The sequence below is a fragment of the Emydura macquarii genome, unplaced genomic scaffold (genome assembly GCF_026122565.2).
Source record: "Emydura macquarii macquarii isolate MOO-44397 ecotype Brisbane River unplaced genomic scaffold, CSIRO-AGI_Emac_v2 contig_1253, whole genome shotgun sequence".
In the NCBI taxonomy this organism is placed as follows: Eukaryota; Metazoa; Chordata; order Testudines; family Chelidae; genus Emydura; species Emydura macquarii.
In genome coordinates, this window is record NW_027131390.1 from 87,383,860 (window position 1) to 87,528,038 (window position 144,179).

General features: G+C 40.4%; 1 protein-coding gene across 2 annotated transcripts; it reads right to left on the bottom strand.

The window, feature by feature from the left end:
* Positions 1-24,289: 24,289 nt before the first annotated feature.
* Positions 24,290-100,073, bottom strand: LYPD6 (LY6/PLAUR domain containing 6). 2 transcript variants are annotated; one of them, XM_067549893.1, is made up of 5 exons: positions 99,982-100,073; positions 52,970-53,158; positions 44,863-44,961; positions 34,472-34,602; positions 24,290-24,830 (listed from the first exon to the last, which is right to left on the bottom strand). In XM_067549893.1, exons 2-5 carry the CDS (start codon positions 53,085-53,087, stop codon positions 24,669-24,671), a joined length of 510 nt encoding a protein of 169 aa, XP_067405994.1. In that variant the 5' UTR covers positions 53,088-53,158; positions 99,982-100,073; the 3' UTR covers positions 24,290-24,668. The 2 variants fall into 2 exon arrangements, with proteins under 2 accessions (XP_067405994.1, XP_067405995.1); XM_067549894.1 differs by lacking the exon at positions 99,982-100,073 and adding an exon at positions 98,778-98,818.
* Positions 100,074-144,179: the final 44,106 nt, after the last annotated feature.

Here is a 144,179-nt window from a genome sequence, read left to right on the forward strand (position 1 = left end):
TTCCAGTTTACACCAGGTGAGGATCCAGCCCTCATGTTTAACACAGCAAATGAAGCTGCAAATGTCTATATGGGAACTTTCTGCCTGCCATTACAAGAGGGCTTGAAGGTCCGAGACCTTTGCAGTGTTCCTACAAGCTGACTTTCACAGAGAGGGACTCTTTTTTTAAACCTGGAAATGGTCCAAGACGTCTTGCCCCAGCTTCCCACCCACAAACACCACAGCCCCTTGTGGATTTCAAGCTAGGAGCAGCTGCGCAATGACACCAAAAGCCTGTGTCTGCTACAAAACTTAAGTTACGCTTCGGCTTTTGCATGGGATTCTGTTCCATGTAAGGAAATACTGATATCATATGACACCCCTTGTTACAAGCAAATCTCATTGAGACACACATCCCAGTGTTTAAAATCATGTAGGTTTTATTTCAAGCGTAATAACACAAATTTCTGCATATTTGTTTTCCTGCTCTTATTTGTCTTTTATATTTATAAATATATTTCCAGAGTCAAAGCTGGCTTGCAATAGTAGTACCACCCCATTGGAGTCAGTAAGAATTGTGCCTAAATCAGCTGAGCAGGATTTAATCTTTAATAATGTAATTAAAAACAACCAACCAACCCATAAGAAACCAAATTCTACTGGCCAAAAAGGCAGCAAAGGAAAACTAGAGTTGTAGCAGGTGGCCAAACATACAGCAGCAACTTGCTTTCTTGTGATACTATCATTTATTTGTACTATGTCTCTAGTGGTTCATTTCTATATTGGGGAAAGAATTGCAGGACAAAATTACCCCACACACAATCAGCTCTTACACCATCCATAAAGTGATATTTGCTATTTAAAATTTTGGAGGTTTGTAAAGAAATAGAAGTGTACAATTTAAAAAACAAACAAACAAACAAACATTGTTTTATTTGTTTTTGCTCTACATGCGATTAGTAATCTTGTCAGGCAGATGGCCAGGTTCTGCCTACAACACCAGATGGGTATGTCATGTGTATAATAGTTTTACATCCACCACACTGAAACACAATCCATGTGTCCTCTGCCATTCTTTGAGGGGACAGATCTGCTGCGTGGTTGTTACCTGTGTGCCGGTGAATTGTATCCCATCTGAATAAGGTTTATTTAATTCCTTGATTATATCATTTTATTATTTGTATGACTATAGCACCAAGGAGCCCTAGTCATGGACAAGGACCCCATTATGCTAGGCACTGTACAAACACAGAAGAGAAAGACAGTCTTTGATGCTGCCCCAAAGAGCTTACAATCCAAGAATAAAATGAGACAACGGATGGAGATAGACAGATGATTATATTGTTTATTTTATATTTTGTATACGCTGGTTATATTTTGAGACATTCATAACCCTTCCATTTTAAGCACTGAAAAAATTAAAAATGCAAATTAAGTCATTATGTAAGAGGCCCTGGTTAGAGCTAATATGGGCATTATATGCAAAAAGCTGAAGAATTTAGGATGGGAAAAAAGTGGATCTAGAGCTCAGCAAGTGTAGGATATAGCTCTGAGGTAGAGCAGCTGCTAGAATAAAGCCTGCCTATGTAAATAAAAGAAATATGAAGGGATGATTTTGTGCTATATGAGATAAACAAATTCAAAATCAAATACTCAGGGATAATGTGGATTTTTTCCATTCACAAAGTATTACATCATCAACATTGCTTCATCAGCACCTGGGTTTTCCTTGGAGGTCTCCCATCAAAACCCTGACAAGGCCTGATGGTCTTTATTTTATAAATTCTGTCAAGATTATATCTTGGGATGGTATGGCTGCAGGCAGAATTCCTGCACCTCTGACTGAAAAATTAGTGTTGAGTTCTAAACGAATACTGGGGCTGCTCCAAAGCCCGTTGAAGTCTGGAAAGATGACCATTGACTTTAGTGGGCTTTGGCTCAGGTCCAATGTTTTACAAATTAGGAATTTACAAACTATGATCTATATGGCTGGTACTTTCATGTGCTCCTCTGTATAGTATTGTTCATATACTTTAGGAACATAAAAAGAATAAAAATACATTGCTCTTATATAACAAGGAACCAAGGCTCTCGAAGCAATTTTAAAACATGAATTAAGCTTCAAACTTCACATGAGGTAGACTCTGAACCTTTAAGGGGGGATTTGGCTGACTGGCCAAACAAAGGGAACAGTGCTTTGGGGGTGGGAGGGAGGAAGAGAGGTCAAACTGCTGCAAAACGGGACAAGGGGCAACACTGACTCATCCCCTGGGAACCGGATGGGCAGAAGGGTTTAAAAGGAGCAGCCCTGTGTCTGAAGCACCCGTTTAAACAGAACAGGCTGAGGCAGCACCCACCCTCCCTCCCATTTAGGTGGTGAAATACCAGGTTTAGTTAAGACCTGCTGTGGACATTGCACTAGCCACCCCTTTTTTAGGGGGAGCGGGAAGGAATTTTTCCCTTACCACCAGATTGAACTAGGTGGTGATGGGGGCTTTTTGCCCTTCCCACGTTGGGCACAAAGGAGGGGGTTTGTTCATGCATGGCATGCAGAAAGATAGGCTATATGTTGAAACTCCTTATATAAGTGTGGGGGTAGATGTTCAGTGCAGGTACTCCATAGGAAAAGTATGCAATGACCAGATAAATGGCTTGGTAAAGGACTTAAAAAGGAATGGGGGAAGCGCCTATGAACGGTACAGCAGAGAGCCAACCCCCCTTTTTTATAGCCCACCTTATCTCTTTTATAAGGGGGGGGTGGATGGTAAGCTCCCAGCAATGGATCAGCTGGGGAACATGGATGGAAAAAGAGGAGGAGCTGGTGGAAGCCTCCCAGGTAATCATTAAATGAACATGGGGTTACCTGCACTGTACACTTTTATCTGGGTAGTCCCAGAGTAGGGCAGGTGGCACTGTGTGTGTGTGAGGACTGGTGAGGGAGGGATGAGTGTGCACGTGCAGGGAGAGTAGACAAATAGGGGCTTTGGGGGAGGAGGCCAAATAAGAGCAGGGCCTGAAGCAAAGTGGGGGTGGCCCAGGGGCGGGGCCTCGAGGATGGGGTGGAGCAGAAGGCGGGGCTACGGTCCAAGCACAGGTCCCCCCTGCCCAGCCCAGCCTCCCCCAGGCAGGAGTTAGCTGACCTGGGCCAGCTGCAGCCGGGGCCGTGCTGCTGGTCTTTCATTCTTGTGTAGATGTACAGCCTATCACCTGTGGGTGAACACTTTCACACAACAATCACGCCAGTTTTGACCTCTCAGTCCTCATTCTCAGAGGAAATCTGCACAACACCTTCAAAAGATAGGTCTGGGATTTAGAATTCTTAACTTTGCTGGATACAAAAAAATCATGGACTGAATAGAGACACTGTGTTTATGGCTTATTACAGCCTACTAACACCCCCTAGCCCAAAACTGCCTGCTCTGCTCCCTTCCTTTCCTGACTATAACTGGAGGGGGTTTAACAGGCCACTTTGAATGGCTTCTTGAAATAGCTGTTAACTACCTATGCCAAACATAAAAATCTGTTCTACCTTGTATTTAGCAGTGACAGTCTAAGTACCCTTTCCCAGACCTGAAGAAGCGCTCTGTATAGCTCCAACGCTTGTCTCTCTCGCCAGCAGAAATGAGTCCAATAAAAAAATGTTACCTCTCTCACTTTGTCGCTCTAACATCCTGGGACCAACTCATCTACAACAATCCTGCACAGAGAGTGAAGCAACTGAGCAACTCGAACTGAGCAAAGGGGGCACTGAGTAGTAAAATGAGACAAGCAGCAAGCCGTGGTGCCATTTCAGATATTTCTTTAGACGAGGGAGAAAATTCCAATTCCCCACCCTGCCAATAGGGACTCTCTTCAAGTCTCCACTCTGCACCCTTCTCCCATAGGAATCCTGGGTCTACCTTGTCCAGGAGTCTCCCTTCTCTCCTACCCACACAGCGCATGAGCCAGTGCCACCAGGAATCAAGATCTTAGCGGACTCCCCTGGAGTCCACCGTACGGGAACAGACACACAACATCAGGACACAATACCATTTGGCCCAGCCACCCGTCTGTACAGAGGGGTGGCCAAGTTAAAGGACAATGCCACTGCAACCACACAGCCAGAGCAATTCTCTGGCCCACTCCAGCTGCAGCTGTACTGATTTAGTAGGGGACCATTGCTTACAAATGTCCAGCAGTGGCTTCCCTGGATCCACAGCCTATGGAATTTTGAGCAAGTCTAAAACCCTTGGTGGGGCGGGAACGTCCCATCTCCCAGCACTCCCTAATTGGCACCCCTGGCAGAGAAAGCTGAACTGGGGAAAGCCATAGAAGAAAGTGTGTGTGTGTGAGCAAGAGACAGCGTGTCAGAATTTTTCCAAATGTTGACAGAAAAGTCTATTGGAAATTTTACAATTATTTTTACTTTGCTTTGTGACAAGTGCCAATTAATGTAAATATTACATATGGTCACCCACACCCACTGTAGTGAGTGGCTTTTTTTCAACTGGTAAAGTTAGGCTTGTGAGGAAAGACAGGTTTGGCCTCCACTTGTCTGTCGGGTGTGGTCAGACTGAAACTTCCTGACACATTTCTCCATATTGTGCAACAGATGGAGATGTTCTTCATTTTGGGGAACATTTTCATTCCCTTTGCATGCAAGTGAGAAAAAAGTAATTAGCTTGCAGTTTCTGAGCTAGCTGTAGCCAAGAGTGCCAGGCTTCCAGTGAAGGATAGTCTTCTGATTTTCAAGTTAGAGAAGAATCCTTGCTTTCAGAATTAATATAAAGGGCAAAATTCAGAGGTGATATGTAAGGATGGGTAAGCTAGACAGACCCTCTCTGCTCACTTAGGCTAGCTCGTCACTCAATTTACATGCCTGTATAGAAGCATAAGGTGGGGGGGGAGGGGTGTGGAAGGTGCCCCTTTCTCCTCTGTGCAGGCTGCCCACATTGCAGGTTACAATGTGAGGGGGCAAGTAGCTTTCATGGAGCCACTATTCTCCCTCCAGCACAGGTGGATGTGGAAAGGGGAGTTTTAGCTGTCAAAAATTGTGTGGAAATAGGCTAATTTTTGAGATTTTTCATTAATTTTGAGTCGTGTTACACAAGTGTCCCAGATTTCTCCAAGACTGTCTGAAATTGTGGACTAGAAAGAATCAAACAGTTAAAAAAATAGTGATTTCTCAGATTATTTCAGGGACTAGTCTGCTGCCTCCTGCAGAACATACTAGCTGGTGTGGCTAGCAAAATCACACCTGCTGAGCTACCAAAATAGTTATTTTGTATTGCATATGAGTATGAATAATAAGGTAGGCCCAAAACTAATCTATTTGTGGTTTTCTGAGATGCTTATCAGCATGCTATTTAAATTGAAACCTACTGTACTGTATCTATGTGTTGAGTCTAGTTTAAAATTGATACTCATTATATTCACTTTTCATTTAATCATTGCTCCCACTCATACCCTCTCCGCAAGGACTCTGTTGTTACTTGAAATAGATAATTCTTTTGAAGCAGAAGGAATTTCAGGATCTACCAGTTGTGTTTGGCAGCAAAGGCTGTGAGCATTTGCTAGCCACACCTGCTATAATATGTTCCGCAGCTGGCAGCAGATTAATAGCTATTTTCTATTAATGATACATTGTTAAGAAGGACCAAAATACCTACAACTTAATGAAAAAAACTACTGATTAAATGGGTTTGATGCATTTCCAGTTTTAGTTACCACTTCACACAACGCAAGTGCCTTCTTTTTGAAATGCTCATCTAGTGGCGCCCAATTCTTATTTCATGGGAAGATAATTTTAATCTCAAAACCTCGAAGGCCACTGCTCTTCCCAATGATCTTGTTAAAGTATGTACTGTGCCAGTGGCAGGATGAGATTAGGAATCCAAATATATTTATGTTCTCCAGCCCAGCCACAAAGCTCATATTGCCTTTGCCTTTTTGTAACAAACCTACAATTATTGCAGACTGGTTATGACAGAAATGCAAGACTGCTCAATAAAAACGAAGGAGGAATGAGTTGAAAGCTCATGTAGACTGGCTGCCAGAAGCAACAAGGCTGTGAACAGCACAGTCTGTGTTCAGCAGATACAGTCATTTTCAGATTAGGCTTGCTTGCCTAATTGGATTTTCTGGTTTTTTGTTATTCATATTATTAGTTTCTTTTTACATGTTCATTTTATGGTTTAGTAGTAACCAGTAGCTAACAATAAATAACCACCTCGGTGGCTACTTTGCACAGGAAACTATTTCTTAGCGATCTTCTAAGTAATAGTTCCCAACTTTTCAGAAAACTATGCCACTTCACCAGAAAAAGACCATACCTGTACCAGCTGCAACTGTCTCCTGTTGCCTTATCCTTTCTCATCCCTGCATCTAGAGATTTCCCCACATCCTTCCTGTGCAGCTAGTAATCAATTTGTCTCCCTTTTGTTGCCTGCTGACTTCTTGTTCTCCCGTTCCGTGTAGCCAGCACCGCTTCTCCCTTTCTCTCTGGCCATCAGTCTCCTTTTTGCTCCTCCCCCCTGCTCCTGATGCATTTGAAGTCCAGCCACTCTTCTGGGCCCCAGTGAGACATCTACCTACCTTCCCACACAAAGCCTTTGCAGTTCTACATGTGCTAAAATGTAATGGAGTATGGCTTGCTCCATATTGGTTAAACACTGCTACCAGGAGTCATCAAATGGCAGGCAGCATGTTCAGAGGAAGCAATGCTACCGCTGCCAGTGGAAATGGGGGAGCTCAGAACAGCAAAGAGGAGTGTAGCACGGCTGTGTGGCCTTCCTCAGAGCCTGGGCCTGAGGACAAGCTGCAACCCCCCTGCTGGGCAGATCAAAGCCCTGCAAAAACCCCTGCTGGGCAGAACAAGGCGTTCCCTAACCATCCTGGGAGTGCTTGGCTCCTCTGAACCCATCTGCCAGAGGATACCAAGCTTACCAGCCCCGCCCTGCTCGAGGACCGGGGCCTACGGACTGCTTTGGCGTGCCCCACCCTGCCTGAGGGCCGGGGGCACCAGATTGCTTGCTAGCCCGCCTGTTGGAAGGCCGGGGCTATAGATTCCTTATCAGTCCTGCTCTACGTGAGGGCCAGAGGGCTACAGACTGTGAGGGAAGGCCGTCCCACCGGGGGCCAGGGTTAAAGACTTGTAATCGGCACTGCTTATTCCTCTTAACCAAGGCGCTGTGGCCTTCCTCAGAGCCTGGGCCCGAGGAAGGGTTGTGACGCCCCAGCTGGACCATGCCACCAGCCTACAAGGAGATGCAAGGCTATTTACGTGAAGGTATTTGACTTCAAACTAGTGTGATTTCTCTTCCCTGTGGCCATTCAGGACCTTTGAAACTGGATGGCCTTTCCCCTTACTCTGTTGCCAGCAAATATCACTTTGAAGACAATAGCTAGAAAACTCTAAGGCAGGAATGAAAACCAAATTGCTTCCTGGGAACTCAATAGCAAGTTGAAAGAAGCAAATCTACTTCTGTATATTAAAAGGTACAAAATACATGTTGACTAAAGCTGGATGGGAAACAGTTTTCCCATCCTGTGAGAATCTTTGAAATTTAAAAAATATTTCCCATCACAAATAAGTTCAAAAATTTTCATGAACCAAGAAATCTGAAAAAATCTGATTGGGTCAATTAAAACATTTATTTTTAAGAATTTCAAAACATTTTGGATTGATTTTGACCTTTTGACCTTTTTTAAAAAAAAAAAAAATTACAAATTTCTAAACAAAAAGTCATTTTGAACCAAAAAAAAAGAGAGGAAGTTTTCATTTAGAAAATACAGAAGGGGGACATTTATATAATTCCAAAAAACTTTCAAAATTTTTTTGAAAGGGTCACGGATCCTTTCTCACAAAATGTTTCAATTTTGGCAACTCAGCATTTTCCCAGAAAAAAGTTTCCCAGAAAAATTCTCAGCTAGCTCTAGTGTTACCAAAGTTCTATTATTAATGGGTCAGGTCCTTCCCCTACATCTTGATACTCACAGAGGGGGCAGGCAATGTCCTGATGCTGCCATTCATTCTACAAAGTTTCTCTTGCAGAGTTTGCTCTGTAACCTCCCATTGAAGCAGAAGGCCAAACTCTGCAGAAGAAAGCAGGAGTCTGACCCACAGATCTCTGACATGTTCATAGTTGGTGCAAGATGCATGGAACACATGGCCTTCTTCGACAACAGTTGCAAGTTGGTTCTGTCCATTAGCTTCAATGAACTGCTGCAGTTCCCTGAAAATAATGGTGCTTCACCACATCAATTGCAATTCTTTTTTCTTTTCAGTAAGACTTAAAATATCATTTCAGGACGTGCATGAATACAAAGGTCTAAACACTGCGGATTCTTACTATGAAAAACTAACAGGATTATGAGAGTGAAATTTCATGCAACTGGGTGTCATGCTTCACCAAGAAAGTAATCTCTAATTCGAAACCCAACAGGCAGGAAAAGCTTTAGGAAAAGTGATATGTTCGACTGAGTTTAACTTTGGGAAAAGTATTTTAAAAAATAATGCCCTATTGTTTCATTTTATAATAAGGAAATTTGTACAAAGCTACAGAGAGAGTATTTATTATGTAAGCCTATGCAAGAAGGGCAACATCACATTTTAAAGAACAGGACTGATTTTGGTCATGCTTGCAGAAAACTAAACTTTAATAAGACCTCAGCTCAATAAGGTGCGTATGCACATCCCATACTTTAAATATGTGAGTAATCACATTGAAGCCAAGGAGTTTAAAGATAGGCATGTGCCTAAGTACCATGCTGAATTGGAGCTAAGGCAGGAGCAAGGCCCTTTGCTATGCTATTGTTCGCTTGAACATTCTCCAAATATTGTATATTTTATTTTCCAGTTCTTTTTAATGTCACGCAGTGATTTGGTGTATTTTCTGTTTGTTCTAAGTGTAGTAATACTTTAAATGATAGGCACCGACTCCGTGGGTGCTCCATAGCGGGTGCTCAGCACCCACAAACCACAGCATAGGAAATGGGGCAAGAAATGCTGGATGTGGCACACCACCTTTGGAGCACTGCCACTGCAAGCTCCCAAGAAGCGGGAAGGCCACTAGTGCCCATGCCGTGTCCCCACCCCTGTTCTGCCCTAAGGCCCCACTCCCACTTGGCCTCTCCCCCCTGAAGTCCCACCCTCACTCCGCCTCTTCCTGCCCTCGCTCCGCCCCTTCCCCCAAGGCTCCCCTCCACCATGTTGCTCACTCCTCTCCGCCCCCTTGACACTCACCCTTAAGGCAGGAGGGGCAGAAAAGGAACTAGCAAGAGGTGAGGGAGTGCTTCAGGGAAGGGGGTGGAGAGGAGAACCCACCAGCAAAAACAAATGTCAGTGCCTGTAAGAAAGTCTATATTGTATTTAGGATGTGAAGTGCACTGTGTGTGAACACTAAAGTCCATTAAGCGCATATGCTACAACAGTGCATTAACAGTGAACAGTAAGTGGAAAATGGAGTTTCCGAGGACCATGATGCAAAGCAGAATCTTTACAGGAAACGCCATTGAAAGGAGATAATACTTTATCATTATAGTTGTTGACCTAGAATTTCACAGCCATTAAGGTGGGGATAATGAAAGAATCATCATGGGGCTGCCTCCTTTTGATTTAACTTTACCAGGCTGTAACATTGTTTGATGCAGGTGTAAATATCAGGTTTGAAATTAGGAAAGTGACCGGTTGCTCGGGAATTTGGCACAATACTACTAACAACGTGTTGCACCTCCGTAGTATTTTCCATCCAAGGATTTCAAATCACTTTGCAAACAGTTAGTTAAATCTCACAACAGACACTTTCTGCAAAAATAGTCATTTAGTCAAAAACCTAATTTTATGTTAAAATAATTGATGGAATATTTTGGACCACCTCTGATCCCAACTGATTGCTATAATTGACTTTAGCAAATTAGGTAAAGTAACAAATATCAACCCCATGCAGTCTGTGGATAGGATTTCTTTTCTATTCCTAAAATTAAAAAAAAGAGCTTTAGAAGTTTGGAAAGCTGAGATTTTGGTAGAGAGGAGAGCATCACATTATTTTCTGCTTTTCCATCTGCTATAACAATATGGGGCACTTTATCCATATTAAGCAGCTACAAGGATTCAACAGACAACACCCTCTCTCACAGTGCAAGGATTCATTTTTAAAGGCAAACTCCTAGAAATACATGATTTAGAGCTAAAATTGCCCATTGAGAAAGGGAAATTCAACCCAGTCCAGATGACCTGCACAAAACTCAGAGGGCCAACTTCTCTGCTGATATAAATCAGTATAGCTCCAAGTGTGCACACTAAAAACGTTGCAGCCCTAGCTGACTGAACAGATGCTTTTGAATTTGATGTTTTAATACACAAATCTCTTTTCAAAATGCATAGTTTTAATCTAACCCATTCACCAGTGAATTCTGTGCTACCACTTAGGAGTTTAAGATACTATTAATGAAATATGGGAAAGGACACAGTCAAGACATTGATGGTGGAATTATTGTATCTCATTAGTCTAATTAATGATTTTTTTTGTAAATGATGATCGCACCACCGTATTGAGGATGACAAGCTTCCCTCTGTTGTGCTGATGAAGAAACGTGTTGCAAAGTAATTCAGCCCCCTGACTTGCTGGGAGAGGGGTAGTAGGAAAGGGAAATGTCCAGTGCTAGGATGTTGTAAGCCTCAAATCCCCCAAAAGCAGCAGGCTCACAGCATACATATGGGGTGCAACACACTATGCATGGGTCAGAAACAAGATGAGAGGTGTTATCCACAAAGAACGGTGATGCCCCAGAACACAGGAAAGGGCCATCTAATGTTACTGCTGCTCATGGTAGCTATAGCTTGCCACACAATGTGATTGGACTACTGTGAGTTATCTAGAGAGAGGTAAGAAGCATCAGGGAACCAAGCACAAAATAGACATGCCAAAGGTACAGAGGGGGACATGCAATGGGGATCCACAGCTAAGCAAGGCCGTTTTTAAGATCTTCGTAGGCCCTAGGCACACTTGCCTTCATAGGCCCCCCAACCGAAATAACTAATTTGATTTTAAGCTATTAATTTAAGCACATTAATTGCAAGGTTTTGTGGCCCCTAGTTATGCCACTCTGAGAAAAATGTCAAATAAAAATTGTTCAAAATTGAAATCTGCATTTAATGCATTCCCTTTTGCTAATATTGTAACCATATTCCTTAAAAGCTTAGAAAATTTTAAATCTTGTCACAGAATTAAATTTACAATGGATATATGTAATAATATAATAGTAATTTGTACCTTAGATAAATATATTTAATTTAAGAAGATATGAATTTTGATTTTATCGTTTGCTTTTCAAATTTTCAGATAAATTTTATTTTAGTTCACAAAATTTTTCGTAGGCCTTGAAAATTTCATAGGCCCTAGGCACTGTGCCTATTGTGCCTAATGGATAATACGGCCCTGCAGCTAAGACTCTCTGCATGCACATGAATTTGTTACTTCCATGCATTTATTCTGCGGTTGCACTAAAGCTAGGCATTGATTTGTGGAATTTCCATTGGTTCTTTTAGTCTACATGTTTTCTTGTAACCCCACTCTCTGCTCAGCTGTGGACATGGTGTGACATGATTTTCCTTTGTATGTTTTGGCATCTCTAGCCGCCTACCACACTGTTTTGCGTGGAAGGGGACCAAGCATGCTCTGAAGTTAAAAAAAAAATCACACAAGGAAAACGACATGGCTTATCATCATTCTGAGTTGTCCAAATCATAGTCTCCTGAGGTAAGTTTTTGTTTGTAATGCTCTGTTATTTGCAAATCGCTCAGTCAGAATTTGGTGCCGTTCAGAAACACTGCAGCTCACCACGGACTGCTTATTTTTCCTTAGCTGTTTCTTTGCTCTAGTATATTACTTCTACTTCTCTTCACTGACCAACTTTGCAACAGAGGGAGGGATATGCCCTCCAGGTGGAAATAGTAGAAACAGACACAGCAAACAAAGGAGTGTTCGAGGTCTTGACCATCAGACTAACTTGGGTGACCACTTGTCTCCACTATTAGGTCGCCATGTAAACTGTGACTGTGTAAGGATCCCTCATTGGACTCCGAGGGTATCCTCACTGGGTATTATTGACTGGTCATTGCGCTTTAGAGGACTTTGTAAGTTGCATTGTGTTGTAATATTGAGGTATCTGAAGCTGAAATTGCAGTTGCTTTGGATCCGGTGACCCACACTTTGAGGTGGCAAGAGAGTTGATTTATGTTTTAATTGTACCGCCAAAAAGTCCACAGTAGTTCAGTCCCCTCAGCTTTCCTGGGCTGCGCCCATATCCGTCTACCACCAGATTGCCCCTTGCTGCTCAGTAGGTCCCAGCTGGGTAATCACCTCTCGATCAGATAAGAGAACATTAGCCATTCAGGGAAGAGAAAGGGAGCAGACTCTAGCTCCCTTCTGCTTTTTCTTGGGAATTGTTTAAGTAATTGTTGAAACCAGTTAAGGGGCTAATTATTTATGGAGGGACGTCTCTACATTTGTATAGTGTTAAATGTTTATTGTGTAATGTTAGACAGGTGTTAGGCTAGCTAGTAGAATTTAATTGAGTTGGAGGTGAGTGGAGTAGAGTCAGATGAGATTTCTGAGAACCCAATTGTGGTCAACCAAAACACAGCATGAAAATACATTAAAGATCATTGAGAAGGTTTTGTATGAATGCAACACAACCAGGCTATTTTTAATCACCCTAATTCATGGGATTGGTCATATGATCATATGTTTAATGCAATGTTTAATATGTGGGATGTTATAGTGGAGAAAAGTACAGAAAACTGTACTTACAAGTATCACATACAGCTAATGCTCCCTCATCAGGAGGGAGAAATGAGAAGGAATGGAGAAATGAGAAGCACCAAGACCGTCTAAATGCAACTGTAAGTATAAGTCCAACTTCCACCAAAGCAGAGCATTAACAATCCAGGAAACTAAATTACATAGAAATATAAAGGAATGGTTAATATAAAGGATAAGACGTATTAAAGGAACGGGAAAAATAAACTTTTCTTACCAGAAAGTACCGAGAGCTCAGCCATCCCCCCACCTCCACAGGTCTTAGAGACCTCGTAACTATGCAGTTAGCCCATATCCTGTAATCCGCCAAAGTAATAGCCTCTGTGCCTTTCATTTGTAATTTCTAAGCCAACAGGAAACAAAAAGTCACCAAGGCTTTGACCAGCAGCTGTAAAAAATTTTATTGCTATAAAAAATTGTAAAAGTGCTTTTGGGCATTCTCTGTCTGGGAGGAAAAGGAGAATTAGGCAAAGTAAATTGCTTCTGACAGACTAATATTAAAATTAGGGCCTTATAAAACATCTAATTACAAGATTCAGCATCCTTTTAAGTCCATTGGGCTATGTTTAAGGTACATGTTCAAGGTAAAGCAAACTCTGCTTACTTACTCCCCCTTGAACCTGTAAGTGGGCGGCAGTAGGAAAAGAAACCAGAGTAAGCATTAATATTGTTTTGTTACTTGCATATTTGTATTAGCCAAATTGCAGCCACAAAACTTATTAGGTTTACATTTTCAGCTGTTAATAAATATATTCCTAATATAACTAATCAGCTGTGCATCATTATTCCAAAAACTGGTATCAAGTTAGTTGTGAATCAGGCTGTACCCAGCAAAGTAAAGGAAGCCAGCAATGTATAGTCTTTCTGCATTACACAGGAAGCGTTGAAGCCTCTAACTTGAATCATAGTTATTGTTACAGGTCTTAATTCACCTGAAAATGTTCAACTTATCTCTTGCAATTTTTTCTTTATATTTCCTAAATAAATAAAGCATGTATTAATATTTTTCTTTCTTACTCACTTGTGTTTTAATCTAAGGTTTAAAGATGCAAGGCACTCACCTTTGGCTCCTAACTACATTTTTAAACGGCTTTTAGAAGCCAACCAAGGTGCAACCCTAGGCCAATTCATGATTTCAACCCTTAGGTTTCCTGGACCTGCTCAGAACATTGTAAAATTCATTGGTGGTATGAGTTGTTGGGCTTACTTCCTTGTTTGTGAGTTATATGTTTTGTGTCAGGTGACTAGATTATGATTTTTTTGTCCTTTTGGGGAGTTTTTGTTGTAATAACAATAATTTTTCACACAATGGTTTGAATAATAAAGATATTAATCGTGACATATTTTTCTTTGTGATACCACACTATTTCCATATTATAATTATGGTTTAACCACTAGGGGTGTGTCCCTATAAGACACCAGTAGAGGGTCAATTTTTGCAAAAGACAATCATAAATAAAGGTATGTTTCTCAATGAACAATTTAATTGTAACTCATATATATATATATACATATATATTTTTGATTTGGAGTATGTCAGGCAATGTGGCCAGTTGTCTGGCAGAACCTAAATTGGAATGCAGAAAGTCACTGAGTAAACCACCATAATATTAATGTAAGTTTAATGTAGTTATATTACAGCAACAGTACTTTATAAGGTAATACTATATCCTGTTTGGTTCTCATAATCAAACTCAATGAAAAATACAAAACAAAGTTCCATGTAACTTGATAAGTAACATGGTTCTGGGATAATCATGAAGATTATCACCCCAATAAAGATGGGATTGGAGGGGGACATATGTCTGCACTGTGCACATCAGGGTTCACACCCATATAACAATTTGAATAATATTGGGCCAAGAAGCTGTAAAAGGGATAACTGGGAAGTTTTAAATACACACTAGATAAGCTATAGATGGGGGTACATACTGATGAAAACCGCCTGACTTGCTGAGAAAAAAAGTTACTTGCATCAGTGTAAATACTGTAATTATTAGCATTACGCTAACATTCCAGTAGTGTGCTCAATGTACCCTGTCTTGTCAGAAAGCATTGTAGCTGCTTCAGCAGCTAGGCCTTGTAGTCCCAGTAATCACATGGCTAAGGGAAGGGGAAAGGTTGCAAATACCCTAGGTAAAGAGGTTTAAACAGTTACGGTGCAAAGTGAGCACAAGCAGGTCCTGTTGTGGGGCCCTGGCGCAGTCCAATCAAGCTTCAGGGCTCTTCAGGCCTGGTGCCTTGGGTGTCCTCTCAGTCCAGGCTCTATTTAAGCAAATGCACCTTTATTAGTTTCCAGGCCAGGCTTAGTTAATGTGACTCATTGGAGCCCTGTTGCACTAGTTTCCTAGCCAGTCACTGCTGCTCCCACAAGTCCCACCCAGACCTGCACCCAGCTGTGATGTCTGGCAGGCACAGCCTGTTCGCCCTGCAGCTTGGTCCACAGATTAAGGGCTGGTCTATACTGAAATTTTACATCACCATAGCGATGTTTCTCAGAGGTGTGAAAAATGATGTGGCTATGCCAAGCTAACCCCTGGTGTCATTAGTGCTAGGTTGATGGACAAATTCTTCCATTAACCTAGTTGCCACCTCTCAGAAAGGTGGATGAACTACAGCAACAGGAGACTGCCCCCCTCCCGGTCTGTAGTGGCTACTCTGAAGGGCTACAGCAGGGGCCCTGCAGTGCTGCATCTGTGCCACTATAACATTTTAAGTGTAGATATACCCTCAGTTCCTGGGGTGTCTTTGCTCCAGCACTCTCTTGCCATGTGGCTCCCACTCCTGCCCAAACAAAGCCCAGCCATTGGCTGGTTCAGGGTCTCTTTCTAGTTGCGCTTCTTATCTCGCCAGAGGAAGGGGAGTGCAATGCGGAGGGGACTGATGGCAAATATAGTTCCTGCTCAGCCAGGCGGCAGGGGAGGTACAGTGGGGAGGGGGGGCTGATGGGCAGTGGAGTCCCATTTTGCAGTCCCATCACACTGTGGAGTAAGATCAAAAGCAGGATTTGGGTTCCCTGACTCTGAGCTTTAATTTAAAATTGTGTCTTTCCATAGACGCTACCCAAGATGTTATTGACCCTCAAGCCTGACAGTAATGATGGGCAAAAGTGGTATAAAGAGCTGGCACACTAGCAGTGTGAACATAGCATAGGGTGGCCAAGCAAGCCTTCCTGGAATACCAACCGTTACGGTACATTTCCTATCTCTTGGCAGGCAGAATCTCTGGCACCTGAAGGCCTACCCCCGCTGGTGTGATCTCCGCCCCTCCTGGTGTGATCTCGGGTATGTGATGTCACACCACACGGGGTTGCCATTTTTAAGACAGCACAGATCTGACCTTGCCCCCTTCCCCCGCCCCTTGCGCCAGCATAATTTTTGTTTGTGAGTTCACATCAGTTGCAGCGGGTGAGGTGAGGTGGGGTGGGGGGTGGAGTGGCATACTCTTCAAAAAGGCATCTCCTGTCCAATAGTGGCCAAAACCATGTCCAGTTTTGTCTGCGTGCCGGACAGGGGACAACCCCTAGAGAAGCAAGACTGACCAGTTTACCGGACAAGTGGCCAGCCTAACATTGTGGCATGGGCAGCGGATAGCTCCCCGACCAACTCTGCCCAACCCCCTGCTCACACCTTGGGGCCAAGCTGCTCAAGCTAGCGCTGCAGCATCTACACTGCTATTTTTAGCACACTAGCGTAAGCAGAGCTAGCACGGGTTTGTCTACCCACACTGGGCCTTACAACTCCCAGACATGGCTTACAGACATAGCTCTGGTGAGCCATTACACAGGCAGGGGTCAATGGAGCATCTGGCCCCAAAGGTGTCTAGCTTAGGAAGTCTTTTCCCAGCATTACACCTTTAGAACATAGGACAGGAGAGAAATCCAATGTGTCAAGTTTAAATATAGGTGACATAGCTATAGCTATGTATAGACCATAAGTTCTTCATCTTGCTCTGCTGGTGAGCTCACCTGTCAAGGACAGAAAGCCTAAATCAAACCAAAGCCCTCCTCATCCCATTTAACAATGAACATTACCACTGATGATATTTACTGCCAAATCAGATTCCTCTCCCCCGCAGCAAGTATGTAGGAAAACGTGTGGGGCAATAACAAAAACATGCTGAGGCAAAAGTTTTCAGGCTGCTTGTTCTCTGATAGCTCGGCAGGCAGAATCTCTGGCATCTGAAGGCTAGGCCCTGCCTGTGTTTCAGATGAGTATAACATGATTCCCAGGTCTACTTCTACTTAAGACGTTTATAGGCAAAGCATTGTTGTCCTGGAGCAGAGACTTTGCAGCTCTCTGGTTAGCGCTCTGTGAATTTCCTTATTTGGGACAAGGACAGTTTCCTAAGGTTAGCAGATAAAACCAAGGCCCAACAAAACCTGAAAAGATTGCAAAGTGACTGAGACCCAGAGCCACAAAGGCACGTAGAAAATCATAGGAATAGCACTGCTACCCACGAAGCCTGAGTTAAGCTCCTAGGCTCCCTGTATAATGAATGGGGAGAGATAAGTGCTGAAGCACATGAACCACAAAAGTCACTATGGTAGATGGGGAACTGCAGAGAAGATCCATCATGGATTTGATTGTAATGTTAATAGGGGTGGATGGTGTTAGGAGAGTCCTAGTTTAAGAAAGGTGTCATGGGCCATTTGAGATCCCTGAGAAAGAAATGCCTGGCCTTTAGATTAAGGCCAATGTTGATGGTGATTGTAAAAACAAAAAACATGAGTTAGCCAATAAATTATAAAGTTTGACTGGTCTTGCTATCAGTGAATTTAAACTCCTTGCAGATACAGAAGTAAAACATCTGTGAACACTAGTATCTGCCACTGTCCTGCAGTAGAATTTCTCTGATTTAACAGATGGGCTAAAGTAAATTCCAAAAGCCTGAGGTGGGCTGTGGTTTAGCGTAATTAATCTGTCCTTGAGTGTTGCTGGATGCACCTATTGAAATATGAATGAGTCTTTGACCGTGAGGCATGATTATAAACTGGAATGTGTACAGAAGCTCTGAGGGCTTAGAGCAGGGCATATTTTATAATTAAGGTGGGAGTGAGGAAAAGCAGGTTAATGTGCTAGAAAGCAGGGACTGATATACAGAGTAGAAACATGTCAGCTGCTTGTGGCAATAATTGGAAAGTGACTGGTCGGGGTTAGCTTCAGGAGCAGGAAATGTTTTCCCTAGTGTTGGGAATACAAATACATAATAATTAAAGGAGCTGAGCACTGGTATAAATTGCATCTCTCTGCTACTGTTCTGCTAATTAGTACCATGTTGAAATTCTGGAGGGGATAAGTCCATATGTAACAGCTAAGCAATGTATTTCTTGTAGGTAAATATGTCACTGTTGATAGTGAATCCTATTCTTTCTTGTTATGCCCCATGGGAATGTAAACACCCAAAGAACTGTTTTGTGCCTTCGTTGTAACTTGCTGCTAAACCTTGACCAATATTACTATTCTTTCTCCCTAACAAACAGCAACTTAATGAATGGTCCTGTAAAATTGGTTTATAAATTGTTAATGAACTCTATCGTCAAGCTATTATCAAATTTCAACTCCAGCGAGAGAGAATACCATCAATGCTCTGATAGTATTCACTCTGAAATGCTCTTCCTGATGCTTTAACCGTTCCGCCTTAATTACACTTTACAATAGGATCTATTTTCATTTTTGCTCTCTGAGGATTTGTTATATCCTTCCGCTGTAAAGTTTGTTTAGTCCTTTTTCTTTTGCCACAGCATCACCTTCTGCTGCCAGAAGACTTTCAGATCAGTCTTTCCCACCACTAAAGTGGTCAGTGATCTGTAATGACCTTTATTATAACTTTCTACAACAGACTTCTGCAAGCTTCTTTCCCATTTCTGACAGGTTCACTAACTGCTCTCCAGTCCAGTAGGGATAATGAATGCAGGGAGCAGCACAGACACACACATAGTATTTGGAAACCATGCCAACGGCAACCTTGAACTCCTCGAGTCCTATTATTGTTGTAAATATACCAGAGAAGAAGGGCAACCTCCTCCTACCCCCCATTAAAGCCATTTATAGGAAACATATATAAAAAGCTTGGTATTTTTCATAAGATCACTCTCCGGAGGGAATTTCTGGAAACTCTCCATTATATAACAGTGATTCCCTGTTGACTCTCACTTCTCTCTTTCTTCAGGGATTTCACTTTTCAGCAGTCTCTACTGTACTGCAAACAGGACATTTATTTGTTTGGCTTTGGTGGTAAGCTTTCAATAGGCTTAGCATTTCCCTCTCCAGACCCTAAATAGGTATTAGAAACTGGAGACAACATATTTAAAGGGGTAAAGGAGACCTATAAAACACTGTTTCATTAACAACCTGTATTTTTTTTCTGTCTCTGATTGCTTTCAGCTACATAGACTAGGTAGTTTATTTTTTTAAGAGGCCTGTACATCTCCATGAGACATCTAAGAAATACCATTGCTGATAAGAGCCCCCATAAATGTCTGGGAGATTTTGTTTCTATTTCATGTCCATGTGAAAGTAGTGCTTTCTCAAAGTAATTTCAGGACCCTACCAAGATATTCTACAGAGTTACTGGCTATCTGGTCACGCCACAGCCTTTAAAAAAAAAAAAAAAAAAAATCTATTGAAAAATCTTGTATTTCCAGTTTCCAAGAACAAAATGTTTCTTTTATGATATAAAAATGAATCTGAGAAAACCAGCTCAAATTACTTCTGTAAATTGAAACCTTCTTTAGAAAGCACAGAAGATAAAATGTCTTCTGAGCAAATAGATGTAAACTGTCTAAGATTAATAGGCAAGCTTTGCATCAGCATCCACATGAAGTTTAAGTCTGAATTAGTTCTTTAATTGTCTGAAGTTTTTGCAATTGACTCAGACTTCATAGTGGTGTAAATCAGGAGTAACTACATGAACGCAACAGAAAGATTACCAGTGTTAAACTGGTGAGAGAATAATTCGGCCCTTTGATTAGAAATTTCAAATTGATCAAGAAAGCAGGAACTAGCTATACAACAATTTACGGATTGGATTAATTTTAGTCTTGGCAGAATTTTTTAAAAAATATATAATTTCAATTTATATCAATGTTTACTTTAACACTTTTTTTCCATTTTTACCAAATTTAAATTTTCAGTTGTGGGAAATTAGGATGGGGTTAGGTATTGGCGATCCCACAATAATTATTTGATAACAGTATATGTTGAGATTCAAAAAGTTGAAGTTTATAAACATTAAAACAAATATCAACAATGCATGTCAAAATATACAAAGTAAATATCTTTAAAACAAACTAATAAGTTCTCAAGCAGTATTTTTCTTACTGTGACTATCTATAAATTTCTGTTATTATTGATGGACTTTTTTTCATTGGTTTATTTGTGTATACAGAGAAATTGACATTTACTAATAAAAATCTAACCCTTCCAAGCCCATTTTAAATCATCTCAAATTCACTTTTTATTATATGCTGAATTTTAATCAATGTCAACAGCATTAAGAACACAAGCTACACACTGCTTAATATGGGATTTTTTGTTGGAAACCTGGCATAGTTGCAGTTCTTCCTAAACCTAGGAGTAACAGAAATTAATTGTGAGGAAAAACTGATAGGCTACATCCTTCAGCTATTTTCATGAGAAGGAAAATTAGGAAGCTTATTGAGCTCAAGGGAATACAAGTATATACTGGACCACTTACGTCCCATTCCTGCAGGTAATCTGTGCTTGGAACTTCTCTTAATGAGCACCAGAGGTTAAATATATAGGATCCAATCCAGCTCCCACTGAAATCAATGGAAAGATTCACATTAGCTTCAGTGGGAAATAAATCAGACCCATAGGCATTTCTTTCTGTGTGAGCAATGAAAATGCTCTAAACATAGATCTTTCTTTGCTAATCGTACCTAAAAGTAGCTAAAGAGGGACAAAGGAGAGTTTGCAATTATTTGCTAAGAGGAGGAGGACGGGAGAAAATGTAGTGGAAGGGCTGGAATGATCAAAACAATTTAAAATACGTACATATCAGACAAATTGTTTCACTTTTATATTTAAATCCTCATTTATTTACACAATGTACAAAATTTACAACATTTAAAAATCATATTTAAAAAGAAGATACATTGTTCAGAGCCTAAAAATAAATATGTAGAATCTCAACATTTATATGCTATTAAAATATCATAATACATCCACAGGCTGGCTGGTGCACTGAGAGTTTGGGGGAAAGAAGAAACATGCACAGATTCTTAGTAAACATTGTTTTCACTGAATTTAATTTAAAAAAATCGTTATAAATACACCTATCTCCCACACTGTAAATTCTCAATAACAGTTGTTGACCAAACCCACTGTATCTATATATAGCAGAATGGGCAGCAACTTTTCTGACAGTTCCAACTTCTCCTTTTAAGGGCAAGACTGGGTCCTTGCACACCTGCAATGCATGAATGGGGCTGAGCTTAGAGTAGCTGGAGCTGCAAAATAGAAATAACCTGAATCATACTATCTATGCAATGATGAAACAATCAGAATAGCTTGGGATGGTGCTCGAGAACATGATTAGCTGTGGTTCTACTTGTGGCTTTGGAAAGATAAGTATGTGCCTTGACACAGCTTTGTAACTGCTATGTCAGGGGAGCATTAATGGATACACAAGCCAGGTCTCAGTACAGCACTTCCTTGACATGAAGTCTCTATAGTGGCTGACCTATATACACACCATTGGAGAGAGGCCACCAGGGCCCATTTGCCTATAAGTGCACCTGCACAGACACACCCAGAATTTGGCCATATGTCATTTAACTGTACAAACGGTAGGTACAAAACCTTTTCTTCAATGCTATTTTACTATTAATAAAGCCTAATCCCTCCTTAGTAAAAAGAGCTAGCCACTACTGCAGCATAGTCAAGGTGGTTCTATTCATCTAGTTCATCAAAATATTGGTTATACTTGGCGAGGCTTCAGCAGTAACCTAAAAATATCATCCTGTTAAACCAAGCATAAAAAACATAAAATATACAGGGAAAGTACTAAATACAGAGATACAGCTTACATACAGGGAGACTATTTTTGCAATCTCAGTGGCTGACCTATGCAGCTGTAATACCAATGAGAGTTGAGGGTGCACAGCAGCTCAAAGAATTGAGCCTTAATAGCCTAAGAAAGTCTACTCAAGAGGGGGCCAAACTTTGTGCAACTGAGGTTAACGCACCAGGAGCCCAAAGGGCATGCCTCACACGCATAAAAATACCAGATTGCAACCACCCTTGTAATTTATACCAGAATGGATGAGATGGTCACAGCGGAGTTTGAAGAACTTCACATTAGAGGTTCACATATTTTACTGCAATATCATAAAAAATGATGCAATTGGATGAAAACTCTGAAATTCTATGGCTGGCTTTTGACCAAGAACATGACCATCTGTGAATGAAAATGGGCCAAACGTCACTCTTTTATTTGTAAGTAAAAAAATAACTTTTAAAAAAGGCAAAGCTCAATGTTCAGTGTAAAGGTGTAAAAATATCTGAATTTTCACACGTGAAAGTTCTGCAACTCCTCAAAAATATGTGGGGCATGAGGTGGGGGTGAGGTTCGGATGTGAAATCACCTGAAACTAAATTATGAGATTTTGCCATTTCCCCCCACCCAAAAAAAATCATTCACACGATCCTAAATAGTACAGATGTGTAGCCTAAAAGAAGCCAGTGGCCACTGCAACTAAGAGAAGAGCATCACTTATTGGGATCTGTAGTATCTAACCATTACTGATATTTCAAATAAACTTTACTGTATTTAACAATTTTTATGCCTTTAAGAAGGAACTTTCTTATCAAACGTTTTTTTACAGAGCAGTTGGATTCCAGCAATATTTCCTCCCTCTTTAGAACACATTTCATCACATAAGCCTCAGAGCACAAACCTGTATTGTAATTTGATAAAGTGCAAGTTATCAGTTGTATTTTTATGCTAACCAAAATATGCTCTATTTGTATGCTAACCAAAAATAGCTCAAAAAACACTTACATGGTTGTACGATGTACCAAAGTTTTGTTTAGTTTTAAATTAAACCAGTGATGGAAACTTTAATTTACTACCGACCTTGTAAAACAAGTTAAACTTTTTTCAACACTGGTGCAAAATATTATAGATAAATTAGCATAGTATATATTACAGTTTTACCAAGTCTTAAAAACAACACCATGGTATATTGGTCTTAAGAATGGATTTTTTGTAAACAATACATTAGATTCTAATCAGATCATACAAAAATAAATATTGTATAAATGATTTACAAGTGAAATTCACAACACTTGGTGCCAAAAATATAACCAAGACTAGTAAAAGTTTCACCCTATATACTGGGAGTAAACATTAAAAATAAATGACATTTTCCTAGCCTTTGTTTGTCAGAGCATAATCATGCATTACTATGTGTTTCTTGCCATGTAGCTATTCAAATAGTTTTATTACCATTTATACACATTGCTATATACTTTTTAATTGAAAACCTCAGGCATAGTCCTGCAGTAGTTTGGTATATATAATTCTCACTGAAGTCAACAGGGATTTGGAGAGTGGGAATATTGCTGGATCAGTCCTTAATTTAGTAGCAATTTAGTTCCAAGTTATAAAAGAAAACTGTCTTCAATGATATTTAAAAATATTGTCAATAAAAGCTGAGTTTAGACAAGCTATATCTTACTCTCACTCTTTACGTCCATAACCCAATAACATCACTGGGACTTGCATGCATGGACTCAGGCCATGATATGTCTACATACATGGTTGTTCCAAAACACAGTGACTTCAACGGGACTGCTTATGTTGTAAAGTTAAGCATATGCTTACATTCGTTTGCTAAATTAGAGTCAGTGTTAAGCACCTTGCAGGACTGGGCACCTAACTATAAAAAGACATAAATTGTGAAGCACTATGAGCTGTGCTGCCTTGTCATGCACCATCATATTCCACATGAGACTTTCAAATAGCTTTTTATGTACATTTTCCTCTCTTAGACTAAAGCTGGCTGATTGTATTTTAGCCCATGACAATAAAGCTTAAAAGACTAAGGTATTTAGAATATCTCAGGCTTCACTTACAAAATGGAGTGTGATGAGTATTTACAACAGGTAACACCATGCTTAGCACCACAGCCAAACATTTTAAAAGTCAGATTTGAAGCTTTTTCCCACTCTGTGTTCTCATGCAGAAAAAAACATTGTCATTGTTGATGGACTGCTTTAGAGAAGGCATTTGTGAACAGTTGAAGCCTGTTCACAATCTCCCATTGGACCCAGTTCTTCTCTCATGCTACTTTTATACTGATGTAACTCCACTGACCTCAATAAGGTTAATGCAAATTTATAACACTGTAAGTGAGAGAAGCAGCAGATCCAAAGGGAATTTGTAGTGTGGCCAAAAAAAAAAAAACCAAAAAAAAAGACAGGGCAGGAGTCGAGGGCTGAAAGTTTAGATTAACTACTATAAGGTTTCCAAACAAAATCAGGAAGGTGCCAAAGATTGATATGATAATCAAATTGAAATCAGTAAATAAATACCCCTACATAAAAGAGCTTCAAATAAGCAAATTATATGACTCTATAGCTGCAATAATATATTTTTAACAAATATTACCACTTTATAGAGAGAAGACAAATTTTAAGAATATTCTATGTATATTGTGTAAATTGGTGACCCACTAGCTCTGAAAAGATTTCAGATGTGTTTCTACTCAAAATATTAAGTGAAAACAACTGGGATTAGTGTCTCCTTTGGATGCACCTACACTTCAGGAACATTTAGGTGCAGTAATAACCAAAATTAATATAAAAAAATCAAAACGAAATCAAAAGGTTTTGGGAATGTTGTTGAAATACTAAGATTTTGCTATGAAGTAAATACCAACAGGAGACATGATGTTATTATTGATATATGTTGGGAAAGTCTTTTTGTCTGATTTATAGGGGATGTTGTTGCAAATATTGCGTCAGTTGCATTTCTGGGTAACGGCAAGTTGCAGATATTTCCTTCACAGCAGGAAGTGCAGATCTGAAAGAAATAAAAAAAAAACCTGTTCAGTAACCAGAGTTATTCCACTTTTGAAGATATCTCAGTACCTCAATGTAACTAATTAGTGGATTTATCATGATGTTTGCAAACCATCACATTGGTCATTCTACTGTATGTTATATCCCTTCCCCAAACTCTTTCTCTATCTATTTACATCGTAAGCTCTTAGGTATGGGCTCTGTCTCTTATTCCATGATTGTACAGTGCCTGGCACAATGGTATCCCAATCTCTAGAGGATGTCCTGAAGGAATACTGCAATACAAGTAACAACAGTATGGTTACAGTCAATCCTCCTTATTCTGGAGAGGCCTACAGACACTGAATTTGTCTGGGATAGTATTAAAGTGGTAAGAATAGCAACATGGGGTCTGGCATATGGTCTAGGACAGACGTCTGGCCTGGACAGTGATGTCTGGCATAAGGAAAGCTGTAGCATTCAGTTTAAAACAAATATCCTTTCTTTCAAAGCAAGCCATTTAAAAAGAATGTTTGGGTCATCTGGGTTTGGGTTGTATGTTTACAGCAGAGTCCATACAATATGTAGCATAACTTTCAGAAATTAATCATGTATTTATCTAGGACTTTCTAGGCTAATATAATACTGGAGAATTAAATACACCAGGGTACCGTGTTCTACGTATATAGCCTATTGTGAATAAATACTATTCAAAGGCCTGAATTCTCAGTTACATTAAGGCCCCTTTATACTATTCTGGCATCATAAAGACGATTTATAAGGTGTGTAAAGTAAATTCAACTTCAGTGGGACTGCTCCCAGGTATAAAAGTTTAGCATGTGCTTTTGTCTTTGAGGATCAGACCCATAGTCTGTCTTAGAGTTTATTTACCCAGGCAATTCACTTCAGTTATTAAGAGTTCAATGGGAGGGAGAATTAGAAGTTCAGTTCCACAGCAGTTATTGATAAAAGATTTTAAAAGTTACCAAACTGGTCACATTTGAGAACAACATTCAGAAACATTTACAAAATACACTGGACACCACTCATCTTAGCTGGCCTGAATGCTGGAAGTGTAGATGGGAAGAGATACATTTTGATGTACATCATTTAGTCAGGTCCTAGAATTACTGACTGCTGGCATAGGACAATACATAGAAATGAATATATGGGATTTTTAACTACCCTGTGAAGCCCAACTGATGATTCTACATGACGAGCGTCTCCTAGTGGAAACACCACAACATTTCAGGAGGTATTTATTCTTGTCCAGTGTCCCTTGTTAAGAAAATGGAGCATAAAGTTGGTGCCAGTGACTGACATGTACACACATATAGCAGACATGACCGCAAGTGAACATTTCAGGCAAGATTGTGCTGTGGTCCCACATGACTATGCATGACCAATTTTGTTTTTAATTATACTATAACTATAAGGATAATAAAATCACATTTCCGTAAGATAAAATTTTTGTAGGAAAAAAAAAGAATAAATCATTTGGTTGCACACCGTCCAGGCTAAAGAAAATATATTGCTTTTTTATATATATATCCATCAGTTCTCTGTATGTATTTACACATTACAAATACAACATTAAATAGAAAAATATACTTCCTTCCTGACAATCTAAAGCATTAACAAGTCTACACCTCAGGCAAAAACTTGAGTGAATAGATAAGCTTTGTCCTGAAGATTAAAAAAAATCCCAGCTTTGTCAAACCAGCAGCGGGACCATCCAGGAACTTGGGTCTGGGCTCAAAGGACAGAGGAGTTTCATTCCACCAAGAGCAAGTGAGTCGGGTGTGGGAGAGGGGAAGGAAGTGGCTTCACCCCACTTTCAGGCATCAGTCAATGAGCTGACCAGGCACCAGGTAAAAGTAAGCAGCACCCTTTTCATGTAGGGTGACCAGATGTCCTGATTTTATAGGGACAGTCCCAATATTCAGGGCTTTTTCTTATATTGGTGCCTATCAGCCTCCACCCCCTGTCCCGATTTTTCACACTTGCTATCTGGTCATCCTATTTTCAAGGCTACAGTAAATTACTTCTCCTTGTATAGGGAATAGAGAATTCTTTCCTGGGGCTATTGGACAGAATATCAATATTTAATGTCATTTGGGAAAACTTATCCAGTCAACATTAACATTCTAATTTTCCCCCTTTTTGGGGGCTGAAGGGGTGGCTTCCTGGTTACCAGGTCACGTCAACACGGCTCCTGCAGAAACTGTAGTGATGTGGGCCAAAAGAGTGGGGGGGAGGCCAGGAACATGTTTAGAGGTGCATGGCCTTCACACAGATGCCATAGGCCCCTACGTATAGTGGGGGAGCCACTGGTTTGGCATTGAACCCCCTGCTTCTTTTGCCCCTTACCATCAAGTGATAATGTGTAAGAGAACTTCACAGAGCTTCATGTGGCCCAGGCAGGAAGGAATGTTGTGGCCCTAAACTGCTAGAATACTACAGGGACCAGAGCCTGGTTGGTTACTGTGATCGAGTGGACTAGGCCCAGAGGCCCTGCCACACCCCGTCCCAGAAAGGAGCAGAGGAGAAGTCCTTCAAGCAGCCTAGAGTGGTTGCAGGGAAGCAGCCACTGAGAGAGGCTGCAGGGAGCAGCCAATCAGGGCCAGGTAGGGCCATATAAGAAGAGTTACAGAACACAGCAGCAGTAAGCTGCTGTCTGAAACTGGAGAAGAGAGTACTACATTCCTGGCTGTCCAAAAGAGCAGCACGACCATGGACAGCTCAGTGTTGGGAGGGACCAGGAGAACAACAAAGGAGTTCCTGGCTGACTGCTGGGACTGAGTAAGGACTGAGCCCGGAGAGGGTTGAGGGAAGATAGTGTCTCCAGGGAGGAAGCCCTGGGGATACAGCCCCGTACCAGGGACTGGACTATTTAAAGACTGAGCCTGGGAAGAGCTAGACAGACACCAACAGAGGAAATGCTTACAAGAGGTGAGTGCCACCCTATTACAGATACTCATAGGAACCATCCTACTTGAGCCTACTTCTGAAATGTGTTTGGAGTTTGAAAACTTGACTTATTTTTCAATAAAACAGCTTTTTAAAATAACCCATTCCTGATAAAATTAGAAGTTCCAGCTCAGGTCTGAAACCCCTACGTCTACTGTTTTATCCATTGTAGGATAAATTAGTTGCCACATGACTCTAAACTGGGAAGGATCCTTGCTTACTATGCCCTACATTGCAGGGGCTATGAAAATACTTCACAGGACAATGTCCCCACTCATTAAAAAGAACTGGACTGAGAAAAGCATAAAGTATAATAATATAAACAATATTATTTTCAAATTCAGTAGAATGGTTTTCTTCTCCACGGTACTAGAGGGTCTCTAACGTGCCATCAAAAATGTCTAGCCATGTCCCTTTCTTTCATTTTGTAGACCCGTCATTTTAATTCCACAGGGAGGGTGGGGTGATTTTACCCTTTCCTGTTCTTATTTTTTGCATCTTTCAATCTGTGTATATACATATTGGCCCGAATCCTTCCTCAGTTATTACCGATTTTTACTTAGGCAAAATTTCCTTTGACTTTACAGGGAGTTTTGTCACTGAGTAAAACCTGAGTAATGACTTCAGGATTTGCTCCTGTATTTGTAAGGGTAATTTTTATAGATTTTGCTTAGCTCTGCAGAGTTCATGCAAATGATAAGCTCCCATTATTTAACATGAACCAAATTCTGGTTTCACTTAAATAGAATGGTTACTTACTTGTAACTGTTGTTCTTCGAGATGTGTTGCTCATGTCCATTCCCAACGTAGGTGTGTGCACGTCACATGCACTGGTGCCGGACAATGTTTTCCATCAGTAGTACCTGTAGGAGCTAACTTTAGTGCCCCCTGTAGCAGTGTGCATATGCACCCACATATAGGTGCTGGTGGCTCCCCCTTCCTCTCATTTCCTTCTTGCTGGAACTCCGATTGAGGGGAAGGCGTGAGGGTCTGGAATGGACATAAGCAACACATCTCAAAGAACAATAGTTACAAGTAAATAACCATTCTTTCTTCTTTGAGTGCTTGCTCATGTCCATTCCCAAAGTAGGTGACTAACCAGCAGCATCTCCGGAGGCAGGCAGGAGTTCATGGACATGACATTTGGAGAACTGCTCTACCGAAGCCAACGTCATCTTGAGCTTGCTACATTAAGGCATAGTGGGATGCAAAGGTATGTACCGATGATCAGATAGCTGCCCTGCAGATGTCCTGGATGGGCACATGAGCATGGAAGGCTTGCACTCTCATTGAATGGGCCATCAAGGACCCTGGAGGTGTGATGCCGGTCTGCTGATAACAGGTTTGGATGCAGGCTGTAATCCATTTTGAGATACGCTGTGAAGAAATTGGCAGTCCTTTCATCCGGTCTGCAACAGCTACAAAAAGTTGTGTCAAATGACGAAAGGATTTGGTCCTGTCGATGTAAAACGTCAGGGTCCATCTTACATTGAGAGTGGGCAGGCGTCTCTCTTCATTGAAGCTGTGAGTTTTAGGAAAAAAGATAGGTAGAAATATATGCTAGTTGAGGTGAAAGTGCGAAACTACCTTAGACAAAAAAGCTGGGTATGGACATAGTTGAACCTTGTCCTTATAGAACACCATCTAGGGTGGCTCTGATATTAATGCCCTGATCTCTGAAACTTGTCTGGTGGATGTAATAGCCACCAGGAAGGCGACCTTCCAGGACAAATGCGTAAGGGAGCAAGAGGCCATAGGCTCGAAGGGAGGACCTGGGAGTCTAGAAAGGACCAAGTTCAGGTCCCACTGTGGAGAAGAATCCCTTATTGACGAGAACAGCCTTTCCAATCCCTTAAGGAACTTGGCCATCATTTCGTGTGAAAATACTGTTCTACTTTCCACTGAGGAGTGGAAAGAGGATATGGCTGTTACATGGATCTTAAAGGACGAGAAGGCCAATCCCTGCTGCTTTAGGTGGAGCGAATATTCTAAAATTGTTGGGATCAACGCCTCCATCGGAGACAAACCATATTCAGTCTCCCAGCAGATGAAGCATTTCCACTTAGCCCTATAGGCCAATCTGGTCGACAGCTTCCTGCTTTCTAGAGTATGCGCTTGACTTGGGTTGAGCAGGCCTGCTCCTCCTGACTCAGCCATGAAGCATCCATGCCATCACCTGCAGGGAGCTCAGTTTCAAGTGGAGCAGGCAACCTTGATCCTGAGATAGGAGATCCAGCCGCAGTGGCAGGGTCCTATGCCTGGGTCCCGCTAGCTCCAGAAGCATCCTGAACTAATGTTGCTGGACCATGAGAGGATAACCTGTACTCTGTCCCTCTTCACCTTCAGAACTTCGTGGATTAGAGGTATTGGCAGGAAGGTATACAAGAGGTCCCCCGCCCAGGAGAGGAGAAAGGCGTCTAATCAAGCCTGCACTGAGACCTTGACGGGAGCAAAAACAAGGGCACTTCTTGTTGTCTCTGGTGACAAAGAGGTGCACCTGGGGAGAGCCCCGCCTTTGGAAGATGCGGGACACTACCTCCGGATGGAGGGACCACTCATGGTGAGAGTGGCCGGACCTGCTGAGTCGGTCTGCCAAAGAGTTGTTGACCCCTGGGAGATGAATCACGATTGGGTGAAGGTAATAAGTAACACAAAAATCCCAGAAACTCATGGCCTCTTTGCATAGGGCTGGGGATCGGGCCCCCCCTTGTCTGTTGATATAATACACGGAGGCCATATTGTCCATGAGTATCTGCACCACCTTGTTGGCAAGGTGTGGGAGGAAGACCATACAAGCTAGACAAATTGCCCTGACCTCCCTCATATTGATATGGAGCTGCAGTTCCCCTGAGGTCCACATGCCCTGGGTCTTTAGGGAACCCAAGTGAGCTCCCCATCCCCCGTCCAAAGCAACAGAAATCAGTGTTACCGATGGCTGGGGCGTCTAGAAAGGCATTCCCGGGAGCACCCGACACGGATCCATCCACCACACCAGGGAGGTAAGTATTTCTGGAGGAACCATAAGTACCCTGTCCAGGTGGTGCATGACAGGAGAATACACTGACACCACCCACATCTGGAAGGGTCTGAGGTGCAATCTGGCATGGGGGCCACATAGGTGCAGGCCGCCACGTGGCCTAGAAGGCTGAAGCAGACCCTCGCCATCTTGAGAGGGGTGGGACGAAATGCAGGTTATAATGTCCATCCATTTTTGCTTGTTTATTAGGAGGCTTACCGCCTGGCAGACATTCCGGGTTATCGTGATGCCAACCTTTACCTGGGACCTTGACCTGCCCCTGATGAGCCAATCGTCCAGGGGGAACACTTGCACCCCTCTCCTTCAGAGGTATGCCACCACTACTGACATGCACTTGGTAAAGACTCCTGGCGAAGTTGAAAGACCAAAGGGGAGCACTGCAAATTGGTAATGGCAGTCCATTACTGTAAACAGTAGGAATCTCCTGTAGCCAGGGAAGATTGCGATGTGAAAGTAAAAGTCCTGTAAGTCAAGAGTGGCTTACCAGTAGCCGGGATCCAGAGAGGGAATGATGGTGGCTAAGGTAACCATATAGAACTTTAACTTTTTGAGGCATTTGTTGAAGCGTTAAGTCCAAGATAGGCCTCAGCCTCAGCTTTTGGAATCAGGAAATAACGAGAGTTAAAATCCTTGACCCTCTACTGCCCCCATCTGCACAAGGGCTTGCACTTCCTGCTCGAGAAGTTGCTTGTGAGAGGGGTCCCTGAAGAGGGACAAGGAGGAAGTGAGGCAAACTGGAGGGCATAGCAAAGTGCCACCATCCTGAGCACTCAACAGTCCGATATAATGGTGGCCCAGGCTCGGAAGAAGCAGGCCAAATGGAAAGAAAACATAAGGGGAGTTGGATCCATGGGTAAAACTGGTAGGGTACTCTCGGGTGCACCTTCAAAAGGCCCGTTTTACGCCCCGATTATGGCAGCTAGAGCCCGGCTGTGGACCAGCTGACGACGAGTGACCCCCCTGGTGTTTCTTATATCCCTTGCCCTTCCTCTTATAGGAGTCCTTGCAGGAGTATTCCCCAAACCATTGCTGATTGGAGGGCTTGAAGCACCTCCTGGAGGAAGATGGGGTGTAGAGCCCGAGGGATTTTAGTGTGCCTCAAGTCTTTGATGCTGTGCAGTCTGGCGTCCATCTGCTTGGCAAAGAGGGCCGTGCCGTTGAAAGGGAGGTCCTGTATCAACTGCTGGACCTCTGACAGGACACCTGAGGACTGCAACTACGATGCTTGTCTCATTGATCTAGCTGTCGAGTCCGCTGCATCGGAAGCTGCCTGCCAGGATGCCCGGCCTACCGTTCTCCCCTCTTCTAGGATGGCCTTGAACTCCTACTGCCAGATATTGAAGTGATATCTTCCTAGCAGCGCCTGTTGGTTTGCCACCTATAGCTGTAAGCTAGCCATGGAATACATTTTTCGAGTCTTTTCATCTCTTTGTTCTTAGGAGTCGAGCTCACCTTCCCCTGCCCGTCCCTCTGATTAGCAGCAGTGACCACCAGGGAACCCAGCATGGGCTGGGTATAGAGTATTCAAACCCCTTAGCCAGAACATAGTATTTTTTCTCTGTCCTTTTTGATGTGGGGGGCAGGGAGGCTGGGGTTCGCCACAATGCTTTAGCTAACAACCACCCCTTCGTGGACTGGGAGGGCCACTCTGCTGGGGGCTGCTGAGGCCAGTATCCCAACGAGCTTGTCCACTGGCTCGTCCAACTCCTTTATCTTAAGGCCCAGGTTGGAGGCAACCCTTTTTAGTAAGTCCCAGTGAGCCCCGAAATCGTCCAATGGTACCGCTGATGAAGGGCCTGCAACTGCCTCATCCAGCGACTATGATGAGGAGGCTGGTAGCGGAGGTGGGGGAGGTGCCTCTGCTCTGGGAGGGGTAGATTCCCCCAGGGTCGAGGCATGTGAGTTCTCACTGTCGGACTCAGAGTCCAAATGTGGCGCTGAACCTTGAGGGATGGAGGACTGTTCCTCTCCCGGCACCGGGCTGCAGAATCCCCTAGTGAAATCCTCACCAATAGGGCCATGGTCTGGGCCACTGGTCTTGTGGCCATGTTCCCATTGGCAAAGCCGTAGGAAAGCTGGGCATGGGTACCGCGGTCTGCCTGGCATGAGTAACCTCCTCACTGTCCGAGGATGTGCAGCTACCTGATGGCAATGGTGACGCCGAGTCTGAGTATCGCACGGTGCCGTGCAAGGCACACTGCTCTGGCACCAGAAAGTGGCGTGGGAGGCCTGAGCGGTTGGTGTGCCGGGACCTGCTCTTGTCCTCTGGCTTCTTGTACAGACTAGGCGAGCAGTGCTGCGGTGCCAGGGAGACATGCTGCGAGGTCGGTGACCTGCGTCACTCCAGGGATCCATGGTGGTGTTCTGCCCAGCGCCGGCCCTCTGGAGACCAACAGCGGGAGCCTGATCTAACGTTGTCCTGACCTGGAAAGCATGGTCTCGACTCCAGGGACCACCTGCGCACGGTGCCTCAAAGAAGGGGACTGTTGGGCAGATCTGTCCCTCACTACGTTGCCCGATGGTGCCGGTGCCAAGTCTCAGAGCGGCCTTCCATACCTCGGCATCAGTGGCACTGGCAATGCCAGGAAGTCTTTCATAGCTTGGAAAGTCTCCGGGGTCAATGGCACCACCAGGCGGTGAGGGCCTCTACCGCTACCCAGAGTTGGTGGAGGACCTGGTGCCAGGGTCGATGCTTGCAGCAGTGAGGGACCCCTCTGAGGTGGGGAGGATTGGCAGCCCGACCTGGTCCTGCCTAAGCCCCTTTCACTTTTTCCACAAGGCAGCATCCCCACTCTGTGCAAATCTTCTTCTGCCTCTTCTTCGGTACTGGAGATGGCGATCAGTGCCGAGATGTGGCAGAGGGCGTTGTGCTCGGTGCCAAGTCAGATCTACTGGGCTCTGACACCTGTCTAAGTGCCAACTCCATCAGGATGGCCTTAAGATGCATATCTCATTCTTTCTTAGTCCGAAGGCAAAAGCTTTTACAGGTTTTGCACCTGTCACTGATGTGCGCTTCTCCCAGACTCTTTAAGCAACTTTGATGCGGGTTGCTCCTCTGCCTCGGCTTCTTACGTGAAGCACAGGGTATGCCCCGACCTTGGACTTCTAACAACTGGAACCAATCAAACTAAAGTATTAACTATTAACGAACAACTAGAAGAATGAAAAAACCACTAGGCTTAGCAAGGGAACTTGCAAAGGCAAGAGACATTCCAGCACAGTCACTGGCAACAAGAAGGAATTGAGAGGGAGGGAGCGCTGACAATGCCTATATGCGGGCCTGTGTGTGTGCTGTTGCAGGGGGCACTAGAGTCGGCTCCTACGGATACTACTGAGGGAAAAAGTTGTCTGGCACCAATGTATGTGGCGCGTGCACATGCCTACTTTGGGAATGGACATGAGCAAGCACTCGAAGAAGACTATTAACTTCAGCAGGAGCAGAATTTAGCCCACAATCCTCTTTACCTCATGCTTAAAATGATTTCTTCCTTTGTTCTATGAAACAAAGCCACACAAATATAGCAAAGGACTGATCAAAAACAGAGACATTACATTTTTGGTAATATTGTTCCACCTGCCACGTGTGTCAGACTTCTGGTTAACAGCAGAAGATTTCTGAACAGTTTGTACCAAAGCAGATAGTTTTTGCTCCTAACCTTGTGTCCTTCATGTTTTGAATCTATGCATCCAGTGGACAAACAGTCTTCTAGTGGCACGCAGCGCTTGGTGACAGATATACTTGCTCCACTGGCTTCCAACGTGTGTTGAGTGTAGCAGTATCTTGTCCCTACAAAGAGAAAGAAAAACATTTTTTGGTTTGTACAAATTCCATTTATAATTCATACTTCACAGAACTGCTGTGATCACATTCTGGAAATACGGAAGCAATCACTGAATCAAGACAAAAATGGAAGAAATATACCAAATTCCCAACCTAGATCAATCTGTAAACACACACACACACACACACACACAAGTGCTGTAAGCTCTTATACAGAGCCTCAGATCTCAAACATCTCTGAAACTTCTCAAGTTGAGCCCTATCTAGATACGGATCCAAATATCATGGCTGAACTAAAGAGACCTCCAGACTCCGAACATCCAGATACAGAAACAGATCCATGTCTAAAAAATCAATAGCTTAGGACCATCCCTAGTTTACAGCACTGCTAGCTAAAAAAAGGTATTAAATTCACACCAATTGCAGGCATCTGCCATACATGTTTTGTTCCTAAAGTTGACCTTTCATGCTCCTTAACATCAATTTACGTGGGTTTAAAGATTCTCTTCCTCTAACTTTATGTACATGCTTTTCCTTCCTCAGGAATGAGAGCATTGCAAATGTGAGTCATTCTTCCCCTAGTCCATATTCTAGATAGAGGACTGAACAGGTGGTCAGGAATGCCTGTGTTCTAATCCTGGCTCTGTCACTGGCTAGCTATGTGCTCTTGGGCAAGTCACTTAGCATGTCTGTATCTCAGTATTCTCACTTATAAAACAGTGATTAAAGCACTTCCCTACCATGCAGGGCAGTTGTGAGGATTAATTAGCTCAATCTTTCCCAAACTTTAGAAAGCTGAGACACCTTCTAATAAATGAAGTCAATGACACCCTTCACTATTCCCACAACTGCGGAGGGAGAGGTTAAACACCTTTACATCTCAATTTATACATCTTCCGCACTCCCCCTTCTTTCTGGCCAGTCCTTTGCACCCACTTCCCCCAGGAAGCTATGCCCTTCTGAGAAATGCTGAACTCGCTAATGTTTTTCAAATGCTCTGAAAACATAAACCATTGTGTGAGTAATAAATATCATAATTGTCTGTCTTCAAAGGGAATAGAAAGGCACTAGGTTCTGATTTCCTGTTTCTATAAGATGACACCAATAGGATATAAACATAGGAAATATTCTGTTATATATTTCTGCTCATTTTTATGTCTTGCTTGGTATTGATGAACATTCTGCATGGTTTCATGGGGAAAAATGTAATTAAAGTGGATGTTCTTGTGCAGCTGTTATCTTTAACTGGAATAGAATCTCACAACCTTTTTACTTTTTTAGGCATTCATCAACTACAAAGAGAAGGATTATTGAACTAACGTGTTATTAGTTAAGATGGGCAATAAAAATACCAGATGTTTGTAATAAGTTTGGCCAGCTGTGAACTTGAGTGGTGATATCTAGGACAGACTTCAGCATTTCAGATCTCTGATAATCTAACAGACTGCCTTTGCTTAAATCTACAGTCACTACAAATGCAAGACTTAATATATTTTACAGATTCTATCCCTCTAAAGAGGTTAGAGCCTAATTTTATGAAAGGCTGAACGCTCGCTGTTCCCACTGAAGGTGATTGGACTTGAAAGCACTCAGACCCAGATCCTCAAAGATATTTAGGCACCTAACTCCTATTGAAATCAATGGGAGTTAGATACCATTTTATACCTTTAAGGATCTGGGACTCAGAACCTCACAGGGTAGGGCCACTAGAGTAAAATCCATTCCCAAAAAAGCAACAGAACAGAGCCTATGCATGTACCATTTAAGTCTCATTTAAACTTTGTTGCATAAAGCCTATGCTGCCCCTTTGTACTGGGGTGAAGTGCACTCTTAATACATATCAGCTGAAACCCATTTACAATTCCACGTTTCTAGCATACACCACAATATAGGGAACCCAATGGCCCTCTTTAACTGTGGTCTCATGGTGATTCACTTTGGGCTGAAAAAGTTCGATAAGGGACAATATTTTACATCTTTTGTTGGAAAATATTCTAGGCAATAACCAGTGAGAATGATAATAAAATGGTAGAGATCATGATTCTAAGCAAGCATGATTCAAGAAGACAGGCTTTAGCAAACTCAGGGAGCTGGTAGCTAAGATCCCATGGGAAGTAAGTCTAAAGGGAAAAATAATTCAAGAGAGCTGGCAGTTTTTCAAAGAGGCATTATTAAGGGCACAAAAGCAAACTATTTCACTGTGTAGGAAAGATAGGAAGTATAGCAAGATCCCAGCCTGGCTTAATCAGGAAATCTTCAACGATCTGAAACTCAAAAAATAGGCTTACAAAAAGTGGAAACTAGGTCAAATTACGAAGGATGAATATAAACAAATAACACAAGTATGTACGGACAAAATTAGAAAGGCCAGGGCACAAAATGAAATTAAACTATCTAGAGACAAAGGGTAACAAGAAAACATTCCACAAATACATTAGAAGCAAGAGGAAGACCAAGGATAGAGTAGGCCTGTCACTCAATGGGGGGAGGGAGAAAACAATAACAGAAAATGTAGAAATGGCAGAAGTGCTAAATGACTTTTTTGTTTCAGTTTTCACTGAAAAGGTTAGTAGTGATTAGATCTTTAACACAGAGAATGCCAGTAAGATGAGATAGGATGTGAGGCTAAAATAGGGAAAGAACAAGTTAAAAATACTTAAACAATTTAGATGTCTTTAAGTCACCAGGACCTGATGAAATACATCCTAGAATACTCAAGGAAAGATAATGAAGCAAATAATTAAGCAATGAATTTGCATACACCTAGAAGATAATAAGGTGGTAAGTAACAGGTAATATGGATTTGTCAAGAACAAATCATGTCAAACCAACCTGATAGCGTTCTTTGACAGGGTAACAAGCCTTGCAGATAGGGGGAAGTGACAGATGTGACATATCTTGACTTTAGTAGGGGCTTGTCTATACTTACCTCAGAGATTCGGCGGCAGTCAACCGGAGTTATGCAAACTACGCAAAAAACTTGCGTAACTCCCGTCAACTTCGGTGCTTCTGTTCTGTGCTCTGTCTTCAATGCACTGTGCCGATGGGAACCGTGTTCCCATCAATGCAGCACTACGCCACTTGAGAAGGTGGTCTTAATACATTGATTTCTGGATCGACTGAGCGGGTCTTCACTGACCGCTCACTCGATCCAAATAAGTCGATCTGATGGCAGCGAATTTGCCTCCCTCCGTGTAGACATAGCCTAAGGCTTTTGCTACTGTCTCGCATGACCTTCTCATAAACGGACTAGGGAAATACAACCTAGATGGAGCTACTATAAAGAGGGTGCATAACTGATTGGAAAACTGTTCCCAGAGAGTAGTTATCAGTGGTTCACAGTCAAGCTGGAAGGGTATATTGAGTGGGGTCCCGCAGGGATCAGTTCTGGGTCTGGTTCTATTCAATATCTTCATCAATGATTTAGATGACAGAGTACACTTATAAAGTTTGTGGATGATACCAAGATGGGAGAGGTTGCAAGTGCTTTAGAGCATAGGATTAACATTCAAAATGATCTGGACAAACTGGAGAAATGGTTTCAAGTAAATAGGATGAAATTCAATAAGGAGAAATGCGAAGAACAATCAATTGCACACATACAAAATGGGAAATGACTGCCTAGGAAAGAGTACTGCAGAAAGGGATCTGGGGGTCATAGTGGATCACAAGCTAAATATGAGCCAACAGTGCAACACTATTGCAAAAATAGCAAACATCATTCTGGGCTGTATTAGCAGGAGTGTTGTACACAAGACACAAGAAGTAATTCTTCCGCTCTACTCCATGTTGATTAGGCCTCTGCTGGAGTACTATGTCCAGTTCTGGGTGCCCCATTTCAGAAAAGATGAGGACAAATTGAAAGTCCAGAGAAGAGCAACAAAAATTATTAAAGGTCTAGAAAACATGACCAATGAGGGAAGATTGAAAAAAATCAGGTTTTAGTCTGGACAAGATAAGAGTGAGAGGGGACATAACCGTTTTCAAGTACATAAAAGGTTGCTACAAGGAGGAGAGAGAAAAATTGTTCCCCTTACCCTCTGAGGATAGGACAAGAAGCAATGGGCTTAAATTGCAGCAAGGGCAGTTTAGGTTGGACATCAGAAAAAACTTTCTAACTGTCAGGGTAGTTAAGCACTGGAATAAATTGCCTAGGGAGGTTGTGGAATCTCCATCACTGTCTAACCTGCTTTTAAAAAAATCCAAACACCTGTCAGGGATGGTCTAGATAATACTTAGTCCTAAAGTAAGTGCAGGGGACTGGACTAGAAGACCTTTCAAGGTCCCTTCCAGTCCAACGATTCTAAGTGCATTTTAATGTCATGCAAGACCTACACTTCCTATCTTTCATAAATACTTCTTAGGTCATACTCCTGCAAGGTGTGTGGACCACCCTGAAATCCTGTTGAATTCAGTTGGCGTTCAGGGGGTCTGCAGCTTGCAGTACTGGTTCCTTAGTGAGCAACAAACTGCGTTTAAGTTAAAGCCAGACCCTGAGAGGTATTTAGGCACCTAACTCCTATTAAAATTGATGGGAGTTAAGAGCTCAATCTTGCAAGCTACTGAGCATCTCTTGGGAAGTGCCAAGTGTTCTCAGCTGTCACCCAGGCACTCTGGTCCAAACCCTCAAAAGGTATGTAGGTAACTTGCAAGACGGAGCTCTTCTGGAGAATCACTGCCATGCTTGCATCTACCAGCTTCCACCTACATACATCAGTGAAGATGCTCTTATCATCCCAAATAAAAGTCTTTTTCCTGGATTCAAAATAGTCATGCATAAAAAACATCAAGGGACTGAAGCAAACTTTTGGTGGCTAGGAAGAGGTATGTGGCATAACAATTTTCTTTTTGCATTCTAGCCTTTTATTATATATTGCCTGTTTTCCCAGTGCAGTGATCACAGCTGACATGATAAAGGCATATCTTGGGTTTATAGAGAGGACAAGAGGCAGCCCAGAGCAAAGATGAGGGTAAAAGTGAAATAGATAAATCTACATTATAGTTAATACCTTGGGGAGGTGAGAGCTTTCGTATGCTGAGGCTGATGGGGTCATAGGTAAGCAAATGGGTTGATGGGCCTGTCCACTATATGAAGTTAAACCAAAGCTTGACAAATACATAATGGAGTTAATATCCTTTATCTCTGCATCATCACATGGGCATTTGGTGTCCAAGGCCATGTAGGAACTAGAACAGAACCAAGAACAGAACACAGTTCTCCTGTTTTCCAGATACTTGCCTTAATTATAAGATCATCTCTAATCTCCAGTGGAGGACAGTATCAGGTTAAATTTAATCCATATTTTAAGTTGTGCAAAAATGGATTTAAATATATATATGTATATATGATTTTTAAGTTGAAAATGTTTCTTTAAAGACAGCTTCAGTTATTAAAGGTAGAGCTAGCATTGTCATCTATAGTTACGGCTGTCTAACAGTTTCCATTATAACAGCCAATTTTCAGTTACTTATAATTTTGCCAACAAACAGTTCAGGCTAAAATTTCCCAGGCTGGATGTCTTTTTTTCCTCGAAGTTTTGGAAGTTTCAACAAAAATGGTTCAGCCATTTTAGAGAATTAACATTAGGGACAAATATGTTGCTTTTGTCCATGTTAAAGAAAGTCTTACAACCATTCTGTCGGCAAGTTCAGGTACCTCTATGTTGTGCCTTTTGTCATCTTCATGAAAATTCACCTTAACTTTTGAGTGCTTGACTGTCAATTTTAAAATGCTTTTAACATAGATTTTTTTTAGATGTAATATGTATACAGGATCTGACAGTCAGAACCATGATGCTGCTTCTGATGACAACTATCCACTTACCAGTTTAACTCAGTTGTCAGACTCTGCTCAGTAGCTATTCAGAAACTGAATATCAGGAATACTTCAAGTGCAGGGTCATAACAGAACTGGGTAACTAACACACTGTGCTTGAGATTGGCGTACCCAGAAGAGAGGACAGGTTAATGTACAATGGGAAGGCACAAGCCTGCACTCTTCTGCATGCCAGCAAATGCTGTCAGTCATTCATGTTCATTCCAGGGGTTCATTCATGTTTTAATAATCCACTCCACTAAATTTTAGTTATGCAAAAGTGTGCTTTCCAAGAAACTCGTGCATTTACACTCCTGTGAACGTGACTTAATTTAATTTAAAAATATCTATTTAACTAAAACAAAATTATCATCTTTCTGGTTTTTTTTTTTTTTAAATGCAATACCAGGAATTTTCTTATCTTTTAATATCACTTAACACAAACAGTCCAGAAAAGGTTCAGATAACTGCAGAAGAGGAGGTGATATAACTTTACTCCTCTAACACCCAGAGATAAAATCACCAATCTATGGAAAGAGTAAATAATTTCAGGTCTTCACAATTACCCCGGGGGTTAAATTTCAGTTACAAGGTAAATTTTGAGGCCTGTTTTCCAGGACTGTGACATGAAATTATCTTTTCTTCTTTCAGTTTGTTTAAAAAATAACCTGATAAATTAGTTTATTTTGAAATGGATTTGCTTAGAAAGTTGGAGATAAAAAACAAACACAGGCATTGATTTTGCATCTAGAATGAACAAATACAGATCACATCTGACTTTCCTTAAAATATGAACCGATAAAATGATTAGCCCGATTCTGATATAAATCCAGGATAACTCATTTAAGCCAGTGGGGCTAATTCCTTCAGTTACACCAGAGTAACTCAATTGACTCTAGTGGGGTTATTCCTGAATTACAACAGTGTGAGAAGAGAATCAGGACCAGTTTTACACCAGTTTAAAAATCAGTATTAAGTGAGAGCAAAATTAATGCTTCTCGTGCTCAAAAAACAAAACAAGACAAGCTACTCTTGTTATTTATCATCTTGAATTGTTCTGCTTGGTTTCATCTCTTAGACTTTCCTTTACATCTGTTCCAAAATCCATGGCCATAGATAGAAAGTGCCAGTGCAAGTCATACTTGTCATTTCTGCAAGCAACAGCTCATGAATACCACATGCTCTTTCTTCCAAAGAAAAGAACTCCTCTGGCTCTGGCCCTGGCCCTTTGCAGGACAAGTAGAATGGTAGAGAGACTTCTTACAATAATGCAGTGGAAATCATCTGCAGGACAGAAATATTTTAAAGAGCCGGAGCTGTAAGATGGAGTGTATTGCATGCATTGCTGCCCAACACCAAAGCAACACTGTGCTGTCTAGGTTATTGTTTTGCATTCATTCTAAAGAATGCCATTATAGGGAGGTGGCACACAAGGACTTTGTCTCAGCCTTTGAAGATAAATAAAGTAGGGCATGCAGTGAATCTGAGCTTGGTTCAGGCTAAAGTGCAACTGCAAAGTACACTATTCCCGACATACCTTGATAGTTTTAGTACTAAATGCTCCATACAATGTGAGCAAAATGCTATCTGATAACTCCATCCAAAGGAGATTTTGGGTCCTTTGTTCTACAGATAAAAAGATGGATTAGAATTTCTACCTGGTCAATTCCAGTCTCCAAAATCCCATATTTTGTAAATACAAAGTGATCCTGCTTTGGTGAAGTGTAAGAGAATCCTAGCATTTTTACAAGCAGATAAAGCAAAAGGGCTTTAATACAAGCTAGGGTGGCAGTAATAGTTCACAGACATACCATCAAAAGCCAGTCTGCATAAGCCTAATTAATGAAATAAAGAGAATCACTGGACACAATTTCCAAAGAGACAAGAAGGAAAGCAATTGGCATTGCCTAGCTATTAGCTTCCCTTTAATGTTTCAAATCAGTGCTTCTTTGAAGATGGAAAACATTTTTATTAAAAGCAAGCCTTGCAGTCAGTGTTTTGTGTCTAATAAACTAGCCTGCAGACTGCTTCTAGCCACTATCCTCACTGTCAATTATTTAAAATAATCTTTATGTTTGACAAAACAGGGTGGGGTCTGCTCATATTGCCATCATTTGGCACAAGCTGTTCCGATCTTTCATGGTTATTGAAGTTACATTAATTTAAGCTCATAAGAAAACAAATTGAACTCAAAAGGATTTCCTGGAGCTCTTTGGTTTAGTCTAGAGATACAGGATGGCTGGTCTTTGCTATTGAGACTATTGTCTTTTGGTTTCTGGGATGCGTGAAAAGTACTGGTGATGGAAGGCATTTACAATAGACCAATCACCACATCTGGGTACACAATAAGAAAGCTAAAGGACATTATTAAATATATATTACGTGCCTATTGAAAATAACCGGCTAGGTGAAGGCTGCTTCCCACACGTCAGCCGCTTACATCTTGAGTTCTGTAGATTCAGTTGCAAAGGGTCAATCAGCAATATTTTCTGACCACTGTCAACTTCTCCCTGCTGCTTTATTTTAAACGGTTTCAAGAGAAACTTTGATAGGGCCAAATTAAGATCCCCTGTGAATGGCTCAAGAAAATGGACTTCATTAAGGTGACTTCTACAGGTTTTAGAGGAAGGCATACATCAGTATGGGTATCCAGTAGCAAAGGGAAGGATACCCACCTATCTTTTCGGCAGCGGCTGGACTATAATAGTTTATACCCTTGAGCTTCCTCTGGATATGGGAAGGTAATGTGTGGCAAGTGGATCTGGGTAGTTTTGATCAACTGGCCATGCCTATCCCTCTCTCAATAGCACGGGGGAGAGCGACACCATGGAGCATTGCTTGCAGTACACAGGTAGTACACAGTCCTCTTGTTTCTCTTCACAGCTTATTCTCTGCACCCCAGAGGAAGCAATTAACTGAGAGAATTAGGAGATTCATTTTCTCTTCCGTGCTCTGAATGAATGAAGAGAAGGTAAAAAGCAGAGAGGGGCACCCACAGAATTTGGATCCCTGTCAGGACTTCAAACACTTCAAAATGTCAATAGTATTCAGATCTGGGGTTTTGCTTTATGCTCAATGCTAGATCAATAGGAACCACTGGAAATGAGGCAAGATTTAAAAAAAAAAAAGTTTTCCAAAAGGTGGAGTTTATCTTTGATTCAAAGATTCTTACAAACTATCTCTAACTAGGAAATTACTTCTACTACCTGACCAAAACTGGTCTCCAGATCTGAGCTGCTTTAGTATGATTTATGTTAGTTAATTTTTCTATGGGAGTTTTGTTATTAGGAGCAGGATTATGCACAGTACTTGGTCATTATATGCCATCCGACAGATGATAGCCCAAGGTTGGTTCTTCCTTGTATAAAACCAAATGTTTCCTCCCAATGTTTCTTGGGTTTTTTAGTGTTGCTCCCTGGTGTTCTAAAGGAATGCAGCAGAGTATAGAAGCCTTATTTGGAAATTAGTAAGTATCTTCCATGCTCTCCAGACAGAATTCTATTACATTTCATACTATTCCAGAGAGTCTTCCAGTCCAAGGCTGGGTCCTGTGCCACTTCCCCTATCACACAGGTCCATCATCTACTCCGCGTTCCAGCCAAGGGGCCCTACAATCAGCAGCCAAGGTCTGCACAATCTCTAACATTCCTGCTCTTTCCCTGGGCTGCTTACTATTCCGCCTCCCACAGGCTCTCTTTTCCACCCTTCTAGGTCCTTCCCTCAGGGCTATGATCCCAGGGCTTCTCTCTCTCCCTAGGTTTCCTCCTTTTCCCCTCTCTAAGCCTAGAGAGTGACTGCCAGCTTCCACACTGCAGCCCCTTTCTGCTGTAAACTTCCTGGCTTTATACCATCACCAGCTTCTCCCCCAGCTGGGCTTTATCAGCCATTAGTAATTTCCAATCATGCCAGACTCTCCACCAGGTGTGGCCATCTGCGCCACCATCACCCCCACACCAGCCCTCAAGGGGTTAGCACCCCATCACAGTCCCATTTTTAAAAGTGACTTAGGCATTGGGACTTAATTGACTCACTGAGACTTAATTTCTGTTTCAGCTATGGGAGAACACGGGGATAGATGAAAACTGTAAACCCATCTACTGCAAAGGGCTGGAAGCATGAGGCTTGGATAGATCATTTGTATCACCCACCAATCTTACTTACAGTAATTGACGCTTACAGGGGTGAATACCTATCACCTGAATTTAAATACTCTTGCAGAATAATGAAAATCATAAGATCGGTAAAATGCAGGACTGGAAGGGACCTCGAAAAGTCATCTAGTCTATTGCCCTATGCTGAGGCAGGATTAAGTATACCTAGACCATCCCTGACAGATGTTTGTCCAACCTGTTCTTAAAAACCTCAAGTAATATGTATCAGATATCTGTTCATATCACTTAACTGGGAAAACAGACACTTTCTTAACATAGATTTAATCTAAACAGATTTACCTTTCGGACAATAGATATCTGGAGCCCATCGGTTGCATTCATAATTGTCTGCTGCCTTTTCACAGGTGAAACATTTAAATCCACCAGGATATGGTGTGGCTGAAAAATGTAAACAAAATTCATTTAAACTGATTATCATTTAGTCAGTCTGTATCATGCTTTTTAAAAGAGGTACCATGGTAATACTCTTTTTAAAAAATGGTATTTACTGCTAGATATATGTGCTTCAACACCATCATAAATCTGGATTTTAAAATTCTCTAATACAGGAAGGGTATTTATATATAAATACAAGGGCCCAGTAAAACAGGCATTATTTAGGAAAACTGCTCACAGCTGACCTCAAGGGGAGTTTCATCTGAATAAAAGGTATGGGATCCAGCCCTATGATTGCACTTGTTCGTTTTCTGTAGCACATATTTCACAGCAACATCCAATACTGTTACTCCCTCACCACTGTTAGCAAAATGTCAGCTGGATTAAATACTTCTGAAATCTGTCTGACAGAGGAAATAAACCCACACTTTTGAATGCTGACTGATGTCCCAAATAAAAAGAAAACATCAATTTGCTGAACCTGCAACTATCCATAATATATTTGAGTATAAGTTATTTAGCCAAATGTGAAACAAAGTTTTAAAGTGCTCTCTTGGCATGACTTCTGAAATACATTATAAAGGAATCAAAGTAAATGGATTTTCCAGATGTTGCCATCTTTCAGTACAATACCTAGAAACTAACCAACAAATAATAGGTGACATTTACAATTGGCACAAAGCCAAGGCATTGTGGTGGGGCAATAAAATGGGGATAAAAGAGATGAAAAATTCATTTCATGCAAGCAGCACAAGATTCAGTACACCACCTGAACAGACACTGTTCCAACCCAAAGACTAGAGAAGTGGCCAGTGCATACTCTACACAGAGGTATTTGGGGCCCCTGAATCAACAATCTGTGGCTCGTCCCTGAATCTTAAATATCCTCTGAATACCAGCTTATATGGAGTTGGTGTGTATCTCTGAAGGCTGGTCTGTCCCAAAGCCCAAAGAGCTTATGGGGTTTATAGAGCCTTGCGCGAGACCCTCTGAAACATGGGTGAATTTCACCAGCTGTGCCAAACTTGCAAAATTCTACCTGCCGACACAATAGGGCAAGCAGCCTTTTTTTAGAGAGCGAATAAAACATTATTTACTTTTTCATTAACTCCATAATCACTGGAAAAGAAGCTGAACAGATTTTGTGCATGGACTGAAAAATTTTCTTGACAGCTCTGTAGGGCTGAGCTATGCATTTGTTGAAAAGTAGAGTGTTTGTTTAAGAAGCAGATTTAAGACAATCTATATCTCACTGATTTGCAAAGGTCTTATCTAGGTAAGTGCGATGTTAAACTGATTTTGGACACAAAGCATTATATGGCAACTGACAAGATTTAATTTTCCAAAATTAAAATACAAGCCTTTTGTATTAGCAGAGACGGTCACAAAATGTAGATTTCCCCCCCATATCCAAAATACAAATCTGTCTATGAAATTATTATTAATTCCATTTTGGCAAGCAACCCAAATGAGAGCACAAAAGTACTCCAAACTCTTCTTTATGGCCCTCTTCAGGGCAACCTCCCAAAACATAGTCATATCCTAACAAGTGACCCAGGGTTGGGATTTGTATTTTAAATAGTAAAAAGGAAATGGCTCATCTGGATATTAAAAGGCAGGAAGGGTTCTCTGGAAATAGCTTCTAGACAACAGAGACATGTGTGGCAAGATGCATGTGTGTGAACGTTGCTTCTTGTAGACCATTAACTAATACTACATCTGATAAAACAGGTGAACAAAAAGGAGAGATTGTATAAGTTCCTGAGCTGCATGGTATTTTCTTTATCATTACTTCAAAGAGCTACCGGAGTAAAATAAAGTTTCAAACAGTTGTTGCCACAGCTGCGAGTGAATCTCATTTGGCTCTTGATCACAGAAGTTAATAAGCTCAGTAGACTGTGTTTCGGGACATAAGGCCTCAGTCCCTCAGGAAAGGGCAACTCTAAAGAAAAAAACCAACTTCACAGTGCCCCGTAAGTGCCTGTAACAGTATCCATCCATTAACTCCCTTGGTCAGCAATGCTTCACTTTGTACCAGCTAATTTGCAAGACTACTGTGGAGATTTAGTCTTTGTTCAGCCTGCCCAGGGTGGGGAAAAAACAAAAACCCCTATATTTCTCAAACAAAGATGTTTGTTTTAGGGATGTGCAAACACATTTTGCCTAATTTCAAGCCCACTAGAACATATGTGGGTTCAAAAGTTTGCTTCACAAAGTTGATCATCATCAGATTCCATTTAGCAGAGAGTGGGGGAAAAAAAGTGCAGTGAGGGAGAAAGTTGGGTGAAAAAGGAACACAGAGCAGGCAGAGTGAAAATGAATACAATGAGACTAAGAAACTAATTAAAAAATACATGCAGTCTCTTATACTGGTATCTAAATGAGATGCCTTAAGGGCTTGGTTATGCAACCTTTACTCATGTTAGTGAACACTTAATTGAATAATCACAATGATTAAATAATTACTCACCACAATAAGTAAGATCTACACAACTGAGCCCTAAATTAGGCGTCTAGTGCCAATTTAGCTCCCTTCTGCCCTTAAATAGAGTTGGTTCAGATTTTTTTAAATTGTTAATAATGGTTTTTATTCAAAATTATTTCAAAATTTTGATTAAAAGAAACCTGAAAATGTTTGGGATTTTCAGCCACCTCTGGTTCCTAATACACAGGCTTCCCTTTAGCTAGACAGATATTGGAACAGACCTTCATCTTACGTAAATTGGCATAGCTCCACTGACTTCACTGAGCCTATGCCAGCTGACACCAGTGAAGGATCTGGCTTGCTATTTTTAATGACTTGTCCTTGGGGAAAAACGGATTTACATTATGTGGACAAAACAGGGTGGATAAAAAGCAATGATTTTTTTTTAAATAATACAAATCGGATTTTTTTTATTTTTTAAAAAAAATCATCAATAAAATACTTAATTTCTCTCATTTAAAAAATAGTTACAATTAAATCTCATCACAAACATGCTAAACTTACAATTACAGTCTCATAACAATGAATTAATGGCTCTAGTCTGTCCAGCCTAACTACCAGCTCTTGCTTCTTGAAAGTTCTGGGCTTTCAGTTTCTGTTTCTCAGCAGACTAAAGTCACACGTGCAAAGAAAGACACAGGCTGGATGGGATTGTTGTTGTTCTGTGCTTATGTGGTGGTGGAGCTGGGCCAAGCAAGGCAGAGGAGTTAGTTAAGACACTGTCTTAAACACAAAGGACGGAGGCAGAGTAGAAAGGAACAGTGGAGTGGACTGGAAAGAAAAAGGGAAGACATTATTCAGTACACACACAGCTTCCGATAATCCCACACACTTTTGCCACAGAAAAACTGTCATGGCTTCTGGGTGTAAGAGAGATCCTATCTGAGAATATTTTGAAGAAATTCCTTCCCTGGGTAAAAAAGGAAAACGTGTCAAGTGTAAGCAGTGCAAGAAGGAGATGCAGGGCCTAGATGCAAGAATGAAACATCATAATGAAAACTGCTTATTGGGAGAAAATGATTGGATGAAGATGTGGATATGTCTGAAGAACAATGTGGATCAACTGGTTAGTAACTTGAAGAATGATGCATTGCAAAGTGAATTATTTAAGACTCTCGCTACGCCTTTTAGTATAAGTGTGATTTAACAAGTAAATTCCCAAGCTGTTTGCTATGTTGGATGTTGCAAGTATATGGTACAGAAAGCTGCAGTAAGATAAATCTAGAGTTGTCAATTGCCACTGGGTGTCATTTTCTTTTTTATATTACATAAAACATGCCCCTTATTCTGAAACATCATGGCCAGTCCACAATGGTGATGCCATAAATCTATTCCCTATTTTACTTCAGCATAACTCAGCTTTCCCAAGGGAACCCCATCCTATACTTTTTTTTTTTTTTTTTTGAGAAAACACCAGACGTGCCAGTGAGTTCTATGAGGCTTACTCCAAAATTAAGTGCACTCTAAGTACAGTCAGTCTTAGCTTTTTCAGTCATTTGGAATCGGATCTGCATCCTTTCTGAAAAAAAGGTAGATGATTAACTGAATAATAGAGTGAGACGAACAACTATTCAAAATCATTTTTGAATTTTGTTTCAGGATCCCATTTAAGCACAAGAGACTCTGAAGTTGTTGCAGATAGACAGTCACAGTCAGAGTCATCCGTTTGTACTTTCAGCAGCAGTGCTGCAACTAAACGTATTTCAGACAACAAAGTATCAGTAGCAAGCAAAAGATTTCAATCATCCAGTAAAACCACGACCAGGCATGGGTTTGTAGTAAGGACCAGCAAATACCAACAAGACACCACAGATGAAAAGATTACTCAGTTCATTTATGCCACAAATTCTCCTTTTCGCATTGTTAACAATGAACACTTCATTGACATGGTTGAGTCCTTACGACCAGGCTACACTCCACCTGTAGAGCAGACATTGGGGGAAGGTTGCTAGATACAGTGTATGAGAAGGAACTTGAATAGTATGCAAGAAATACTGAGGAGAAATTTGCCAGTTTAAGTCTTGATGGGTGGAGCAATGTACACAATGATCCAGTAATACGTGCCTGTGTGACAACAGAAGATGGGGTTGCATATCTTTCAGAAACAGATACATCAGGAAATGCCCACACAACAGAATATTTAAAAGAAGTGGCAGTGAAAGCTGTAATAAACTGTGAACAAAAATTCAACTGTACGTGCGTAGTTTTGTCACAGACAATGCTGCAAACGTGGCAAAGATGAGAAGATATTTAGAAGAAGAAATGGAAGGATGCTCTTAATGACATATGGCTGCAGTGCCCATTTAATGCATCTTTAAGCCAAAGATTTAAGTACGTCTTCTCCAGGAATAAAATAAAATGTTGTTGAAGTCGCAAAATACTTCCGTAACAGCCATTTTGCTTCAGCTTCACTGAAGAGAGCAGGAGGATCCAAACTAATTCTCCCTCAAGATGTTCGATGGAATTCTGTGGTTGATTGTTTTGAACAATTTATTAAGAACTGGTCTATGTCCATAAAACTTTGTGAAGAAAACCGTGATAAAATAGATGGAAGCATCTCATCCGAAGTATCTAACATTGGATTAAAGAATAATGTAGAGAATATGCTCAGTATACTCAAGCCTATATTCATAAACAAATTTCAGAGAAATTGTTGCTGCATTGCTGATGCTGTCAAAATTTGGGAGGCACTTCAAGAGACATTGAAGAAAGAAATACCTCACCAGAATGTTAAACTGCAGGCAATAAAGAAGTGAATGGATCAAGCACTAACTCCACCTCATTTTCTTCCAAACATTCTCAACCCCAGATATAAAGGTAGATGGCTAACTTCTGAAGAAGATGCTGCTGCCATGGCATGGGCATCTCAAAATCACTCCTCAATTATGCCAGCCGTAATAAACTTCAGGGCTGGAGCAGAACCATTTAAACAGTACATGTTTACTGATGATGTTTTGAACAAAGTCACTCCCCTGAATTGGTGGAAATCATTAGCCAGGCACCTTGAAACAGAGTTCCTTCAGTTGCTAAGCCAACTTTTCACAGCAGTAGCTTCCTCTGCAGGCACAGAGAGAATATTTTCATCGTTTGGTATTATTCACTCAAAGCTAAGAAAATCGACTGGGAGTTGAAAAAGCAGGAAAACTTTCTGTTTCAGTCTATAAATAAAAATGAGAGTGGGAGTGGGGAAGATGAGAGCTAGTTGTAGAAGTTTTAAGGACGGCGTACATTTAGTGTTGTGATGATTCGTCCGTTGGAGTTAATAAAATTTGAAAATTAAAAAAAGTTTAAGGACAGCTGTCAGCCGGCAACTCAGGAGACTGTGAAACATTTATGATTTAGTTTAATAAAATATAAGTACTATTGTGTTTGTGTGTGTGACTTAGTTTTTACCATTCCTAATGTACTGCTGCTTCATCTGCAGCTTGACATAGGTAATGAGTATCATGTACTATTTCCTAAATTAATAAAAATCAAGTTATCTAAAAAATTACACAAAGTATACCCTCCTAGATGTTGTAAAATGCTGTATTAAGTTGTAAATTAACATGTTTCAGTGATCAGATTTGCACCATTGTTTAAAAAATATGTGAAGTAGTATCAGAGGGAAATTTGATTTAAATCAATAGTTTTCTCTTGGTGATTTAAATCAATCCACCCTGGGGCAAAAGGACTGAAGCTTCAAACTAGTGCCAGAATCCATTAAAGAAATTCACAAAATCTCAAGCTCCATGAGCTTCACCCACTTTAATCAAATCAAATATAAAAAAAAAAAAAACCCCAGAGGCTCAGGAAATTAACGAATTAGGCAAATGTGTGGCTGAGGAGACTGCAGGGATACATAGCCTTTCAGCTTTAGCTGAATGCTTTCAGTATGGCTTGGTCAGTGGTAATTGAAAGTCATCACCATCTGACAGCTATTCCCTGACCCCAGTGAAATAAATTAGTGATCTTAATCTATTTCCTAGTGGACAGGTATCCGCACCGCACCACACCACTCCCTCAATAAATAAAATCCATCACAACTGGCACTGTTGTTGGCAGAAAGCTCTTAGTAGACAGCTCAAAGACTGGGAGCCTGATCCAAAGCCCCTGAAGGTCATAGGAGTCTTTCCATTAACTCAAATAGGCATTGGACCTTGCCCTGCTGAAGGACGGAGACTTCACAAGGTTGCGGTATATTGGCATGGCCACACTAACAGACATCTACTGCTGCTGCCTGCCTGTTCTGCCATCAATAGACGACCCCAATCTACTGGAAGAACTTAAATCTCCAGGGCTGTCCATGTAACACCTTTCCTGAGCGCTAGAAGTTGTGCTTTTATTTCAGCGAGTTTATCACACAGGATAAAAGTTGCCTATGAAAGTCAATTATGCTTACCTCAGCAGTCTACCTTTTACACACATTAGGAAAATGAAATAATTGTCCTAATGGTCTGTAGAACTGAAACGTGAATGCAGTGTTACAGTGGGGAATGAGATACCCAATAAGCATGGAGGACAGCGTCACATCATAAGCAAGTTTCCCCACTAATCCCCTTTGCCAAATTCTGGGTACTTATGGCCCAGATCTTGCAGCCTGCTGAGCAGTGGTGAAAGAAATCTAGAGAACCAAGAACTAGCACCCAGCATTTGCATTTACTCTGCACCTCAATAGGGAGGCTTCCACTTAGTACTCATCATAATAGAGAGAGATGTTCAGCAACATGAGCAAACCCTCACTGCCATAACGAATGGAGACAGTGAGCCAGGGATAAAATGGCTGTGTCAGGCCCAGAGGGAGTGGGAACACAATATGGGCAGTGAATGCAAATGATGGGTATAGCAGCTATTTTCAGGCTGTTCAATAACTCCTACTGCCTACTAAGAGTAGTGACTCACTTGAGTGTGCTAAAAAGCTGCACTTAGAAGAAACTGAAAGCAGAGGCAGTCATGATGATAGAAAAAAGTGTCCTAGGTTTACAAGAAAAAACAGTATCTCTCAAGGACAACTCCTCAATGCCTCATGATACGTACTAGCCACAGTGTTTTTACCGTCCCATTAGCATGTACTGCCAGTCCTGGTAGCTTACTTCACTTTATTAGACTGTTAGTATCAAAGCACCACGTTCATCCATCCTGCCAGTAGTTCAGTGCTGCTATCGCAGACTTTTCATCTGAACCCCAGCAGGATCAAGTCCTAAGAATACATTAATCTGGGTGACCTAAAAGATACCAGTCTGGTTGACTTTATTATATCACTAGTTGCACAGCTGGTTTGGTTTCTAAATGGTTTGTTGTCATGCAAAGTGACCAAGAAATATTTTTCCAACACAAGGTATATTGTGTGCACGCACTTATAAAAAACACACTTCCTTCCTAGTTTAATAACTACTTTCTTTAGTGAAGAAGCTAACCTTAGAAAAAGCTACATTTTCTTAGCTGAAACCACCCAATGTTTCTGCTGCTGTCTGAACTCTGGGTTTTTTCTCTGTTGAAGGCTTGGCACAGTGACATCCTGTTTGAAGCACGTGAAAGGAATCTTACTTGAAGGATGAAGGTAGATAATATCTTTCACTGTAAAGTCTCTAGGTTGAACTGCTCTCAGACAGTCAGCGATCAGGCTAAGTAGCAGAACCCAGGCCAGGGTAGGCCAGGATTCCATTGCAGAGTGGGGCCTCACTCATATGGGTTTCTTGGTTGCAAGTTCTCTTTGTAATTGGAAGAAAAATGCACCTATAATACAAAGAAGAAAAAGAAAGAAAAGTGAGAATATTACAGCTGCTGTCTTGATAGTCCATGCATGGGCTAATTCCCAGCTCAGCACACAGCCCAAGTAACCAAGCTTGGCACTAGGGAGTTCTGCAGGGGCCAGGAAGAAATTCTCTCTGCACCCTAAGGCCAGAGCTGCAGTAGCTCTCCTCCCCTGGAGTTGTGGATCCACCACTTCTGCCCCCTCCTTCAGTCCATCCCAGCCCTCCAAGCCCTCCTCTCAGCTGAGGCACTGGGACCTCCTCAGAGCTGTGTTCTGCTGGAAGCAGCCGTGGAGTCGAGTCCTGGCTGCAGTGGAACCAGTGTATTTGCACTGCACAATGTCTGGAGCCAGGATATGAGAATTTCAACTGCATTGATTCTACTGGGTTCAGCAAGCTCCACAGTGCAGTTGGGAGAGAGTTTTGCCCCCAAGAAAGCAGCAGGACAGCTGTCCAAATCTCTGGCTTCTGAAACGCTATCCAAAGATAACCTTGGATCGGCTGGTAAAATTCCACGTGATCTTTATTTTGAAGTTGGGTTACTATTATCCCAGTAGAAGCAGTCCCCTGAAAAATCCTGGTGTGATTTTTATTATGTCTGAGCTATAATGAGATCTAACTAGTTCTATCTTAGAGACCATTGGGAAACTACCAGAGTAAGACCAGAAGAAATTCAGTGAGGAAGTTCATTACAAGTTTCTTGTTAACAGTGTATGGTCTAAGCTGCATTGGGGCAGTTTCCTCTTCATACATCAGTTATTGGTAACCAGAAGGGCTTTAGGCTCAATGTAGAGACTGACACTTTGTAGCCACCATAAGGTACAATGCAGCTCTTTCCCAAGTCCTACCCTCTCACTAAAAACACAGACACAAGTCACTGCTTCTTCTCTCCCTATGGAGTCCTGTTGAGAACTTAGCATCTTTTCACAAAAGTGGCTTCTCAGTGATTCTAGCCACAATTCAGCAGAGCAACTAAACATGTGCTTAAGTCCCATTGACATGTCTCAGTGCTTTGTTGACTCAAAGCCTCTGTCCCTAGCTCGCTCTCTCCTTTGCAGTGGCCTTGGAGCACAGGAAGAAGTGATTGTCAGGCAAGAAAACACAGCTCTGTCTCTCTTTTGGCAATGGTCTCACTTCCAAAGCTGATCTGCTACCACTGAAAGATCACATGAATCTGCTAATACTCAGCCACCGGAAAAGCTAAAAGTAGATTTCCGTGTTTGTTAAAACTCTGTAAGTACTGTTATTCAAAATATAATGGGCTAGATCCCCAGGTGTGCCTAGAGCTGCACTTGGTACACCTGCAGAAGGGACACAGTTGGCTTTGCGTCACTGCTCCACAACCTCCCCTCCCCAATCCTAAAGGATTTTGGGGCCAAACCAGCCCTTAGTGCAAGTTAGAACAGACTCAGGGCTGCTCTAATTTCTACTAATGGATAGTAGAAAGGGATAAAAACCACACTGCACCCACAATTCTGCCCCTGGAGAGAGGATGAGAGAAAGAATGCACTACGTATGACAGATGTTAGTCACATCATTTAATGCTCTCCTGGAAACACTCTGATACCACACGGATAAAGGTGATTTAAGGATCAAAACAGCACAGGAGCCAAGCCACTGGCTAGGACAAAAGGAGTACATCATCATCTCCCCTTTTGTCCCCTGGCATGAATATCCTCTTTGAAGAGGGAGAAGAAGATGCACAGGGGGTAGGTTAAGGTGGGTTGGGGGCTAGGAGGGGGCTGGGCCTTAGCATAGCCAGCCCTACTGGTGAGAATTCCCCTGTGACAGGGGACTCAGACTGTAGGGTCAGAAGGGACCATTATGATCATCTAGTCTGACCTCCTGCACAACGCAGGCTACAGAACCTCACCCACCCACTCCTGTAATAGATCCCTAACCTATGACCAAGTTATTGACAGCCACAAATAATGATTTAAAGACTTCAAGGTACAGAGAATCCACCAGCAAGTGACCCAGGCCCCAGGCTTCAGAGGAAGACGAAAACCCTCCAGAGCCTCCCAATCTGCCCTCGGGGAAAATTCCATCCCGACCCCAAATATGGCAATCAGCTAAACCCTGAGCACGTGGGCAAGACTCACCAGCCAGACACCCAGAAAGAATTTGCTGTAGTAACTCAGAACACACCCCATCGAACATGCCATCACAGGCCATAGGGCATATTTACCGCTAGCAGTCAAAGATCAGTTAACTGTCAAATTAGCCTGTCCTGCGATACCTCACCTACGGCCTTAAGTCAGCTTTCATTCCCTTTTGTGCCACTGACTTATTTGGGCCTATGATCTGCGCCAAAATTCCTTGATGCTTCACATTTTGAGAAGTCTAAGATAGTGTAAGACCCAGGTGTTTATTTTTATATATCACCTTTAATCCAGTCAGAGCCCAAAAAGCTTCTCAAAATTTAATTATTATAGGCCTGACACTTCAACCCTTACTCAAGAAAAATTCCAGCTGAAGGACTGGGATGTCAGATACATTTCATGAATCTCCTTCAGAAAAACCCATGGATGGAGAGAAGTGCTCAGAGAACTCTGCAAGACAGAACGTGTCATTTCTAAAGAATGCTCCCCTCAAGCGAGGGATGTTTGAGTCCTCGGAGAGGTGCAGAAGGCATGGCCTAGAAATCTCACAGATATACTGACTGTGCAGAAAATGCAGGGCTTAAACCCATGGATCTTAAGGCATCTGCTAGGAGAGGAGGACGCTCCACATTGCTCTCTGGCAGCACAGCTATGTGAGAGTCTATACTATCATTGGGTCCCTCTCCCAGACCTACGCTCTCCTTTGCCATGCCCCTGGAGTGGAGAGAAGTTATGCAGGAACAAACTGCTGATCTAAATCTGCGGGGTACCCAGAGGAACATGCTACGTAGAGTGGCTGCTTCCCAGCTCCACCCACCTCCTCTGCTCCCTCATGCCTCACCACAGATCTCCACCTGAGCAGGGTGCATGTGGAAGTGTTCTGTGAGCACCTCGGGGGGCAGCAGACGGTGGGGTCACAACTCAGTACCCTTCCACTCTTTAGTTCTCATCTGGGCAGGCTTTTTCCTCTTTTTCTCCCCTCCACAGTGCAGAAGGAGGGGGGGGGGGTGTTATGGAGCCAAGAGGAGTCACTACATAATAGTTTAGCACAAAGCCTGCATCCCACACAAACTACAACAAAGTTAGTCAGAGGCGGGGGAAGGGGCCAGCAGCATTTGAAATAGAATCCAGATTGAGTTTGGGCCAAGGTTCAGGGTTTGGATTTGAAGCCAAATGAGAGAGAGGGTTTGGATTTACTGTCACAAAGCAAATCCGTGGTAAACTGCTGACTTGCAGTCGCTCAATTATAGCACACTGGCACAATACAGAGGGATTTTAGGTGGGCAGAATGTTAACCAGCTGAGGGTTTTTTTTGTTTAGTTGGTTTTTTAGGACACCAGATTTTATCACTATTGCCTTTGTGAAAAGAGCCATGGATCTGCTATTCACATGCATCTGCAAATGTCAGGACTTTGGTTTTAGGTCTCAGCTAAATTATACATGTTTAACTGTCATCACAACATATTTGCTGTGTCATGTTTATAGTGACTTGTCTATCGCATGCCATTCTACTAAACACAGTCCAAATACCTTTCATTTCATTTGAATGACAAAATAGTTGTTAGTTTAATAGTGTCTTTGAACATGCCCATGTGATAAGCAATATCTCTAATAGAACACTGTATAAACATGGCCTGATTTTCTCTATTTTTACTCCAGATTTATGCTAGTGTGAGTGAGACGTTCATTAAATTTATTTTTCATGTAAAATATTCTGCAAAAAACAGACAGTGGAAGAGATTTTTGTCAGCTTTTAACTCAATTGAGTTTTCCATCATCCTATCTCCCCTAGCTACCTTTTTATGGAGGAAACAGGATGGGTGAAGCTGTTTGTTTTTCAGACTGCTGTGCATTTCACTGCATAATGAAATACTTTGGTATTTTGATCTAATGGCATATTATCAGTAAATGCAATGCATGTGTTAAGAGCTAAGTGATAAGGATCAATGGTTTAAACTATGGTCCCTAAAGACTCATTTCAGTACTGAGATTCCTTCTCCACTGTTTCATTTTTTTCTGTAGTGCACATACTATAGAGAATGCATGGAGCAGAATGAAGCAACATTAGATTCAAATTTCTTCTAATTCCTAAACCTGCTTACCACACCTTTGGTGATACTTAGATACTATAAAGTTGATTTAATAGTCTTCTTTGGGGCATTCTGAGGCCTTACTTCTGTTCTATAGTAATGAGTATATGTGTATCATACATTACATTTAAAAGCACATAATAAAGTTTAGTTACCCTTTTTGGGGTCACTAAAGGAAGGAAACTAATTTCTGCAACCCCACGAGCACTTGTTTCAGCTATTTATGAGGTTGTCCAAATGCAGTTGTATTCTGGCATATTTAAGTCCATGCTTCAACTGTAAACATGTTGCTAGGAGTTGTCTCCTTGCCCAGTACCCTACACTCCAGCAAAGTTCAAGATCTGTATCTATGCAGTGTTTATTAGCATTCATTTTAAAGGTAATGCTAGTGAAAAATAAAAACTTGTACTTTAATATTCAAAAGGACAAAGGAACCCTCGTTTTAATTTCACTTGGCTTGATATGTTTCCTTTACGTAAAGACTCAAAATAAAAAGTGAAGCAAGAAGAAGTGAATCTCTCAAATGAAGTTAAGAGCCTATAATGTTATTTTCACAATTCTCTGCAATCTGATTGGCTGGAAGAAGAGGCATTGGGAATTTGGGTTGTATTAAAAAAAAACAAAGAAGAGGAGGGGAAATATTAAGAAGATAGGACTGGCTGGATGAGGAGGGGGCAGAAGCTGAGACAGCCATGTATGCCACAGGCATTCAGATGGACCAGTCTAAGGCCTAGAATGGCAAATCAGAGTTTAGGGTGAGAGGGGACAAGAGCAGCAAATTGCAGTAGAACCACTTTTTAACTTAGCAATAACCATATCCCGGGCTAACAACTCCGCAGCCATCATCCCCAGAGTTTATGAGCAGCCCAGATACGGTTATAAACTGATTAACAGGGAGTACCCTCAATGTACCATTTACATAAACTGCTCAGATGGTTCACCACTGACTGTTTTCTTCTAAAAGGAGAAAGGAATTTGGATCAATTTTCCTGTAAGAAATCCCTTTAAAAATATGTACTGCTCAAAAGGGTACACTGTATACACTTCACCTTATACAGATATTTTCCCCAAGCAATTTATACATTTTGACAAAGATTATTATTTATTAATCAAACATCCATGTTTGCAGATAGGATGTTCCAGAGGTCATGGTGTAAGCTAACTTTCATTTTTAGCTCTGTTTCTCTCACACCCACTGTGGTAGTTACTGGGGGCATGCACAACGTCAGCATTCAGATGAACATCAGAGGGTCTGACATTCTGATTTGCTTGGATTTGGAAACAGCCTTTTTATTAAAAGGCATGAAATCCATAACAACGAGGAAAGCAGGTAACAGGCCTATGTGGTGCATTAAGCTTTGTTGCTGAAATCCTGAGAAGGAGGAAATGCCAATTTCTATTTATTTTAGTCCACAAATGTGTATGATCGAAAAAAAGTCAGGATTAGAAGCAGAAAGGAAATAAAATGAGTCCCCTCCCAGTTACAGGAAAGAGAAGAGAAACAAAACAGTTACATTTGGTGTGGTCTGGAACAGCATAGCCCCTTGCCCCGCAAACTAAAGCCCTGATTCACTAAGGTGCTTAAGCACATGCATAACTTTGGGATTAAATTTACTCACATGCTTAAGTATCAATGCTGAAGCAGAGCCTAAACTGATTAGCTGCTGGCATTGGTGTACCGGTTTGAGACAAAGGAAAATCAAAGAAAAGAGAACTTGTAACTAATAAAAATATAAAGAATAAAAATACAAGCTAAGGGAGAAAAGACAAATAGCCTGACCATGCCAGGTATGTTAGGGGGGAGGTGAGGAAGCAGAGTGAAAGTATCCTCAGGCACAGCTATGCTAGTGTACTCCCCAAAATAGCCCAAAGCCAATGATCAGGCAGACAAGCCATATAAATGCCAAGTACAAACAGAGTTCTAATGGAAACTCAGTTGTAATCTGAACTATGGAGTGATTGTCATCTTTCCAGAATAGCTATATTACATAAAGACATACATTTTATATATATAGATATAAATATTCCCCTAATTTATTTTACAAGTACATTTATAGACACACCCCAGTACAGCAGCTAGCCATTTATTTAGGTCCCTTGAATTCACTCCACCCTCCCCTACACATCTAACTGGCTGTTTGTGATCTCTCTCTCTCACTCACACACCCACCCATCTTATCGGTTGGCCAAGGATAATCATTCTTTTGCATCTGCAGACTAGTCTATACACATACTCCTAGAGTAATGGATAATTTTCTTTATTTTTTAAAGATGTATTTAAGGTTTAAGAAAAAAGAGAAACACCAGCACAAACACAACAAGAAGAGAAACTTTTAGAAAAATGGAGCCACATTTGTTTTAAGAGACATTGTGATCCAGTGAAATACAGTTGATTCATATGTACCAACAGCAACCGGTTTTACAGAACAAAAAGCAAACCTTACAACTCCAAAAAGGTGGAGAAAAAAAAAAAAAAAGAAGGGGGGCTATACATGATCCAACACGCACCCCCACTAGCAGTTTATATATGACATTTATCATCAACTGTAGAACAAAATGCATAAATAAGCAATGCTTTCTTTGCTGTTAGACCAATATAAGAGAAAAGAAGAATGAGGGATGTCCCTGGTATGTAAAAAGAAAAAATATGATGCAGAGAAGGAATTTTTAACCAGTCTAAAACAGGCACATAAGGTGTTTGCTGATCTTTTTCAGCATAATCCAAAAAGGGCTTGTGGTTTTTAGGTACTGATCAAAGTCTTCAGGTTTAAAATGCCAATCTTCCACATAACACATATGTTCCAGATTTTCTAGAACCAACTATTTATTTTAGACCAATGCTTAGACCTCCAATTATGTAGCTGCTAGTAACAAATTGATTGACAGTATAAAAAAAACTCAGTGACTGTCAAGGCCGTGATCATTTTCAGTTAAATGTCAGAATATTCAAATTCTGGAAACCATGCCAATTGTGCTATTTGTAATCATTATTTTTATCTGCAAACATTCCTTATAATCTGTAGATGAGAAGCAAGAATGGATGTGTTGAACTGAAATATACAAATATCAGTGGTCTCCATTTCTCGTGTTTGAGAAGGATTTCGTTACAATAGAGGAATTAAAAGAAAACTCCATATTCCATAGTCAAATGCAAGAATTCCCAAGCAGAACAAGAAAAAAAAACAGCACAATATGACCAGTATTTTGGATCAGGGTGTTCTTTGAAGTAGTAAGTGCCTGTAAATCAAAATATTGGGTATTTTATATAAAATACCCCTATTTACAGTGGATATATTATTAACACCCTTGCTACTCAGCTGATTTAATGAAATAATTAAAGTATAATGCACAGTAATACAGTACCTATTGTAACAACTTGGGGAGTGTGTGCATGCACCCATGATTAGATAAACATGCGCTTCCTATTTACAGGGCAATGATTTGTAAACCTGTTTATTATTCCTAAATAAATATTTTTAAAATTCTCTTTCATATACAGTTACAATACATGCACATATGCGTTATATATGGTTAAATAACAGAAAAAAGTATACAAGTATGCTGAATTGTGTCTGATCAGCGACAGAGTTGGTGAAATACTGCAAAAGTTTTTTGAATAAATTATTCAACAAAAGCCAGTGGAATTCATCAAACAGATTCAACAAAAGCTATTCAACCAGTTCTCTATTCTACCTTCTATCATATCTATATTATGTAGATATGGATATGGATATTTATATAGGAAATGTATGAATCATAGTATATATTATGCATTATTAATAGGACTGGTTGAAAATTTAACATCAAAATTATTTTTCATGGAAAATCGGGTTTTTGACTAAATAATTCCCCCCCCCCCCCAAAAAAAAAAAAAAAAAAAAAAAAAAAAAAAAAAAAAGGAGCATCTGTTGCCTTCCAGGGAAAGCTTTGACTTATCACTGAAAAAAATTCTCAAGCAAAAAAATTTTCAGGCAAAATTTTCAGTTTTTTAGACAAAAACTTTAGAGATTTATAGCTTTTCAACAGGCAAAACTATGAAAAAGATGAGCAAATGGTTGGGAAAATGTTTTTATTGTTAACTTAGAGCCCGTTATTGTTTTACACTATTAATAACAAAACAGTGTTACTCTTTGGAATACAGTACGGTATTTTTATTTTTAAATTAACTCCCTTCCTTGACAAGGTTCAGTAACCTCTTGAGGGTAATAAAATGTGTGCATTTAAATTGATGTAATAGAAAATGGCACTGAACAGCCTGAATTTGATATTTGATTGTAGTTAGAGGAGACACAAGGTAAATGAGGTAATATCTTTTATTGGACCAACTTCCGTTGGTGAGAGAGACAAGCTTTCAAGCTTACAAAGAGCTCTTCTTCAGGTCAATAGTTAGGAGAAACCCTTCTATGGTATTTAGATCATATGGTATGTTCTGTTTATAAATGGCACTGACACAGAAACCACAGCTAGCTCATAATCCTTCCTGCCTCACAGTACCTTTCATACAGAAACACATCTTCACTACAGTTATACAGCAGGATTACTCTTCCCTGCTCTTTTGACCTGACACAGAACTATTGAAATTCACTAAGCAGCAATCCAACTGCTCATTTGTCAGATCTGATTAGGGGGCGGCATGCTGTCTCCACTGTCACCAGCTCTGGAGACAATAGAATGTAGATGTACTTGAAAGAAATAGCGTTATAGAGGTTTCCATGTACAGCTAGTACCAATAATTAAACATGTAATTTTCAGAAACGGCAAGCCTCTTGGAGAACAAGAGTAGTTGAGAGGATTATTGCAGTGGCTCTCGCCATTCAGTCTGTTCTGTCCCGGACTCTAATTCTCAGTTATATATTCACTAGCTGGCCTCTGCTGGAAATTATTAAACTGTTCAAAGAGCAGTACATATTACTGAATGAATTACTGGATTATGTCACAGTGTTAATTGTTTTCCCAATAGCACGAACAAATCGGAATTAAACAGGTGCATCTTTTCCTACTCAATATGTTCTTTCAATTTCCTCCAGCTTCTCTTCTAAGCCAAACAGAAACTCTCAGTAGGAGTTTCCCATTGTTAAAACTACCAAAAATGCTCATAAATTTTTATCCTTCCGGTGTCTGAAAAAGAATCTAAATTTCTTATCAGCACTGCCCCAAGATAATAAAATGAGTATTTCCCATCCAGCGTAACAGTCTGACGACAGACAGAGAACCTATTCATCAACATTAATGAATTGAGAGAAGATGTACAAAAACACCAGTAACAATGATCTTGGGGAGCGTTGTATTAATTTAGATGGAATAAATGAGCCCGAAGAGACAAAGTTATTAATAAGACCATGGTACTGTGCAACAATAAACAGTGTAAAACAAGGTTCAGGTTTAGTATACAGAGACCCCAGTCTGCTTAATACAATGACAAACATTAAAAATCTTTTTAACCCTTTATTAAAGATATAGAAAAAAGGGAAAGCAATTCAAGCATTTGAAATGTAAAGTAAGGTTTTATTTTAACAATGTCCTTTGCTTCCTTTCCCTTAGGCAGCAGGGAGATTTTGGAAAGAAACATTCAGTACAATAGTCTCTTAGATGATAACTACTTTCCTGGGAGGAGTGAGGGGACAGTTAGTTGACACTGGCTTGAGCTATTGTAGTTGCTGCTGTTGGTGTTGTTAAAGTCAGATCCCATTTCCCAGAAGACAAAACTAGAGAAAAGAACAGCAAAGAGAAAATGCAGCTTTTGTCTCGGATGTTGACTTTTGCTTGTAAACTTACTGCCTAGCACACATTCTTATTAGCCACTTTGAGATTTGGTGAATTTGTACCAGCATTGGCTGTTCAGAACACTGGATTTAGCAGATTTTTCCCATCACAGGTTTACAGCAGCATTGCAAAAGACACAGTCTTGGCCAGCTAAGTCTGACTCTTATTAGACATGAAGCAAAAGAAGAAGAATAGGTAAGGGAAGAAATAAGGTGGGGAAGGAAAAGGGCACACTTGGGAAGGGGTGTATGACAAAGGGCTTGTCTACACCTACCTCGGAGATTTGGCGGCAGTAATTCTGTGCTTCTATTCTGCACACCGTCTTCACTGCACTGCACCCATCGGTTCCCATCGACGCAGCGCTATGCCACTTGAGAAGGTGGTCTTAATATGTCGATTTCTGGATCGACTGAGTGGGTCTTCACTGACCGCTCAGTCGGTCCAGAGAAGTCGATCTGACAGCGGCGAATTCGCCGCCATCAGTGAAGACATAGCCCCAGTCTCACATCCCCCTCCTGGTGTTCTGGATTTAGCTGCAGTTGGTGGAGGCGGTGATGCCCTCTGGGTCCCTCTCTCTGGCCCAGTCTGGCATCAGGACATCTCTCAGGATCAGGACAAAGAAGGTTGAGGTGCCCAGGAGACAGTGGGCACATGGCAGCCGTGATCGTGAAGCTCACTCCTTCCTCTTCTTTCAGTCAGCCAGTGTATCATAAAATCATAGAAGATTAGGGTTGGAAGAAACCTAAGGAGGTCCTCTAGTCCAACCCCCCTCACAAAGCAGTAAAGCATAGCAGTAGTCTCTGTCTGTATTTGCCCCCAAAAGTGTCTTTAAAAAAAAACAAAAAACAAAAAACAAAAAAACAAACCCTACAAGGGAGTAAGGGTGGCATAGCCCTTCCTTTGTTATGTTGTCCACCAATTTCCAACACCAATTTTCACACCGAGCATAATTTTAATACAACCCTTGAGTTATATTAGCAGGTCTTTTTGTTTGGACTAATTTAGGTTTTTTTTTAAATCTTTTGCACCTTTCCCTAGAAACATTTGTTATTACAGGTTATTGTGACATGTTGTTAACTTTTAATTACTTTTTCTCATTTAGCTTACAGTCAGGTCATTTTAAAGGCCCAGTTATTACAGCAGGAGTCAGTATGGCTCACTAGCACTCAGAATCCAGGTCACCTGAGTCACACCTATCTATTCTCTCTCACTGACTTGCTGTATGACTTGGGCAGGTCACTTCCTTTCTTTGCATCTCTCTTGCCCCTCCTACCTTTTGTCTGTCTTGACTATTTATGTTTAAAACTCTTTGGGGCAGGGACTGTCTCTGTGTATGTACTATGCCTTGCGCAATGCCCTGATCTTCAATGAGACTTCTAGAGGCTGTTGTAATACAAATTACTAATGGCACAGTCAGATCATGTTTATTCAGTACAGGTTCTCTCTTCTATGTGCCTGAGGAAATACTAAGAATTTCTCCCTGCCCCTGACAATACTTCATACATTTCCATCCTCAGGAGACCCCTCCTCATTTCAACTGTACTATAATCCACTTGAGATGAGAACACTTTAAAGTCTCATAACAGCTGTCACAAGGGGCTGACTCTCAGTCCTGGGTTTTTCTTGTCACTTGTACTTGGAAAGATTTTTTTTTAAAAGATGAATGGAGTAAAAAGATCCACAGTACAAACAGACTTGTAATGTCTCCAGACAGCATAGCGATGCATACTGTACTGACATCCCTCACAACCTCATACAGTGTTGTGCAACTTCATATTACTCCACCAGAACTGTGTGCAGCTGGCTGCTAAATTGCTGTGGCCATATGTTTTAAAAAAATTGGGGCACATTTCCATTACTCTCATCCTCCCGCGCTTTCGTTTTTCTCTCCATGTTTCTGCTATTATTGTCTCCCATCCCCCAACCGTTAGATATCTTTTCTATCCTGTCACTTTGTAGGACTCTCTCCTTTTAACCACTTGAAAATTCTGATTTTTTAATTCTTTTCCTTCAGCCTCTGTCCTCCTGGATTTTCTTTACTTCTTCCTATTTGTTCTTTTTACATTTTCTGTTGAGCCTCCTCTTTTTTTTCTCTCCCCCTCCAACCTAGCACTGGCCAGTAAAGGCTTTAATAGCAACCTGTATTTGTTCCACTTCTCTTCCCCTCAAATGAAGCCTTCTTTCTCCTCCTAGATTTCTTCCCCTCTTAGCTTTGGGAAAAATTAAAAATACTCCAGCCTCTCGAGAGTTGTGTTAGCTTTACTATATCTCACAGTCATCAACAGGACCTATAGAAGCTATTGTAAAGGGGTCACCATCCTGCATCAATTACAGTGAGCAAGTGTAATTAAAAGTCAAACACAATTAGCGTACAAATTACTGTCCTAAATGTGGACCATCTAGTCTCCTTGCTGCTAATTACAAAGCCTGTAGTTCAGTGAGCTAAAAGCCTACATCTTTGGGGAGGGAGGGAAGGGGAGAAGTACAATAAACTCTTCTCTTGCACTGCCTTTTCTCCAATACAATATAATCATTACTTTAATGCAATGCATTTTAAAGGATATTTTTAACCTAAGCCCTAAGACATGAGCTTCTTATATCTTCAAAATGATTTCAACAATCTCTAATTTTTTTTATTTATTTTTAAATTTGTACAAAAGCATCTATCCGAGGCCTAGGTGTTTTATTTTTTAAATAAAAAATTTGATTCCATGAATGCTAGTACTGCTCAAGAAAAACATAGAAGAAGAAAGCTTAAATAGATCTACTTCTGTTGTTGGGCTATGATGCATCATTATATTATTTTTATATTCTAGCTGTTAGTTATGTTAGGATTGCAACAGAGGACAGAAAGATGTCTGAAGTTCATGTGACTTTTAGTTAGGTGCATATGGCCATAGCACACTGACAATACACCTTCTTAGTCACATGAAAAACATAATAATTTAAAGATCTACCTTACACTGACACAGAAATTCAAAAGGTAGACATAACAATTCATCCTAATTTCACTCCAGTACAGGTGGATATTGAAGCTCATATTTACAAACAGAATTTAAGTCTATTAGATTGTGAAATAGTGTCACAAGGAAAGTTATGAAATCCCTTACTAGTCATCTAAAATTACATTAGACAAAATACTCAAGAATATATGGTACAGAACATTTCTCCATTAGCTTGAGAAGGAACACAATATTCTAATGATTTTTTTCCATGTCTACAGACTATGCTTCTATGTAATTTGTGTGATTGCTCACTGGCTGTTCTGACTATCAGTAATAGCAGGTAGCAGTAGCAGTAATTTGCAACATCAACAGAGCGAATAGGGTTAGAGTTCAACCTAAACCTGGAATTTCATGAATTTGGGGAAACTGGAGCCAAATTCCTTACTCAGTTCTCTTGCTCCAGGTGGTTATGGCCAATGGATATTTGTAGCAGTGGTTATATCAGTCCAGCCTCCCACTCCTCCTCTCTTGGCCCCTCCCCAAATGCTGTTGCAGTGGCCATGACCTCAATATACAGCAAGCTCTCAGACAGCCAGGCTCCACAAGATATGCAAGATAGGGAAACCCTGCATGGGCACTGGAAATCTTATGGATTTTACTGCCTGGGAGGAAGCAAAAAATCACATCAGTTCCATTGCATTTAAGGCCCTCTGCAATTGCAGAGATGGGGGCAGGGTTCTTCCCTATATACATGCATTTGTTTATTTGAGGCCATTATAACTGCTCCTGTTCCCATGTAGAACTCTCATTGGTGGGCAGAGGGATTCTTTATGTGGATCATGGGTTGTGTACAGCCCTTGGAGTCTTTTTTAAAAATAGGTGTTAGATAAATGATCAAAGCAGTTAAAAAAAAATCTGCAGGTAAAGTCTTCTTAGATACACACTTGAAAAGCTGTCCTGTGAACAGACTGTAGTTGCTCAAAGTCAGTGAACATGTAATAGTATCCTCACTATTGCAGTCATAACATCTTTTGCTATAGTCCTGTTGTCTGTCACAAACTGCCCCAGCTCTGTAATCTGATCCATGTGGGCAGAACCTTAAGCCCCACAGAGGCTCATTAAAATCACTGGGGCTTCACATAAGTGCAGGGGTCTGCTCTTGCAGATCAGAGTAAAGAATCAGTTCTAAGAAGAGTCAGGCTGATTATTCAGCTCTTAGACGGAGACAGACAGAAAACACCTAAGTTCTATAAAAAGTGGTTCTTATAACTTGGTGAACGTAGGGATCTTTATGAAACAGTATTGAGCTAATTCCCCTGGGTAGTGGTAGCAGGCAGGTGGGGCTGACTTTCAAAGGAAAAGTGAAACCAAGGTCCTGAGCATATGTAATTAGTTAAAATCTTAGGGCACTTCGTGCAACAGACAGTATGTTAGGTATGTTGTCCTGGCTATATTCCAACCCCAGTAAGCTCATGATGCCTACCAAACTCCTCACTGCCTTTTCAAACATGCTTCATGTCCTACCACTGTTAAGTAAGGATGTTGTACACAATTAAACAATTGCCTGATTTCATCCCAGAGGACCTTCCAATTTACTAGTGGACGAAGTGATTCTATCCTCTTGAACAGACTGTAATTTTATAGAGAGTTGCAAAGTTTACAAAACATGCCATACAAATATGTTGTTGTAATTATACTCATGATCCCTCAGAAGATCTATTGTCTCAATGCCTGAAAATTCTCATGGAATGTTTGTTGAAAATAGCTTTTGTACTAGTAGTATCTGCTTTGCTAAGTAAAACTTTTTTTTCCTCCCAGAAAATCCAAGATACAGTACTAGTCTTATGGATTAGTGTCTTGCAACATTTTAGTTCTCTTTTCAGCTCAAGTGGATATTGCATGAGCTATGCAAGATTCAAAGTTTAAGAAAGCTATTTTTTGTTACAATACAAAAGAAATTAAAAAAAAAATCTCCAAAAAATATGACAACTAGTAATGAAACTGACTTGTTAAAAATCATTGTGAGACCTCAGTAGGATCAGGATTTCAGCTGGAGTTATCCATTATGAGCAAGATTCACTCCTGGGCAGACACCCTAGGTTAACAAAGCAATTTCATAAAAAGTGTTCTGGCTAGCATGACCACACATCAGTCTGTCTTCATACTGTTCTATGTAGTACTGCTTGTGCCTTTAGACTATAGGCTCTTCAGGCTTGGCACTGCAACCCCCCGTACATCAGGGCACAATGCCACTCAGTTTCCCCCATCTCCCATCATGATGGAAGACTGGTAGGGCTAGACTTGAGTGGGCAGTGAGGCAGCTAGCGGTGCTCTTCCTCATCACTGCCAATGGTAGCTGCTGTGCATAATATGCGTACACAGGGGCCACTGGTACAGCACCACGTACATTTGAAATGTTAGATAAAGAGTAACTGTAGTATCTTTCAGGTTAAATTTCAGCCCAAAGCAACTTTTTGAAAAAGCTAAGATATAACCCCCTAAAAATACAGGCTTGTGATTCCAGTTGGGGTGGATTGTATGAATTCATTTGGGGTTTGATCCTACTCCCACTGAAAGCAAGGTGAATTTTGCCATTGACTTTTAACAGCCAAATTCTAGTACCATGATACTTGTTTGTGCCAGAAAAGATACCAATGAATTCACTTGCTTTTCCAATACATGCAACACTGCCATGTGTTTTCCCGTGGCAGTTTAACATATGTAGGTAGTAGTTAATGAACTCCAGGCGTTATTGTCCTGCCTCTTGATTAGCATGCAAATCAGTCTACAGAAATGCCCAGTTTCACTTTAGTTCATTCAAAGTTCATGTGAATTTAGATTTTTCAACTCCTGAGTAAATTTCCTGTTGTGCATCACTTCACAAATACAGTCAAGACATGAAATGAAGGGACATTCAGTATGAGGGATAGAAAATCAAATGTATTGGTGGTTTCCAAAAAGACACTGAAATACTGGTGCAATTCTGGTTAAGATACGCTGATACAGGCATCTAAGTATTCATAAAAGTGCAAATATAATTTAACAACACTGTAAAAAGGATGTAAGTGCCTAAATTTTTAATTAAACAACAAACAGCCTCACAACAGCCTTGTGGAGTAGGCAACTTAGCCCCATTTTGCAGACAGGAAGACTTAGGAAAAGAGAGATCATATGACTGTCCAAGTCCACATGAGGAGTCAGGTCCAAATCCACAAACAGACTTAGGTGTTGCAACACTCACCATTGGGCACTTAGCCACTCCATGGAATCCACAAACTCTAAGTTAGGCAGAGACCTACCAAAGAATGGGATTCACAAAAGTCTGCAAGCTAGGCGAGGAACTGCCTATGCTAGCCAATAGCAGAAGCCAAGGAGAAGGGCGTGTCCTAAGCCCCACCCCTCCTGTGAAATTTAGATCCCAAGCAGAGTTAGGTGCCTAACCCAGGAACCCTCTCCTAGAATAAGGCAACTAGCCATTTCTTTCAGGAATGGCAGCAGCAAACCTCTACCTCCATTATAACCTTCAGCCCAGTAGTTAGGCACTCACACAGAATGTGGGAGATGCTGATCCAATTCCCTCCTCTGCATGATGCAGAGAAGGAATTTGAACATAGGTTTCACATCTCTCAGGTGACTGCCCTAACCAGTGGGCTACAGCATCATTCTCACTCTTTGTTCAATGCATATTTAATTAATTATTCATCTACAGAGGAACAGCTTCAAACAGGAGAGACACAGATATCCACATCCAAACAGCCCAGAGCCCAGTGATTAGGGCCAGGCCCCCACATGGAGGAGGAAAAGGGTACACTTTACCGGGGCCCGGAGGGGCCCACCCAAGGCTGCAGCCCCCATTACCATGAGGAAAAAAAATGTCATGGCTTATGAGATTGTATGTATGGGATGAGGGATTGTGATGTGTGGTGGAGGGGGCCCATGTTACAACTTTGTACTGGGCCCAAAAAAATTATGCTTGGGCCCTGATTGGGGCACTAACCTATCAGGTTCAGAGCTGGGATAAGAATGCCATTCTTTACATCTAAAAGTAAATTTAGACCTTTCCCTTAAAATGCTTAATCATTAACAATCCTCTCTTTGCATTTCAAAGTATTAACAGACCCTGGGAAGAAACCTGTTTTTAGTATTTTCCATAATTAACCATATCTTCCACAAGGTGGAGGATTCACCTAATTGAATATAGTACATCTATTATATGCTCTTAAAAGTTCAAATCCAAATACATGTCTAAAACAGTTTTATACAGAATGTATTGTCCTAATGCTGCCTCTCCATCAGCTTTTAAAGTCAAGTCTTTTATTAAATTTTAAATATCAAAACATTAGAAGAGCTATGTTCTTAATATATAAATTATCGAAAACAGCCTAAATGATATCTGACTAGTTAGTACTATTTCAGGTATCCAGGTAATGGAACAAGTGAACTTCCCTAGTTAGCACACTTACAGTTGTAATAACTTTTCTGTGAAAAGAAAACACTTTTATTCCAAATTTTGCTCAACAGTTTCCTCATTAAACTCAATTTCCTATCTGATGATCTGGCACCTTCCTTTCCTGAAAGAGCAACTCAGGGACATGTCTATATTGCATCTGGGAGTGAGCTTCCCAGCCTAGGTCCACAGACCTATCCTAGCACACTAAAATAGCTGTGTAGATGTTGCAGCTCAAGCTGTGAAGCCTGGGATTGGGGGAGTGGGCTTGTGAACTCAAGCTCCAGCCTGAGCCCAACATCTACACAGCTATTTTTAGAGCACTAGCATGAGCCCTGCCAGCACAAAAACTGGTGGGAGGCTCACTTCCAGATGCAGTATAGACATGCCCTCAGAGTAATTCATTTTCACTAATACTGCCCTGGGGCCATGGGGAAATATCATCATCTCCATTGTCATGGAAACCTATGAAACAATCTTCTTACAACTAGCCATCCTTAGCAAGTTTTGACTGAGTTGCTCTTCATTCTAGAGTTGTTACGCTGGAAGCATAAGAAAATGTGCTTCAGCTGACATTCCTTTAAGCTAGATCACTGCTGTGAGTATTTTACGTAGTATCTGCTCAGAAAGATGCTATCTAGTAAAGCAGAATAGCTATACGTGCATATCTTCCTACTAAAACCAGATTGCACGTAACCCCTCTGCAACACCTTATCATTCTGCTGTGATGTCCATAGCTGATATTTTCATCATTAACATTTAGTGCAGAATAAGCTCTTGGAAATGGAAAGCTTAGAGAAGGTAAAAAATATACACTTTATACATTGGGTCAAGCTATGAGCTTGCATGCAACAAAGAACAAAACAGTATGTCCCAAATAACTCTCTCTTTCACTGCTTGGAGACCAAGGCAGACCTAGGCAAAACCCAGAAGCAGAGGATATAGTGCTCCACTACACACCATCTGGTGGGAACACTTGGTGTCTTCTGTTTCTGTATGCTGCCAGAATCCACGATGACAGATTGAATGAGAAATTCTCAGGACCTGCCTCCAGCCATCAACAGCAATTTTGATGCTCAGCTGTATTTTAATCAATGCACGCCACATTCCAAGCTGCTGGACATGCTGTTGCCAGATATTGGCAAGTGGTTATTTTGGGGGCTTAAACTGTTTATAATATATGGACAATGAGTAAGCATCAAGTGCATTCTATACAGGCTGTTTATTGTATAGTATACTGAGTGGTAGAAGCCTGCACATGATTTCTTTTAATATGGGGAGGCTGGTGCACCTACAGCAACCACATGATCATGAAAGCTGGAGGTCTGAAGCCCAGTGGAACAATGGAACAGACTTTGGAGACAGTTAAGCATTTCTGCTACCTTGGTAGCCAACTCTCTCAAAGTGCAAAAATTGACAATGAGATTCAGCACAGGATCCAATGTGCAAGTGCTTCCTTTGGGAAATTGCTCTGACGTGTTTTCATCATGGATCGCAACACCTAGGTAACCTACTGACAACACCTTAAGAGTTTGGAGAGGTGTCACCAACGATGCCTCCAGAAGATCCTTTGCCTCAAGTGGCAAGATCACCACACTAATACTAGCATCTTCATTGAAGCCAATGTCACCACCATTGAAGCAATGATCCTTATGCACCAACAACATTGGGCTGGACATTGTGTGCGGATGCCAGATTTTCATCTCCCAAAACAAGTTTGCTACTTTCAGCTTACCTATGGTCAGAAATCTTGTGGTGGTCTGAGGAAATGCTATAAAGATATAATGAAAGCATATCTCCAGAAAACTGATGTGATCATCATAAGCTGTGAGGAGCAAGCCAACAAACAACCTTTATAGCGCCATATCCTCCATCAGGCAGTGGCCTGCTTCAAGGAGAAATGTCTTGCCCTCAAAGCTGAAAAGAGAGAGAGAAGGAAGGAAAAAGAAAGAACTATCAGCAGGCAGCTGATCTACTAGGACATGTCTGTCCCTATTGTGGACAGATCTGTGGTTGCAGGATAGGACTCCTGAGTCATCTCAGCACTCATATGTAAATCTATGGTAGAGATCATCCTCGGATCGAGGGACTGCCAACGACGAGTATACCAAGTGTAATAAAAACACAAAGTCAAATTCATCTTTACTATAACTTCTCCCACACCAGAACCTTTTGGATGTTCTGAATTCAGATTGCTTGGAGGATAGCATTCGGAGGACTGCCAAAGTAATGTGTGGCAGCACTGCATGCACACGAACAATATTCTGCACTAACTTAATTAGCATCAAACATAACACACTTTGAAAGAGGGCTCCAGAGTTCATAGTAAATGTGGAGTTACTGTGCTCTAATTAACTGTGTTGCGTATACGCAGGCATTTTCACACCAAACTAACTCAAGTTACTGTGGATTAACAACGACCTGCCCCCCCCCCAGTGTAGACAAGCCCTCAGTGTATCTTGTTTTATTTACACTACATACACCAATCCTTGATCACAGGTGGACACAAATGGTGCGTGCACGCGCACGCGCACACTCCCTTTTTTCAGGGATCTCAGCCCAAACAGCTGTGCCTAGGAAACAAATCTGCCCTAGGAACTGACTCTTGTTATGGAGATTGAGAGAGAGAGAGAAAATCTTGCTGTTTGCCATACCTTCCTCATAAGAAACTCCATCACAAAACTAGTAACACAGAACTTCTTCCATGACGGTACACTGCTCACACTTAGCCTGTGTCTACACTGCAGTCAAGTGTGTGAGTGCAGCTCATGTAGACATACCCAAGCTAGCTTTATTCTAGCTAGCTCAGGTACTGCAGCAGCATAGGCTTCAGCAGGGCTGTGCCTGGAATCCTGGGTAATTACTTGCACACTGCTGCGGCTTCACAACTTCGGTGCCTGAGCTACCTAGATTAAGCTAACTCAGGTATGCCTACATGAGTTGCAACTACACTCCGTGATTTCAGTGTAGATATAGCCATCTCGCGAAAAGAAGTTTGCATTTTTATTTTCCACACAATGTACCATCTAAAAGCTATATGGCTGTAGTGACAGGCACCCCAGCACAATGCATGGGTTATGGTTCTTCATTGAGTTCAGCCAGCAGAGTGGTGCATGCCCAGTTATGAGGAGGAAGGGCAGCCCTCTCAAGTAACAGCACAGGGCATTGACGGCTCATTTCTCCACAAGGGCCTCCTTCTCGATGACCAAGTAGGCTACCTCCTGTGGGAACAACTTCCTACACAGAGAGAGAGAAAGAGAGAGACAGAGAACAAAGTGTTCTTCTCCTCCAAATTCCTGAGATAGTATTGCACTGAGTCCAACATCAGACATCTGTTTGCAAAATAAAGGGCTTTGAGAAGTCTGGGTGGAATAGTAACAGTTCCCAGGTCAACTGATCTTGGAGTGTTCCAAATACCTTGTCACAGCTTTTGGTCCAATGGACCCTTTTGGGTGTGGTGTCTTTTACCAAGTCCGTGAAAGGGGGCAGTGATAGTAGCAAAGAGCAAAATCTGGGACGAACCTTCGATAGTACCCCTCTAATCATCTGACTTGTTTCTTTGTAGGGCAGCCCACCAGGCCTTGGACTTTGTCCACCAGGGGTCATAGCTGCACCCACCCACCCCCACCAGTGTACCGTAGGTAGGTGACTTCTCAGGTGACCAGTCAACACTTGGTTGGGTTGGCCATCAAACCTGCCTCCTTAAAAGCCTGTAAAAATCACTGTCACTAGCTTTATATCCTCCACCCAGCTCTCGCTGTGGATGATGGTATCATCAATGAATATGGCCCTGTATACCCCATGAGGCTATAGCCCTCTGTCCATCAGTTGCTGGAAAGTGGCAGTAGCCCCATAAAGTTTGAAGGGCATGCTTTAAACTGGTACTGCCCCCACAGCATGGAAAAAGTTTTTTTTCTTTAGATTCAGGTCAAGGGGATTTGCCAGCATCCCTTCATCAAGTTGAGGGCGGATATATACTTAGCATCCCCCAGTCTTTCCAGTAGCTTATCTACTCTGGGCATGGGGTACGCTTCAAATTTTTAAATGGCGTTCAGGTTCCGGAAGTTGATACAGAACCGCATCAACCCATACTGTTTGAATACAAGTACAATGAGGCTCCTCCACTTACTATGTGATTCTTTGACAACTCTTAGTTCTATCATGGCCTGGAGTTCCTGGCAAATCTTCCTCAGTAGTGGCCATAGGTTCTCATGTACCTTCCTCCTGGGTTCACTGTCTATATGATGCCTTATGTATAAGAATTTTTAATGCTCCACTTCCTCTTCTTTCCACTTGCCCTATCTCTCCTTCCTTCCTCTGCTAAATACACACACACACACACACACACACCCCAATTGCCAACAGAGTCGTTTTTTTATTCAGTTACTTAAAAACTGAAGGGATCAGGGGAAGTACTTGACTCTCAACCACCAGCATTGAAAGCTGAGTAAATAGAAAGATGGGGAACTTTAAAAAAAAAAATTGAATTATGCATATTTTTAAAATTACTCATTATTTGCAGAAGGCCTTGGAGTTTGGGAGTTGTAAGGGCAGGAGTCAATCAGAGCAGTGATTTGTAAAGTTAGAGAAATAATCATACATCCATCATGCAAATCAGGAACCTTCATTCAAGATTCAGGGATTTCCATAACTGAGAAATAACCATACAGTTTTGAGTCAGCATTCCTGTGCTAAGATTGGCAGAGAATTCAATTTTGGTATAAATGTACCTTATTATGTAGAATTCAACAAACCAATAAAACCCTAAGACTTTTCTTGTGCAGCATAATTTAGGATCTCTGCCAAATGCTTTCAAAGAGTTAAGGGCTCTCAAGTGAGGCCCAACTGAAGCATCTGGGCCTGATTTATCTCTGTTACTCCAATTTTACACCAGTATTAGGCCCTACATTCTGACCCTCTATGCTAGAGGCCTAGTGCACAGCATAGCCAATTGTTATGTGCAGAGACATGCGGTCTGGGCACTGGACTGAGAGCCAGGAACTCATGAATTCTAATCCTGATTCTAGCACTGATTCGTAAATGCCTTTGGGCTAGTCTTTAGCTCCCCATCTGCAAAATGGGGGTCATAATGATTTCCTACTTAATGGGGATGTTGAAAGGATTCATTAATGTCTACAAAGCGCTTTGAAGAAGAAAAGGGTTAAATACTAGTATTATATAAGAACAAGACTTTTTCAAGTCACTTGGTCTCACCCTCAAAAACGGGCAGGATCTTTCCATTAAATCTGTGTTGCCAACAGCCAAATTAGCTCTGTACATATCTGTAAATAAAGTACCACATGTGCGCGACCATTGAGAAATCATCTACATACTTCTTGTCTTACCATTGGATCCAAAGTAGGCATCATCATTTCCCCCATGCATTAAAAAGAGCATTCAAATATAAAACACTGCTGAGCAATTAATTCAGTTATAATTGGGGAAATAGGAAGCAGAAGCACTTGCAACTACCATTAGAGTTAGTCAGAATCCTGAGTGCTCAGTACCGCCTAGGATTTGACCTGTAATATTTTATATCATTTGTAAATCATTTATATAACTGACATGAGGAAAGGGGGAATCTAAGAGAAAAACCTTAAGAAGAACCTTTAACGGGGAAGGCAAAACAGTCAATCTTAATATCATAAAGCAGATAGAAGCAGCAGCAAATGACAGAGAGGAGTCGAAGAGACTAATGTTGGGGCAATGCCTGCATGGGAAAGATGTAATACAATGTATTTATTGCATGTAATTATTTACCATCTACAGAAAGAAACAGTACTCTGAAAGTGACTCCAATACCTGTGGCTCAGAATGCCTCCTCTCAGACTGTTTGCTGAGTACTGAAACCATTCCCACTGTGCACTGTAAAAGAATTGTGTTCTGTATTTGAATCCCAGTGCTGTGTGAATCTGTAGTGTAAGCATCAGCACTGATCCCAAGTACAACCTTTGGTTGAAGTACAGTGAAAGTTTTGTTATTGTAGTTTTTTCCAGTTTGCTTGTAGAACATGGATTGCTCTCCTAAAAGCATTGCAACAGGCTTTTCAAATAGATTTCCTGGTATAATTTCACTGAGAATATCATCAGGGTCCTCTTATTACCATGGGAACAGAATCTGCCCTTGCTTATGCTGCTGTTACTCCAATTCCACTAGCTTTTCTGGAGTTACTCCAAATTTAAGTTAGTGTGTGAAGGTAGACATGGCCCCTTTATTGCCTAGGTTTTCCACGTGATGTGTGAGGTTTTTCTTTTTCATACTGTAATTTTTATTTTATTTTAGAGAACCTACCTCATCTATGTGAGCTTCTTTTCTCCCACCTTTCTCCATTGGTTGGCTCAATTTATAATACTGAATCACAAATAAAACTAGCGTCATTGCTACTTATTACCCAGGGCCACCAAGGTGTATTTAAAAGGCAAAGGCATACACCTACCTTTGTACATGCTCCCATTATCCTAGTCTTAACGTCAAGACTGGCTGTCTTTCAAAAGATATGCTTTTGCTCAACCAGAAGTTATGGATTTGATTAAGGAATCACTGGTGCTATGCAGGTGGTCAGACTACATGACCATATAGTCTCTTCTAGCCTTATAAATCTATGAATCCATGAACCAGTTTGTTAAAAAAAATACTTTATGTGCCTACAGAACATTGAATATGAATAATAACTGACATACTGCCTTTTTGAATATGCATCTGATACACAGCATTAACAAAATAAAGTACGCCATCTAAACAAAACACAAACAGCCATGAAGCATTGATTAATGTTCATTAATAGACAGGAAAAACATTTGGCAGATTATTTCACAGAGACTTCCATTGACTTCAAAGATCTTTAGGTCAGGCACTAATTACATTCCTCCACTGCAGAGCATGCAGCATTTCTTCCTACAAAGGTTGAATAATGACACGCACCACAGCATGATTATCCTTACAAGGCATACTGGAATTTCAGCATACCTGGTGTCCAACAGATTTGCCCACAGAACTCTTACTCCAATATCCATGGTAGTTTTCCATGTACATTCTTATTTATCGAGCTTTGTTTGTAGTTAGACTCCTCTCAATTTATATCCAGTTCCTGAATGGATACTTATGACCCTACCTTGTCCTTAATCACTTTAAAATTTCAGCTTTTTACCCTCTGGTCAAAAATGCTCTGGTTTCTAGACTTTATACTAGAACATAAAGACCTAAGGTGAAATCTTGCACCCACTGAAGTCAATTGGAGTTTTGCCATTGACTTCAGTAGAGATAGGATTTCATCACTGAACCTGTCCCCACTGAAGAAAAAACACCCATTGGGCTTTCGTGGGAGCAGGAGCAGGCCCAAGTTAAAATGTCCTTCACTCATCAAGGTCGTTACATGTTCAAGGGCCCAATCTTGACTCATATAGGTGATCTGTACTCACATAAGTAGCCCCATTGTTACCAGGAAACTATTTGTGCAAGAGTTATACGAATAAGCTTTGTAAATTTGGGTCCCAAATTTGCTAGATACATAATCAATTAAAATACAACAATGATGATTGAAAAAAACACCAAACAGCCTTATACTGAGAAGAAAAGATAGAGAATGAAAGTACCATAAAAGAGAGCTCTAGGGCCTGGTGCTGTTTCTTCACTTAAGTCAATGCTATTGATTTTAATGGGAGCAGGACCGATCCACTAAAATGAGAGTTGCAGTGTTACATTTAGAAAGAATAAAGTCAGTTTTAGGATTCTGTTCTGTGGATGATGCATGAGCCTGAATGGAACTTAGCTCATTCTTTCAGAGTTGTGTTGGCTCTGCAGTGCTAACATGGGGTAAGGATCATTAAAAATCAGTATAATCACTCAAAAATCAAACTAGACATAGGGAGCAGCTCTGTTGAGTAAAACAGTGGCCTTTTTACAGTCACTTTTCAGAGAAGAGCCACACAAAGTGCAGCTTAAGCAGTGCATAGGACTTTGTTCAGTTCCTCTACACTGGGGTAATATCATCCACAGAATACACACAGTGTGTCTGAATCTGGAGTTGCCTTCAATTTAACCTAAAGAAAAATACAGCTGCAAAGATGTGGTAGGTTAAGCTATGCAGTTACAGTGCTTGAGAGTGAGGGGAACCTCATCTCTTTGAACTTCTTCCTAAATCAGGGAGCAGTGTTAAAAGTATCAGGAATTAATTAGAGGGCAAGTTTCAGTGCAGCTGTTTAAGTGATTGATCACAAGCATGCTTTTCTTCCTATTGCACTGTTTACAAGAAAGAGGATGGAAAAAAAACATGCACCTAAACTGGTTCATCCAGCATACGCATTTACCAGTCATTCTCTTTAATGTCTTTTGCTTCAAAGAAGAAGTGAAAACAAGAAAGAGAGAATAAGAATAGCAAATGGTTGCTCAGGATAAAAACAGATGTGTGAGAAATTAGACAGAATATTAAAAGGACAGGAAAAGTCCCAATGAGCAGAATCTAGCCCAAGGTTTGCATGCATCATCATCTCAAATGGAGGAAGATTTAGCACCCCTCTTCCCGGCCCATTCACCACTGGTATACAAATCTGTATTCCTTTATTTTCTTCACGTAATAAGGAGAATAAATCACAGAAGCAGTACAGGTCTGACCTCCCCTGAACTGCATGTTTCTGTCTAGATTAACCCCCTGTAAAAGTCAAAGCTTTACATTCCCATTACTATTCAAGAAAGATTGTTTGGGTGAAGAATTTTATCAGCGGCCTCTAACTTTATATTCTTGGAACGAAAAGGGACAACTATGACAGAAAAGCAGTGGCTGTAATTCAGGCTACGTCTGCAGGTGTTCTTATCTACCAGTGCAATGTTTTCCTGCCTCTCACCCTGCCATTTATTTAAGGAAAACCCAACAACACAAGCAAACAAAAACACTCATGATGGAAATGGGTAAACTTCATATTTAGATACTGTAATAAGTCTCAGGATCCCTGACAGAGCATTTCCCACAGAGCACATGCAGGGAGATCAAAGACCATAAAAATAAGAAAATAGACTTGAAATAAAATTTTCAAAAGTGCTTAAAGGAGAACATTTTCAAAAGCAGCTCATTGTCTTAGGAGCCTAAGTCCCAATTTTCAAAAATGACTTAAGTACACAGGAGATTATGGGCTAGATCCACAAAGAGGACTTACATTGCTGAGGCGAATGCCCAACTTCGGGTGCCCTGCCACCAGTGGACTCCACAGTCCTGAGTTAAGTGCCCAGGTGCTCTACACAATGCATGGGGAGAGCTGGGCTCTGAGCCCTGGTCTACGCTTACCTGCAGATTCGGCGGCAGTCGACAGGAGTTACGCAAGCTACGCAGAGTAGCTTGCGTAACTCCCGTCAACTGCTGTGCTTCCCTTCTGTGCACCGTCTTCACTGCATTGTGCCGACGGGAACTGTGTTCCCATTGACGCAGTGCTACGCCACTTGAGGGGGTGGTTTACTAACTTCGACTTCCTAATCAATTAAGCGGGTCTACAATGACCACTCAATCGATCCAGAAAGATTGATCTGGCGGCAGTGACTTTGCCACCATCAATATAGACATACCCTGAGACTCACTGCAGCAGTTTTTTCTACAGTATAGACAAACACTCAAATATCGAAGAATGTGATTCACAGAAACCAGCAAGCTGAGCAAAGAGCCATCTGCTAGCTAGTAGGAAACACGGAGGAGCAGGGCAGGGCACACCTACCAGACGGGGCCCCACAAGTGAACGAGAGGCAGGGAAATGCCTAGTTTGGGATTCCTGCCTGGGCTTAGAGGCAGAGCAGCTTGCCAGCGTCAGCATTTAGGCAGTTTTGTGCATGCACACTGTCAGAAATGTAGGTGCCTATAGAATTTAACCATTGACAGCTGAACGGGGGTTTGAGGATCTAAATTTTGGATGTAGGTGCCTAAAATGGCAGTTGGTTGTCTAAATCCCTTTGTGGATCCATGTCTAAGTCACTTCTGAAAATGAGACTTAGGCTTACACTTAAAACTTTTCCCAGCACAGCAATGTTGGCTAGAGGTGTGATTTTTACCAACACAGTTATGCCATTAAAAGCCCTAATGCAGATGCAATTACACTGGTATAGAAATACTTACCGGTATAGTTTATACCAGTTCCCCAAACCATCATAAGCTACACCATTCTAAACATTGACATAACTGCATCTATAATAGGAGATTTCCGGTTTAAATATACCAGTACAGTTAAACTGGCAAAGCTTTTCAGTGTAGACAAGGCCATAGGATCCTAAGTCACTTAGTCACATTTGAAAATTTAACCCTTGATCTATAGATGCAAATGACCAAAGGAAAAATGTGACCTATTAACCATTTTGTATTAAGACTCATGATCCGATACTAGTAATTTTAAATAAATGTCAATATTCCCTAAAATTAAGCGGATATTTATATTTAATTTTAAATGAATTATTTGGAACACTTGGTTTCTATGAAGCCTTAAGCCATGTTGCTATGCCAGATATATGATGTAATATCAACTGAAGTTAAAGTTCTGATACTCTGCCAGTTTGCACAGTAATATTAAATGAAGGCAAAATGAGCTTCCTGCACTAAATTGAAAACAAAAGAGCAGTTTATTTAAATGTGTGGCCCTCAAGGTCAATAGAAATTTACAAGTGTCTAATTCAAGGCAAAATTACTATCTTATCATATCAGCAGCTTTCAGACTATACTTGCACAGCACACAAATCTAATGCAGGACACTGCATATCATTACAGTATTGTACTGGATAAAGAGACACAGAACAACCTTGACAAAATGAACCACCCAGTGAAATTTGTTTTACAGGCTTTATTGCCTAGTGGATCATTTTTCAAATTCAGAGCACATTATGTAGTCTTTGAAGACATATTGTAAACTGCAACCCCAATTAAAATAAAAATATAGCAGAATAGAAGTGTTACCCTTTTTACATGAGGAGAAATCATTTAAGTTATTGTCTACCCCCGTTACTAGTCTGCCCTGATCTCCCCGGAGTTCAATCCTGTGATATGCAAAGTACTCTCAAATTCCCTTCTTAAATAACAATATACAGATAATACAGATAAAAATGCTGAACTTGTTACAGGCCACCAACAAAAACAAAACCAACAAGTTCATGGGTGGGAATAAGTCTCAGAACTCCTGGCTCCCAACCCTGTGCCTTAACCAAGAGACCATCCTTCCTCCTGACAAAGGAGTGACACAATAAATCCCTGACCCAACAAACATTTAAGCATGTGTTTAACCACAGTGGGACAACATACAAGTGTTAAAGTTAATCATATGATTAGGTTCTTAGCTAAACTGAGGCCTATCTGAATGGTATGCTTGATCTTAGCAGAAACAAATTGTATTGTAGTTGGGAGACAATGTGACCTGGTGGATAGCGTACTGGACTTGGGACTCTGCCACTGGCCTTGGTGACCTTGAGAAGTCATTTCACCTCTGTGACTCAGTTTTCCCATCTGTAAAACAGGGGCAAGGATACTGACCTCCTTCGTAAAGCAATTTGACATCTACTGATGAAAAGTGCTATAGGAGCTAGGTATTATCTTTATTTTTCTGAAATATCCTCAACAGGTTTTTGTCTATCAAAAGAAGAAAGAAGGTTTCTTTCATTAGAATTGCTGTAATAGTATTCTTATTCCTTACCCTGTCTTTCACCAGGCAAAAAGTCACAACAACAACAAGATTCAGCTTCATTTTGTATAGCATTATGATGGGGCAGTGGCCCACACTGGCCTGTAAGGAGTTAATAGAGCCCTAGGATGGCTGTGCCAGAAGCAGCCAATTAGAGAGGGGCTGAGAGGCCTTGTGAGTTTTATCGTAAGCTTTTCCTAATTCTGAACCACAGTAATGAAGTTATCTGTTTGTTCTTAAAATAACTATTATTACTGTTATTCTTTATGCTACTATAGCGCCTAGGAGCTCCAGTCATGGACCAGGACCACACTGTGCTAGACGCAGAACACACACAGAACTAAAACAGGCTCTGCTCCAAAGAGTTTATAATATAAATGTAAGACAAGAGACAACAGATAGATACAGACAGACGAACAGGGGAATATAAGAAAACAATGGGACAAAATTGGGCTGTATGGTCTCAGCCACCAGCAGCCTCGCCACTGAAAAATGTGGAGTATTTGTAAGTCTAAGTAGGGTTGCTGACCCTGTCACAAATGGTTTGTAATAAACACAGCTTCAGAAACGCAGCACAGCTACACACTGCTGTACTAGAGAACTGCTATAAATGAGAAGCCATAAATAAAATGATGCCTGGATTCCCCTATCACCCGGTGACACACAATGGTAATGAAGAATGGCAGGTATACCACTAGAGACTTGCTTCTGTCAAAGCCCATACGTTTTAATGGCCATGGATATAAACCAGCTAAAGAGGAAGCCTGATATCTTATTAATCTTAGTTCTTCAAATCACATTTTTAAAAGTTGCACATGGCCATATAGTTACCTTAATTACCAGATGGACCACACTTAAACAGCTTTGTTTTTGCCAGTTCCAGAAATTCCTTATTCCATGAATAGGTATTATCTCTCCAACTGGCAAAAACTTTCAAAGAAGTAGAAACTTGAAGTGTGACTTTTGTATATGCCATATGGTCCCTGGTTTAAATATTAACACATTGGAAAATTTTATTTTTGCTAAAACAATCACACTTTTAGCCTCCATAAGTATATGTATGGTAGCATCAATCAATAAGTGTGTAAAGAAACAGCTCCAAGGGAATATGAGCACTACAGCAAGCAACAATGAAACAAGTAGGTGTGTGGTGATTTCATTATCACTAAGAAACAGGAGGTTTGAGATAAATCTTAGAAAATTATGTCTTGTAACTACAAAAGCCAAAGCTCTCCAGCATTCTAAGCAGGCAAGAATTAAGTGCTCAGATAACAATATCAATTATAAATACAAATGGATCAAGGTTTGATACGGGCACTCAAAGTTTAAAATCTGAACTTTATTTTAAATCATTATTCAGCACTCACATTGCGAACTAGGGCCTGAATCTATAGTTCTTTCTCAAAAATCTCCCATTGGAGTCAAACATTTTAGCTAAATGAAGAATGTAGGATCTCACCTGTTTGAATATTTATGACATATGGTTACATTTTATCGACAGAAATATTTAACTTGAATTTATTATTAATGCCTAATAATAATTAGTAATAAAACATAATTGGTCAAAACATTTTGACCAAAAATAAAAACTTTCCTGAAAGAAAATATGGCTTCATTGAAATCAAATTTTTCTGTGGGAAAATGTTTTCCAATTGGGAGAACTGAAAATTTTGGTTGAAATTAAGATTTCATTTTGAACTGACATTTCAAAATAAGATGGACATTTTTGTTTCATTTCAACTTAAACTGTCATTTCTCTTCAGTTTTTGGATCAAACAAACCATTTTCATTTGGGGAGGGGACTGTCCCATTCTCTCCCTTCTGTACTTCCTTACCCTTTTCCCCCCAGTGGATAAGTGTAGGAAAAGGGAGGAAACACTTTTTATACTTTACTGTTTTACAACTGGGAAAAGTATATTTTCTAACTTGTTCCCCCTTTTTCCAGTGGAAAAAGGAAAACAGTTTCTCAGTCAGAAATTTGTAAAGGAATTTTTCCTCATTAAATTTAGCATTTTCCAGCCAGCTCAATAAAATAAAAATAGCGATGAATAATCCCCCTGAAATAAATAGGAATGAGTTGCTACTCCGAGTAAGTAAATGTATCAGAATCTGAGCTTCAGTTATTACTGAACCATACTGGCTCCTTGGTCATTGAATAAAAATTCCTCTTGGAACAAGGATAGACTGTGGCCTGTAACAGAGATGCATGGGATATATTGGGTCTCTTGTTGTTCCTCAAGAAGTTCAAGCTTTGTAACGTCATGCTTAGACTCAAGTCACAAATCTCAAACTAATGAAAAAATATCTAAATGGACACATAAAAGCTGTATAGCAATGCACAGAGCTACACGAATGCAGTCTCCAGGCACAAATTCAATGCAAATACAGTGAGTCTTATGGATACCAAAGTCCAAAGAGTTTCAGATGGTCTACTTCGCAGTCAATTCTACTAAGTAGGCAGACCGCCAGCAAAATCCGGACCGCCAGATGCTTTTGAATGGACCGTAAAAGCTTTTTGTTTACTTATTATCATCATTATTGTTATTGTGGTTTGAAAAATGTTTCTCTGGAGTCTGGGCCTTGACTATACTTTGACCAAGAAATTTGAACCGTGACAAACAATAATTGATTACGCTGGTCTACTAAATAGAATGCTTCCGTATCTAGTACCAATTCCCGGTTGTCTCTGGTGAAACTGGAAATATGGTCATTTAATAGTTAATGTAGCTATGTAAAATGTACAATTTTTGTACTTGGGGTGTTCTCAAGGCAGATGGTCTTTAAAATAGGCTTCACTGTATTTTTCTATACAAGGTAAGTGCTAAGGAAGGGCTCCATGATCAAGAATACATTTCACCAAATAAAGCCTCAACAAAAACAAGGAAACAAAAGGAACAAGTTTGAAAAGAACAGCAGTATAGCAGCCACAGGCATTCAGAACACATAAGTCAGGCCCCACAAAATCATGAGGCTTTCAAAAGTACAAAAGTTTTTATTCTTTTTATTTGCCTTCTGGGTTTTGTCTAATACGATTGACATTTCCAAGCTTTTTCCCCCACAACTATAAGGGCTCGAAACTTATATTAAAAACTGGTATTCTTGTGCAATCACATGACTCCAAGAGCAGGGGCTTTAGGGAAACTGCCCGTGATAGTGTGCTTGGAGGGATGGGCGGCCTACTGGTTAGTGCACTCAACTTCAAGCTCCTTGCTGCTTTGTCAGGGCAGTAAAGGTGCCTGTTCCTGATCCTAAGCCAGGAATCGTCTGCTCTCCTCTCACACAAGCCCTTGACCCTTAAGGGGGTATGGTAGGAGGATTACAGCCCTCCCCCTCTACCAGATCCCATCCCAGGGCCCTGTGGTAACCAATACCAACAGAGTCCTCCCTACAGCAAGTCCAAGTCTGCTGCCCTGGGCTACTTCCTACCTATAAGTCCCTTCAGTTTGGGGCATGGCCCCTATAGTCCAAGCAGTCACTCACTTAAAAAAAGGCATCCAAAGGAGCAGGGCCCTGCAGGACCCGACCCTCTGGTTCTCAACAGGAGTGGCGGTTGGAAAAAGGATTGCCTCTGGGCCTCACCTACTCTGTGGTCCCCTCTCCTCCCTCCATCTGGCTTCCTGGAAAAAGACTGTTCTCTCCTGCAGCCTGTCCACCACCCTTTGCCTGAGCTTCGGAGCCCCTCTGAATTCATTCCTCCAGGCAGTGTGTGCTCAGCAGGCCTAGGGGAGTGGGTACCTGGGCTCAGTATTGCCTTGCAGTCCCTTCGGGGCCCAGTGTGGGGTTGGTACAGCCCAGCGCATACCAAATATCACAAGACTCATGTTGAAATCACAGGAGTTGAGAACATAGGAATAGACACAATGTAGACGTAAAATACCACAGATCATGACAGGATTCACTCGCACACATATAGGGCCCAGGGCTGCAAACACTTACAAACAAGGTGTCCTTATTTATTTGAGCAGTCCCAGCAAGGACTATTCTGTGTGCAAGGGTTTGCAAGATCAGGACTGTGAGACAGAATCTTTATATATGTCCTTTCTCAACCCTTAACTATTCAGAGAAGTTCAACATCTATAATTATTAATGGTCAGTATACAATAGATATTGGCAAGCTATAGGATTACATTTCAAACCTCGTATTTCTAGGAAAGACCTAGTCAGGAGTAAGAAAATCTAAGACTGGCATTTTAAAAGAGATATAAACAAACGTGCACTACAGTATATTTGACAGGGTTAAGAAATTTGGCATAGGCAGGCTAAACATGTAATTAAAAAGAATGTAATGGCAAGGAAAGCTGCCATAATTACATTGCAGCTTTTCTAATGTTGACAAAGCTACTTTTAAAATCTTTTAAAAGCCTTAAAGGCCAGTCAATTGAAAAAAGAAGGGAAAAATCCCAAATTCTTACTTATCATTAAACAGAGCCCAGTGTAATGAAAATGAAGTATACAAGAAAGCATAGCCTTCCTCGAAAACACACTGTAGTTTTCTCTTTTTCAAAACACCCACCCGCTTCCCATTCAAATCCCTTGTGTCTTTTTCCTGTGAAGCATTGCAACGAGTATCTACCACATAATGTTGTTTACTTTATATATAAAGCTATTCAAAAGTAGCAAGCATGACATATGGGATTTAAATAATGTTTACAATCTAGCCTGCACAGAAAAAGTAAGCTCTCCAAAGCACTCTGCTGTCCCAGTCTGCTTCTCCTCACTAAACATTGTCCATTGTCAATTTTGTTGTGCCCTTGATTTAACTTTTTGACCACCAATCATGCAAACACATATTACCTTGTTTATGACCATGAATAATCCCACTGAAGACTAAACTCCTTGGGATGGTGAGCATAACCAAATTCACCACTGGTGTAAGCCTATTTTGCCACTTTAAATTCAATAGACTGGCACCAGCTTACCCCAGCAGTGAATTTGGCCCAAATTTTTTAGTTGTCTGGAAAGCATTATGAACATTTACTGTGCTACATAAATAATAAAAACAAATAATAGAGATATTTCTATGAAATGAGACATACAAGCTGAAGATAAATAAAGAACTTTAAACAGACCGGCTACTTTTTACATTAATTCTTTGGTTCACCAGCCATTGTTTAATTTTGAAGTTTATGTTAACAAAAAACTCTAAGGAAAATATCTTCTCTTTACTAAGTATTCAAGATCACAAAAAATTAATGCTTTTTAAATTCCACCCTCATAATTATTTCAGAACTCACCATTAAATTAAGAAACTAATCTATAATGTTAATATAAAGCATAATTTTTTTGCTGCCATATGGAACTTCTACAGATTATAAAGTCTGTTAAACATCTGTTTTGATAGTACATGTATTTAAACATTCACCACATTTCGGTTTTAAATTATTATAATATATAACCGAGTATAGCTGTATAGAAATGTGAATTTTAGTAATAACTAGACCTAAAATTTCATTCATTTTTATGTCAAAAACACCTTCACCTTCCCATTTTCACTGTTAAAGTAAAATAATTGTATATTTTTGTTTTCTTTAATTTGTTTATTTAGATTCATAGAACAACCATCAGACCCTCTAAGCACTTAGGCAAATTTTAAAATTCCATTTCATACAAGACAGTTACACACAACAAATCCAGACAAAATAAACCTCATGTAGTAAAACAAAAACTGATAACCCACGACATATTAGCAAATGATATCCTTTTCAAATCAACATGTGTGTCAGACAGTTGCATTGTTTCATTCATAATTGCCGCACATGTAAAAGATATAATTATGTTGTATCACAAATTGGCCACAAGAGTGTGTATTTGTTTCTGTTTGCTACACTTAAAACACTCAAAAGCAGCACACCACATATAAAGGTCCAAATTTATAGGGTCAAATCCCAGATCCACTGAAGTCAGTAGTTCTGGCATTAACTTCAATGGGCTCAGAATGTCTATTAAATGTGCTGACATACTGTAAAATTAAAATTACAAAAATTTCAGAAGTTTTAAAGACCTAAGGAGGTTGCTTCTGTTCATGGAAGTGCTATTTTAGGATGCAAATTGTACACATTCTTATATTTAAATTTGCCAAAACAAAGAACACACAAATATCTGAACTACAAGAAAAAAAAAATAAGGGTGCAATTCCACTCATAAGACTTCCAATAACTAGGTTTAAATTGAACTTAATGTCTTTAATTCAGGCAATACATCTGACAATTTTATGAAAGAAAAAAAACTTAATTGGAAGATTTAGAACTATGCAGTATTCACAAATTTTCAGTGCAAATTGTCAAAACTTTGATTTATACAGAAAGTGTTTCATTTCTTCCTCCACACGCAAGTTCATTTTCAGGTGACTAAAAGCTCTATGGATCCCATTATCTAAAGTTCTAGTAGCCAAATGCAAATCTACAGTATTTCTACCTGATCAGAAGGGAGATTGTGAAATGCTCAGGGAGATTACAAAGATGATATAAAAATAAAAAAACTCAGTAAAAAAGGGGGGATTTCAACTATCCCCATATTGAATGGGTACATGTCACCTCAGAACAGGATGCAGAGATAAAGTTTCTTGACACCTTAAATGACTTCTTGGAACAGCTAGTCCTGGAACCCACAAGAAGAGAGGCAATTCTCAATTTAGTCCTAACGGGGGCACAGGATCTGGTCCAAGAGGTGAATACAGCTGAACTGCTTGATAACAGTGACCATAACATTATAAAATGTAACATCCCTGTGCGGAGTGGGAGGGGGTCACCAAAAGCAACCCACCATGGTAACATTTAATTTCAGAAAGGGAAACTACACAAAAATTAGGAAGTTAGTAAAACAGAGATTAAAAGGTACAGGGCCAAAAATGAAATCCCTGCAAGCTGCATGGAAACTTTTTAAAGACACCATAATAGAGGGTCAATTTAAATATATACCCCAAATTAAAAAACATAGTAAGAGGACTAAAAAAGTGCCAGCATGGCTAAACAAAGTACAAGAAGCAGTTAGAGGCAAAAAGGCATGCTTTAAAAAATAAAAGTTAAATCTTATTGAGGAAAATAGAAAGGAAGAAACTCTGGCAAGTGAACTGTACAAATTTAATTAGGATGGTCAAAAAAAGGATTGGAAGAAAAGCTAGCTAAACACTCAAAAAGTAACAGCAAAATTTTTTTTCAGTACATCAGAAGTAGGAAGCCTGCTCAACTACCAGTGCAGCCACTGGATGATCAAGATGCTAAAGGAGCACTCAAGGAAGACAAGGCCATTGCAAAGAAACGAAATGACTTCTTTGCCTCAGTCTTCATGGCTGAGGAAGTGAGGAAGATTCCCAAACCTGAGCCATTTTTTATAGGTGACAAATCTGAGGAACTGTCCCAGATTGAGGTGTCTGAGGAGGTTTTGGAACAAATTGAGAAGTTAAATAGTAATAAGTCACCACGACTAGATGGCATTCATCCAAGAGTTCTGAAGAACTCAAATGTGAAATGCAGAACTACTAACTCTGGTATGTAACCTATCATTTAAATCAGCTTCTGTACCAGATGACTGGAGGAACGTGCATTTTTTTTTAAAAGGCTCCAAAGGCGAACCCAGTAATTATAGGCCGGTAAGCATAACTTCAGTTTGAGGCAAACTGGTTGAAACTATAGTAAAGAACAGAATTATCGGAGATATAGATGAACACTATCTATTGGGGAAGAGTCAGCATGGATTCTGAAAAGGGAAATCATACCTCCTCAAAAATTCTAGTAGATTGGTGGAGTCAAGCAGCATGTGAACAAGGGTGCTCTAGTAGATATAATGTACTTAGATTTTCAGAAAGCCTTTGACTAGATCCCTCACCAAAGGCTCTTAAGCAAAGTAAGCTACCATGGGATAGGAGGGATGGTCCTCTCCTTGATCAGTAACTGGTTAAAAGATAGGAAATAAAGGGTAGGAATTAATGGTCAGTTTTCAGAATGGAGAGAGGTAAATAGTGGTGTCCCTCAGGAGTCTACACTTTTCAACATATTCATAAATTATCTGGAAAAAGGGGTACCCAGTGAGGAGACAAAATTTGCAGATGATACAAAACTACTCAAAATAGTTAAGTACAAAGCAGACTGCGAAGAGTTACAAAGAGACCTCACAAAACTTGGTGACTGGGTAACAAAATGGCAGATGAAATTCATTGTTGATAAATGCAAAGTAATGCACATTGGAAAACATCATCCCAGTTATACATATTAAATGATGAGATCTAAATTAGCTGTTACCACTAAAGAAAGAGATCTTGGAGTCATTGTGAATAGCTCTCTGAAAACATCCACTCAATGTGCAGCGGCAGTCAATAAAGCTAACAGAATGTTCGGAATCATTAGGAAAGGGATAGATAAGACAATAGAAAATATTGTATTGCCTCTTTATAAATCCATGGTACACTCAGATCTTGAATACTGTGTGCAGATCTGGACATCCCATCTCAAAAAAGATACATTGGAATTGGAAAAGGTACAGAGAAAGGCAATAGAAGTGATTGGGGTATGGAACAACTTCCATATAAAGGAGAGATTAATAAGACTGGGACTTTCAACTTGGAAAAGAGACAACTAATATATAGAGGAATATAATAGAGGTCTATAAAATCATGACTGGTGTGGAGAAAGTAAATAAAGTGTTATTTACTCCTCCTCTTAACACAAGAACAAGGGGTCACCAAATGAAATAAATAGGCAGCAAGTTTAAAAACAAAAAAAAAAGGAAGTATTTCTTCACATAAATGCACAGCTAACCTGTGGAACGCTGCCGGAGGATGTTGTGAAGGCCAAGACTATAAAAGGTTAAAAAAAGAACTATATAAGTTCAAGGAGGATAGGTCCATCAATGGCTATTAGCAAGAATGGGCAGGGATGCAAAACCATGCTCTGAAGTCTCTAGCCTCTGTTTGCCAGACGCTGGGAATGGGCGACACAACAGGGGATGGATCATTTGATGATTGCCTATTCTGTTCATTCCCTCTGGAGCACCTGACAATGGCCACTGTCAGAAGACAGTATAGTGGGCTAGATGAACCATTGGTCTCACCCAGTATGGTCGCTTGTATGTTCCAAATACAGATCTAGTTACGACACTAGGGCCTTTATTTACTGATCCCTCCACCTGCACCGAGCTCCATGGACGTCAACTTCTCTCCATTGTGGAAGGCAAACCACAAAGAGCTTAAGCCAGAATTACAGTATGAACCATTTATTATGTGAAAATAAGACGTCAATTTGTGGTATATTAGTGCAACACTTTTCAGTGACATGCTTTAAAGCAATAAATGAAGCATGTGTGATGCTGGAAGGGAACAGGGATTAAAGTTAGCAATATCCAAGTACCTAGGGGGAAAAAAATCACAAATATTTTAACATGGCCAAAGGGCTTGTTTTAGAAGTTCCAATTCATAGGCTAAACAACAAGACTGGAGCATGTAAGTTTAGTTTAATTATAAAAGGGATATTTTTAACTGTCCTTACAATACTACAAGTGCCAATAATCAAATGTAATAAACTATAAAGTAGGAAAGATCATGAGAATCCAGCCTTGTTCTCCTCTGAATGCAAAAAGCCAGGAAAATTCAGAGTTTACATAACCCTGAATGTAGAATTCAAGAATCTTACTTTTCACTTTGGTGCAGTAGAGAAAGTTTCCAAATTTGCATCTTTCAGTTTGTTAACCAGTTCACATATTTCTCTTCTTTTACACAGTGATTAATTACACATCTTAGTTCAGAAATGCCACTGAGAGAACAAAACCCAAGTAATTTTATAAATTACCACTTTGGAATACTTAACCTGTATGCTGCTAGCATTTTCCCAACCTAATACATTCAGTATAGGAGGGCACCATTCAACATCCATGGTAGCCAATCAGTAAAATGTATAGAGTACAACTGTTCTTTATGATGTTTTCCCTTTGTATTACAGTTAGGGGGACATGTAGCTAGCCATACATATAATAATAAAAGTAGTAGTAGACTGACTGATTAAACGCCTGTCTCCAAATTCTGACAAGACTTACACTTCGTTTAACTCCATTCAAGACTGCAGGTTGCAGAGGGTATAGAAGAGGGCAGAATTTGATCCCTGAAATTTAAATATAATGCAGAATGGTTTCTGTGAAGCTTGGATGCATATGAAGGAGGAAAAGTGAAATATGACATTTATTTATAATTGACCTATGCCCTGCCCATTTACTTCAATGCAAACTCCCATTTAACTTAATGGGAAATTGGATTGGGTTTATTTTGAAATGCTGCTGATGGAGCAGTAAATTAGAAAGGTTATATCCATACCTTAGATAAATTCAAGGCTACTGCTTAATATTCCGAGTGTTACAATTCAGCAGATTGTAAACTTTTCAAGTGAGGACACTGAATGAGGCATGTGAGCTCTACTGTAATAGAAATAAATATTAATACCAAAAATGCTATTACAGTGAATTCAGATAAAGCAAAACTCTACTTATATTGAAGCAGGATGTTAATCTGGTATAGTTTCAAAACCATACAAAGCACAAATTGCAACACCAGTTATAAGGGACCTTTGCTTATTGCAAAGTTCTTCAGTGACTTCAGTACAAAAGAGGGCTATTGTTATTATTAATCATTTGTATTATTGTAGCACCTAAAAGCCCTAGTCATTGGACCCATTGTGCTAAGCACTGTACAACCACTGAACAAAAAGATGGTTCACTGTAAGTTCCTTCAGCATGCAGACACAGCAAAATATTTAAAGGGCTCATGGGGCAATGTGGTCCACAATGAAATAACACCACTTACTGATTTGTATATCTTCTGCATACAAATGAAAACCTCAGAGTTTCCATGTTAATATGAAAAAAAATATATTAGATACAATATAAAAGTATACTCATACTGAAATGAAAAAGATTCCTTACCTGGGACATCTGAAAATAACATTTCCTATGATGAAAATATGATGCATATAACGTTAAGAATCAAATTATTTCTACCCACTGGAAAAGCACACCCAACATTCCATAGAACATAGTAAATGAGACAGGGAAAACAACAGGGTAAAGTTTATATGAGCATTACTATTACTCTAACACTTAAAAAGAAAAATCAGTAAGTACTAATTGTGGTATGAAAATGTGAGTTCCCCAACAATTCATGTAGGAAAATGTCATTCAAAACTAAAAGAAAATGTTGAACTATGGAGACAAAAGCCCAACGAAACAAATATGAAATATATTTGTGTTATTATGCTATAAGGCTGATGCTCTACTTTGATTATAGTATGGGACAACATTGTCTATAATGGAAATCTATCCACAAAATAGTGATTTATAAATTTATCCTACAGCCTAGGCACTGTCTTCTTGGCTTTCCACTTTGTAAACATGTTTTCTTAATGGGAAGCAATCTGTCACCATGACAGATGGCCATTGTATAAAATAATAATCTTGACCAATGTCAACCATTCCTAAGATTTACCCAGAGGTTGGTCAATGAGGAAGTGGATTACATGTTAATTAAATATATCTTACAGTATCCTAACAATGCATTATATCTTACTGAGTAATACAGAACCAAAATATAAGGAAGGTATCTGGCCCACAGTGAACTGTGTCGAGAAGATCCAAAGAATGAACTACATAGCTCACATAAATCATCTCATAGCCCTTTACTCACATAAATTATCCCACTGACTGAGTAAAACAACCTGATAATATCATAGTCAAGGAATTTTTGTTACTCATATATGCTGTGTTGCACTAACCAAATACAATGTGTTAGTGGTAACTACAATTCAAAGCCCACAAATAAGACCTCAGTAGTAGTCCTGCTCCCATACAACATTTCATTGTAATAAAATGGAATTATATTTAAGAAAGTGTGGTGATTATTTTTCGCTCATTAAACTGTATTCTTATTTCATTGTTTGATCAAACTAGTTTTCTTTTTGTTGTTGATGATGCTTCTGAACTTGGAGAAAATGAAACAAAATTAGGCTCAGTATAGAATATCTTCCTTGCTCATTCTAACTCATCCGTATTATTGCCAGCAAATAAAATTGAAATATACCTATTTTTATGGCAAAATTCTGCTCTCAGATGGAGGTGGCGGATTTCAGCTCCAACTTTCTACTCTCCCTGACTTCACAGAACATTCTTTGATATCACTGTAGAATTCTACACACACAGAAGGAGCAGAATATCAGAGTCAAGAGCCATCATGAGAACATGAGTTAATAATACGGACTGATCATCTTAATTGATAACTGAACTTTCACGCACGTTCCATATAAGAATAAGTCCTCAACTTTAACACAGCAAAAAGAGAGAACTCTCCCCGTGCAGTCTGTGTAAATATAAGTTTAAAAAAAACTAACAGAAATCAAGGGGCCAAATTCTGCCCTGATTTCTGCCTCATGAAACTCCACTTTGGGTTTGACTGGATCACAAGTCTGGGCAGAATTTGTTTCAGGCTGTTTGAATACTCCATTCATTTTATCTAAGATGTAATAAGATGTGCTGTTCCTCTGTTTATTAAAGTGGTATCCCTTTCACAAGTGACTTGCCTCTGTATTATTTTAATTTTGTTCAATACCTAATAAATATTAACTTAGAGACATAAGAAATGTACTTGTGCCATATTTCGTTCAATCCACAGTAGCAGTGTAAGTTTAATAGGTACCTGTTCACCATATATTTCATGTACTTACACATAACTTACAAACACAACGGACAAGAAATATTACATGGACAAATGATTTCTAGTCAGCTTGCGCCTCTGTGTTTTTTAAAATGCTAATGGTGCTCTGTACTGACTGATAGGCAGGAATACCTGCATGACTATTTCAGTTCTTTCTTAAACGTGCTTTGTAGGTACTGGACAAGGAGAAATAACGTTAAATTTCTATACTAGAAATCCAAAAAAAAAAAAAAAATCAATATATTTTAGGGGCCTGAAATCAGTGGAGTTACATTAATGTATAACTGAACTAACGTAGTGGTGAAGCATCACTGATGTGCCCATCAGTATTTATTTCTAATGCAGTCAAAGCAGTAGGATCTAGGTGCCAAATGTACTTTCTACAGCAATAAAATTTAAAATTCAAGAACAAAATACAGTTGTGAAGAAACTGTAGTAAGAACTTATGAGACCCTCAGGCTGTTCATATTAAAAATTGACATTAAATTTCAACAGGAGAAAGTGCTATGGAGTTGTATGATCACGGTAAGTACATATTTGTATTTGTAAGTACATATATTGGAATCAACCCTGCCCACTAGGCATGTTTGCTCGGTAGAGAATAAATATCAGACTTGCTCCAAGATCTTGATCTTGCAAAGGGATCGACGTGGTCATAAAAACGTGCTCACAATCTCTTTGCAAGACTGGGGCCTAACATATTGTGAATTTAACAAACATGTATGTAGTGATGTTGGCATATAGGTCCTATTCCTGAAAATTGATATTCTTACAAGTAGTCCCATTGACAGACTACTTGCATGTGTAAGGACTACAGAATAGTCAATATACTTTTCTAAGCCTTTGCTACCTAGAAAAAAAACTTACAAAAAGAAGTTAAATTTATGTATTATGGAGTACTTTGTTAACTAATTAAAAAAGCAAGCTATTTTTATTCTATAGTAACAATATTTACATTATTATAAATGTAAAATGTAATTTTCCATTCTAAATAATTTTTACTTCAGAGAAAGTATAATTTAGCAGTAACAATAAAATTTGCACTCCCTGCAGTTTAGAATACAAGGTCTCATCTCAGAAAGGAATTTAATTTTATATATATTCCAGCACTAAAAATCATTTGGATATTTTTACATTTTAAAAAAAGCAATAAAAAAAGACAGGTTTAGAATCTTTTTTCAGCAGTACTGTAATTCTAGGAAGGCCTCTGTTTTAATGTGAGATTTTGAAGACTATAAATCCATGTAGCAGACTAGTTCTTTTTGCTATTTTTGAAAATAAAATGTAAAGAATTTGATTTTCATAATTAGAAACACAATTATATGCACAGTTACCTGGCTAATATGAATGCACAATGGAATTGTGTATGTGAATTAAATAATAAATGGTCAGTTGAATGTGGAAATGTCCAGTTACACATTCAATTATCAATCTGCACACTTAATTGTAGTAAATGCATAGACAAATTAGTCATGCATTTTTTAGCATAATTGCATATGTCTAATTTTAAACATCAGGCCCCAAATCACTAAGAGCTAAACCTTGCTCTCTTTGAAGGCACTGACAAAACTGCCATTGATTTAAATGGAAGCAAAATCAGGTCTTAAGATGTTTTGTTTTATAAATAAGAATGTTGATTAAATCAAATGGAAAACATTGGGAGTATTTTTAGAGCTCTTTCAGTGCTTCACAAGTATGTACTGGCAAGAACTGATTCATAGTCTATCTAATGTATTGGATGAATGAGTTGCTAAATAAGTCTTGGCACAACACACCATTAAGACTGAAAAAGCATTGTAATATATTCACTCAACTGTATCCACAATGACCGTATAGATCATAATAGATGAGAGGGACCATTATGGTCTGAAGCTCACACATTCAATAAAGTAAACGCTGCCAACAAGGCTGTAGAATTCACCCACATCACCACATTTTGAGGAGATTCCATAACCTAATACAAGTTTCCAAAATCATAGTATTCTGTATTGAATAGGGCCCCATCAGACTAATTACCTACAAAGACATTTCTAAATAGGTCTTGACACAAATTCTACAACAATTCATTAGTATTATATATACAGTAAATTACATTTTAAAAGATCCGTAATTACATATTTCTAGTGCAACATGGATATGAAGTAAATTATTATTTCAACAAGAAAACCATTTAATTACATGGTCCTCAAATGCAAAGGAGATTTTTAAAAATTGTATTTACACAAACATTCATTAGAAAGCATATATGGAATATATTAAATCCAAATAACTTCATTAAATTAATTGTACAGTTTTAACATTATAAGAGAAAGTCAGGAAACAAACTATTAAGATTCCTTGAGTATATTCATTTCCAGTATTTTTAAAACTGTGCTATCAGAATCCTAGATTAATGAAGTTTTCTGCATTTACTTTCCATGTATTTATTTTTTAGAAAGAAGAAAGACGCCCCTTTGCTACCCTATGGTAACATAATCTAAGGGACAGATATTTAAAGACTTTGAGGGAACCTAAAGACGCAGATAGGCCCATAGAAGGATTTTCAGAAACACCTAGGCACCTAACTCTCAAGTCTTTACAGGAGCATCAGTTGATATCTCTAAGACATGTATTGACAAATGCAGACTTCTTCTGAAAGAACACACATACACTGCATTTCTTCTGATGTATAAACATTCATGAGGGAGAAACCCTGGTTCCTCTGAAGTCAATGATAAAAGTTTCATAGACTTCAACAGAATCAGGATTTCACCTTCAAACTAAGTGAAATGTTAGATTACATATATACAATAGTTTTCAATCAATCAGTCAGACTTTATCAATAGTCAACCCATTTTTTTCAAATTTGTTGTGGAGATCCTCTTCACTGAGAATTATTTACAGTCAAAATTTCAAAGCTTAGCTATTTTTAAATTGGCCATATGGGGAAAAAAAGTGATGATTATTTTAAAGAGGGTGGAAAAATGTTTGGATTTTATATAACCCACACTTTTTGCCTTGTATTTTATATCTATCTGTGTATGCATTTCACCAGGTGGAAAAAATCAAGGGCTGAAAAGCTTTGTTCAAATTTAAAGAAACCATCTTTGACCAGAGACTAATATGAACAATTTGAGTCTAAAAGATTTCTAGAGAGTTGACCATATGAAAACAGGTTATAATTTAAATTATTTTTCATCATTAACTATAGCTTTCCCTACCAAATGCTCATTATAATATCTATTCACAAAACACAAAGTGATCATCAATTCAGACGGCTTCCCTTTGTTTTGTTCAATTGACACAGCAAAATAAAATGAAGTAAAGCTAGGATTTTTACCCTTATCTTTGTAATGAAGTTAGATTCACATTCAAGCATAGTTTCTGTAGTTGACTAACAACAACACATTTGGCTGCAGTATGTTTTCCGTCAACAGCAAAAAATCCCTATTCACCTTTTCTCTCTCTCTCTCTCCTCCTCCCCCCCCCCCCAAAAAAAAAAAAAAACCTGACAGTTTGCAGCGCAAACCATACTCGGACTGAATGAACTTATTTTCTTTGGCTCTGAAGTTCATAAACTAAACTAATTTGTATTTTACCAGCTATAAGCGCCTGAAGTTCGCAAAAGAAGAAAAATACACAGACACACTGAAGTTCCTCAAAGAAGAAAAATTGTGCATTTCCAAACCCTTCGAGCTGCCCAACCCCTTGGACTATTAAACGACAATAACACTACTACAGTGTGCTGTGAGAAGCAGACACAGAAGGGAAAATACAGCTCCTGAGATGAACTTGAAAATGATAAGAAGTTACCAAGCATTTCATCTGTTGCTGTTTTGAAAAATATCTGGGACACAGCATGCCCACAGGGCCCGCTCAGACTGCATGTGCGCCATCCTCTGCACTTGAACCTCCTTTTCTTTGTGCTCAGACACTGGGAAGAAGCTTTACTCACCAAAGCAATGCACCAACTCCACCCTCCAGCCAGCCAGCCTCCCCATCCCACGAATGCACGCAGCTACTACACAGGCTGCGCGCAATGCAACAGTCCTGCTGTGGAACGCTCGGCCTGCCAGGGCCCCGGGCTCTCACCTTCAGCCAATCCAAAAGGCTAAACTGCCAGGGAGCTTTTTAATTGGCTAGTCAATTAGCGTGGCTGCCTAATCAGCTGTGAAAAAGAGTCACGCGGCCAGGCTAGCAGCAAAGCAGCTTGTCATTTGCCTGTAAGGCAGGAGGGAAAAGGAGGGACAATAAAGCCGGCGTGGAATCAATCCTCTTTGGAGAGACCTACCTGTTGCCAAGGTCATCCTCAGCTCCACCCAGGAGCTGTCTGTGTCCCGGGGACAGGGCCGCTCTTGGAACTGCGATTCCCCTCAAAGCTGCCACCAGTCGTGTGGGGAACTCATTTTCCGCAACCCTGCTGGGGTTTGCATTTTCCCTTCTCACGCCACCCAACAACACCCTGCCCCTCTTACAACCATCCTGGACACCGAGCCAAAGCCCTCCCAGACCCCGCAACAGGCAGCCCTAATCTGCAGCTGAAAAAACCTGCCCAGCACCTCTCTACCCCAGTGATAAGCGACCCCAAACCCGCCCACAGCCCACAAGAGAGGCGCTCTGAACTTTCCCCGCGAGCTGCCAAAAACCCTCCCACGCCCACCACGGCAACAAAAAAGTGTCATCCAGCCCCCAACTGCCCCAGCCTTTACCAGGCCACCTGTCCAGTGCCCTGAACCAAATCCTTCCCACCCCAGCCTGGGACAAGTGGCCGGAGCCCTCAAACTGCCCCTGCTCAACAAACCCACCACGACGAGTTGACAGACTCCTCCCCCCCCCCCCCCCGCCAAGCCCCCGCCGGCTGGGCCCCGATGCTCCCACGAACCCCAGCTCTCTCTCATCCCTCGGGACAAGGGACCCTGTTTCCCACCTGTCTCCCACGCCTTTATGGGAGGCAGGTGGGAAACTGGGCCAGCCCAGCTGCCCCCCCCTTCCACCCGCTGCCCCACCGTGTTGCACCCCAGTTTCGCCCATTGTCTCCTTTCACACCTCCTGTTTCATCAGCTTCTGCGCTGTCTTCTCACGCCCGCTCCATTCCTCCTGCCACCCCGGGCTCCTTCACCCCGCTCCCCCTTGTGTCTTCACCCCCCTTTCACCCTTACCAGAGAGAAGCGAGGCGAGCCCAGGGGCAGTGACAGCTTGACAGAGCCCTGCTCGCTCCCAGAGCACTGCGGTGTTAACAGCCGGAGCCTGGACACCGGCTACCTTCGGAGGGAACCAGCGCCGTGTGCACACAAACTGCACCATCTGCCCTTTGCCGCAATGAGCGGAGAGCGCTGCCGGCCATTGCGGTCCGTTCTGCGCCTCAAAGGAGGGGGAGCGTGGGCTACTGGTCTGACAAACCAAGTACTGATTTACACAGGACCGAGATCTTCCAGCTGCGGACCGAGATGACCGCTCAGACGCGGAGTGTAATGCAAGCCATAGAAACAGAGCAAGGGGCAGGGCATTCCTCGCTAGGGAAGCGACTGAACATTCAAGGCCGGGAAAGAGTGAACGGAACATTTGCAGAACAATGCAGCCAAAATTTAACGGGGGGGCGGGAATCTTGTTCACCTTTTCCTTTTTCTTCTCACTTTCCACGGTCAGTTCAATCTGGTTTTCCTGTGATCTTGGGGTGAACACATATTTCTCCCTTAACTTTATAGCCCTTCCAAGAAACATTTATTATACTGGAAATTGAATGGGACCCATTACAATACTTGAAAATTCTCATGGTGCTATTCAAATATGTTGTAGGTGGGTAAAGATTCTGACTTTTTTTTCCCCCAGAAATATTGTTGCGGTACCTCTCTTAAAACACTACCCCGCCTCCCGCATCGATGTTATTCGAAATTAACTTTTACAAATAGTCTAACTGCCCCAAAAAAAAAAAAAAAAAAAAAAAAAAAGGCAAATTATACCAGTTCCAAAAAAATTCACACGTACAAAGGTAAGTTAGAGAAAAGAAAAACAGATAAAGAAGGGATAACTAGAAGCACAGCCATATCAGGAAAGGGAGGCTTTTTAATGATCAGGTTAAATAAAACAATTGAGACTAACTTGCATCCTGTCTCAGAAATCCCATATTGTAGGGTTGTACCAAAGTTTGCCCTATTTATATCTTGTTTCAGTGTTTCACTGACACTTTTAACAAAGCAGTTAACAGAGACTTTGCATCCTATGTTTTTATATAACTTGCCTTTTTACATATGTGAAATATTTTGGCTGAGATAAAAATTACAGTGCTCTTTTTCCTGATAAAATACAAGACACAGTCAATTATGGGATTCAGCTTTGTGTTCATATATAAAGGTGAATAGGGTTTTGTTTTATCACTTTAAACTGTGCTTGTTAATATTTACATTTGTTGCTCAAAATATTACTGTGTTGATTTTGAAAAATATAAACAAGAGGTGCTTTGCTTTTCTAAAATTGCTTCTTATTAAGTGAATCTTGCTGCTGAAAACAAACAGTTTTGAAAGATAAGCTGCTCTGACATATTTACTGTAATACACAACATTATTTTTTTTACATGCACTCTATATTTTCTGCTTTACTATGCACAGTGTGTTAATTATAACACACATCCTCCAAATTTAGAAAATCTGACAGGATTAGTACATCTCATGGAATATTATGTCCCTTGAGTTCATCCAGTTCCTCATTTACAAGGGTCTCTCTCCTATCACTGTGCTCTTTTGGCTCTAATTTGTCAATTTCAGCATGGAGAAGCTCAAGGTTAAATAAAACAGAGTAAATTCATTTCTCCAGTCCAGCAGGGAGTGCTTTCACAGAAGTACATTCTGTTTTCTTTCCAGTAACAAACATCTACTGAAGGCTTTTATACTGGGTGTTCTTTGTAAATCAATCCAGGGATTAGAATCTTTCTTAACTGAGCATAGAGTTTTATCTAAATGCTTTGCTTTTATAATTCATTTAAAAACTAGATGCTAGTGTATTCCAAATACAAAAACATCAACATCTGCATTCTCATCCTAGGGCCAAATTTTCCTTGTTTCATGGGAAAAACATGTATGTGATGAAGCACAAATGCAAAACCAGGGAGAACTCAGCACATTATCCTATCTCGGAGGCAGAGATTACTGACTGAACTAGAAGAGGGAGGAGAATGGTCTCAATCACAAATATTTCTAACTGGCCCTTGTCTATAAACCTGCAAATCTGGGATCATCCATGGAATGGGGATGTCCTGCAGTACTTCTTTCAAGCCCCACTCCTCACAGCAGCATAGCTGCCTTGGACTAGGCTGCCATAGATTCCTAATCCATGGCTGTTTAATGGCTTCCATTCACAATAAAAGCCAAGGATCAGAACTTTATGCAGCTTTCAGCAGTATTAATTTCCACCAGATCTTGGATAGGTGTGCTATGGGATCCTGCTTCAGACTCTTTGCTACCCCACTGCACCTATTCTTGCACAAAACCACGTTATTCATGTGGAGATTCTTCCACTAACTCAGTGGAAGGGAGAAATTCAGTGCAACTGCTGCTCATTTATCAGTGTTATCAACTCTTCAGATTTTATCCCCATCTCACAATAATTGCTTTTTTCCTTGAAGCCCCAGCTATTGAGATCACATGATATGAATCTCAAATTCGTTCAAAGTAAATTTAATGGTTCTGGAGAAAAGCTTGAAACAGTGACCTAAATGCACCTTAATATTTAAAAAATTAGAAGCAAAGGAAAAGGACTCAAATTTTTAACCCTATTTTATGATTTTTTAATGTGTGGGGTTGGCCATATTGTGGTTGATCAGTGTTTTTTTCCCCCTCCTTAATCATACAGGAGAAAAGCAGTAACCAATTACAAGCAAAAATGCAAGTGTTTAAACATACAGTTATTTTTGCGTAGAATTTGTTTTTTTTTCATGGAGCTGGTTCTATTCCTCCACCCCATTTCTCTCTCTATTTTTTCCTTCACATTTTTTCCCTTTTCCACTTTGACATGTAAAGGTGGGGGAAGGTTGAGAGAGAAAAACTGAAAACCAGAACAACAATACTCGTATTTTTCCACTGGAAAAAAATAGAAGATTCTGGGGGGAAAAAAACATGAAAATGTTCATTTTTTTAAAAAGGCCATTTTTCATTGAAAAGGATCTTCATTTGAAAGTTTCCAATCAGCTCTATTTACACACAATCAGTAAACAACAAGGTTGTATGTAATTAATAACACACAGCCCCACATACCTTTTTAGTTGATGTCTCCCTGATATATCTATGTTGTGGGCCCTGAAATATAGAACCAATGGCCCGGATACTTAGTTATGAGTGTGGTGTAAGAACCTATATACCCCCTCATCACTGTAGAATCTGGGCCATTTTTGTACATACAGTGAAATAGAATAGAATAGATCACTCTTATTCAGGGCCTTTGTTGTGTGCTATTGACTGGAACCACTTGCATTGACTAGGATAATCACACTTAAAGTAGAGCAGGTAAGGCCACGATTGTGGTATTGGTGGTGAAAAGACAGAGCCACTATGGGGCATACAGCAGGGAGGCATAACCCCATCTAAGCAGGAAATTCACATCCACAATGGTGTCCTGGGTCTCTGTAAACTCTACATTATGTCAGAACAGGATCCGATAAAGACCCCAAAGATCACAGAACACCCTTACAAAAAGGAAAGAGGGAAAAAGGAAAAACAGACAAACTGGAAAACCCAGCCAAGACAGCTGGAAAGCTGCAGAGAGCTAACCACAAAACCAGGCAGAGAAGAGGCTTAAAAACACAAAGTCCAGAGAGAACTGCGATGTTGAGTTCAAGCTGTACCAGGAAGAAATAAGAAAATATGAGAGATGCTGAAGCTAGGGTCATAGTAACAACAGTTTGTTTCCCTAAAACGGCAAACCGCCTTACACTTTCCAAAACCAAAAATCTTCCATACACCACAATGTCCTGTGTATCTCTAAACTCCACAGCTACTACCCATGATGACATCATCTACAGCAATCTGGTTTCACTGCTGGGTGGCCAATGATGGATGCTGTCCTTACCCGCTTGCTTCTGGCTTAGCTGCACCAATAATTTAACAGCCTGCTTCACATGGTATATATCAACGCAGCTTTTGATTTGATTAATGAGTCAATACTTTGGCTTGAACTTAAAGATGTTGGTGGTCCAGATCACTACACTGCAGAGTGAGGTTGATTTAATTTATATCGCCCTTCACCCTCGAGCTGCAGAATTCTAAAGAGCATGATCACACCACACTCATTGCATCTGTGCTTATGTCGACAATCAAGACAGTGCACTGTGGATAGCTATCCCACAGTGCAACTACCTGCAGGGGCATTTGGGAAGACTGTCATCCTCCTATGATACAATGTACTCCCTCCCCCTTCCCTTCTTGTCCCAGTCCAAACAAACAGACGATCGCCTTTTCGCACCATTTTTTTCAAATCCTTCACTCTCTACCACACGCACGCCATTGAAGCCTGCTCAGCTCTGCACTATTATTGTGAGTATCACAAACACCTCACGACTTATTCTGCAGTATTTTCAAGGGCGAGACAGGAGCCACATCAATTTGCAGTACATACTCACCAGATGTGCTTTCCCCAGCATCCCAGTCAGTCACGGTTTCCTGCATCTGGGTGGCTGCTCCTGCGTTGCAAACAGCTCCTGGCTTTCAGGGAGAAGGGATACCCCACTTGCCTGCCCCCTGTTCTCCTCATTATCCTCTTCGTCATCCACAGACTCGTCCTCATTCATCCTGGCCTCGGATTCTCCCACGATATCAACATTGCGTGGTGGCATAGTGGGAGTCTCCGCCAAGAATCGCAGGCAGCTCCCCGTAGAAGTGGCATGTTTTTGGTGAGGAGGCAGAAAGACTGTTAGCTCCCTAGTTTTCTAATCAGCCTGCCTCAGCTCTTTGATCTTAAGGTGGCACTGCTGTGCATCCCTGTTGTACCTCTTCTCCAACATACCGCAAGATATCTTCTTGTAGATATCCACATTTCTTTTGCTTGCTGAGAGCTGAGCCAGAACAGACTCTTCGCCCCACAGACTGATGAGATCCAAGACCTCAGGTTGATTCCAGGCTGGAGCGTGTTTGGGGTGTGCAGTCACCATGATCAGTTGGGCTGGCAAGCTCTCTCCACGCTGACAAAACAGGAAATGGAAATTCAACCTGCTGAAAAGCAAGTCTTATCTAATTGGTGGTCAAAACAGGTCCAGCCACTTAAGCCTTGTCCACACTACAGCTCCTGCAGTTTTAACTCTGATGCAGTTTAACTTTTGTCAGAACTGACTGGTACATTTTTCCAGTACGACCATGGTTGTAGTAGTTTCATACCAGTGTAACACTATCCACAGCAATGAAGTTCCTTCCTTCCATTTACCACAGTGTGAGATCAGAACCTGGTCATGCATTTTCTTCCACCCCAGGAGTGCAGGTATCCAGCAAGACAGCACTTTTTAAAGTAGGGTATTCCTTTCATAAGAATATATTTGTTAGATATTTGTAACACTGGGTAACTAGAACGCTACTTGCTTGGTTGCTTCTGTGGGCTGAGCTCATTACACACACCAAGGTCTCCTTGCATTCCACCCACAGGCTCCAGATGTACCGCCCTCCCAACCCCCTCTATTTCAGGAACTCTCTGTAACCCTCCTACCCCCTCCCTTATGCCAGGGTTTCTGTGTATCACCATTTCCCACTCCAACCCATGCCAGGGCCTGTGCGCCCCCCTCATTTCCCCCTCTGTCCATTGCCCACCATCCTCCCTTTTCTCCATGCCAGGGGCTCTGTGTGCCCACCAATCCTCCTACACCCCATGCCAAATGCTAGGGGTTCTGTTTGTCACCCATGTTCTCCCTCCATACCATTATCCCCCATTCCTCCTTCCATTCATTCCCCCTACTCCCCCTTTCTCCTTCTATCAGGGTCCCTCATTCTCTTCTTCTGTCAGGGTTTCTATGTATCCCCCACATTTCTCCCTTCCCCATCACCATCCTTATTTCTTTTCTTTCTGTCAGGGATGTAAGTCCTTCAGGGTGTCAACGTTTTTTAACTGTATTGGGAGTCTCAGCAGAGTTGAGATGGGTATCTCCCATTTCCTCCTTCTATAACATTCCCTGAAATTTTGGAGTTGATTGGACGTGGCATTCAAAAGCTATCACAAAAGAGCTAGTCCAGCAATGAGTATGAGGCCTTGTAAGCTCAAGCAAAAATGAAACTAACATCTATATCATATGAAAATCAAGAAACAAGGGAAAGACAGCTTATAGCAAACATGAATGAGTACATCCCCTTCATTACAGTATGTAAAATCTACAATCTGAAATAAATAATTGCTAATAAGACCGGATATTAAGAATAAGAATATAAATAACTAAATTATTAGAACAGGTTGGGAATTTTTCGTCAGAATACTTTTCTGATGGAAAATTCACTTTTTATATAATCAAAATGTCCATGGGTTCACCAGAAACATTTCAATTTTCCATCAGAAAATCATACCCAGCTCTGTAGGCCCCCGCCCTCACTCCACAACTCAGGAGCATTCCAGTGATCTGGTGGGAAACTCAGGCTTCCAAGTTCTTTAGCTCCAGGGCAGCCAACCAGGTAAACTGCCTCAGAGGTGGAGTTACCAGGCTCCCCAGCTCTGGGATACCTCAGCAGGCAGACTGCCCCAGGGCCAAGGCCCACAAGGTTTCCAGACTCTGTGCTCATCCCCCGCCTGCCAGTCTGACTGCCCCAGAGCTGAGTCTCTGAAGGCTCCTCGTCAGCCCGGGAGCACTGTCTCCTGAACAGCCCACATCCTTTCCTGTTGGGCTGCTGGGGCTTTGGGCAACTCAGGGAGCCTCAGCAACGTTTAGAAAAGATCATAACAAAATGATGTTTTGACTTTTTCTAAACTAACTTTAAGAATTCCCATTCTGCCAGAAATTTAGAAATTTCAGGGGTAGGAGGGGTAATTTTGGAATTTTCTGAAGAACGGGAATTGCAGTTTCTGGCTAACTGTATTAAAAACTGCTAACATTATTTTGTTTGAAAGTCATTATTAATTTTTTTAAAAATAAGGATTTTGTTTTCCAAACTTTCCACTAGAAATTCAGTAGGGTTCTCTGCATATACTGTATCTTTAGAAATCATCCCTTATGGCAACATTCTCTTCTCTGAGCCACACTGCAGATCCATCTTGCATATTCTTCCATTTTTCTGTACTTGGAATTCCCTTTTTACCTTTAGAACTTAGTGCACATTAAAAAAATATTTTAAATGTCCAACAGGAATCTAAATGAAAAGCTAAATTAGTTCAACAAATTCAAAATAATTTCACTGACATGCAGCAGTATACGTTCTAATAACATGATTTGATTAAACAAAATGAATCTTAGTCATAAAAACAACTCTTTTTGTGTCTTAACACATAGGATGTTATACTCCTCTATCTGTTTTTGATATATAATTTTTTAATTCATGATGTGTGAAAGTCACATGCACAAAGCCTCAGTAAACACCTTGTTTTATGGGGAACTAAGTAGGAATAGGGGCGAACATAATTCACCTGCAACCTGTGACAGATCAGGGTCCAAAATACAGCTTTCAGCTAATTACCACCGTAGTGAACAGGTTACAGGAGGGGCTACTGGGACTCTGCACACATATACTAGAATTTCCAGCCACTGCGTTTGAATCAACATGGATACAATGCCACTTCTCACATCCACCTTGATGCTCTACCATATACTATTGTAACTAATTTTGTAGGTGTAACTAGAATAACTAAAATGTATATTGTAAATATCTACTGTTCAGTGTTTGCCTTATCCCCGTGGTTTTATCTGATGAAAGTTCTGTTGTCACAGCTAAATCCAGTCAATACCCAAATGATTCTCAATTAGCCTCTCATCACCAGAGTGTCTGTCTTGGTATAAACCGTGCTATCCTGCTATATAGAGACATATGGAGACGTTAGATGGAATTTTACCTGAATAAGGAGTCCTTGGTTTGCGCTTCTTGTCAATCTCAAGTGAGTGTTTTTATTGTTGTAGGCATGTAGTTATGTCCATTTCACTATATTTAAGCCCACTCCTCAAGAGACCTGAACATGACTCCCTAAGTGTACGTAGGGGAGAGTTTTTTTAATTTACACTCTACACTCCATCAGAATTAAATGGTACTTAGTTAGCAAGCAGTGTCCTGGCCTCAAGAATGTTAAGACTAGATAAAATATTGAATACTTAAGACTACAAAACACAGTACTGTGCTTTGTTCATAGTATCTGTAGAATTTAACAACAGAATTTATTTTATTATGCTATGTAGTCATGCGGAAAGTATTCACAACAGAATATGAAACAATTAATCAAAAAAGCATTAGTATTAAGTCTCCGTTGGCTCATACTTAAAGTTAATAAGCACAGGAATTTTCTTTCTGATGTGGGAAGTTATAAAATGTGGCTCTGATTCTGAACTTACACTAGTTTTACATTTTGTCAAGATCCATTGATTTCAGTAGAGCTATTGCTAATATACAGCAATATTAGAGAGATCATAATCAGCCTGTCTGTTTCTTTTTTGAATGATCTTACAAATATAATTTGGCTTGGCAGAATTCTTATTTTATTTTTATAGTTTTGATGGATAATATTAATTTTAAGCATTTTTTTCTGATTTTTATCTATTTAAATTTCATAGTTGCACAAAATTATGGGTTTTAAGCATTTTAGTTGGTTTTATCAATTTAAATTTTCACAATTGTGGGAAATTGGGGGTTGTCAGACAATGGATGAACAAACAATTATTTTAAAACAATAGATGTTGAGATTCAAAAAGTTAAAGCTTTATAACAGTTAAAACAGAAATGGTCAGTATCACGTCAAAATATCCACAGTAATATCCTTAAATCAAACTCTAATATTAAAGTTCTCAAGCAGCATCTGTCCTGTTGTGCCTACCTGTAAATTTCAATCATCAATGATATTTTTTCATCAGTTTGTGCATGTATGGTGAAATTGATGTTTGCCAATATTTTCTGATAAAAACCAAATCCCTCCAAGCCTAAATATAATCAGTGGAGTACAATTTACCTTAAATATTTGTATGAAATAGTCCAAGAGATTTTAGTTCTCTGGCTCACAATTCTTGCTGCCCCAATTCATCCAAGTATATCTTATTTACATAAACTTAAGATTGGCCATATTGGATCAAACCAAGGGTCCATCTACCTCAGAATCCTGTTTTCTGAAAGTAACCAGTGGCAGAAACTTCAGAGGGAATGAACAGAACAGGGCAATTTCAAGTGATCCATCACCTGTTGGCCTAGCTTCTGGCAGTTGTAGGTTTATGGTCACCTAGAGCATGGATTTGAGGCCCTGATAATTTTGGCTAATAGTCATTGAACTTATCTGATTCTGTACTTTTGACCTTCAAATGAAATAGTCCCATTGATGTAACCACTGAGTTTACTCACATGAGTAGGAATTGCTAGATCAGGCATGAAAGTTTCTAAGTTACTTGTTCATTACTTGTCTGTACAGCGCCTAGCACAATGGGGCCCTGCTCCTCAATTGGATTCCTAGATGTTACCATAATATAAATGAATAAATAATCTAAGTTTCCAGTTTGCAAAAAAAAAAAAAAAAAAATGCAGTAAACAATACAAAATATTATTTCCTAATAGGGGATGCTAATGTACATTTCTACTGACTACTGTCCTGATTTGTTAAATTGAACTGAAACTCTTTTATCCATGTAATAATTTGTAGCTTCTTACATTTCAATGTATTCTTAGTTTTAGAAATTAAAATGGTTTTGAAGTAGTCTTAGATGATTCTATCCCCTTTTAGGATACTGTATCCTACTTTGCAAATGGAATAGATTTATTGATCAAGTGGTTCCTTTCTATCATTAAGAGCTATGGGTGAAATCCTGGCCCTGTTGAATTCAGTAGCAAAACTCCTATTTACTTCAATGGGACAAGGATTTCACCCTATGATACTGTTAATTTGATTTCCATATTTCATCTAGGCCACTATGCAGAATGAAGCAATAATAAAAATAATCCCATTTGAATAATTCAGCGATAGCAGCCATGCTTGCCACCAAGAACAAATGAGTAAAAATAACCTCCTAAAAAGAGTTAATGAAGACATACCCAAGTGCTTGAATAGACCTTGAATATAGCTAACAGAAGGACATCCAGTGGCCATCTTCAAGGAGGGAATTCCACTGAAATCATAAAATACACTAACCACATTTAAACTAGGGCAGCCTTAGGCATTTGAAGAGACATAGGGAGATAGAAATGTGCGATTGAAAGAAATTTCATGGGGAATCATTTTATACCCACATCACTCCTTCTGGTTTGTTTCTATCTGGTAAACTTAGCAGGGGATCCTTCAGTATATGTGGGTGTAGGTGATACAGTATAAAATTGTTCCAGATTTAATCTGGCAGGATTGTATATTAAATTATTCATGAAATAATTATAAAATGGTAAAGCAGTAATTGTTATGTGTTAGCCACAGGTTTTGGGCTTAACAAATACATAATAATAGATAACAACAAATGCATTATTGATTCAATAGCTATTGAAGATTGTTAAATTGAATATTCCAGATAAATGTATATGCTTTCTGCCTCCTTCAGAGTTAAAGTTTTATAATAATAAAGGAAAATTGAAGGGAAATTACTAATAAATAAGAATAGATAACTACAACAGATGGTGAGGTCAAATAAGGAAGGTAAAAACACAGACAATATTTAATGTTCCTTTTGTCTTAAAAAGTTCCTTGAATCATTAATATATTTTCTTACTAATTAATTATCATCATTGTTATGTTTTAAAGTTCTGTAAGGAAGGATGGTAACAGTGGCTGTTCATATGTGTTTACATAAAAAAACTGAAATTTTGAAAAAGACTAATTTAGATGTCACTAGAGAAGTGAAAAAAGATTAGAAGATATTCCCATGAGAAGGAAAGGATATAGTTAACCAAAAGTCCCCTGGGGCTAGATTCTGCCCTGATGGGTGAATGGAAGGAACAAACAGAAGCCGAAGAAGGGGCTCCTAATAAATGCTAAAATATCACACAGTAAAAGAACCAAAGATTTGAAAGTGTTTTATGATCCAAAAAATAGTTCCCCTCTGTACACTATATAAAAATACAAACTTCATTTAGATCTCAATATGGCTTCAGAGACATTGTCTATTTGGCTCTGCACAATACGTGCTACCATTCAAAGTCCTTTCCAGCATTGCCCATTATTTCAATGCTCAACTTCAAAGCATTTTATCCATTTCATTTGCTACTGACCTCATCCTTACTTCCTTCTTTCTCATGAATATTCACTTTCTAGCTGAGAAGTATATAAGGGCACCCGAAAAAGCCATTTCTTTGGCTGGGTATGGTTTATACAGACTGTTAGTTGTGTAGAGTGCTTGGTTCTTGCCACAGCTGCATCTCATTCTCAGAATCCCCCAAGAACAACAGTTGTCAATGGGATTCTTTTCCTTTATGTCATTTTGACCTTTGCTGTGTCTACCACACACTGAAATGTTGAATGAAGTGTAGTAAAAGCACATTTTAGTCCAAAGCCTAATCTTCCCACTGTACCCAGATCACAGACAAAGTAACTAAAGTACAAAATACCTTTTTTCCCCCAATTATCTACCTTCCAAAATCTACCCTCCAACATCCGCTATAATTAGGCTGTCTAATTAAGTGAAACTATCTGCTCCTTCCAAGTTTTCTCCTAAAAACATTAATCAGCTGTGAGTCGGCAGCATTTAATGTTGCAGCTAAGAGACTGACCAGCTTCTTGTGGATCTCCAAAAGTGACTAGATTATTGCAAAACCAGGTTATGCTCAAAGGTTATATTGGTAATTATCCCCCCAGATTTTTATTAAATCATGAATTCTTTGCCAGTCAGACAAAGGAGATTAAACTCTACTCAAATGCGTCAACATAGCCTGACAGAGTGCATGCCACTTACAGTTAGATATGTGCCAGAGTCTCAAAATTCAGATCCAGATTTTAAACACACTATCTTTTGGGGAGTATTTGGATCTCAGGTTTGGCAGAGTTAGGGACGGGCCTCAAAATTTTGTTTGTACGGTTGGGTCATGATTTGCAGCAAAGAGTGAGTGGAGACATGAGGTAGATTTAAAGTGTTTGAGGCTATCTTGACTTCGCCTGTGTAAAGTCAACATCTGGCTTGTCACCAGAGATCAAACCTCAGGACCTCCAGAGCTAAGAGAATGAATGTCTATGACTCAGGTTAAAGGAGTGGGAGTGAAATCCTCACCCCACTGAAGTCAATGGCAAAACTACCATTGAGTTCTTTAGCTGGAAGCTGTAGTAGACTCAACCTCTGTAGATCAGGCACAGAGAAGTACATGTAATATACATTAAATAGTGGGTAATGCATTTCCACACTTCCCATTGTTTCAAGGTGTTTTAAAAGTGCAGAGTCCAAAAACTTGATATCCTCTGACAAAGGGGCAGTTTTGAATATAGGGGTAAATGTCCTTCAACCATCACCTGCTATGTTTGTTACAAACCTGATTGGATTAAAGTGCTTGATTCCATCCATCAGTGCTAAATTAAGAAATCTTTTCTTACCAATCTTGTTTAAAAAATGTGAGCAAGAATAGCAGGAGAAAATTTAAGAATATCAATGGGAAAGGATATTGAATTCTCTGATCACTCTTCCAGAGAAAAAGGATTGAAACTATTATAGGTCAAAATTTTATTCAGGTTTAATTGGACTCCATCTTAAGATTTCAATAAAAGATTCAAGGAAAATTGTTTGAGACGAATTCTAGAGTGTGGAAATGTTATCCATACTTCATAGTCCTATTATAAGCATGGAATCTAATCCAATATTTGTTGCACTCTCAAAACTCATAGACTTTAAATGGAGTTATTAACATAACTAATTACATCTGGCAACAATTAATTAACACATTCACAGATATTCTGGGCTGGAAAACTGAATGAGCACTCCAGATAGTACTTCTCCATGATTTTGGCAAGATAGTGATTTTTTTCCAGTCCTAGCTGGGAGTAGATAAAATCAGCACTGTCAAGAAATAGCACTTCCTTGTAAGGAGCTGAAGATCTACAGAGTGTCCAGTGATAAAACTCTGGTCTCCCAGATGGCAGAGGTAACAGCTTCGAACAGAACATTTTATTTCATCAAAGAATGATACAGATTATTATTCTTAAAAATCATATGTATAGCACAGAATCAGCTCACAGTGATTTATGAACAGAGTAAGACACATTGGGTCACACTCTTGTCTTTCACCAGGTTTACATGTGTTAGTCTATTGACTTCATACAGTTTTCTGATTTACATATTGGTGAGAGTTCAGAATCAGGACCCTTCCCTGATCTAAATGGTCTTATTCTAAGACCCCAATCCTGCAAAGAGATCTCCAGCTAGGATCCTTATACATCTCTGCATCCCATCAGCTTCAATGCGTCTCCATCCGGATGTAAGGATCCACTCTGGTGGATCCCTTTTCACAATCATGGCCTAATATAGATCAGAAAAACACATGCAAGGCAAGATACAGACCAACACCTCAGGGAAGATACAGAGAGGAGAAATTACTGGTTCAGATTCTAGGAAAACGTGGGTTTGAAGGAGGGGTTTGAAGGAGAACAAATACATTGCTTGCAGGAGAGACTGTTGCAAGGACAGGTGGTAGAGTGACAGGTGGAACAAAGTAAGGAATGTGAAAAAAAGATGGAGGGAGCTGTATGGTAAAGATGTATTTCCTCTGCCATGTTTTCCCTCTGGATATTGGAAATAGAGGAAATTAGTAGTACTTGGGAGGGATTGACAGTATATTTTGCCTGTTTTTTTATTATTACTAGTTTTAAATTTATTACATTTATTTTGTGTTATGTTAAATATTTTCTTGCTGTGATCGTTCCAAAAGCATCCTGTAAGAAACAATACTGGAAATTCAAAGCTATTTAAAAATGAAAAACTATGACCATATAAATTCCTTATTTATATGTTATATGTTATTCATTATATTATATGTTTTGGGGGAAATAGTCTGCTTGGCACTGCATGAGACAAAAATAAATAAGTCTCTGCCCTGAGGAACATACTGGGAAACCAAGGAAAATTTATCTGAGCTAAATTACAGTCAAAAAATCACAAAAAGCAAACAAGTCAGTCTGAGAGACTAATTTTTCCCTTGCTTCGAGCTGTGCTGAGAAGTTAGAGATAAGGGGTAAAATGTTCAGAAGCACTTAAAGTGATTACAGCCAGATTTACAAAGGTATTTAGGCACCTAAAGATACAAGTAGGAGCCCTGAGGGATTTTCAGAAGTGCCAAAAGAGGTTAGGCACCAATGGACAGATTTTTAGAGGCCTTTAGGTACCTAAACAGGCAGATAGCTACTTAATCCACTATGTAGGGGGCCACTGACTCTTTCAAAGCCACCACTCAGGTGCCATCTAATTCTCCATTCTGCCAAAGTCCCTATGATGCCTAAGGCCTTTTCTACATTATAAAATTAAGTCAAGATAAGTTAGGTTGACGTACAGCCACCGCAGTAATTACTGCAGTGGTTCATGTCCATACTATGCCCCCTCTGTCAGTGGTGTGTCTCTTCACCAGGAGTGCTTCCACCGACTTAACTGTGTGGGGCATTGCCTGAGCGGTGAGCCCGGGGGCAGGAGGCTCCAGCTGCGAGCCTTGTGTGGGGCTGACAGCCAACAGGCCATGTAAGTAATGCAGTATCTACACAGACGCTGCATCGCCCTAAGTGCATTGACCCGAGCACTATGTCTCTTGTGGAGGTGGTTATTAGGACGATGTAGTGGGCGACTTACACCAACAGGAGCAACACTGTAGTAGACATAAGCTGCCTTACGTCAACCTAACTCTGTAGTGTGTTGACCAAGCCTACGTTTCCACCAGCTGGCATTTTCAAAGCAGGCTAAGCCCTGCTGCCACTCCACCGCTAACGTGCTGCTCTAGCCCCAATTGAAGTGGAGGCCTTGGAGGCCCCAGTGTGGGCAGAGCTGGTCAAACCTTAGATTTCTGTTGCAAGGCAAATTCCAGAAAAAGTTTTTGTTCTAATTCAAAACAAAACACAGAAATGTTGAAATTTCCTGTGGAAAGGAAATTCCAAAAACTTATATTTGGAAAAGCAAATGGCTTTGATTTCATTTAGGAGACTAAGCCCTGGTCTACACTGCAGAATTATTTTGGTATAACAACATTGCTCAGAGGTGTGAAAAATCTAGTTATACAGACATAACCCCCCAGCACAGACATTTCTATGTCGGCAGGAGAGCTTCTCCCACTGACATAGCTACCACCTCTCATGGAGGTGGATTAACTACACCGCCAGGAAGCTCTCTCCTGTTGGCATAGAGTGTCTTCATTAAAACACTACAGCTTTAGTGCAGCTGCACCAATGCAGCTTTTTAAGTGTGGACCTGCCCTAAGTCATGTAGGGCAATTTTGAAAATTGAAAATTTTACCCAAGTGGGGCTTGTGGGTGAGTGTATTAGTGCATGCACATATAAATGCATCATTCTAGCTATGCCAAAGCTCCATTTTAGCCATCTTCTTATTTTAAAGATTTTTAAATTATCACTTAAAATGTGAAATTTTTAAGCCAAAGCCTTTTCAACTTAAATTTAACAAGAATCAACATGGACAATGAGCAGGGCCAGGCAAGAATAGGACCACTTCCCTCTTTTCCATTGAAAACACTCTCTTTTTTTCCATTATCATCCATGTTCTCTTAAAAGAGCACTCACTCAGAGCTTGCTGAAGCAGGGAACGGTCCGAGAGGTTCTCAGTCTTCTGCTCTCACCTCACCAGATTCCAGCTGTCACCTTCTTTTACAACCTTCTCCTTATCTGGGTCTGCATTGGATTCCTCTTGGTGGATTCTAAGATACTCATAGTATAAATACTATTAATAAAAAACATGTACTAATGGTGTTCACTTATAACAATGATATAATGAGAATCTCAAAAGCATTTATTAGTTACATCTCACAACACACTCCGTGATAGAGGTAAGTATTATCCAGTATTACAGGGGGGCAAACTGAGGCACACAGATACTAAATGGCATACCCAATGTCACATAAAAGAGCCAGGAATAGAATACAGAAATCCTAGCTCCCACGCTCCAGCTCTAACCACTAGACTACACACACTCATAGCTCTGCTTCCACTTTTCTCTGTGGAGGTTAGTGAGTCCACATCTATTTAAGACATTTGCGTGTGGCATATTTTAATAGTATGCTGCTTGCTTTACAGGTGGAACTTTCTGTACTGACAGGAGTTGGTTTAGCATTCCATTGATTACCACCAGTCCTGTACACCCACTGAGAGGCAGTATGTTAGCAAACTATTTACAATGCATTTTACTCAGCTGCCAGGTTTTGTCACTAGACACCTCCATTTCAATAAGAACATGCTGGAGGCATAGATCAGCCTTAAAGCAAACAACAACAACAAAAACAGGCCAGAGAGCCTTTCTGCAGAATGAAGTATGCTTCATAAAGTGCATTTCTGGATCAATGACAGCCATAAAAGCACTCTGACCATGAAGTAAAGGATTTAAAAGAAGATTTAGTGGGATAAAAAGAGGGGTTTTTTTAACATTTTTTTTTTTCCACACACTGGTTCCTTGCATAGAGCAGAGGGAAAAGTGACAGCCATGAAAGAAACCCCGATTGCCTATTATTAACTGCTAGAAGCACCATTAGTTTATTTACTAGAGTGAAAACTAATAAGGAGACTAATGAGCGGTTTAGTTGGAAGCATTGTGGCACTTAATTACAGTCTGGTGGAAAACTGGAAATGCACCTGACAGTTCTGTACTCTTAGCTCTTTCTCTAGAATCTGTGTGCAAATGCAAACACGCGGGGCTATATTCACTTGTAATCATCAGAGAGTACCTAATTTTTTTGACAGTTTTAAACCTGGTGATAGAAGCCGTAGGCCCATCTTTTCTCTTTAAGTCCAACTTGTGGTGTTACAACACTAAAATTAGTTTGCAGGCAATGCAATAATAATACTTTGCACTTGTGTGGTGCCTTTGATCAAAGGCTGTCGGAGCACTTTACAAACTGTAACTAATTAAGCCTCCCAACATCCCTGAGTGGTGGGTATGGAATATAGAGGGATCATTTCACCTACCACACACATGCAGCCACCTATGGAACACTTCAGCTGTTTGACAGTGCACAGAAACACTTCACAACAGCTGAAACTACAGGGGGGATTTAGAAAGCAAAATGTCATCTGTTGGAATTGGGTGAGGACATCAGCGTTAACACCATTGCCTTATGATAAGTGTCCTGGCAACAGTGACACCCTGATTGTACAGGTGGAGGGGTACAAAGAATACTATCAATAAAAATGGAAAATTCTCTTGCAAAAAGTTTGAAACTATTTTTTTCTGAAATATGGTATAAACAGAATACAAGTTGGTATGAAAGTTTCTGTGGTTTGAGATGACCTGCATAACACACTATTTATTGGCTTTTTCCCTTGTGAATAACAAGGCCATTCCTTTCGCATGAAGCTAAAGCTTCTGAACCAGTCCACTAGGCTTGCTCTCTCACTCTCTCCTGTTCACACAAACACACACTTACATTTATATGCATGTGTAGTCTCTAGCAGCTTTGCATTTCTAAGTGTTGTTGCAGGCCTCAAGTAAACAGAAATAGGGATCTAAATATGAAGAATTAAATCCTATTTATACCAGTATTAAAACAGAAAAGCCACACAATTTTTTCCTCTCTCCCCCATAAAAAATACACTGTGCATTGTTTCTGAGCATTCCATTGATTACCACCAGTTAGATTAATATTCCCTGCAACTGAAAACATCCAGGTTGTGTCATGTCATATGACATAATCTGGCATTTGCACAACGTAGCCTCATCCCTTAAAATATGACATTTTTCCCCTTGGGAAACAGGCAGAAACAGGTGGTTGCCACAGATAGCAACTATCAGACCATCTTTGGGTAGAATTAGGTAATTGGCATCTATTGTTTTGCCATTCTTTAATCTTTACACCAAAGCAATTGGGGAGAATGATGCCCATACCTCATTAGGATGCCTGCTCTGTTTATAGATGACACTTTGGTTTCTTCTGAAAGAGATATTTTGAGGAAATTCCATGGCAATTTGTTATAAATATATATTATAGGGACTCTGCAAGTAGTCAGAGATGGTCCTTAATTCAGTACTTTGGAAATGCACATACAAAGAAAAGTCTGCAATACGGTCTCATGTCTCCTTCTCTCTGCTCCCCTCACACACACAGATAAAACAAAACAGAAGTAGTTGTCTGAAATTGACATGGCTTCAAGTAACATTCTCCCCTTTCTTGGAGAGGGGTATCAGGCAATGCAGATGAGCTAGACAAAGGATGCAACCTGAAACCTCACAAAGCGCTAGGTCCCCAGGGAAATCAGGCTGTGGCCTCAGAGATGTGGGTTCCCTTTCTCCACAGAGAGCCACACCGCCGTTGGCTCTATCCCTTTTCCCTTCTGCCCCTACCAAATCTTTGTGTTCTCCTCATTCCTAAAGGGCATCACTAAACTAGAACATGGACTTCGGTTTGAAAAGCTGTCCCCGGCAGAGATGAGTGTGTTCTCTGGCTTCTGCCTAACCCAGACACAGCTCCTTCCAAATCCCACAGAGCCCTAGCCATATAGTTTGAGCACAAAGAGGCTTTGTAGACTCCTGGGAAGGGGGAAAACAAACCATGAACAGCCCTTTCTTCTTCCCCTCTCTCCCACGCCACACACAATCGTCACTAACTTTGACATACTCCCACCCCTGTTTATTACCATTTGCTCTGCACTCCAGAGTGAGAGGAACCGTAGGGCCCTAGTTTGGTTTGTAGCTAGACATGGAGCATTATTAGGGGCCCATTGAAATCAGTGTAAATACTCCCATTGACTTTGGTGAATGTTGGATCAGGTCTTAAAAAAGGGGCAAACTTTCCTGTTCATCAGAGCCTAAATATCTTTCGTCACGGCATGCATGGGACTTAATTAACAAGAAAATCCCGACTTTTCTTTTATTTCTCTCCTGCTTTTGGGTCATACTTACTGTAAAGTATATATTTGTATTATATGTATAATGTATGTATTTATTATACCAAAAACTCAGTTGCCTTTGTTTTTAACATGAGTTTCTTTTTCACCTTCTCTCTTGTATACCTTCTCTTCAGTATCTTATGGGAGAAAATTCTCTGAAGACAGAATGGTGGCGTGACAAAAATGCTTCTGCAGTAGAAATACAGTCATTGTCCATTCTAATGAATGTAATGCATTAGCAGTTTTGCTGGACTCTGATGTAATGTTGCTATATAGTTAGTGTAGGGATGAATTTAATAAAATAAGAGGAAAAAAAAACAACAAAAAACTTTGAAACACCTTTCATCATTATTAAAATTTAGACATTAACACTCCAAAATAACATCTCTGGTTTTCCTAGCTTCTTAAAAATCATTTGCTGATTGCGTAGGTTTTCTCTGAAACCCCATAGACGATTCATTATTTCCTCTGGAAAAATTGTACTTTGTTCTTCTTACAATATCCTCCCATTGATTGTAGCTTGCCAAAAGAAGCTGCTTTGGGAACATGCCAAAAAGAATGAGACAATGTCGTATACTCTAAGCAGAGACCATTATGGCTAAGGGAGAAAATGCTTTTGTAATTCTAAAATCTGCATTTGGTGCAAGTTAATGAGAAACTTTGGAAAGGCTCAGGAGGTCTCATTACAAGATGTCACTCCAAGATTGCATCTTTGTTTTCTTCATTTCTTCTTTAAATGGTTCTTAAACTAGCTAAAGAGAACTTTTACTCCATAAGAGAGAATTGGGTAGACTTCAGGGATTCATATTTGAAAACTGAATAGTCCAGATTTAAGACAGTTATTATGCTAATTTAGCAGGCTGGAACAGAATAGGCCTACCAGTCAATATCGAAGAGATACAGTAGGCATAGAGCTATATAAACAAATCTGCAACTTTCTTTCACACTGCTGGAATCCTTTTGTGGCATCATTGGTCTGGCAATAGAGCTGGTGAGATTGTTGTGATTCTGAATACTATTTATTATGCATTTAGTCCTTTTTCCTCCCCACTTGTGAATCATCTGCTAACCTCTCCTACATTTCTGCAAATTTAGTCATTATTTCAAGCTATTCACCAGGTACTTTAAAATAATTTTTCAGTCTGTGGGTTATTTGCAGAATGTTCATAGTGACTATTTGCTATTCATAGTGAATGATTGGTCAACTACATCACATGGTATTGTTATTTCTGATCCCCAGATGACTGGAAATATTTAAATAGAAGAACAATAAATTACAAATAGTATGAGAGAATATTCTTGTTCAGGCATATTCTCGTATGTATCAGAGTAGTCCCATGAAAAATAACCATTCCCAAACAATCGTACAAACAAAATCCCATTCACATGAATGTTCATGAATATATAACAGCAAGGGGACATGAACACAGTCAAGATGAACAAGAGTCACCAGTGAATAGTGAAAGACAAGATTTGCGGTTATTGTTGAAACCACGAATGCACTTTTCTTTGTGTAAGTATCCATCTGCAAATACAAATGACTGTGTGTTTACCCATGTGTTTAGATCATAAATTTGGCTTCAGACCTGATCCAATGCCCTTTGAAGTCAGTGGTGGTCCTTACATTGACTTTAGTGAGCACTGGATTGTGGCCTAATAATCCATCCCTTCTCAGGAGCATCACACCATTTCATATTCAAAATAATTCTCCATAATCAAATATTAATTATTCATCATTATGATTGTTTATTGGGTGCTGACATTCTACTTACACAGCCAAACAAGATGTGTCCTATTACCTACAACCTATGAGTAGCTAGTTGAGTGTTCCTACATTTTGGCCCACAGACCCAGGGCATCTCACAAGATAAGTTGTTTTCATAAAATTTTTGCCATCTTGGGCACTTTGTGTCCTTATGAGATTTTGGCTATATCTGAACCAGAACAGGAATATAGGTCCATTCCACTTCTGGAGCCAACTGAGCACTAAAACTAGAAAGCTAGGTTTAGATCTAGGAGTTCAGTTATGAACCTACCTGAAAAATTCAAAGCAATGGAATTCAGCCAGCTCTTTTCTGAAAGATAAAAAAGTATAATATTTTAATCAATTTGCCAGTCAGTAGTTTGTGTTAAAGGTACTGAATTGTTATAAGAGTAGTGATTTCATATAGATTGAATAAAGTAATACCAAGTCACTGAAAGCAATCACAAGTTTTGGCTTTTAACATGCATAAGGGACTGTGAAGGAAACATATGGAAGCAATCCTTTTCCTCTGATAATCTCAAGTGTGAGTTTTAGTGTAACATGGAAATGTCTGCAATGAGTCATTGCTTCAGTTCAACAGAAACAAAACTTTACACAGCGTAATGAACATATACTCTTCTGAACTCCACACTCCTTTTAATCACATAAAATAGAAAGCCACACAGGAAACACGAACAAGTGTCATCCTGCTTTTAATCATGAAGTAGCACAAATAGTCAGAGAAGCTCTGCTGATTTAATAGGAATCAATTTTCTAGTTATAAATCTCATAATGGGGGGAACAATCTGACCTAAAGAGGTTATAAAATATATACTGTATAGTCATTTTTCAGAAACCAATCCAATTGCTAGGTAAATATGTAACAATCCAGGATTTAAAAACAAAATCATATAGTGTAACTGACAAAACAGCATGCCCAAGACTCATTCTAATAAACTGGATTTACAAGCAGTACTTCAAAATGTGTGTAATGCACCTGAATGACAGAAAAAGATCTTTGGTGCTATTGGCATCTATCAAACATGTCAATAACCAAATCAGCAATAATACAATTTTTTTTTTTATTTTTAGAATACATAGGACTTTTTCCTGTAGTCCTTATACAAACAGAACTCCCTCTTCAATGGGAATTTTGGTTCAGCTAAGACAGCTGGATCAAAAATTATGATCCTGATCTTGGGGTACATCCAGGCTGCTCTCAACACAGCTTAGTGTGGCAAAAGTGGCTTTACACCTGATACTATGGGGCCAACTGGGGACTGGTCCAGTTCTCTGTATAAATCAGAGGAGCTTGACCCCCCAGCCTGTGTTCCCATGTGGCCATTCTTGCAACTGGAGAGTGCAAATGTATGACACATACTGTTCAAGTCACTTTCTCTCTGGCATGGCCTCTAGGTTGAGAAGTGGCATAAGAGCCACTGTACACCAGCTGGGCGAATCCTCAGTCAGCTGGTTGAGCCACTGACACAAAGCTGATGAGGAATCTGGTCCTTACACATAGCTGTGCAAAATGTTGGTAATTAATGTGCTAAATTTTACGTGGAATGCTTTCAGCTCCTTGAATGAATGGCGTTATTAAAAGTGCTAGATATTATTATGCTTCTGATTATTGGTGCTTCAGGAAGAAATTACAGGTAACCTTGTAATAATCTCTGGTATAAATCTCATCTCACCGCAAAATGTTTGAAAAGATTTATTACTTCAGCTCAAGAAAAACCAGTACTAGAGCTCATTTCATATTCTCTTCCATGCTCTGTAAAACCTTTAAAATCATTTGCCACCACCAGAAATGTCTCTGCTTTCAATATAATATATTGACACTGGCTGTCTTACGTTTTATTTTCAGCATCTTTCTAGTATGAAACTTGAAATTGCTGTTTACTCCCACCCACAATATAATTAAATACAAACTCTATATTTAAGAAACATTGGGAAAGTAAGGCACATTAAAGAAGAACACAGAGTAACAAGGATGGACTCTACTCAACCAAATATTCATGTACACAATGCTACAAAGGTCTCTGTCCCTGTTTCCATGATCACGCTTGAGAAAATGGATTAAAGTCAATGGCACTACCCATATGCTTAAATTTACACACGTGCTTAAGTGCTTTGCTGGATTGGGAACCAGATCCCTTAGTTGGCAGCTGTGGCAAACTCATTAATAGGTTATGTGGATTGGCAACTAGAGGGAGGCAAGGACCCTCATTGTGGTAATGTGGGTTACACAATGAATGCAAGATTGAGGCCAGAAGTGATGTACTCACCCTGAAAGGTCAGAAGGTTTGGAATATCAGCAACAACAACAGAGATGACAACAACCACATCCTAGAGAACAACAATGTGCATGCCTTCTTTTTCATGCTTACACTTCATAATGAAGAATTTAAACATAAAACAAAACCCATAATTGCTAACAGAAGATACGCAAGTATTGTGCTAAATACATGACATTAAACAATATAGTGATGAAAGAAACAAAATATACTGTAGTAGAAATACTAGGCTAGTAAGCTCCACTGGAGGGTTAATCAAGAAGAATTATAGTAGAGGTGCTTTTAGATGTGATGAGAAATAAGGCAACTTGTCTAATATATTATTGTTTCTAATAAAATAAAAGGTAAGTAGATTAGAAAAAAATTACAAAACTATACCGTGAAAAATAAAGGATCAGATCCTCAGTTTATGCAAACTGGCATAATTCCATTGAGTCTGAGAGTCTGGCCAAAAATTTATAACTTATAAATATGTAAGGAGACAGTTTTCTAATGGTCAAAGCAGGAAGTGAGAGTCAGGACTCTGGTCTGCCATTGACTTGCTGTTAAACATGAGCTCAAGTCTCAAAGATTTGATCAAGATTCTAAATATCTCAAAGCGTGAGATGTTTGGATCTAGGTTTTTGGCATAGGCCCATCTTTATTCACTTGCTTACTATTACAAAATAATTGCAAAAATAATTTGAATGCCTATGCTCACCCATCTGTAAAATGGGCATAATTGGGGTGTTGTCAGATGTAATTAATGTGTATAAAGAGTTTTGAAATCCTCAGATGAAAGGTGCTATATACTGTAAAGCAAAGTTGTTGAAATGTTGCTGTGTTACAGTGGAGTTGATCGCTCTCTAATACATCCTGAATTCCATAGACTGCTGCATTTGCAAAACTGCACTACAGTTTCAAATGTCACTAGTATGTGCTAAAGAAAACAAACATGTTTTCCACGTTAGAGATACTGATCTATAAAACAAACAACTGTAATAAGCAGCCTTGCTTCTGTTGGCAGTATTGTGGGAACTGTTACTCTCTAATCTCCCTTATTATCCAAATTCCTGTAAGGCTGTCATACTTCAAAATGCTGTAACAAAATAAAATGATGTAGAATTAATCTCGTGGGGGTTTGCTTTTTCAGGGTTTAGGGGTGTTTTGTGCTGGTGTTTCCTAGTCCCAAAGACAGAAGTCACCTTGTCCTCCTGGGAGCGATGATTTTCCCAAACCAGTAATTTCCAACCAGTACTTTCCCCTAGTTTCTACCATTATGGTACCCCCCGCCCCCTACTAAAACCAAGCTTATGGACTGTCTTTACCAGCCAGCAGAGGGCACACATATAGGGCTCAAAACTCATTTGTAGGCCCAGAGTAGAGCAATCACCTCTTTTTCTACAAAGCCAAGCACTGCTACCAATTTGGCTGGTCTGTTTAAAGGGAAAGGGGAAAACTAGGGTGCAGGAGGGAGCCTGGTGAAGCCTGAGAGAAGGTCAGCAGGGAAGAGGGAACCAAGGGGGGGACTGTGATAAAGCCTGGAGCATATGGAGAATCCTGCAGTAGCTTGAATAAGACAATCTCATCCATTCTGACCATCCCAAATAGCCTCATCCATTCCACCCCAAATCTATTCTATCTTTCTGCCCTATCATGGCTCCCACACATTCAGTCTTCAGCCCCTTCTCCCATTCTCTGCCCTTTCAGAGCACTACGTGTCTACTCACTATACCCCCTAACAACCACTCCCCACCTGCCTTTTCTCTCATCCCAAGCCTCCCCCTCCCCATGACAGGAGAGGTGTTGGCAGGCCACTTCACCTTGAATGATCCCTTGAAATATGTGTTAACTATTTATGCTAAACAATCTGTTCCATCTTGTATTTAGCTCTGATGCTCCAAGTACATTTCCAAGGCCTGAAGAAGAGTAAGCTCTAAAGCATTGTGTACAGAAGTTGGTCGAACAAAAAAATATTACCTCACCCATCTTGTGTCTCTATTTGCATCTCTGACCAGCCCAGTCATCAGGCAGAGACAATGAAGGTCCATTTACATATTAGGTAAACAAAGCTAGCAAGCTAGCAAGTGATAGAGGAGAGAACTTTCAGCAGAGGAGAGAAACTTTATCTGGGCTATAAAGACAGGGTCTGGACCCCGAGTGATAAGCGTTTTAATCAGTTGATGGTATACAATATGATTGTATAATAAAAATTTATCAAGTGAGGTGTTTTATGAAAGCCTATGAGACACTGGTGAATAATATCATCATAAAGTACTATACTGTATAAGGAAATATGGATACTCATTGATATTAGGCTTTCCAGTCTGTGTCCAAATAAAAGGATAAACAGGTCAATATTAGACAGGAAAGAACATCACAGCTATTTACCTGTCTCATTTGTAAATTAATCCTGGTGGAACCATGGTGGAATCAAATCAGTGGAAGCCCCATTTACATGCGGGTGATGAGAATCCCACAGGAAGGCAAAAACAGCATAAGGTCATCCTGCATCTTGAAACAGGTCACTGAAGTTTGGAAGATATAAGCAGAGGCAGAAAGCCATTTTGGCATTCCTCACTAGACTGACACCAGGGAACAGAGCTCTTGCAAGCTGAAAAAGATGGGTCCTTCAACCAAGGGGTGGAGGGTTGACATCTCTGGAAATTGAACATAGTGAGAAACCTGCTTAGGCAGAGATTTTTCACCTAGGAAGACGAGGGAAACCAGCCTCTTGCATTTCTGTGCATGGTCCTGACTGAGGGAAAGTCAGCCATGGCTGGGAAGAAGGAAGATTGATGAGAGAAACCATCTTGAACTAAGCCTGCACTTTGCTGCTGGGGTCAAAGTGGCCGAGCCAGGGCTATCTAGCACACAGACACTCAAGGTCTGACCTGCATTCTTGTAGGCTGGCTGGAAGCATGCCAGGCTGGGAGCTACAGCAACATAGCATTGTAAGGTACCGAGGGTTTCAGAGCAAGTGGTGACATAACCCCTTACTGGTCTGAATTTCACCCCCAGAATACTGTGGCACCCTTATTCTGCATCCTGCGCTCATCTTCTGCCTTTCCAGCCTGTCTCCTAAGTCAGTCTTTGCTGCTGGGCACTGTGGAAGCCACCTCCCATCCCCCCCACGCTCTGCCCACTACTCTATGGTGGTTAGGAGAGGACAGCAGAGAGCCACAAGAGCAGAACAGGAGAGAGAACGTGGTCTGCTTGCAGTTAATTGCCTACAGTGGCTCGCAGTGGCATGGCAAGATGCAGGGGAAACCCTGTTGCCTACCAGTAGCCTGGCTTGATACATTGCATTTTAGTGGGACTACATGCAAGAGTTACTGAAGGATGGGGGGAAATGTGTGTCACACCCATTGCATGTCAGTTGGCAGCCCTGTTATTAGTCATCATTTTTACAGTGCTGTAAATTCGCATAGCTGTTTGCAAACAGAGGAAGGCATGTTCCTTGCCCCAAAGAGTACCACTTACGACAGGCAAGACAAACAAAGACAAGATGAGACCCAGGACAACAGTTGCAGTAAATAAGGCAGAGTGAGGAGATCACTGGTGAGAACAAGACAGAAAGGATACCTGGAAATTCAGCTCTCCACCTGCTGAGGCCCAAACATGGGACACAATGTGTGACGAAGACCCAAAATGAGGGACAGAAAAAGGATTTGTTCAAGAAACTTAAAATGCTGTGGGATTTGTCTCTTTAGGGTAAACAACCCTTTCCATAACTTCAGTTTACTACTTCAAAGTAAACCATTTTCAATAATAAAAGTTCATGGACACCAAATCCGTGTGGAACATCAGTAACTTTGTGACTAGTTGGAAGAGAAATGGCTGTTCAAAAGCTTATCAGAGTCAATCGAGAGATCCCCCTTTAATTTCAGTGGGCTCTGGAGCAGAGCATCGGAGACTATTCCAATGACTGAAGTCTAGTCAAGAGGAAGGAGCAGAAAGGACAAAGGAGAGAGGATTCAGGGAGCATAGGAAGCGTGAAGAAGAGTAGAGAAAATTTGTTAAGAGATAAAGTCTGCCCATTTGATACACAGCTACTTATATACCAGCTTGTGCATCAAGCTTCTCTTAGGACTGATTTACAAAAGAAAAGGCACATGCAACTATCTAGCTCCATGCCCCCTCCAGGCACTGAAGAAAAGGTCACAGTAGCAACCCCATAAACAGATGAGGAAAAGTATCAGTCCCGGGAAGATGAGCTCCACATAAATGGGTAAGAACATTGTATGTTTTTAACCACAATGTCTCAATGTTATTTAAAAGTGATAATACTGGATTTTCAGCTAAAATGGAGTGGGAAATTATCAATTTCGATAGAAGGCAAAAGGAATTCCTATCATTTGGAATCAAAGAGGCACTTCTGTGAGACCTTCACCATGAAAATCAAGTAGTTTAGGTGCAAGGAAAAGTAACAGATGGCTACATAAGATGGTTACTCTTTGATGATGCCTTTTCCCCCTTAGAGGTAGCTATACCCAGACTGATGACTAAGAATATGAAAGACTAAACAACCTCTGAGCAGAACAATACAACATAATTTAAAATGTGTAATTCTCTCCACCTATTCACCTCTACCACAGTCATAGAGTTTAATGTCATAAGGGGCCATCAAATTATCTAGTCTGACCTGTATATCACAGACCACCAATGCCACCCAGCACCTGCCCCCTAAACTCAACAACTGAAATTGGACTAAAATATTACAACCCATAGAAGACTAGATTATTATGTGCCATAGCCAGACAATAGGACATACCGAGGTGCACTGGTGCCTGAAACCCTGAAACCCAAAACTAGTGGCAGACAAGTAATTTAAGTTATAGATACCCAGATAATCCTGGCAAGTTACCTGCCCTGCACAGGAAAGTGAAAAAAAACAAACAACCCACTCTTCCCCCCCCCAAAAAAAAACACCCCAGTCACTAGTTAATAATCATGTTCTTTCTTCATACACATCACCTCATCTCCCATTTAGACACCTCCATGAAATGGCCTGATTTTCTAAAGGGCTCAGCACCCATGAGCTTCCATAGGAGCTACTGACTATTATTGAGCTCTTCTGAAAATCTGGCTGCGAGTCTCTTTAATCTTTACTTGATGTTAACACAATCTAATCTAAGTAAACATTATTTTTGTGAGAGAGTGTAGATGGCATAGCTATTTCTAAAGTTATATCATCTTTGCCATCTCATCTGTGCTGAATTTAATCTAAAGCAAAATTCTTATCTCAGGTCTTAGGGTATATCTTCACTGATGGCAGCAAATTCACCACAGTCAGATCGATTCTTCGGGATCAATTGAGCGGAAGTGAAGACCCACTCAATCGATCCAGAATTCAATTTAATAAATCCACCCCCGGAAAAAGAGTAACACTGTGCCGACAGGAGCATATTTCCCGTCGGCACAGTGAGGATGCCGCAGTAAAATAGGAAATAGGAAATACGTAGCTTGCGTATCTTCCGTCGATTGCCACCGAATTTCCCATTCAGTGTAGACCAGGCCTAAGTGTCAGGTCACAACACGGACATTTTGTTCTGCCTGTGCATGTAGATTTTCCACTGGCATCCATGGGGAATTCTGCACATATAAAGGGAATAGAATATTACAGTCATAACCCACTGTGGATCCATGCAGAATAACTTTGCTCATATAATATGGGCAGGGGGAATTTCTAGATTTCTACATTTTAAATTCAAACCCTGGATATTAATATAATTTTCCTAACCTTAGAATTGCATGTGTTTTTAAAAAGTCAGCCTGTAGCACTATTATCCGACTCCTTGCTTTCCATTATTAAATTCTGTTTGCTTGTTTGCTTTGGTTTTTTGTGGGTTTTTTTTTAAACAAAGATTCCCTCCGCCCCCTACCCTTCAACATATTTAGGTCATTAAGAAATTTTAACAGTTGGCATCTCCAAATATGTTGCTCTATCAAATTATAAGATTGCAGCGTATGGTGGAAGAGTGGATCAGCTAGTAAAGGAAAATGAGAGCATTCCTTTAGTCAGCAAATTTTTCTCATCAGAGCGTCACTCTTAAGGCTTTAGAGTGATGGGTTGCAAGAGAAGCAAAGTAAAATGATTTTATATAACAAGAGCACACAAAAAGTCCAGTCTGGGCTGCACAACCTACCCTGCGCCAACTGGATGTGGTTCTCTCCCTATCAGACTAGTAAGTAGCTGTTTTTATAGAGTTTTGTAACCCATTTGGGAACCTGATTGAGCTTTCAGTCCCCAGCCTTTGGGTGAAATCTAAGGCCTGGTCTATATCAAAAAATAAGGTCAGCATAACTATGTCACTCGGGGGTGTGAAAAATCCAGGAGTGTAAAAAATAGAAGAATTCTTCTGTCAACCTAGCTACTGTCTCTTGGGGAGGTTGATTGCCTATGCTGATGAGCGAATCTGTCCTGTCAGCTTACGTAGTGTCTACACTGAAGCGCTGCAGTGGGGGCAACTGTGCCTCCATAGCATTTTAAGTGTAGAAAACCCCTAAAGCTCCCAGCTTGTGGAAACCATCTAAAGTCTCTGGATCCTCAATCATACATTTTTCAAGTGTTAATTTTGCATATCCCCTCAGTTTACCTTGCAGCAGTAATTGCTGAGTAATTCTAAATATCTGACTGTTTCCATGACTATCTTGCTTTATTGGAAGCTGACACCTGACTGAGTGATAAATTGTAGGTACATACAAAAATCATAAACACACACAGCATGCGGAACCTAAACAAAACTGGGTTAAAAACGGTGTCTCTCCAACAGGCCCCTGGAGGTTTTTAAGAACAGGTTAGACAAACACCTGTCAGGAATGGTCTAGTTATTACTGAGTCCAGCCCTGAGTGCAGGGGACTGGACAAGCTGACCTATTGAGTTCCCTTCCAGTCCTACACCTCTATGATAATAATATTCCCTATGGCTTGCATTTCTTGCTGATATAACTATGAAACGCACTTAGTGTCACCTTTCTTAAATCAGTAGAATTGGGTTAGACATCTGTGTTTTGACTCCAGACCACAAAACAGGATGATATAATCAGGGCTTTCCTGTATAGCTGCTTAAAGGTTCATGATGTCTATGCATTGGTGAGATAATCTAATTAATTATACGATTTAATGTATCCCTTAACCAAGCCACAAACAAAGAAACCATCTTGAACACCACTTCCCACAAAAGGTGTCCTTAGCTAATTCCTGCCTAAAGACAAGCATGGCTATTCAGTGATCATTCACTGCTTAAGGTGCTTGCAAGAGTGCTGCTTTACTCTGAGTCCCGTTTCAACTGGCTGTGCATAACAACAAGGCTGTGCCTGGCCCACACGCTCTGTCAGGACAGCCCACCCCTTAATGGTACAGACTCTAATAACACACAACCAGTTTGAAACTATCAGAAAAATCAATGTAAGCTAAAGCATCTGGTTCAGACTCAGAAGGAGTCAGTGCCTGATAACACCTGCCACTAAACCTTTTCTGTCAAAAGGCAACTAAAATATAAATGCTTGTTTTGGGTTGTTTCCCAGGGGCCTTTGCAGAGACACAAAAGTGGATAAGGACTTGTTTTAATCTGTACCCTATCCTAACTCTGCTGTCCCCACATCTGATTCAGATTGTTATTCTATTAACCATGGTGCAGCTCTTCAGTCATAACCAGACAACTATGGACAGACGGACCCTTGAACTGGAAATCCTGTTCTTCATGGTCGTCTGAAGAAAGGATGCAGAATGAATGCTATCTTGCATGCCAGAAATGTTTCAGTTCTTAGGACAACATGATAGTTGTTCACTAGCTGGCTATAACTTTGCCCTCGGACACAGACAGGGTCGGCTTTCAATGGGCTCCATTGCCAGTGGTGTCGCTTCTGCAGGAAGTTCCTCTGCTTGCCAGCACTGAAGCATCAATACCACATGCTTCCCTGGTCTCGGGCTGGGCACAAGATAACCCTGAGGAATGAAGTTTTGATTTGATATAAATAAGAGGAGTGTCGAGGCAAAGACTTTGTTCCTGCATCCCTGACACTCTTTTCACATTTCAATTGCCAGACACTGCTTTGTTGATGTTATTAAGATGCCTGGACACAATCGGTTTATTCTCCTCTTTGACTCTAGCATTGATTGGCAATATCACTGCCAAGGGCACATTACCTCAGCTTTGCTGCTCCATCTCTAGATGGTCTTCTTCTTAGGGATTATATTAGACATTTTGTGTTCAATGGGCTATGTGTTGTAGAACAGTGGTCTTTTAAACAAGACTATCCCAGTCAAACCTGGACAGGTGGCAGCTTGAAGTGGATGGAAGAAAGACATGCAACATTCTTGGGTATTTAGGTTACCACAACTTAGACTGTGCTGCTGTGGGCACCAAAGAGAACACCATAAAGGTAACTTGGATGTAAATGTCCAATGGCATTGTTACCCTAAGGGCATCACTGTCCCAGAAGGCAAGGGGCTTCCTGATATCTAGCAGTGAATTTCAGCAGGCTGCACCTGCTCAGTGTACTCCAACTCACTGTGGTTATAATCTGTATCTAAAAGATGTCATGTAATGTGTCAGTGGGAAACTAATGACTCACTGATCATTAATATTCTTGCATGATATATGTATGGTCAACCCATAAAGGATTATATTGATATGCTGGAATTATGGCTAACGTGTTTAAACCAGGCATGTCAGGGGAAGTCGATAAACAGGTTTTTTTTTCCCCAGACAAAGGAATGTGGTTCTGCCTGCCTGAATGTGTCTCTCATGTAAATTGAGCAAGATGTGACCAAAGACAAAGAAAAGCACATTTGCATGCTGGGCAAACAAAGCCATCAGAAAAGCAAGTGGGGGGGGAAGTGACAACTTAACAAACTCAGCAAGGGATGGCAATGGCACTTCCCAGAAAGCCTTCCTGCCTATGAATTTTTCAACATTTTATTGGACCAGGGGAATGCACAAAGGGTGGCAAATTGGCAGGGGCACAGAACTCCTCCAGCCCTGGGGCTGTACCAGGGAGAGCAAGCACCGCCAACCCTGAGGATGCGATGAAGAGAGCAAGCTACTTCAACTCGGGGCCCTGACAGGAGCTGACAGCACTTCCAGCCTGAGGGCCATGGCTGGGGAACAGAATGTGCCCCTCCAAAAGCAGTCAAATTTAAATTCCTGCTCAGGCCCCCTACTGGACTATAAAGAGAGCCTCTGAATTATTCTTTACCTGAGGAGACAAGGAAAACCAGTGCCTTGGACTCTGTGAGGATCCTAAGAACTAGTCAGCCATTGTTGAACAAGGAAGATTGGTGAGGAAATTACCTTGACCAAAGACTGTAGCTTGTTATGTTAAGTCTTAGCCATTAGAAAGTCTATTTTTACTTCTGTTTCTTTATAACCTTTTCCCTTTATACTTGAAGTCACTTAAAACCTCTCTTTTTGATTAAATAAACTAGATTCACTTTTCATCTAAACCAACCCACTGCTGAATTGAAGTGACCGTTAACTGCAGTCAAGATAACAAGCTGCTGTTCCTGTCTCTTTAAAGCAAGGAGTAAGTGTTCCAGGACAAGGCTGAACACTACAAGGAAACATTTTGGGGGGAAATTCGGGACTGGGGGACGTTGGGGTCACTCTGCAAATAGTAACTGGGTGGTGGAAGCCAGGATGTGACCTGCATGCTGTTGGTGTGCAGGCTGTGAGCCATAGCAGCATAGCCCAGAGTTGCAGGGCAGGTGGTGACACACCACCTTACTGGCTGGGGTGAACCCCAAACCATCACAGGCATTTTGTGTGGAAGCAAATGAGGGCAGAGACACACGCAAAGGAAGGAATCAGAAAAACTAACAGTACAACAGTGCTCTTGGGCAGCATCAGACTTTATGACAATCAAGCTATGAAAAGTCCCTGAGAGGCGTCAGACAATCCAAAGTATAGAATCAGAGAAATATAGGTTTGGAAGGGCTCTCAAGAGATCACTAGTCTATCCTTCTGTGCTGAGGCAGGTCCAAGTAAACCTAATCCATCCATGGCAGCTTTTGTCCAACCTATTCTTAAAAACCTCCAATGATAGGGGCGGGGGAGGCGGATATCCACACCCTCCCTTGGAAGCTTGTTCCAGTGCGTAACTATGCCTATAGTTGGGAAGTTGTTCCTAACAGCTAACCTAAATCTCCCTTGCTGCAAACTAAGCCAATTACTTGTACCCTCAGTGGACATGGAAAACAACTGGTCATTGTCCTCTTTATGTTTGAAAAGAGTGCTAAATTGCTTTTTTTCTAACTCACCCAAGAATATTTTATCATGTTAGTCTAAAAAGCTGCATACATTAAGATTAATGGCAAAGATTGTTTAAAAAAAAAAAAAAGAAAAGAAAAAAGTGTGTGAAGCAAATTTCCTGCACCTTGTGAGCATATTTTGCCAGCATAATATGATTAATGATAGTGAAGAATTGTACGAACTGTTACATTTATTAATCAAAAGGTGGATTCAAATTTTCACAATTAAAGGGCCTACTCCTGCTCACATTGGAGCTAATGGGAGTTTTGCCATGAACTTCAATGGGCGCAAGAACGGACCTGTGAAGTCCACAAGACAAGTGTATGGCTGTTTGGCTAGAAAGTCTCAGGTTGCCTTTGTCAAATGAGGTCATTGGTGCTGCTAAAACTTTCCATCCCTCCCAATGAGCTAATTTCCTGGATCATATGCAAATAATGGGCCAGATTTTCACCTGGTGTAAGACAGTTTAGCTTCACGGATTTACACCAGCTGAGGAGCCAGCCAAAAAGAACCATGTTTAAAACATTTATCTGGTAAAGTTTGTGAAAACATAAGAAAACTCAGGCTGAACAGTTAGAAACAAATCTATTAATAAAGTGGTGGTGGGTCAGATCAGCTCCAAGATTGCCTATGACTCGGTATTGAAACAAGACAGTACAGTTATAAATCCATATCTACTAATCCCTGCCCCTCATTGCTGTAGTATCTGAGTGCCCTACATGCAGGACTGTCACTATTACCAGACAAGCTGCACTCTGTCCCCTCTCTAGAGAAATCCTGAGCCACTGTGTCCTTCTAGCTTGATTCCTTACAACGTACTATTAAATTAAACCGATATATTCAGACAGTAAACATCCCGAAAACCAGGTCAGCATACAATATTCATATAGTATTACAGAGCAGCTCCATCTCCGTTGCATCTTGTCATGCTGTTGGTCAGGGTCTGATAGACATTGGGGCGTATGTGAGGAATGTAATCCCTTCCACCACATCTGCTGGGAATGTCTTGCAATCAGGAATTTGGATATCAACATTATCAGACATATTTTAAAAATCAGAAGACAATTACAACTGAGAACACTAGCCTATTAGCAGATGTCCATGTTTAACTGTGAACCAATCATTCAGATGTCAACAGCCACAACTGTTAATGGCTCAGACCTGCTTCCTTTGAAATCAAACCAAAACTCCACTGACTTCAGTCAGAGCGGGATTGGGTCAGTGTGAGATGCCGCATGGTCTTGTGGATAGACCACTGGAGTCAAGAGACCTGCGGTTTATGCTCAGCTCTGTCCCTGGCCTGCTCTCACATGCTTCTGTTGTGCCTATTTAAATTGTAAGCTGTTCAGGACAGGGCTGTCTCTTACTATGTGCGCATGGGGTGCCTAGCACAAGGGAGCCTCAAATCCAGTTGGAACCTTTAGACTCTATAGTAACAAATTAAACAAAAATAAACAAATTAATAAAAAGAAGAAGAATAAAATAGCACTAAACAGAAATTCTGACGTCTGTTCTTAGCGTTCATTAGGCCAACCACTGAATAATTCAGTGCCTCATTTTCCCCATCTGTAAAATGGAGCGAATACTAGGCTACCACAAATAATTATTGTGACGATTAAAATTTATAAATTTAGGCCCCTCAGAAGATTCAGACCATTGTTAGCAGGGGGGTGATGCCTACAGTGGCATGTTAGTATGGCTGATTTTAGACACACAAATGAGATGAAAAATATGAGTCTTATTGGAGGAAAAATCACAACTATCCTTCGATTAGGTTACTCTTTATTCTGGGTCAGTGCACAGTGTACTGAAAATGTAATAGGGCTCCATCCCGACACACAAAGGGGGATTACAGTATAAGGGCACAATGAGGATAATGCAGGACAATGCCAAACTGAACAAAGGCAAAACACTGTGGACTCACCAGTGCTTGAAGTGATTTAGGATCCTACATCCCATGGCTTTCAATCAGAAGTTCAGATCCAAAACCAGATCGCTAGTTCCCCAAAGTTGAGTAATGTTTGAATTCAGACCCACTTCTAGCTATTCTTGAGGCCTTTTGTTAAATTTGTAGGGGACTGTATCTTGGCTAGCTTCTCTGCATATTATCTCAACCACCAGATTTTTCCTCTCCTGAAAATTCCATTGTCTTTTATTCTGATTAGAATGATTTGATTGCTCATATTGTCCTTGTCTTTTGACTTTTGGTAAATAGACATGAGCTCATGGCAAAAATTCAAATTTGGATCTGGATTTCAAGGAGCCCCAAATTATGGCAAGGTTTGAATGTCATCATGGTATCTTGGAATTTAGACCCTGATTCTGAACCATTAAAGTCAATGGCAAATTTCCCATTAACTTCAACAAACATAGGATTAAACCCTCAGATAGTATGACAGATAATATGGCACTGGGCTACTTATAAATACAATAGATTTGCCTGCTAGATCAGTTAGATGGATTAGACAGACAATATTTTGGTTCAGCCCATTATTAGATATGTACCATTTGCAAAATTCAGCTCTGGAACCAAATTTTGAGCACCTCCAACATTCACAGATTTGGTTCATGCCCAGTAGTAGACAGAGCCCCCCCCCCCCCCCCCGCCCATGTTGGAGGGAGAGAGATACACTTTACCGGGGCCTGGAGGTGTGTGGGAGGGGGCCTGTGTTACAAGTTTGTAATGGGCCCGAAAAAATTATGCTTGGGCCCTGTTAGTAGATGTGACTTTTATTTCTGTAGCCACAAAATAATACTCCAGAAAATTTCTTTTTGCAATAGCTCTTTCCATATGCCAAGGAGAAGAATAGAGTCCTGATTTTTCTTAAACAGCAAAGAACAATCTATTTACTCACTCATTTTCAGTCCATAAAGACCAATATGAATAAGACCATTGTTACATACCAGTGTTCAAGACTAGGATTTAATTTATTTCTACTAATAAATGACTGAGGTATTGCCACTCCCAGCAAAATAATATTTTATTTGTAAAAATACAGTAATATACCAAATTAACATTATTTGCAGTTAATGTTTTATCACTCTTTAGCTTTTATTCATTCATCAACATTATAGCTTTGGCCTAGCTGTCATGATGTAAAACAATATCTTTCCTCCAGATAAACAAAAAAATCCAGCTTTCCATTTGCATTATCTCCCTTCATTTATCAAATTTAAAGTAACAATGGGAATATTGAAGAAATCCAAAGAGGAAACACAGAGCTATTGAGCTGCTACAGTATATCGAGAATTCTATCAATCTTAATGTCTAATGCTACATTCTGCTTCACTTAAATTTCAAAGGATACATGAAAGAGTCAAGTAAATTTCATGTAATTGCTGTGCACTTAGAAGTTCCAGAGGAAACAGTATTTCAAGTTTAGTTACCTTACAAAACATGAAACAAAAGTGCTGTGAAGCCTTGTGCTAATGGTCATCTGCAGTCACCTGACATAGCGGGTAGTAAACTCTCATATTCATTGCACAGCATTATTTGGCCTTCTTTTGCAATGGCCATAAAAACAGCAGTCGGTTGAGTGACCCTTACTAATAAATGTCACTGTAACTTTAGATTATAAAACCGACCTCTATTGGGTGTACTGTGGTAGAGCTAAACTATCAGCATAGGCATACAGAGCCACAGTGAACCTGCATTTTGCATAGAGACAAATTGTGGAGTCCTTATGTTGGTGAGCTTTGAGTTCAATGGGACGACTCACATGAGGAAGTACTCGCAGCAGTGAGTGAGTGTTTCACAATGTGACTCAGTGTTGTATCCTTGTTACCGGGAGCTTCTTAAATGAAACCCCTGGAATTCAGTAACCATGTACACAACCGAGTAAAATTTTCACATGTGCCAAAGGTTCAGAACCTCAAAGGTATTTAGGAGCCTGTGGCAGGATGCTGAACCCCTGGTCAGCTCCTTGCCATGCTAGCTTAGCTTAGCTAACTCAGGGGCAACAGAGCGGTAGCTGGGCTGGGGCTTGATTGCCTGACCTGAGCAGCCTCCTGGGGATTTGATTAGATCATGAGCTGTAACTGCCCTGCATTTATAAACCAGGCCCCATAGGGTTTGAGGGCCAGAGGGAAAGGAGTCGGAGGGCATGCAGAAGTGTTGCCTGTCTCCCCAGACCCTGAGCAGCTCCAGCAATGGCTGGCCCAGGCAAAGGCCTGCATGGTGAGAGATTCTTGTGCACATTGTAAATCAGGGGTGGGGAATCTTTTTTCTGTGAAGGGCCTGATGGTGGCCCTGGCGGCGAGGGAGAATTCGGCGGCGGGGGGGGAATTCGGCGGCGGCGCGGTTTCGCTGCGGCAGCGGGGTTCCGTGGGGGGTGTGGGGCAGTGACCGCCACCGAAGTCCCCCCCGCCGCCGAAAAGGGGCAAACGGCGGCGGGCACTGCCCCCCCCCCCCCCCAACGGAACGCCGCCGCGAAACCACGCTGCTGCCGAATTCCCCCCCTGCCGCCAGGTCCAGACCGAATGATTTTGCGGGCCTTATACGACCCTCCGTGGGCCGGACGAAATCATTTCGGCCCGCGGGCCGGACGTTCCCCACCCCTGTTGTAAATAAACCACTGGTGACTGCAAGCTTGAGGGTCTCTGAGTCCTTTGTGGTCTAGAGGGACACCGAAGAGTGGGACAGCCAGGGGACACTGCAGTACAGAGTCTAACTTCCATTGATTTCAGTGATCATTAGGTGCCTTAATACATTTGAGGATCTGGTCGTAGTGACTAAGGAGCCTACATCCCATTTTCAGAAGTGACTTAGCCACTTAGGGCCAGAATTTTAAAGGTGTTTAAAAAGTATTTTAAAGGTATTGGCAAAACTGCACTGGCTTAAGTGGAAGCTGGATTGCATTCCAAACATTTAACTCTTGTTCATTCACACTCAGAGAGTTTGGGTTCATTACAAGTGACTTCTCATGCCCGTGGCGTTACCTAACAACTAGCGCCCAGCTTCTACATTGCTCCTTGGCCTGGGACAGCGTGGCTTCTGCAGGAGACACGATTCCATACACATGGAGTTGGCACTCTCTGTGGTGCTCTGTTTGTCTTTGGTAACACAAGTCTGTGCTCCCGCTGGACTCTGAGGGCTCGTAGATATGAAAGGGAGAGGCATAGGAGCCACTTTTCCTCACTTACATGTCTTCTTCCCCATTTATATTTGCTTTTGCCCTTCTCTGCCTGTGGAACTTGAGGGACACATTGGAGCCTTTTACCTTGTATCTAATTGGCACCTCAGAGAAAACTTTGCAAAACATTAAAGACAACTGCTTCTCTAACCCCTGGCCCAGCTGCCATATATGATGGTTGCATGCTTGACAAAGAGGTTGGGGAACACTCTGAACTGAGTGTGTCCTAGAAGTAAGCTCCTTGAAGGCTGAATGTCTGTTAGCTGGGGAACAATTTTAATGAGGCCTTGGGCTAAAGATATCTGGACTTCCTGGTCAGCCGTGGCGTGAAGCAAAGCGAAGCACTGGGCAAAGACTAACCTCAGCCTTGAAAATAATGATAATGGGAGCAATGCAGGAAAATCCCTCTGCTGAAAAATGCCCCTAGTTATGTTTTATTTCTCATGACAAACATGTTAGATGGTTATTTCATTATCAGAAAGGAGAGTATTTGTTGTATTGGTTTTCGAAAAATGAGTCATTAAACCCCTTTTTATGTCCGAGTGGCTTATTCAACCTGCAAGTCAAATGTGTCGGTGTTTTGTCATGACCAGTGTTCAGATCCCATCTGAAATCCAAGGTACGTACTCAGGGAGCTAGCCCTCGCTGCCCCTCAGACCACAGCAACTACACAATTTTTAGTGCACTAGCTCAATCAGAGCTAATGGGGATAGGTCCCTTCAGCTGGAAATTATGCCTCCAGCTCCCATGCAGATATACCCCGAGAAGCAAAGAGAGGTAAGGCTGCGCCTACACTACGAGCTAGGCGTGTGATTCCAGCTCCTGTACACATACTTGCACTACCCCTCATTGAGCTAGCATGCTAAAAATAGTAGCGTAAACATGTAGCTAGGCACCCAGAGTATGTCCCCAAGGGGCCCCGGCGGGTTTGTATTTGGGGCATCTAGCCCATACTGCCCCAGCTGCACTACTACTTTTAGCATGCTAAAACAGATGACAGCTAGTGTGAGTACATGTATGGGAGGTGGAAATCACACCCCAAGCTCATAGCATAGATGTAGCCAAAGTTCTTGTCCAAGATCACACTGGAAGTCTGTGGAAGAGCCAAGAATTGACCAGAGAACTCCTGGGTCCCAGTCCACTGCTTAATCACACACCTATTCTTCTGTATGTTACATAATACATTAAATTTCCTTCAGAATGCCCAGGAAAACAACAGGGTTCTCTAATCTGTAGAAAGCAATTTAAAGCTTTCCAAACTGTGTTTGGATTCTATTTTGGTTGAATCAGTTGCTTTAGCCTAAATGACTCACAATGCTTTCAATTCTTAGAATTACTAAGATCTGAAAGAGTTCATTATAAACTTCTCGGTCTAATATAGGACACTGGTTATTGATACCTACACTGTAAAACTATCCGATTGTTGCCCCATCTGTATGATTAACTGTTGGTTTTCTCCATAGGCCTACCTCCCTCAGCTCTTTTCAGACAACCTGTAATTCAGCTGTCTTTACACTCTCTAAACATATCGACTTGTGCTGGATTCATACAAGAAAGATTTATAGCTCATGATGGCAGAAGAGGTTGGAGGTTAGTTAAGGAAGCTCAGAGATTACTTGCCTTAGGACAGTGAATTCCAAAGCAGCTTTACTAGACCACAGGCACAATGATTGCTTTGCGTAGACTCATGACAGACAGAGATATACGATTCAGCATTAAATGGTTCAAGTTGTACTAATATGTGGAATTCTCCCAGTTATTTTGTGTTTGCAATACAAATCATTCATAGTTAAAGTACAACATGTTTAACACTTAGAGCCATTTATAAGTCATTTATCAGGGGTTTGTAACCCAAGGTGTATAACACCAATGTGCTTGTATGAAAAGCTTAATCATTCTCCTTGTGTGTGTCATATAGTACCGCTATAACACTTACAGTTTCAGTTCATCTGAGTTCAGAGGCAGCTTCTGTTTAAGCATTGTTGCAGCTTAGATCCTTTCACATTTTAAAACAAGTTTTATATCCTGCTTCAGTTCAGCAGGATTGTACGTTTCATTTCAAATTGTTCTCCGTAACTGTGATGTGGTATTACTGAGCTCTGCTCCAGTACTGTTCCTGCACCATAAATTGTCTGGTCATCTCCCCAAGACTATAAGTATTCCATCCTCCTCCATCAAGAGTTGCTTCCTAGGAGCCATGCTTCCCCATACTACTACAACAATTTCACTTTTCTACCCTACATTTAGGTTTCCTGTTTCTTATCACCTAACCTTCCAGTTCCAAGACAACCAGACTAGCCAACCCTCCCTGCTGTTGGTCACGCAGTCAGTAAGAAATTCCATAAAACTCTTCAACCACCATAATCAGGATTTTATGTCACACTCTCTTGGGTATTTGCTGAGTACGCTATGATCCTACACATGCTACCTACCTCACCAAACATTTATTAAAATTCAAGATTCTCCTGCTTGGGTTCCTCATATTGACCCCCACCATTAGGGACTAATGAATACATGATTGGGGAAGATTTAATGTTGATTTTTTTTACCAGTACGCTTCACTTGACCATATTAGTTCTGTGAATTCATCCCCTATTCAAGATGCAGTAAAAAAAAAATCTTGACAAACTGAAGAATCTTTTAAAAAATAATAATCATATCCCTAAATCTTTACCCTAAGAATCTATTAGAAGATGTTTGGCACAATGAATTATTGTTTCTAATTTAACTCAGCTTTAACTTTTAATATCAAAACTTATGTTCTGGATTTTTCTCAATAGCCTCTGACTACATCCATTAACATTTTTTCTAACTAACTTCATTTTCCTCTGAGCTCATGCCTTTTAGTATTTTAAACTAACATGCCTTCTAAATACCTGGGATATAAATGACAGCATTAAATGCTATATGATGATATGAGAGAGGCATGAAAAGATAACAAGACTGTGATAAGGAGGAATTTCATCCTTCAGGGTATTAATTTGGGAACCATCTAAGACAAGAACATAAGAAAGATAGAAATTATGAATGTATTAAATGACAGCTTCTTAAGCAGAGAAACTATGGCATCTCTCAATTTCTGAAGAAAGAGTAAGATAATAGTAATCTCTTTCAACACAGCAAAATAAGTATAGCAGTGCTATCAGATTTTATCCAGAATTTTAAAGGAAGCCAGTGAAAATATTTGCTTGAAGAGGAATGTGACGCATAGTAGAGAATTTTCAAGCAACTGCATATAGATTTCAAAAACAGGCCCTCAGATCACAGAAATCAGTGATTCTTCAGTTTACCAAAGCAAAAGCTGCACAACATCACTTATATAGTATCTGTCATCTGATGATCTTGAAGCACTTCACAAATCTTAACTGATTAAGCCTTAGATGGTAGAGCATGGGATAGACAGGGATCACCAAGGCTGACCACTGAAAAACTCCACCCTGAAGATAGAGCACAACTGCTGTTTTACACAGTGTTTTAGGACAGGGAGTAAAGAAATCTAAGGGAGTACGTTATCCAATTAAAACTGCAGGGGAAGGGGGGTGGGCAGCCTCTAATTACCCGCGTTAGAATTTGGCTCGAATACCAGTGTTTACACCTCTACTTTTTATGGAGAGTACCATGGGATTCTCAACGAACTTGAGCACTCAGAACCTTGTTTTATAATTCATCAAAAAGACTGCGTCTAGAATCAGAGTCCCTTGTGACACTATGATGAGATGTGAGTTTGGTACTGACTTGGATGAGAAAGTATTACCTGGTAGAGCTGGGTGAAATTTTTCATGCAAAACCTTTTTTTTTTTTTTTTTGCCAAAAAAATGCAGATTCAGGTTGAACAAAGCAATTCATGAATTTGGGATAATTTTTGTTTGAAAAAAAAAAAAAAAAAGAAAGAAAATGTCGCTTTAGTATTTCTAAAATGAAATGGTCCCACTTTTGTTTTGGAAAGACATTTCATTTTGGAATTTCTCACAATTTTTAAAAATGTGATGTAATAATCCTTGAAGTCTAAATGAAATGCAAATATTCAGTTATTCAGACAGCCCTGTTACCTAGTCACTCACCAGTACGGTTGCTCTTGGAAGCTTTTTTTCAAGTACCATCCAGTCTCAAACCTGCTTACATTTGATATTGAACTGGATTGGAACACATGGTGACATTGTTGAAGGTAAAGACACTGCTTAAATAATCTCAACTATTACAGGTGAATTTGACAATGATCATACAGATGAACTCAGTTTTTCATAATAATAAATGACATAGCACATAATAGTATGCCCCCCCCAGAGATCTCAGGGTCCTTTACAAAGTGGATAAAGTATGATCCTATATTCAGATAGGGAAACTGAGGTACAGACAGCCATTGGAAGACCCAAGAATGGAAGCCAGATCTGACTTTTAGCAATATTAGTAAGAATGCCTTATTGACAATATTAGAAAAAATTACACTTAATAGGGATGCATTTGGCTAATGCCAACAGGCTTAAGTGGTGCAGAACAAGGTGCTAAGTAGGGACGAATTACTAAGCATTATTATATTATGTAGAAGTTGCCAACAAATGATTAAGATATATGTGTGAGAACATGCTGAGGCAGAAAGGAGCAGGACCAGAGCCACAGCTTTCTGGCCAATCCTGGGACTGGCTTTATGCTGCTTTACAATATCCTGGGGACCATTTCAGCTGCTGGAAGCCCCAGGCTGAGGAAAGTTAAAAAGTGACTTAGAGCCTTCTAATTGTTAATGAACTATCAAGGTTATATATGATGAAATTTAAAATGTAAAGTGTGAGTATGTGCCTATCAAGACCAAATCCAGGATTTTTCGGCCCATCTTCCACATGCAAATGAAATACTTTGTTATGGCTGCAACAACAGAAAAATCTAGCGCTGGGGGAAAAAGCCCAAAACAGGAGGAAATAAAAAGTGAGTCATATATCATTCTTTAAATCCTACAAAGGTGCAGATTTTTGATGAGTAGGGAGGAACTGTATTTGATTTTTATTGCTTTATTCTTTAAAAGAAAAATTTGTCATAAAAGCCAAATTAATCAAAGGGTTTTCTAAGTAGACAATGACAGAAGAGAATGGCTGATGAATGGAGAAGCTTCTTAGTGGGACAAAGAGCTCACTCATAGGGCTATGTAACAAAACAAAACAAACAACCTAAAGGCTGAGGCTACTATCAGCAGAAATCTCTGTTATAGATGTACATCAGCCACACACACACAGTAGCTTTGATTTGCTATTATAACCATTTTGGTATTCTCCATGCTGACAACAAAACCAATTGGCAGATCCACCTTCAATTTAAAATAATACGAAGAAAGGATCAGTTTTTTGAAGCTGTACTTAAAAGGTTCAGATCAAGCTGGGTGATAAACATTGCCATAGAGAAAGTCACATGGGTGAATAGTGTGAAAGACTGTCATTGCAATTTCTGTCTTATAAAAGAGCAAACAAGACAAGAGAAATTCACTAGCATGCTACACTTGGATGCCAACAATCTGAAGTACACACACTGGGACATATGCATAGGAGCTCTTTTTTCCGCCTGGTTTCCCAGTCCATTCATATTGTTCAATGTACATTCGACAATGACATTTCTTTCTCAATGAAACGTGGAAGGAAAATCAAGGCAAAAGAGTGTCATTACTTTCACTTAGGAGTGCGTACAAACATGGACATACACATTCTAGCAGGATATGCACTCATGGAAGCTGTACACATCTGTTGACTGGCTTGAGGTTTCTGACTTGAGTGGTTATAAAACTTTCTATTTTGAGGTCGAAAACAGTTTTCACTCCATTTTTTGTAAGATGTACATACGGA

Excerpts from the sequence above, each read along its gene's own strand:
- LYPD6 (XM_067549893.1), bottom strand. The coding sequence starts at position 53,087 with ATGGAATCCTGGCCTACCCTGGCCTGGGTTCTGCTACTTAGCCTGATC. Across the intron at positions 44,962-52,969 it reads TATCTACCTTCATCCTTCAA|CCACACCATATCCTGGTGGA; the intron begins GTAAGATTCCTT and ends TACATTTTTCAG. Across the intron at positions 34,603-44,862 it reads AGATATCTATTGTCCGAAAG|GGACAAGATACTGCTACACT; the intron begins GTAAATCTGTTT and ends TTCTCTTTGTAG.